The 144179-nt window shown below is 37.7% G+C and overlaps 1 protein-coding gene across 1 annotated transcript; it reads left to right on the forward strand.

Annotated features, from left to right (window-relative positions):
• The first annotated feature begins 19100 nt into the window (after positions 1-19100).
• On the forward strand, positions 19101-116706 carry Tango6 (transport and golgi organization 6). Its single transcript, XM_090373866.1, has 12 exons — positions 19101-19163; positions 24426-24494; positions 29697-29809; positions 31597-31773; positions 35254-35365; positions 56969-57157; positions 75175-75297; positions 78936-79442; positions 101589-101772; positions 106699-106850; positions 111761-111874; positions 116512-116706. The coding sequence occupies exons 1-12, from the start codon at positions 19101-19103 to the stop codon at positions 116704-116706; spliced, it is 1998 nt and encodes a 665-aa protein (XP_090229992.1).
• The last annotated feature ends 27473 nt before the right edge of the window (positions 116707-144179 follow it).

Raw genomic sequence — 144179 nt, forward strand, 5'->3', positions numbered from 1 at the left:
GCATGCTGTCCCAATTAAGCGAAGTAAACCCTGGCTATTTTCTCGATTGGGTTCTGTTTTTTAAGATTTGCCCTAAATAAATGGCTGCCCCGATTAACTGGTGGCCCAAATAACCGGAATCCACTGTTTTTATATATATATATATATATATATACTTAACTTATTTATACATTATTACTTTTAAATTATGGTACCACGTGGGAGCATCAGGTTTGTAGTGACCCCAACCAACCCACTAGTAGTACCATAATTTAATAAGTAATAATGTATAAATAAGTTATGTACATATATAACCCATGCACATATAATGTCTAATTGTCACAGGACAATAGCATTAATGTAGGAGCCAATACCCTCATTTACGCTATTTAATATTTAAATCTAATTGTCATTAGACATAATTCCAATATATATATATATATGCATATTAAACATGATTATATTTTCATGGCATTCACAGCATTAATTCAACTACCCTTAACCTTCAGAGTACACACGTACACACACACACACACACACACACACACCCACACACACACACACACACACACACACACACACACACACACACACACACACACACACACACACACACACACACACACATTTTTCAAGATAATTTTAAATAATGTGTACATTTATATAAAATTGATTTGAAATCTTTAAGTATATGCTGCCCATCTCTTATCTGTGTTTCAAGTAATTGTAAACACAGTATATATAGACAGCAGCAAAAAATTAGATTTCAAAATCAGAAGAGGAGGATATCGTACCTTAGCCAATATTATCTGATTTTGGCTTACAAAAAAAAAAAAAAAAATGTCTGGAATTCAGATCCAAAAGCTGAGGAAATAGAATCAAGTAATACATAAATTAATGTAGAAGATTGCATTAAATCAAATACAGAAGTAACAATGTTTGTGTAGCGAATTTTTTACAATTTTTATTTTTTTACGTTTTACGTTTTACGTTTACGTTTTACGAAAATCATAACAATATTTGATTTTTACGAATATTGTTAAAATATTTAACAATTTTTTTATTTTTTAATTACTTATTGTTCAGACCTCATCACTCAGGAAAGTGTTAATATGGTGGTGAATCTGGAAAAATTGAAACAAGATATTCCATTGATAGAATATCTATCTTTAGGTAGATATTCTCTTAGATATCTACAAATGGGGGAGAAAAGCTCTTTGCAGAGCTTTGTTTCCCCCACCCACACAAATTCCATGTGCAGCACTGCATGGATATCGTAAGGAAACACACCGACTTTGCTTTGTGTGCCCTTCCAGCTAAACAGCATTGTACTAGAATAACTGTCAGGTATAGGGAATATCAGCTCTGCATATTGTCAGTGAAGTTCATCTTTAATGCTTATGTTATTTTTTTAATGTGGATCCACTTGCAAACTTCACACTACTATTCATCTTCAAGGAGATTTGAGCATATGGTATCACAATATGTAAAAATCTGTTAAATATGATTTTAACAGATTTTTACATATGATTGTGTTCTCCAATTTATTGCTCTTTCAAGGTGGGGGGGGGGAGAGAAAATGTTTGGGCACAACTGTTTTTATGCATGATGGCACTCCACCACATTTGCTTGGCTGGTAAAAGTTACTTTAGGCAACATCTGATAATGAACATGTCATTTCCTGGCATTTTTCAATGTTTGGCCACCTTGCTCTCCAGACTTTAGTTTCTGTGACTTCTGTTTATGGAAATATATCAGTCAAAATGCATATCAAGGCAATATTCAGTCTTTGGTTGGCCTGAATGAAAGCATCACGCAAAGCATGTTTCCAACGTTCTCTGTGACACTGTAATTCGAGGAGGTACGAGCCTTTCCAATGGAGAAATACACACACACACACACACACACACACACACACACACACACACACTGTGCTGCCACTTTATTAGGTACACCTACCTACCTACCTAGTAGCGTAACAGCTTGAATTTGTCTAGGCATGGATTGAACTGCTGAAAACAATGTGTAGGAATGGAATACGATGCAGACATGAGTGTGTCATGCAGTTCCTTGAAATTTGATGAAGGTGTAGGCTTGCAGCGAACAGCCCTTTCCAGCTCATCCCAATAGGATTGAGATTTCTCAATCCATAGACTGAGCTGGCCACTGCAGTAAAGAAAAGTCATGGTCATGATCCTGGAACCATTCCATAGTGATTCAGGCTTTGTGCACCGGTGCATTATCCTGCTGGAAGTAACCATCTGACTGAGGATAATCTGTCAACATGAATGGATGCACTTGGACAGCAACGATGTTTAGGTACAATGTGGCATTCAGACATTAATCTATGGGTATCAATGGACCCAACATGTGCCAAGAAAACATTCCCCACACCATAACATTGCCCCCACCGCCTTGCACAGTAGAGTCGGCAGACATGACGGGTCCATGGATTCATGTTGTTTTCGCCAAATTCTGAGCCTTCCATCAACATGATGCACCAGGAACTTCGACTCATCAGACCAAGCAACTGTTTTCCAATCCTCAATAGTCCAGTGCTGGTGTTGCTCTGCCCACAGGAGGCATGCTCTCTTGTTCTTCATTGATAACAAAGGTACGCGATGTGGCCGTCGGCTATTGTAGCCCATTCGCTACAAAGTGCAACTAGTGGTCCATTGCGATATTTTGTTCTGCGCATCAAGGTTGTATTCTAATGTGTAAAGTGTGACATTGTGGCCTGTCTGTTTGCTTGCGAACAACAAGCGATTTTTTTCCACAGGAGTGCCGTTGAGTGGATATTTTCTGTTCGTTGCACCATTCTCGATACACCCTTGAAACTGTGGTGCGAGAAAAGTTCGGGAGAACTGCTGTTTCAGAGACGCTTTGTCCAGCACGTCTTGCACATACCATCATGCCACATTCGAAGTCAGTTAGAGTACTCCTTTTCCGCATTCTTGCTATGGTTTGTACGCTTAACTGATACTAGAAAGGTTGATCTGCTGCATTTATATCCACGACTTAGTCATCTGACTTGCAACGTTGTGGGACAAACCATTTGTGTACACAGCAGGGGTGTATCTAATAAAGTGGCAGCACAGTGTATCTTATTCCATATATATATTCTTATATCTTATTCTGTATATATTCTTATATGTATCTTATTAAATATATATACACTGAGTGATTACTGAATTATGACCACCTACCTAATACTTCGTAGGTCCTCCTTTTGCCCTCAGTACAACAGCTATCCGACGTGCATTGAATCAACAAAATGTCGGAACCATTCGGGAGGTATGGCCAACTAAGCTGTGTAATGTGGCCAGCAATGTAGGTATGGCGGTGATTGGTATATCGAGATGCTTTATATGCCTCGATAGTGTCCATAGTGTCCCACAAGTGCTCTATGCGATTGATATCGGGGGAGTTCGGAGGCCAATTGATATGCTGGAAGTTAGAACTGTGTTCCTCAAACCATTCCTGCAAATCAAGTGCACGATGGCTCGGCACATTGTCATCTTGGAAGACACCATCACCATTCGGGAAAAGTGTAACATAGCAAGGTGTACACAGTTGACAATAGCAGAGACCACTGATACATTGTTTCACATGCACCAGGGGTCCAAGTTCCTGCCAGTGAAACATGCCCCACACGATATAACCACCTATACCGACCTGCACTTTTGATACCATGCATGATGGTGAAGAGCATCATGCTGTTGATGCCAAGTCCGTACACGACCATTCACGGTGTGGAGTAAATAATGTGACTCATCCGACCAGCACACCTTCTTCCAGTCTTCTAACATCCAACTTGCCTTTACTTTGCACCAGGCAAGTCTTTTACACCAATGAACCTTGATTAGGAGAGGATTTCGTAGGGGTCATCTGCTGGTATAGCCCATAGCCCATATGTGCGAGCGCGGGATGCATGGGCATGGCAGATATTCTTCCGGGTTGGCTCATGTTTTTATTAGGTAGTCAACTCTTGAACAGTGCTGTGCCTGTTCACCCGTACAAGTCGTTGGACCCGGCGCTCACCTTTAACTTCAACCTCTTGCCAACCTTTGAAGTTTTGACGTCAGGTCGTTGTTTGACCATTTTGATGCCAGTCCTCGTACACTTTATGCATAATTGGTGCCGCCAACTCTGACCAATTATAACTTTATAAGTGGTGGCTTTAACCATAGTTAAAGCCACCACTTTAATTATGGTGACTTTCAAACACCGTACCAGTTTAGCCGTTTGGGAAATCAAGGCACAAGCTCGTCGAGCTCCCACAATCTGTCCTTTATCAAAGTCTGATAAATCCTTCCTTTTACCCATCACGCTCAGAATTTTACTTCGTGCTGAACCACTGACACCTTATCTATGCTACTTTGGTCGACTAACTGTGCACTCTCATACGTCACATGGTCAATGGGTCGAATTCAGTTTTCATAAGGGGTCATAATTCAGTGATCACTCAGTATATATTTTTACACACACACACACACACACACACACACACACACACACACACACACACACACACACACACACACACACACACACACACACACACACAGTTGAACCTGGTTATATCCTGATCCACTTGATATTGATGGTTTAACTGTCGATGATCCTGCTCAAGTAGCTAACAAACTAAATAATTACTTCTACATTCACACATGAGGAGTTATTCAGGGAGGGGAATTAAAATCTGGCAGTGAGCTAGATGATTTTGTAATAACTGAGAACAAAGTGGAGGAGAAATTGCTGAAGATAACCATAAGAAAGGCACCTGGGGTGGATGAGATCTATCTAGTTATATTAAAGGAGGCAGCAAAGAAAGTAAGCAAACCCTTAGCCATAATTATGAGAGCATCCTTCGACTCAGGGGAGGTACCCACGGACTGGATATGTACAAATGTGACCCCAATTTACAAAGGAGGATCGAAGGGCAACGCAAGTAATTACAGACCTGTTAGTTTAACATCTGTACTAGGGAAATTAATGGAGGCACTTGTTAAAGAAGCACTGCAGGATTATCTAAACAAGACTTCAGTTATACCTCGGACACAGCATGGTTTTGTTAAGGGAAGGTCTTGCCTGACCAATTTGATTGGATACTATGATGTAGTCACAAAAGAATTGGATGCAGGGAATAACTTTGATATTATATATTTGGATCTTAGAAAGGCTTTTGATACTGTTGCCATGGAAGACTGCTGCACAAATTGGAGCAATGTGACATTGAAGGCAAATTGCTGCAATGGATAAAGGGATTGTTGAGTGGGAGAAGACAGAGAGTGGTAATCAATGGATACTGCTCTTCGTTTACTAATGTTGTTAGTGGAGTCCCCCAGGGTTCAGTGTTGTGACCATTGTTGTTCTCTGTATTTATTAATGATATTGTTGATGTTATATCAGGCTTAATGTCCAAGTTTGCAGATGATACGATGGTTGGCAGGGTTGTTAATGACACTAATGACAGTACCCTGCTGCAACAGGATCTAGAAAAGTTGAGCAGATGGGCTGAGAGGTGGCAACTAAAGTTTAACTTTGATGTCTTGTCAATGATATACAGGAATTTTTCTAGCAGGGATAAGCATGTGATTATCCCCTTGTATAAGGCAATGGTCAGGCCACACTTTGAGTACTGTATACAGGTCTGGAGTCCTCATTTTAAGAAGGATGTAGAGCTGTTGGAATGAGTACAGAGAAGAGCAACAAGATTTAGTGAATGGAACAAAGGGTTGCTCTTAAGAAGAAAGGTTTAAGTTTTGCAAATTACAGTGTCTGGAGACTAGGCACCTGCGAGGTGATCTGATTGAGGTGTATAAGGCCTTGAATGGTTCGGGCATGCTCAGTGCCAATGAGATTCTTCCTCTTGCTCAGAATAATTGCCTGAGAGGGCATAAATTCAAATTAAAATTGAAGCAAGATAGTTGTAGGATAGATGTGCAGAAGTTTGCATTTAGCCAGAGGGTAGTTAATTGCTGGAACAAATTTCCATCTGTCGTTGTGGAAGTTGATAGCTTAAATAAATTCAAGGAGGAACTGGACAAACTTTTAGAGGGAATGGTTGTGTGAAATTTTTTTTTTTTTTTTTGTTTCATGCTACATAAACTCATATGCTTGCTTTCTTGCATCACATTCCTCCATTACTACTACTATAACGAGCACGAAATAATGAGATCATGGCTGTAATGAGCAGAAAACCATAACGATTTTAATTTATGCGTATTCCCATAAAATTGGTGACTGTTATAACATGCGTACTATACGGATATACCATACACATTTTGATAGCTGTGCAAACATTCTTAACTGCTCAGGTAGTCGAAAAAACCCAATTCTTGGAATAGACAAAAATGAAAAGGTTGACCTAGTTTTTATGACCACCTGCATCACATTGGATTAGCTGTCGGTTTATGACCTTGTCCTTTTGGGGACGGTGGCTATACAATAGTGCATTGGTGTTCCGCTTATCACATTACCCTATTTACAGATTGTCTTGTATTCACTGAACTATAAATTTATTTTGGGAGTTCTAAGAACTTTGTATGCATTTCGGGACTTCTAAGAACTTTCTGTTCAGATTACTTTACTGTCATTTTAATTAAAATTAGTTAGAAATGAACCCTCCCTTCAGAAAAATGCCTACAAACAAAAGAAAGTCTCTCTCTCTCGATTCACAAAAAAGTCAAAATTATTTGTGAGTTAGAATGTGCTGCAAAAAATGTTGGTGTGTAAAAAGTTTTTGTCCTCTTCAACAGTAATGGTATTGTGGTTGGGTTGTTTAAGGATTTTATGGTGTATTAGCAAATGGCATTGTGGAACCATAAACATGTTTACATATCGGCACTGGAAAAAAACAACCGAAAAAATTCTTTAGAAAGGGCGAGGTTATAAACGCCGATGAAGCATTGCTTCAGTGATTCACTACAGAAAGAAGTGCTGGATTTTCATTAGACTGTTCAGACCTTGAAGGCTCAAGCAGAAAAATTTGCTAAACAATTTGGATACAATGATTTTGTACGTAACAACGATTGGCTGGATTGATTTACAAACTGAATACAAACATTAATATAAAATAATATGTAGGTATATACTAAAGTTATTTTTTTTTCTCTCTAATATTTCTTTTGTTTTTTTGAATCTATCTTTTAATCAAGTTATTGAGAATTGAAAAAAAAAAATAGGAGGTAGATTTAACTCATCACTGATATAGTGAGTAACAAGGAAATTTTGGCGGTCCCTTGATGCTCGTTATAACCAAGTTCGACTGTATATGTATATATATGTTACTTGCAGTTCTTAAATTTGTATGTTGTACCTTTTTGAAGTTTCCCATGGATGGGGTTGGGAATAGATTTTGTTTAATCATGTATGTGTGGGTACTTTTGAACTTTATAATAAAGTCTATTTATATTACAATTAATCAAATAGATTTAACTGCTTTTGAGCACACGTATTGTGCATTAAAACAAAGGCACGCCATTGAAAACAGTTGTTGTCAACAGTGGGTATGTTTTTTTCTTTTCCACAAAAATCACATCTATTCATGCCTTTCTACCAATACTATATGAACCTAAAATCCTATTTCAGTAGAAGACATTTAAACACCTCACACTTATCACACATAGGTTCCTGAAATGCTTTGACCCATCTCATAGTGTTGGCCACTCATATAATCTTTCAAGAGGCCTGATAACAGCTAAGTCTGGACTGTCAAGTCAGGGAGCATTTTCTTTCTGTACTTTGTGATTGTTTCCATTGTCAGACATTTAGTATAGTTTGTTCATTGCAGTTTTGAGCATCTAAACTTATCAAACCTCATTGATAGTTCCTCCTTTGGGCAGGAAACCAATTGATATACATTTCTCAGAAACCCAGGAAAATGTTTCCATAACTTGTCCAGCTGATGATACTGTTTGGGCCTCTCTAGCACAACCTTTGGGCCCATGAAAAGTCATATGAGAGGTCATCATTACAAGAACAATGATGCAGTCCAGAAAATAATATGTAACTGGTTTGTGAGGGGGGCTAGAATGGACTTCTGCCAGTGGGATTTTTGAACTTTTGCACAACTGGCAGACATGCTTAACCACATTCTGGCAAATGTTTAGAAAAATGATTGAATATGCTGTTACTGAAGCCAATTTGTTTTTTCTGCATTTAGCTTTGTTTTACTGTACAGTAAATGTGTTCAATTGTTGCCACCCTTGTTTTTTAATTTTAATTATGATTAAAGTGTCTTATTTTATCTTTTTCTTTTTTGTTATTTAAGAAATGGTACCCTCCAATTCTGAAGATAAAATCAGTTCAAGTGATTGGGTAAAATGTGAAACTTTGGCTAAAATTATATCTCATGTTCCTGCTAAGTGTGCATCAGAATCTTATTACAAACAGATATGCCCACAGGTGAGAAAAGACCAACCTGCATCTACAATGATATTTAAAATTATCAGGCAGTTTATTCCTTTGTCTCCGAACTCGTTGGTACATTCCAGAAATTCTGAATTTTGATATAATTTTAGATTGTGTTTTACTTTTAAATATTCAAGATGGAAAAAAAAAGTTCATAATTATTTTCTTGCTCTTCAACTTAATTTTTTTTTATTTGTTAATTTGTTTAATTTATTTTACGTTAAGTTTTTTCCTTACTTTTCAAAAAAAAAAAAATTGATCTTCTGATCAGATCAGCTAACACTGATAGGATAAAGTTAACTGAGATGTGGTGCCATCTCAAGATAGGAGGCACTGCATCCAAGAGACCAAACATTTTGTTATGGTGAATGTAGTGTGTTCAGAAGTACTAGGGTGGAATGAAGAGATGGTGGATTATACTTCTTATCAAAAGCTGCCTGAAAGTAACCAGATTTTTCTCAGTCTGTGTGGTTCAGAATGACTAGTGGTAAAGGAAAGATGATTATGAGAAAAGTCTGTTATAGGCCAAACAACTATGAGGAGTATATAAAAAACATCTTTAGGTAACTTGAATGGGCAAACAAGTATGAGTGCCTTGTTATGGGTTAGTTTAGCTTACATTGGAAATTGTAGACTGGCAATACATGAAGCAGGATGAATTGTTTTTTTTTCCCTAAATGACTGCTCTTTAAAACAACATATTAGAGCTAGTACAGTGGGAGATTACTGATATCCTTGACAGTTCTTACTAAATAAAAAAATATGAAAGTGCAGTTTCCAGTATGGGTAGTGCCTTCTGTAAAATTTCAGCAGTAAAAAGGAAAGGCACAGGCTTCATTTTTTGGGGTGGGGGATAGCAGATGAAAGTATCTCTTGGATTCTGTTAACTGGAGTTAACAGAATTCAAGAAGTGCATGCCGCATGAAAATTAGCCTGGACACCACAAACACATTCATTCCATTGGAGAAATTCCACCAAAGAAGGATGCCAAGATGGATGATAACAGACCTAACAGAATTAAATAAAGGTGCCTCCGTAGCCAGGTGGGAAGGAGCAGCAGTGCGTAGCACACGCTTCTTGATTAGACCGGGGTTCGAGCCCGTCACCACCAAATACGGAGGATGCGGAAAGGTCAGGGAATGACCACCGCATATCCCGGAGCAATATGGCCTTAGTTGCTAATGCTCCTAAAAACCAAATAACAATAACAAGAATTAAATAAACAAAAGAAAAAAATATATGGGATAGTTATAGACTATCACAAAACCATTGATCGAGTGAGTGAGTATGAGGCATCACTGGTAAGACAAGTGGAGAATGGGGACAAGGAGTTCTATTCATACGTATGTAGAAAAATGAAGAGTAAATCAGAGATTGTCTCCCTTACAAGACCGATGCAGTGGAATCATAGATAATACAGATGAAGTGGTAGATGAACAAGTACTTTGTAACAGTCTTTACAATTGAAAACATATTCAAATCCAGTGTAATCAGTGATGAACCTGATTAATATAAAATAAGTGTTATAATGAAGTCAAAGAAGTATCTATGAAAAAACTACTGGAGGTGAGGGAGAAGAAAGTTCTGGGAGTGGACAGTGGGATTAGATGGGCAAGTGTGGACATTATTCCATTGTGAATCTTTAGATTCTGAGATGATCTCCTGTCCTTTAGAAGCACTCTCCCAAATCCATGAGGGAGGAGTTAATGAGGTGATGGGCAACTGTGGACCAGTGAGTTTGACTTCTATGGATAAGAACACAATACGGGACTTCTCAATAAGAATGGAATTGTAAAGAGATCACAGTGTGAATTGATGAAGGGAAAGTCTTGCTCGACCAATCTGGTTAATTATTATGACAAGGTTCTAAAAACAGTTGGATGCTAGAAACAGCTAGATTTCAGTTTCACTTTTGATTGAGTTCTACATGTGAAGTTGTGTAAACTGGGGTGAGTTGGGATTAGATGTGCAATCCCTAGGGTGAGAATCAGGAGCAGGATGAGAGACAGACAGTATAATCACATGGGCATACTTCAGAGTGGACTAGCAACTCTTGCTATAATAGTGGACTAGTATAGCAAGTGTGATCCTTGCAGATCAGTGATAAAGGTTTGTCTTGTTTTATTTTCCTTGCTGACGTTGACAAGTGTGTACAGTGTTTGGAGAGGTCTGAATTCAAATCTTATTGGAGACTGGAATAATTCTTAGCTTCTTCGTTAGGAGCTGTAGTTAGTTGATCTCAGGCACAAGCGATACTTCAGAAACCTGGGATAGCTCAATACCCTGCATAATGCAAGAGTCAGACTGATTATATACACTTGTATTGGCATAATGCATGGCAATACTATATAAACTTGGAAGTACACCAGAATTGGCCCACTTTGGTCTGAATAGTTGATGAGCCTAAAATTCCCACTGTATTGTTATACTTTCTTGAAAATAACTACCCAATGCTAAGCATAGAAAAGAAGTTTTAAATTTATGTATGACTTTAAAAAGACTAACCATTTAAAGTTTTCACACATGACATCAGTGTTTTGAGTAATAAGGCATGTTTCAAAACAGACACACAGGTTCAGCTGTGTGTCTCAGTTTTGAGATTTGAAAATTTGATAACACTAGCAGTACAGTGTGTGGCAGTTGTCAATTCTAGATCTTGTCATTTTATTTCTAGGTTTTGAAATTACTGCAGTCAAATGATGACAGGATGGAAAAATTATTCCTTTGCATATGTGTATGTACTTTCTCAAACATGCTTAATCAGTATCCTGCTCTGGGAAAGGAATATATTTTTAAACCTCTGTTAAATCCCTTGTTAGCGTGTACTGCAATGAACCAAAAGTAAGTGTTTAATATGCAGATTATTTTAAGCAAATAAATACTTTTATTTTCAGGCATATGTCCATCTTATAACTTTTTTCTGTACTGTATGTTTTGCTTTTACTTTATCTTATTATAGTAAAGTTTTAGCCTTTTTAATTTTTCTGTATTTATGAGACTGGTGAAGACTGAATTCAGGATTGATGAAAGCAAAATATGGTTCCAAAAAAAAATAAAAATAAAATAATAATAAGGTTAATAATAATGTAAGTACTGACTTAATGAAATGGAGAGAAACATTTTATAAAGTATTTTGTTTTTTATTGACCTGGTAACTATGACCGGATGATTGAATAGGCTCCACATAGAACAGGTGAGAGCAGGATATGCTGTGTGACATTAGGACCCATGTAGTACCAAAACATAGGTAAGTTTGCTTTTCCAATGATTATTGTACATCATACAAATTCACATCATACAAATTAGTTGAGTAAATGTTATGCATTGTATAATAATTTCATAATCAATATATATTTTGTTCATTAATTCCAAAATAAATGTGACTAGTGACGGTCGTGTTCCAAGCCGCTAAGTGGATTTTTCTTATTTATTGATTTGAAATTATTATTTTTCTAAAACTTTTGATTTAAATTTAGTAGTATAACATTATTTTGTGATTTTTTGATTAATTTGGTGTATTTATTCTTTACTCGGCCTTGTAAAAGTATCGGTAAGGGTTTCCACGTGTTCGTAACTACCGCTACCGTTATTAACTTTCCCACCATTGTGATACCGTACTAGATAGCGTTAGTTGAACTTCGTTAGCAGTTAAATTGTACGTTTAAATAAATACATATAACGACTTAGATTACAAACGTAATATAATTAATAACATAACATAATTAATTAATAAATTAATAGAATCATGACTCAGACCAGAGCAGCAAAGCAAAAGGCTCAAGCTAATGGAAGTGCTGTGGCTCAGAGCAGAACTGAGGGGGGCAGTTGTCCTCTGACTCACAGCCTTATAAAATGCACTGTTTGCTTGATGTTTGCTGAGCAATCGGGTACGGGACATGATACTGCCAAGGGGGATGTCTTTGTGTGTGCGCGATGCAAGGAGTGTATCGATATCAGGCAACAACTCGGCGTTCTTTTGGGCTTATATGAGAGCTTGAAGGACAGGGTGGATGCCCTCGAAGAAACTAAATTGAGGGGCCCATCAAGCTCTCAGCTGCCCACATCAACGCCAGAGCTTGCACTTGGGCATCGCGTGACACAGAGACAACCCCCAAGGCAGAATGCGCTGGTCCCGAAGGAACTAGTAGTTGTTGGTGACTCTATTGTCAGGGAAACGGGGAACATGCTTTGTAAAAAAGATAGGTGGAACAGGACCAGGGTATGTCTGCCAGGGGCAAAGGTTGATGACGTTGTAGAGCGAATATCATCTTTTAAGGGCACAAAAGGTGATATAGTTGTACACGTTGGCACTAATAATATTAAGAGTAGGAGACCGGCAGAATTACTTAACAAGTACAGGTCACTGTTGAACAAAAGCCGAGAATTAGGGTTGAATTTGAAAGTGTCTGCAATTCTGCCCAGACACGATAGGAGGGAGTATATGATGAGAGCCTTGTCGATCAATTCGGCCCTGGAAAGATTGTGCAAGGCTCAAGGGGTAGAATTTTTTTCAGCCTGGACTGTACTTGTTAACAGGAGAGATTGCTTCTACAGGGATGGGATACACTTAAATAGAAAGGGTGCAAGAATATTTGCTGATGCTATCGAGGCAGTGTTAGGTGGGTCGGAAAACTGCTAGCTTGGGGGGAGACAAAGACCAATAGATTGACAGTAGCCACTGGCAGAGGTGAAAGAGATTCTTGCACTGCTTCTATTAGAATGAGCAGAAGCCTGAAAAACAAGATGCATGGTATTTCAGGGACTGCTGGGAGCCATTGTGGTACAAGTAAACACATGGGTTGTGTTAGGGTAGCTGGGAATAGAAGCAGGTGCAGGTATACTTGCGTGTACACCAATGCTAGGAGTTTGGTAAATAAATTTGATGAATTTGAGGTATTGCTCAAAACATCGAAGGCAGATATTGTTGGGATATCGGAGACGTGGTGTCACACAGATATAAGGGATGCGGAACTGCAATTTGGTGAGTACAACGTCTACAGAAAGGATAGACAGGATAGGAAGGGGGGAGGTGTTATGCTATTAGTTAAGAAACACATAAAAACCAAGGAAGTGAAGCCAGTCGACATCGCTGGACAGTGCAGTGTGGAGTCAGTTTGGTGTGACATAAACATTGGGAGATCAAAATTGAGAGTAGGAGTGTGCTATAGGCCTAATGACTCTGATGAGTATAATAAGGAACTGTACAGGGAAATAGAATGGGCCAGTAAATCAGAGTGTCTTATAATGGGAGATTTTAATTTCCCAGATATTGACTGGAATTTGGGGGCTGGATACTCACACACTAGCAGGGCTTTTGTGGATTTATTGGATGATTGTTTTCTACATCAGCATGTTCGGGAGGCAACTAGAGGGAGCAATACTCTTGATTTGATTATCAGCAGTGATTCTTCATGCATTAAGAATCTGCAGATAAATGAACCACTAGGTGGCAGTGATCACAGTGTGCTGAAGTGGGATTTACTCAAAGAGGTAACTACCATTAGGGGTAAAGGGAAGGGTTATTGCTTCCGTAAAGGCGACTACGATGGACTGAGACAGTATTTAAATTCTATACAGTGGGACCAACTGATGATGTTACCAACAGCAAATTCAAAATGGGAAGCATTCAAAGAACTTATCTTGGAAGCTACTAGGCTTTACATACCAACTAAGAAATATTGTTCAAGGTTTAGGCCAAAATGGATGTCAGATGAACTAATGAGGCATATGGCAGAGAAGAAAAATGCATGGGATACTTACAAATTAACACATGACACAGAAGCCTATGATAGATACAAGTTGATATGCAACCAAGTTACAAAGGAAGTTAGGCAGGCGAAGGCAGATTACGAGAAATCCTTGGCAAGGGATGCAAAGAAAAACAGCAAAGAGTTCTTTACTTATGTAAACTCTAGAAGGAGAGGGATGAATCAGATTGGTCCTCTTGATATTGATGGGTCAAGTGTTGATGATCCTGCTCAGGTAGCTAACAAACTAAATGAATATTTTGCATCGACATTCACACATGAGGAGTTATTCAGCGAGGGGAATGCCAGAGGTGTATTCAACTCTAGCAGTAAGTTACAGAATCTTGAAATAACTGGGAGTAAAGTGGAGGAGAAACTGTTGAAGATAAACACAAGAAAGGCACCCGGGGTGGATGGGATCTATCCAGTTATATTAAAGGAGGCAGCAAAGGAAGTAAGCAAACCCTTAGCCATAATTATGAGAGCTTCCTTGGACTCAGGGGAGGTACCCATAGACTGGAAATGTGCAAATGTGACCCCAATTCACAAAGGAGGATCAAAGGCTGACACAAGTAATTATAGACCTGTGAGCTTAACTTCTGTTCCAGGAAAATTAATGGAGGCACTGGTTAAAGAAGCACTGCAGGATCATTTAGACAAGACTTCAGTTATAGCTCAGACACAGCATGGTTTTGTTAAGGGGAAGTCTTGCCTGACCAACTTGATTGGATACTATGATGCAGTCACAAAAGAACTGGATGCAGGGAATAACTTTGATATTATATACTTGGATCTTAGAAAGGCTTTTGATACTGTTGCACATGGAAGACTGCTACAGAAATTGGAGCAGTGTGACATTGGAGGCAAATTACTGCTATGGATAAAGGGGTGGTTGAGGGGGAGAAGACAGAGAGTGGTAATCAATGGACACTGCTCATCGTGGACTGATGTTATTAGTGGAGTCCCTCAGGGCTCAGTGTTGGGTCCATTATTGTTTTCTGTATTTATAAATGATATTGATGATGGTATATCGGGATTAATGTCCAAGTTTGCAGACGATACAAAGGTTGGCAGGGTTGTCAAGGACACTACTGACACTATGCTGCTGCAACAGGATCTGGAAAGGTTGAGCAGATGGGCTGAGAGGTGGCAAATGAAGTTTAACATTGACAAATGTAAAGTACTACACATGGGAAACAGCAACCCCAGAGCAACGTATCAACTCTGTGGTACAACACTGACAGTGGTAGAGAATGAATGGGACTTGGGGGTGGTTGTGCAGGCAGATATGAAGTTCTCTGAGCAGTGCAGACGGGCTGCAAGAGTAGCTCATGGAGTATTGTCAATGATATACAGGAATTTTTCCAGCAGGGATAAGGAGGTGATTATTCCATTGTATAAGGCGATGGTCAGGCCACACCTAGAGTACTGTATACAGGTCTGGAGGCCTCATTTCAAGAAGGATGTAGAGCTGCTGGAACGAGTACAGAGAAGGGCAACAAGATTAGTGAATGGAACAAAGGGGTGCTCTTACGAAGAACGGCTTAAGTTTTGCAAATTACAGTGTCTGGAGACTAGGCACCAGCGAGGTGATCTGATAGAGGTGTATAAAGCCTTGAATGGTTTAAGCATGCTCAATGCTGATGGGATTCTTCCTCTAGCTCAGAATAATCACCTGAGAGGGCATAAATTCAAATTGAGGAAAGACAGATGTAGGATAGACGTGCGGAAATTTGCCTTTAGCCAGCGGGTGGTTGGTTGGTGGAACAGACTTCCATCCCTTGTGGTGGAGGTTGATAGCCTAAATAAGTTTAAGGCTCAGCTGGACAGGTATTTTGAACGAACGGAGGGGTGAAGTGGAAGTGGTTTTTTTTTTTTTTTTTTTTTTGGGCTGATGCTGCATAAGCTTGCTTTCTTGCATCAAATGCCTCTACTAATGCTAATGCTAATGCTAAATATATACAGTCCATTCCCGTTATTTGGGACACGTCGGGACTAGTGCATTTTGGCACGATTAAGCGGCTGCCCCAATTATCCGAAGTTTCACGTAAATAGTTAAAAATACAATGTATCCCCCCTTTACAATTAGTTCACTGTACAATCAAATCACGTTACGACAAACTCACCATAGTAAAGGACCTTTCACTATACAATGTGTAGTAAGCGCTGGTCATTATGATCACATTTGTGAATTGAATTTTAATTCTATTAAACAGCAGTTCTAATTAGAGAAAATAGGAGGAATATTATCCACAGGCTATAAATGTAAAGATATATTAAGCACATATTTACCCTTTATTACCTTACCAATTAAAAAATTAAATGATACGTGAAAATTGGAAGAATATACGTGATATTGAATCAGAATAATTAATATGTACTGTAATATGTACATATGAACTAGTTGACATTTCTGTTCACTGACATTTGTGGGTGGGGATTAAAATTTAAAACAGTAAAAAGATAAGCAATCAGTAACAAAGAACACGGCATGCACAAATTGTAAGTAACACAATACGCGCAAGTGAGAACGGAGTAATGAGTTACAAAGCTTTAAAAATAGGAATGAAGAGAATATCTGAAAATTAATTTTTTTATGTGATTGAAGATTTCATGGAAGTGTAAACACATTTCACCATAATAACCCACAGAATTCCAGCTGTCGGTATTATGGCAAATTCAGTAAGATCGAATTTACTGTCCATTTATGATAGATTTCCCTAACAGAAAAGCCCAATAAACAGGTGACTGCTAATTGTTTTATGGTTGTGACCTCCAGAATTTCGACCGAACCACGTGGTACCGTCAGAGACAATCATATTGTAATCTCCAGTGCTGCGGTCTCCTGCCCCAATTAAACGGCATGCTGTCCCAATTAAGCGAAGTAAACCCTGGCTATTTTCTCAATTGGGTTCTGTTTTTTAAGATTTGTCCCAAATAAACGGCTGCCCCGATTAACCGGTGGCCCCAAATAACCGGAATCCACTGTATTTGTTATGTTTATATTAATTTTAATTGCCTTTAGTGAAGGCAGTCACAATATGAGATATAACCAAAATTATGCAAATGTAATTAATTAATTTAACTACTTTGGTAGATAGCTATGTTAAAATGATGCATTTGCACTAACCTACATAATTGCCTTTATTAAACAACCCTGTTAACTTATAATTTTTTTAAAATGAAATTGCTATTTTCTGATACTTATTATTATTCATATTCTGTAATCATTCACTAAACCTGCATGGCTTCAATCATAGCTGCCAAGCAGTCAGAAAACTTCTTAGGTACGTGTCTGTTATTCTCCCACCAGTGTAAATTAAAAGTAAGCAATGCTTATATATCTATATTTATATTTATAAGCCTAACCAGTGTTTATTTATTTATGTTTATATTTATATATATATATATATATATATATGTTATGTTTAATTATTACTGGCAATGCCATAACTACTGGCACTGGATAATAGAGAAGTACCCTTCTTTATATACATTATATTTCTGACTTAATACAAATTCATTAAAAAATGGTTGTTTATGAATAGCTGTTAGTGTAAATGCAGCTTTAACACAGTTCACCTCTTTTTGAAAAGTCTAAGGTTATGCTGAAGGACTTCCTGGTTATAATATGTTCACAGCTTATCTGGTGTTTTGAATATCATCCAACAAGAAACTTGCTTGCTTCCAATATTAGCAAATACAAAAAAAAAAAAACAGTAACAAAAGTTATTTTCTAAATTACAGACAGTAATACTTTTTCAATATTAAAAGAAGTATGAAACGGGTATTTTTAAAATTTTCATAATACCATAACCATAATCGGTATTTATAAGTGTATTTCATTGAATGGGTATTTTTAAAATTTTCATAATACCATAATCATGATACCAATTCATAATACCATAATCATAATACCAATTCATAATACCATAACCATAATCAGTATTTATAAGTGTATTTCATTGAATAATTCAGCTATAAGTGACATACTTATGTGTTTTTTTTTTTTTTTTTTACAGATATTCACTCAATAGCTTTTTTGATTTCAGCTCTTAAGACAAATATCAGTGTGACTATTACAGAATAATAGTTACTCTATTGATATTTTTTTTGTAAGGCTAAATAACAATATAAATATAAATTTGCTTGTTTAATGACAGATTGCATACAGATTTTAGGTTTTTCAATAAAAGTTGATGTTAAAAATAGGTAATAATGAGATAAACTTGTTGTTGCAAGCTGTTTCATACTAGCTTGCAACAAGTTTCATGATTTTAATTTTAGCTGTTCCTCAACTCAGAATCAAGTTGTTTTGCAAATTAATCTCACAGAATGTTGACACACTTCTAGTGGCTTTGGGAGGGGGGGGGTCAAGGAGAATGAAATGATGTAACAGGTGTTTTCATTCCCCCCATTCATGTATTCTTTCTTAGCAAAAAAGAAAAAAATATTTTGTCGTATTATTTTAAGACAAAAATAATTATTTTAGTCTTAAAGTAGTTCTTTAGTCTTACTTTAGTTCTGTCTTATTATTTTAGTATTTTGATGTCTGTTAAGAAGAATTATCAATGTTTACAAAGTAGAAGCTAAATAGTAAAAAGGTGTTAATAATTGTGGTGATGATAATTTTATGGTTTTAACCTTATTCCTTTTTTTTTTACTTTCTTCAAAGATATTGTTTTTCCTGATATAAACTTTATTTTTTTATAAAGGTCTGAGCCATCGGAAGTTCCAGTATTATTAGCAGATGAAGTGCAGTTAACAAAATGTTTAGAAAATATTCATAAGGTAGTATATATTTAATATTATTAATATTATATGCTTTGTTTCAGATGCTAGTGCTGTTAATCATTTATAATTAATTATAAGAATTTAGAGAGAGAATCTTTATTGCAATTAGATGAATGTAATGTAGAGTACAGATAATGTTGCAACGTTATTCATATATATGTGAATATGACTGGTGTTTGTACTGTCTATGCAGATACGCATCGATGTCCTCTGGTTTACATGGGTATGGTAAGACTTCATTTCAACATGTAGCAAACAAAATTTTTTACTAGGACAAATAATAACAATGTTTTTTTTTGTTTTTTTTTTAGCATAGGTAATGTTTGGCACCCCTAAGAAGGCAAAGTGCTGTCCAGTACTTAATGTCTAGTGCACCACAGTACGTCACATTGTGGAACATTCTTATCCATATACAACAGTATGGCAATGGGCAAGTCTGGTATCACTGAGTTTTGTTCTTGGCAAAAATAGCATGCACACATACATGAGCTTAGCGAGTGATATGCAGGGGGAGGAGCATAACATTGTTCACGTTGACTTGTATGATGTGAGCAAGCTGCTAAAACTTTATTCTCCGTTGGGAATAACACACTCTATCCTGTGACATTACTGACATTACTGCTGGAGTACTGCAGTGGGCAGAGCCCTATCTGGTGCCCTGTTCACAGCTATCATCATGCCCATTATTGCCTCCTTGAACGGTCCCTTATGCTATGCTGATGACCTCAAACTGCTAATGCAAGTTAACCCTGGCAACAACCCCCATTCAGCTCAGCAACAGGATCAATTTCACCTTAAGGATCTTGAATTGTACCTGATAAGCTTCAACCTTCAAATCAACCCACAGAAGTCTGCTCAGATTATATTTTCCCTTAAATCTGTGCCAATACTACTCAGCGTTTCACTCGGAGGGGTACTAATACCAAACGTACCCTCGCACACAGACCTTGGCATTCTGTTTGATCAAAAGATGTCCTTTGTCAACCAGATCGACAAAATCAGTACCAGATTTTCTATTCTATGGTGGATCTCAAAGCAACAGCTACTACAAGTCTGACATCCCCTCACTGTTAAAAAATTCATCACCTCCATGATCTATCCTGCCATTCTCTATGGTGCAGAAATATGTGCCTCAGCTGCATCTACAAACCCTAATACTGGTTATTGAAATTGGCCATTACCAAGCTTCGTCTGCCTCCTGCTACCACAATTACCATGATTGGCGTAAGCACTTGAAATTCTGAGGGTGAAGTTCCTGATCAGTGAAAAGAGGCTGGTCTTCACAGCCAAACTGCTCACAGGCCAGATATCTTCTCCCAATATTTGTAATGCTTGCTCTTGGAGGATCCCACAGCCAAGCCTAAGATCGTCACCTGCACTTGCGGCTCACCACAACAGGCTTACACTCACCAACAGATTCCTCCTCAGGCAGATGCTTGTCACCTTGAACTGTGTGGATGCTGACTTTGACAGCCTAATTAGTAACAACAAGGACACACGCTACTAAAATAGGATCGTGATGCTCCCATCCCCAGGTTCAAGTCTATCAAATCTGGAGCCCTGCTGAATCATTGCTATGCTGTATTCTGTTTTTCTGTATTTGTATTCAGTTTTGTATTTGTATGCTATTTTGTATCCTGTTTGTATACGTATGCTGTATTTTATTCTGTTTTTCTCAAGCTGCTACATGTGAACCACTGGTGCTCATTGCTATGATGGGATATTGTGTTGTAACTCTGTACTTCATAATAAAGATTTATTTATTTATTTCCTATAGATATTTAGTGAAAAACATATTCAAGCCGGCATCGAGATGCTGTATTTCAGTTAGCATCTAATTTGGGAGAATGTGATCTAAGGGATGAAGTCTTTGATGCTTTGTGCAGAGCATCAGGGTTGACCGAAGTTCTGGGTTGTGTATTTGCCAGTAACATGAACCCCAAATGGATAATATTGAGATTTGGTCTGCGATCATTTTAACTATGACTACCAATCATATTGTCTGTATACGTAATGATTTTCACATTGGCATGGACAAGAGGTGTGATAATGGCTGTAAAAAACAAATGAAAGTGATATCTTCTGGAATACCAGAAGATATCACTTTCTTGTGTGATTGCCCATGTGCATCAACCTGTAGTACACTGTCATGGAGGAGTGATGTGATGCTATGAACCAGAGGATATTACCTTTGATTAGATAGTGGGATTCAAGTAAGCAGGTCAAAGACAGCTTCAATATCTAGGCAATAGTGAGTTCCTCATGTGTTCAAAAGCAGACAGTATAGTACATGTGGTTGAAGGAAGTTCATCACTGTGGACCAGTTTCAGATAGCGAAACTGTGGCAGCTTATTTCCAAAAACATGATTCCTTAAGATGGTCAGCATAATTTTTCCAGGATTTTTAGAAGTGTTGAGGGATTGGCTAAAAGTACACAGACAAAGTGGGGTTTCAAGCATTTGGATGTGGTCTGACAAGGTAGCTGAGCCAGGCTTGAGGAAAGGTTCTTGTGGTCAGAATTCTATTGAAGATGGACCTGAGTGGTTAGAGGATGAACAGGCTAAGGCATTTTATTATAAATTGTGGCACTTTGTCTGCCCCAGCAGTGGAAGTTGTTGGAAGCAAATTTATCACTGCTGTCAGTTGGTGGTGAGTAGAGATGCTGATGGAAGGAATATTGTGATGTGTGGTTAGGACATAGATGATTGTTTGGCTATTCTGCAGGCATATTGAATCTAGTTATTGGGCTGGGTCCAGCTGACTAGGAAAGCTATGGGCTCTGAAGTTGTTTCGGATTTTTCCTTTTGAAGTTAGGTGCCAAGGTGTGCTATCGGTATTGCTCTTGATTTCTCCCTGTGGTCAGAAACCTGTTGAATACTTTTCCAAATCTGGTGCAACTGCTGTACTAGATTTAAGAAAAAAAAAAAAAAGAAAGAAAAACCATAGGGAAAAACCAAATATTTTAATAGGAAAAAACCATGTGTGTTTCTGGAATCTACCAGTATTTGGAATGAGATGAGATCCTGACCTTCTTTGAGGAGGCATATTGTGCAAGGGAAGTTGGAAGTGATCACAGAATGGTAAGATGTACACTTGATATAAATGTAGGAAAGGAATGGAAAAAACTGACTCGAGTAAATAATACAAAGGTCTTTAAGATAACAGAAGAGGAGAAAAAGCAGTATGTACTGGAACTTAAGAACAAGTATGAGCTTCTGCAGACTGCTGAGGACCAAGATATCGATGAGGAATATTACAACTTTTTGAAAGTGATAAAGCCCAAGAAACCTATAGGGAAAAAGAAATCCAAGGAAGAAAAAATTAGTCAAGAAACACTTGTCATGATGAACCGAAGACGACAAATGAAAAGCAAGAAAAACACTGACAGGGAGAAAATTGAGTATACTGAGTTATGCAAAGCCATTAGAAAGAGACTCAGAGAGGACATAAGAAGATTTAACACAAGAAAACTAGAACAAGCATTAAGGGAAAACAAAGGATTTAAATCAGCAGCCATGAGCAGTAATACAGAAAGACAAATGATACTGAAACTGAAGAATAGCGATGGTGTACTTATAAACAGCAGAGAAGGCATAATTCAAATAGCAGAAGACTACTATAGAGAATTATACAAGGAGCAGGGGAATGATGCCAGCAGTGGGGAAGATGGATTGCAAAGTAGCAACATATACGACATACCCAATATTCTTCCTGATGAGGTAGAACATGCATTGAAGAAAATGAAGAATCAGAAAGCCCCGGGGGAAGATGAAGTTACTGTAGAGTTGTTAAAATTGGGAGGAAGAGACATAACACAAAAACTGGCACGGCTCTTCACAAAGTGCATTAGAAAAGGTGTGATGCATAAGCAGTGGAATAATGCAATCATAGTTTTGCTGCATAAGAAAGGAGATAAATCAGAAATTGGAAATTATAGACCAATTAACTTGTTATCCCACATCTACAAGTTGTTCACAAGGGTCATTACTAACAGATTAGAAAGAATACTTGATGAGAATCAACCAAAAGAGCAAGCTGGCTTTAGGACAGGATTCTCAACTATGGATCACCTTCATGTAATATCACAGCTAATGGAGAAAGCAAATGAATATAAAACACCATTATGCCTGGCATTTGTGGTTATGAAAAGGCATTTGACTCCATACAGCATAAGACAATGTTTTGGCACTGGAAAGACAAGGCATTGATACCCCATATATTATGATTTTGAAGAAAATATACGAGAGTGCTACCTCCTTTATTAGACTAGACAAAGACAGTAGGAAATTTAAAATTGAGAAAGGAGTTCGACAAGGAGACACAATATCTCCGAAGCTGTTTACTGCTGCCCTTGAGGAAGCTTTCAGAAGATTAGACTGGTCGCAGAAAGGAGTCAATGTGAACGGAGAGTACCTAAACCATTTACGATTTGCAGATGACATTGTGGTCATAAGCCACGATCCCAAAGAATTAGAGGAAAATCTTAATCAGTTATGCACAGCTAGTAAGGATTTAGGACTAAAGATGAATATGGCTAAAACAAAAGTAATGATGAACAAGTATGCCACAGAAAGGGAAATAATGATTGAAGGAGCAGTAAATGAAAAGGTGGAGTCATATACTTATCTGGGACAAGTTATTAGCTGTAATAATGATAAATGGCTGGAAGTCAAGAGAAGAATAAATTTTGGATGGATAGCATTCAGGAAATATAGTCACATACTGAAGAGCAATATCCCAGTCTGTCTGAAACGTAAAATAATGAACCAATGTATACTCCCCACCATGACTTATGGAAGTGAAACTTGGGCACTTACCAAAAGAATGGAAGAGAAGCTGAGAACTACACAGGGAAGAATGGAATGAATCATATTGGGAATCAGACTGTTAGATTAGAAGAGAAACACATGGATTAGGCAACAAACTCAAGTAAAGGACATTGTTATCAAAACTAAAGAACTAAAATGGTCTTGGGCAGGACACATAGCTCGAAGACATGATGACAGATGGACTAAGAAAATAACAGAATGGTATCCAAGAGGAGCTAGAAGAAAACCTGGAAGACAAAGGTGGAGATGGATAGATGAAATTCATGAGTTTGTGGGTAGTAAATGGGTGTCCAGTGCTCAAAACAGAAGGAACTGGAAAGTTGCTGGAGAGGCCTTCATCCTGCAGTGGATTGAAAATGGCTGATGATGATGATGATGATGATCGTGCAAGGGTGTTGACCCAGCTTGTTAGTAGCGTTGTAGCAAGATGTCACATGTTTCAAGGACATACCAACGTATAAGGGCGGCAGCTTGCAGGCATTTTTAACTGTTAAGGGACTTGGGGCTGATGATGGAGGTTTGGATGTTTTTTAGTGATCCAATTCATAATGCATCTCAGGTGGTTCTCCAGTCATATACCCTAGGTGGAAAATAGCAAATCAAGGTGATTTTCTCATCTAGTATGATGATGATTGATTAGCTATATATTTGCTTATTTAAGGTGGTCAATAAGAACCTTCTTGTGGACTGTGAGCTGAGGAGTGACATCAGAATTCCCAATAATGATATGGTAAGCTGAGGGGTGCAATTGGTTTATAGACAAATTGGCCACCTGAGCAATGATATCAGTGGGTACAGTGGGATGCTCCCCTGTACCCACTGATGATACCATGTCCCTTTCTGCCACTACTGACTTTAGTTCAACTCCACTAAGTGTATAAGTTATTTTGGGGTTGCTGTTTCCCAGGTATAAGACCTTGCATTTTGCTGAATTAAAGCACAGCTGCCACTCTTCTGACCATCCCTGAAGTCTATCTAGGTTACTCTGAAAAAATTCTGCTTGGTTCATCATCATCATCATCATCATCAGCCATTTTCAATCCACTGCAGGATGAAGGCCTCTCCAGCAACTTTCCAGTTCCCTCTGTTTTGAGCGCTGGCCATCCATTTACTACTCAAAACCTCGTGAATTTCATCTATCCATCTCCACCTTTGTCTTCCAGGTTTTCTTCTAGCTCCTCTCGGGTACCATTCTGTTATTTTCTTAGTCCATCTGTCATCATGTCTTCGAGCTATGTGTCCTGCCCAAGACCATTTTAGTTCTTTAGTTTTGATAAGAATGTCCTTTACTTGAGTTTGCTGCCTAATCCATGTGTTTTTCTTATCTAACAGTCTGATTCCCAATATAATTCGTTCCATTCTTCGCTGTGTAGTTCTTAGCTTCTCTTCCATTCTTTTGGTGAGTGCCCAAGTTTCACTTCCATAAGTCATGGTGGGGAGTATACATTGATTCATTATTTTACGTTTCAGACAAACTGGGATATTGCTCTTCAGTATGTGACTATATTTCCTGAATGCTATCCATCCAAAATTTATTCTTCTCTTGACTTCCAGCCATTTATCATTATTACAGCTAATAACTTGTCCCAGATAAGTATATGACTCCACCTTTTCAATTACTGCTCCTTCAATCATTATTTCCCTTTCCGTGGCATACTTGTTCATCATTACTTTTGTTTTAGCCATATTCATCTTTAGTCCAAAATTCTTACTAACTGTGCATAACTGATTAAGATTTTCCTCTAATTCTTTGGGATCGTGGCTTATGACCACAATGTCATCTGCAAATCGTAAATGGTTTAGGTACTCTCCGTTCACATTGACTCCTTTCTGCGACCAGTCTAATCTTCTGAAAGCTTCCTCAAGGGCAGCAGTAAACAGCTTCGGAGATATTGTGTCTCCTTGTCGAACTCCTTTCTCGATTTTAAATTTGCTACTGTCTTTGTCTAGTCTAATAAAGGATGTAGCACTCTCATATATTTTCTTCAAAATCATAATATATGGAGTATCTATGCGTTGTCTTTCCAGTGCCCGAAACATTGCCTTATGCTGGATGGAGTCAAATGCCTTTTCATAATCCACAAATGCCAGGCATAATGGTGTTTTGTATTCATTTGCTTTCTCCATTAGCTGTGATATTACATGAAGGTGATCCATAGTTGAGAATCCTGTCCTAAAGCCAGCTTGGTCTTTCGGTTGATTCTCATCAAGTATTCTTTCTAATCTGTTAGTAATGACCCTTGTGAACAACTTGTAGATGTGGGATAACAAGCTAATTGGTCTATAATTTCCAATTTCTGATTTATCTCCTTTCTTATGCAGCAAAACTATGATTGCATTATTCCACTGCTTATTCACCACACCTTTTCTAATGCACTTTGTGAAGAGCCTTGCCAGTTTTTGTGTTATGTCTCTTCCTCCCAATTTTAACAACTCTACAGTAACTTCATCTTCCCCTGGGGCTTTCCGATTCTTCATTTTCTTCAATGCATGTTCTACCTCATCAGGAAGAATATCGGGTATGTCGTATGTGTTGCTACTTTGCAATCCATCTTCCCCACTGCTGGTATTATTCCCTCGCTCCTTGTATAATTCTCTATAGTAGTCTTCTGCTTTTTGAATTATGCCTTCTCTGCTATTTATAAGTACACCATCACTATTCTTCAGTTTCAGTATCATTTGTCTTTCTGTATTACTGCTCATGGCTGCTGATTTAAATCCTTTGTTTTCCCTTAATGCTTGTTCTACTTTTCTTGTGTTAAATCTTCTTATGTCCTCTCTGAGTCTCTTTCTAATGGCTTTGCATAACTCAGTATACTCAATTTTCTCCCTGTCAGTGTTTTTCTTGCTCTTCATTTTTCGCCTTTGGTTCATCATGACAAGTGTTTCTTGACTAATTTTTTCTTCTTTGGATTTCTGTTTCCCTATAGGTTTCTTGGGTTTTATCACTTTCAGAAAGTTGTAATATTCCTTGTCGATATCTTGGTCCTGAGCAGTCTGCAGAAGCTCAAACTTGTTCTTAAGTTCCAGTACATACTGCTTTTTCTCCTCCTCTGTTATTTCAAAGACCTTTGTGTTATTTACTCGAGTCAGTTTTTTCCTTTCCTTTCCTACATCTATATCAAGTGTACATCTTACCATTCTGTGATCACTTCCAACATTTACCTTATTCAGGACCGTAACATCATTCACAATATATCTTCTGTTAGTGAGGATGAAGTCGATTTCATTAGTTGTTAATCCATTTGGACTCTTCCATGTCCACTTTCTGTTCACTCTTTTCTTGAAAAAAGTGTTCATTACTGACAGTCCTTGAGATTCTGCAAATTCCACAAGTCTTTCACCTCTTTTATTTCTTTCACCAATTCCAAAATTTCCTATAGTTCCTCTTTCTGCGCTGTTTTGCCTTTTTCCAACCTTAGCATTGAAGTCCCCCATAATAATAGTGTAGTGGGTTTTCTGCTCATCTAGAAGACTCTCAATTTCAGTGTACATTTCTTCAACCTCTTCATCATCATGGCTCGATGTTGGTGCATAAATCATTATAATCTTTAGCTTGTACCTCTTAGAAATCTTGAATATTAGTCTTGACACCCTTGGTGATGTACTTTTGAATTCCAAAATGTTGTTTTTAAAATCTTTATGGACCAGAAACCCAACTCCACCTTCACTCCTTTCACTGTTTCCATTGGTGTACAGCAGATTTCCACTTGATAAACTTATAAGTGATTCATTTCTTCTTCTTGTTTCAGCCAAACCGATGATATTCCAATTCACATTTTCTAATTCCTTTTCCAGCTCTAATATCCTGTCTTCACCGATGAGTGATCGTACGTTATAACAGGCCAAGTTCAATTTCCGTGCATGGCAGCCTGGTCGTACCCAGAGATTCTTAGCACCCTCTGCTTCCACTCTGATCCTCTCGCTGCCGTAAGAGGGAGAGTGAAAGCTGCTGGGGACTGAGGGCCATTTGTATTGTTGTGCTCTCATTGCTGGAGGGTTTGGTCTTTTCCTCTTCATGCTGACCAGGCGTCTTGAAGAGAACCACTCTACACGTTCGTTGCCACCTAAGTGACGTAACAGGGCTTACCAACGAGAAGGTGTGCATGAATGGATTTTAGGGAGGCAGGCCAACCGGACTTCTCCTAAATCTTCTGTAATAGAGAGATATTGGATCCATCAGTGTTTTAGGCTGAGTGTCTGATAACACACAGGATACCTGTACCCCTCTAAGCCCCCTGGTTTAGAGGGGAACAGGCTTGGTTAGTGATCACTAACTATTCTACTGATCTTTACATCATCTGCAAATTTAGACATCACGCCCTTCTTTCGTCGATGTCATTTAAGATAATCAAAAACAACAGTGGGCCCAATACTGATCCTTAGGGAACCCCCCACTTCTTACATTAACTCAATCTGAGGAATAACCATTTATCACAACCCTCTGCCTCATGCCCTGAAGCCATTCTGCTATCCATCTAAGGATTTTCCCTGTGATTCCAACTTGTTCAGCTTATAAAGTAACTGCTCATGTGAGACTGAGTTAAATGCTTTGCTGAAATCTAAATAAACAATGTCAAAATTATTCCCTAAATCGAGCTCATGAGTGACCCTGTAAAAATAACTAACTGGATTTGTTTAAACATGATTTTCCCTTTACAAAACCATGCTGTGTATCCTTCAGAATTCCATTTCTATCTAAATAATCCCGAATTCCACCCTTGATCATTGCCTCCATGATTTTTCATACTACTGGAGTTACTCACCATTTGGTAATTTCCCACTAGACTCTTAGAACTGCCTTTATGTATTGGCAATACATTGGCACTTTCCAATCCAATGGAATCTCCCCGAGTCTAGTGATGCTCTCATAATTAGCCTTAATGGTTCAATGCACTTGCCACCTCCCTTAAAATTATAGGGTATATGCCATCAGCCCCAGGAGCCTTACTCACCTGTAGGCTTGAAAGTTTTTTCATTAAATAAACACGTGAAATTTCAACATCATTAATTACATTTTTTTTCAACTTCACTCCCATAATTTCTCATTGACACAAAACGTTTCGCTTCTGTAAATATCGATGCAAAGTAACTGTTGAGTTCATCTGCAACATCAGCTGGGGTATCCAATACTATCCCACGTCTATTACATGAGGGTCCTATTTGATTTGTTCTTCTCATCTTTGCATTTATATATGTGAAGAATTCATTATCCCTGCTCTTTGCCAGCAATTTCTCATAATCTGCCTTTGCCAGCCTAACTTTTTTCTGTGGCATTATTACAGATCAATTTGTAGCTGTTATAGGTTTCAGTACTTTTTATTGCTCTGTAACTTTTTCATCCTATCTTTTTCTGCTCAAGTAATCTGGTGTTCCAGTAAAGTGTTCTAGTTTGGCCCTACATTTGGGCAGTTACCACTTTGCAGTCATATAGTGAATATTGTATTTTCCTTCTAGATTATTTTATTTATCCATTGTATTGTTTCTTATTCTGTTGCATTTATTATATCTTCAAAATGTACGAATATCCTCAGGGGTGAGCCGTCCCGAGGGTGCAAGGGGTGCCTGAAAACCTGAAACTTACATACATATATGAAGAAAGTTTTAAAGGGGGTGCCAAATTGTGATTAGCACCCAGGTGCCACATACCCTAGGAAAGCCCCTGAGTATCCTCGTAAGTATCTATCCTTCTTATATTTCGAAAAGCAAATTACTTCTGATATTCGGTGTTCAAAACAGGACACAGTGCAACATTAATTATATGTTGCATTGGTTCCAGTCTGTTGATATTGCATTTTAGATATTATAAATGCTTTTTATATGCATCTGTGAGTTGCAAGAATAGGAAGCCAGTTGTATGACATCACACAGTGTATTTTATGTTTTTAACATTCATTGTCACAAATTAACATTTTCTTTTATTTTAAATTAGGTATTTGTGCAACAAACAGATTCTAACTTATCTCTTTGGAAAGAACTTTTGCCAGTGTATCTACCTTTACTTCAGTTGCTATCAGACAGTGAAGGCTACAGTTATTATATGAGGTATCATGCTTTTTTTAATCAAATTGCACAAATATGTGGACTGTCCCAGAATGACTGATTTTTTTTTTTTTTTTTTTTTTAACTTCTGGTTCAGAGAGCACAAACTATGTCCAGTGTTTCAAAACAAAAAAAAAAAAAAAAAAAAAAAAAAATGAAATGAAATTAAAAGGATGTACTAATCATTTTCTTTTTCTTTGATGTAAAAATCAGTTGTTTACTATGATGCTCATTCTCATGGAAAAGATGCACAATTCACAACACAACAATGTTGAGGTTACATTATTTTGCCAATACATAAAAAATTTTAGAAATGAGGAGGGTTGAGAGGTTGTAGGTAGTACTTTTAAAAGTACTACTGGATAGTACTTTTAAAAAGAACACCAGGATGATTAAATAAGCATGGGTTTCCTAGGCATACTAATGTTCTCTTTATTTTAGTTAGTGTTATTTTGGGACAGTTCTCAGAAAAATACCGAATAAAATGGACCAAGCGTAGATTATTAAAAAAAAATAAGAATAAGGCCTGTTAAATATAATTAAAGTAATAAAAATAGCAAAATAATTTTTCATCCCCAGTTATTATGTACCCCATCATGATGGTTAATGTAGTTTCACATAATAACTGTACAGAAATGGAGCAAGGCTTCTCCGTTCACCTCAGGTATCAACAGTTGTGTAGAGAGCTATATTATTACTCTGTATCAGGCCTAGCCAACCCACAGCTCACAGGCATCATGTTTGCTAGGCCTGATACAGAGTAATTCAGAACTCTTCTGTCAAACTTTAGGAGCATAATGTCAAAGACAAGTGTAAACAGGAAAAGAGTGCTAGTCAAATGAGAAGTACTTAACATATTTTTTGCTGTCTTGACCTGTTACCTTCATGAATCCAATTCAAAAATTATGGGATTGAGTCAATCTGAACTGGGGAGGGCAGAAACATTTTTATGCTTTTAACATTAGCATTAGTAGTGGCATATGATGCAAGCTTGTACAGCATCAGCCAAAAAAAAAAAAAAAAAAAAAATCTTCCCATTTCACCTATATATTAACTCCAAAAGTTTGTCCAGTTCTTCCTTATTTAAGCTATCAACTTCCATAATGACAGATGGAAGTTTGTTCCAGCAATCAGCCACTTGCTTTCTTCTCACTATGGCTGAATTAGTCAGCTGCCACCAGAAGTGGCATTGAATTGATGCAGGTGAACAAATGATACCTGCAAAAATAAGTGTGCCCCTCTATGGGAAGTAGTGTATCTCCTCAGCATCGTTCTGAAGAAGCTGAAATGACTTGGTTGGAGTCAGACTTATTTACCAGCTATGTTTTTAGTGTTCTCTTCTCCCTACATACCAAGCCCTCTCCCCACATACACAATCAATTTGCCATTAAGGAAAATGATCTTAAATAAATCTACTTCGAGAAGTGGATTTATTTAAGCAAATTTATTTATTTATTAATATAAGTGAAAATAGGTTCTCAAAGAACTTGGCTTACATGTTCAGTGTTTCATTGACCCTACAGGACAAGCAACATTTTAAGATTTGATTTAACAAGTAAGATGTTTCAAATCTCTGTTCATAAGAATTTTTTTTATTATTATTATTGTTTTTCCCCACCACTCTTATCTAAAATTTAACAGAAAATTTCTGACTTGTTCTTTATAGTACACCTATCTCTGTATATGATGCCCTTATTTCAATTCCTTAGTTGTTTTAAGTAAGAACTGATACTGATTAACAATAAATGTTAATGTCACTTTTCTTCCTTTTTTTTTTTTTTTTTTTTTAGAACTAAAATAGAAGATCTTTTAATTTGTCCTTTGAAGTTTAGTGATAATGCGGTGGCTTTACTGGAAATGGCAGTATTTCAAGATGAATTTGTTGAAGGTGCCTACCAGTTAGCAGATCATCTAATTTTCCTGCCAGGGAAGAGGAATGAAATGGCTGCTTGGTCCATTTCAGACAGGTAAAAAAAAAAAAAAAAAAAAAAGCTTTTTTTAAAAATAAATTTAATTTACCTTTGTTATGCTTATGCAATAAAACCTTTGTCTAACTTCAAAATTATAAAATAACTACTGTTATTTTGACTTTTACAAAGTTATGAAAAGTAGGAAGGTTTCTCATCCTTTGTGTGTTTCTGGTCAGCAGGATTTAAATTGCCTAGTAAAATGTAACAGTTTTAATTTTCTGAACTTTGCATTACCACAGATTGCCTTGGTATTGCACTACTTTTAAAGAAATTACGTTATCAAAAAGTTAATTTGCCATTTTTTGAAAAGTTGAGACATTTCTATGACAACCTGTTTGGGGACTGTTTCATGTAGCTTGTAATTTCTAATGATAATTTCTGACAAAGTTAATCTGAAGTTAGAACTTTGAAATTATAAAATAATTAATTCTGTTTTTCCCTTTTTGAAATTATGAAAAGTAAGAGGGCTTTATTGTCTTCTCCTGTTTTTGTGGCTGGCTGAATTTAAACTGTGTAGTAGATGATTATCTTAATTTTCACAGCAGAACAAACTTTACCTCATCACAAGTTACCCATAATACTGCATTACTTTTAAAGACATGGGATAGGCAAATGGTTAATCTTCCTTTTATTTGAGCAATGAGACATTACTCTGGTGTGTGAGACACATTATCAGAAAGTATTCTTAATATATTGACAGGGACATTATGTGGTTGCTATTCAAAAAATAGCAATGAAGTGGCCTTTAATTTTGTCTGTAATATGAATTTTATAGAAATAATAGTAAGCTTTAATTACAAGACAGTTCTCTACTTAATTTGAGTAATGTTACTGATCACTTTTTTTGAATCTTGTTTTCAGCCCTAAATGATAGAATGATAAGAACAAATGTAACAGACTGGGACATTCAGTTAAGCAGGGGAACTGTGTTAGAGTAAAATTTGCATTTGTTCACAGTTGCACTGTTTCTGTAACTTTCATAGAACACAATAATTATACTTAATGAAATTATCACTTGGTTTAATTAGTGATCTCTGTCCCTTTAGCATTTCTTAAAATCTGCACTATTTCTTAAAATCTTCCCACTTTTCATATTTTTGAAAAAAACTAAAATAGTATTAGCTATTTTGTAATTCTAAGGCTCTAATTTCATGTACTCCATAGAAGCCCACATTGAGCAACTTCATTACCACTGTTTTATCAGGGATCTGATAGAAGATCAGTAAGTCCCAAAACAGAATGGCCTAGCAATGTTTCACCATTTTAATTAAATGGCAAATTAAACTTTTGTTGATTGCCATTTGTTTAAAAGTAGTGCAGTACTATATATTAATGTGAAGTTTATTCTGTTGTGAAAATGAAGATTAATGCATTTATTATATAATTTAAATCTTGTTGGTAACAAAAAAAAGAGAAGACAAGAAAGCCCTACTTCCTGTAATTTTTTTTATAAATCTCTACTGATGGTAACATTTGTTTAATACTTTTAGCATACATGTTTTTTCAAGTCTGGAGCTCAGACAAGTACATGCATATATGTATTGTATATATAGTGTGTTTCATAACCGTGGAAAGTCTCCACAGACTGGAGATGTGCAAATACAAATCCCCAGTTCACAAATGGGGATCAAAGGGTGACACAAGTAATTACAGACCAGTTAGTTTAACTTCTGTTCCTGGGTAAAATAATGGAGTCACTGGTTAAAGATGCATTGCAGGATCATCTAGACAAGACTGCAGCAATAACTCAGACACAGCATGGGTTTGTTAAGGGAAAGTCTTGTCTGACAAATTTGATAGGATATTATGATGTGGTTACAAAGGAACTGGATGCAAAAAATAATTTTGATATCATATATTTGGATTTCAGGAGAGCTTTTGACACTGTTGCGCATGGAAGACTATTGTACAAATTGGAGCAGAATGGTATTAAGGGTAAGTTGCTACAATGGATAAAAGGATGGTTGAGTGGGAGAAGACATAGGGTGGTAATTAATGGGTGCTGCTCTTTTTGGACTAATGTTATTAGTGGAGTCCCACAGGGTTCGGTGTTGGGTCCTCTGTTGTTTTGTATATTTATCAATGATATTGATGAAGGTATATATCAGGCTTAGTGTCGAAGTTTACAGATGATACAAAGGTTGGCAGGGTTGTTAATGACAGTAATGGCAGTGTGCTACTGCAACAGGATTTAGATAATTTGGGCAGATTGGCTAAGAAGTGGCAACTGAAGTTTAACCTCGACAAATGCAAAGTACTACATATGGGTAGAAGTAACCCGAGAGAAAAGTACCAACTGTGTGGTACTACACTTAAGGTGGTAGAAAATGAAAAAGACCTGGGAGTAATTGTGCAGTCAGATATGAAGTATTCTGAGCAATGCAGACAGGCTGCCAGGGCAGGTCATGGGGTTTTGTCAATGATATATAGGAATTTTGCTAGCAGGGAGAAGGAGGTGATTGTCCCTCTGTATAAGGCAATGGTCAGGCCACGCCTTGAGTACTGCATACAGGTCTGGAGGCCTCATTTTAGGAAGAATGTCGATTTGCTAGAGAAAGGCAACAAGATTGGTGAGGGGAATGAAGGGATCTTCTTATCAAGAGAGGCTTAAGTTCTGCAAATTGCAGTGTCTGGAGACTAGGCACCTGTGTGGTGATCTGATTGAGGTGTATGGGTTGAGCACGCTGAATTCTGATGGGATCCTTCCACTTTTTCAGATTATGAACCTAAGGGGGCATAAATTCAAATTAAGAAAAGACATGTAGAATAGATGTGCGGAAATTTGCCTTTAGCCAGCGGGTGGTTAATTGGTGGAACAAACTTCCATCTGTCGTTGTGGAAGTTGATAGGTTAAATAAATTTAAGGAGGAACTGGACAGGGATTTGGAGGGAATGGTGTGATTTATTTATTATTATTATTTTTTTTTTTTGGCTGATGCTGCATAAGCTGATACACTTGCTTTCTTGCATCACATGCCACTACTACTACTACAGGTTCTAATACTTCTTATGTTTGGGGTTTTCATTAAAAAAAAAAAAAATGAAGACAATGTTAGTTACCTGACATCCTTATGTGTTGATAGCATTGCTCTCTTAGAATACATATCATAGAGTAAGGAATTTTCTCATTGTTTGCCTGACTCTTACCGTCTATAAAACCTTTGAATTAAAATGTTTTATAGCTGAAGTGAATCCTTTCTTTTCTTGTAACATAACTGTAATTACTGAGATTATTATCTCCATAATTACAGTTATATTAAGTAGTGGTAGGCACTCTGTTTCATTATTGCAGCTATTATCCATGTTAACTGCTGCAATAATGAAACAAAATGCCTACTACATTATGGCAAAATTTGATACCCGCAATGCAGTGTGCTCCCAAAACTAATTTGTAAAAACTTGTAAAGAGCTTTATTTTTACTTTAGTAGTCCTTATAATTTCCATCTTTAAAAGCAGACCTCTGTTAAAATTTTTAGCACTGAAGAATGGTTTGAAAAATCTGAAAAGAGATGTCATTGCATTCAAGTATTATTAGAAAAATTAAATAAGCCTAAAGTTCAAGGAACTTTCTTGTTTTTGCTTCTAAAGGTAAGATTTTAATTGAATAGCATTATTCAGCTAAAATTACATTTTTAATTAAAATATACTATTTTAAATTAAGTTTATTAATGTTTTGTTATAAATAATACAGTGAGTTATTTTATGTGATTCCTATTTATTGGAATAAAGATTCCTCGAGAAACATTATTTTTTGTGGCAAGGAAGTAGCACTATTGTTTGTCACAATTTTTTTCCCTCCTTGTTTATGATTATATGGTGATATCAATGGGCTTTTCGGCCATTTATTATTATTAATATTATTGCTCTTATATTATTTCTCCCTGACTGGGAGTTCCACTCTGAATACAGTGGATAGTCAGAGTGTTCGAGAAACATTCTGACTATCCAACAGGTGTTCAGGATTGGAGTTCCTTGTAGGTGTTCTCTGGGAGACCTAATGTTGCTAGGCTGTTATGTAGGGTCTTTGGCACCATGCCGGTGGTTAACATGATGTTTGGGATGGTCATTACTTGTTGCGTATGCCATATCTCTTTGATCTCCAGTCTTAGGTTTGTGTACTTCCTGATTTTCTCCTCATTGATTTTCTGGAGGTTGCCAGTGTTGGACACTGCTATGTCAATCAGACAGGTAACCTTTACCTTCTTTTCGACAAGGGTTATGTCCAGTCTGTTGTGCGGGATTGTCTTATCTGTTATAAAGACGTAGTCCGAGTACAGCTTGTGGGTTTGGGGTCTCTAGTACTGCCTGGGGTTTTTACTTGTAGTACAGTACACTTTCTTTGATCAGTTGGTATTTCCTTGCTGGCTTCTAATGTGTTATCCTGGTCATGTCTATGAGTGTACTCAGTCTGGGTGATCACCTTGCATCCTGCGGTGATGTGTTGGATCGTTTCTGAGGCCAGGTGGCATCATCAACATGTATCATTCGATGCTCCAGGCTCCTTGATGATGTATTTTCTATAGTTTCTGGTGTTGATTACCTGGACTTGGATGGCGAGCATGAATCCTTCAGTCTCGGAGAAGAGCGTCCCGCTCGTGAGCCATGCAATGGAAGCAATTTTATCTATGTGATATTGATGGAGGTCATTGTAGTATCTGCCGTGGAGTATCTTCTTTGCCCATCTTTCTAGCTTCATTTGTGCCTTCTGGATGGGAGGGGACTTCTTTCTTAGGTTGAGTGGGGTATACCACTTGTCTGTCTTCCTTATGGCCTGGTGGAGTGCTGCTCCTTCTTTCCGAGCAATTGGCAGCTCTTGGTCATCATTGTCCTTGTCTTACTCATGATATCCTCCAGCTCGGTGTTAGTCCAATCTATGACCCTGAAGGAGTATGTTAGCACTGGGACTGCATAGGTATTTATAGCTTTAACTGTGTTCCCTCCATGCAGGTTTCTGTGTCTCTGATGATATTTTTCAGTCAGGCAGGCCTTAATTTCCTTGTGCTGTAACTGCTGAGCCTGCATCATCCCCAAGTATTTGTAGTCCTCTCCCTCTGTTAGACTTTGATCTCTTTACCAGTCTGCAGCTGGTAGTTTTGGTTGACTAATTTTTCTTGGTGCAATCCGTGTATCTTGAATTTATATAGACCAAATTCTCTCCTAACATCATTGCTGAATTCTTCTATGATCCGGAGTAGTTGCTGGAGTTGCTTCTCGGTTGCCATGTAGAGCTTGATGTCATCCATGTACATCAGGTGGGTGAGAGTGCACAGGTTCTTCCTTCCTTCTTTAAGGTTATATCCATACATGCTTCTGTTGAGGATGGTGGATGACCCTGGGTGCCAAGCATTCCGTGGACAAGCGAGTACGTTTTGAAAAGCGTTTTCCACAAAGCGAATTTGAGTGAATATATTCTACTTTTTGTTGCAAAAACCATTTTCTCAATTTGATCTTTATATCAGAGTAGCAGTTTCACTCTACAAGAAGTAGGCAGAGGCCCAGAAAGGGAAACCACCTTTCTGTTTATTTTTTTCTGTAAGTACTAATTTACTAACTCAGCCGCTTGGTCACCTTGTGGTACTGCTCCTGCCTTCCCGTGGTGGGGGCTGGTAACCTAGGCAGTAAAGATAAACCCCCAGGGCCAAAAGGAGCTATCATGGATTCTAAAAATTTTCCACCCTTAGAACCTTCAAGCTCAAGAGAAGAATCCTGTCATGAAAACACTAGTCAACCAAAAAGGCTTCGAACAGAAGCACAGTGTCCAGACATTCCTAATTTTCTGGTGATACGCTCTGTGTCCACCCAGCCTGTGGCAAGTAATCACCATTTATGATTCAAAAACATCTGGAATCTATTGCAAGATCAACAAAAATAGTGAAGTGACTACAATCAGGAGATCTCCTGATTGAAACAGCCACCTCCAAACATCCGAGTCACTATTAAAGACAATGTATCTGGATGGGTTGCCAGTATCTGTTACTCCCCACAATACAAGGCGTCAGCACAGAATGGGACTTAATTGCAGTGTCTGAGGAGGAATTAGTTCAAGAACTTAGCCATCAAAAGTAATCAGTGCTAAAAGAATTATGGCAAAAAAAAAAAAAAAAGATGGAAATCTCATTCCAACTCATTCCATAATTTTAACTTTTAGCATTCCTGGTTTGCCATCTTCAGTAAAAGCTGGATATTTAAACTTCCGAATTTGCCCATTCATCCCGAATCCTCTTTGCTGTTTTAAATGCCAGAAATATGGCCACTCACAGCAGGCATGCAGAGGTTATGCAATCTGTCCTATTTGTGGTTCAACATACACAAGCAGATTGTTCAGCTGCAGTTCCCATTTGCTCCAACTGCAAAAGCAGTCGCCCTGCCTTTTCTAAATCATGTGAAATGCGGAAGACAGGTAGGAAAATCCAAAGTAAAACATAAAGTCACATATCCTGAGGCATGCAGACAAATAAGGTTGACAATGCCTAGTCCATCTTATGCCTCTCACACGAAGTTTTTATACAACTGCAATTGAAACATATGTATCAATACCGCCCAATGTCTCGCTAGCTAATTGGGTTAAAGCAACTTTATCAACCACTGGAAAAGATAACTCTAAAACTAAAACCAGCAATGCCATCACCACCCAATTAGTATCCCAACTGATACTCTGACGATCTCAAATGACACAGAAAAATTGAAATCTACTAAAGACTGTAAAGAAACTGAACCACTCACCAACACTATGGAAGAATGGGACTTAATTCCAGTGTCTTGAACTAATTCCTGAGGAGGAAGAATTAGTTCAAGAACTTAGCCATCAAAAGCCACACCCAAATTATGAAGAACCTATCCTAGAACTCCATGCCATCAATACTATGGATACCGGACGTCCCTTATTCCCAAAAAAGACCAGAAAAAATGTCCTGCATACAAAAAATAGGTCAGATGAATCATCCTCAGCCAAACCAAAATAATGCCTAACATCATACAGTGGAACTGCAGAGGACTAAGCAGCCATTCTGATGACTTAAGGAATTTAATCTCTCAGTTCAATCCCATAGGTATATGCCTACAGGAAACATTCTTGTCACCCCAAGTTTTGCTGAAATTCTCAAATTGTATGATATACAGACGAGTTAGGAGCCTAGAGTCTCCTGCCCGTGGAGGAGTAGCTATTCTTATAAATTCTAGCATACCATCCAGACCGATCCAATTAAGAACCACCCTAGAAGTTGTTACAGCTCGGATTGCAGTTGGTATTTTACTTACCATTGTTTCCATTTATATTCCACCATCTCTACCACTTCTCCATTCAGAACTTGACAACCTCATTACTCCAATTTATCTTTTCAGTGGACACCATCCATTGTGGGGATCAGCTGCAATGTACAGAAGAGGCAAGTTGATTGAGGAATGATCTGAATTTATTAAACTCTGGATCTCCTACCTACTTCCACTTACCTACAGGATCTACTTCTGAAATTGACTTGTCGATTTGCTCACCATCCATCTTTCCAATCATGACATGGTCTGTTTAACCGATCCTTTTAACAGTGATCACTTTCTGATTACTTTCCTTACAAACAGGGGTAACTCCAAATCCTGATCAACAATCCACTTTGAAGTTTGAAAAGGCAAACTGGGATGGCTATTTTGCTCAAATACTTCTAGACAGACTTTATGTTCAAAAAGAACCTATTGATGATATAAATACTTACATCATCAATCAGATTCTGACTGCTGCTAATACCCACATTCCAAAATCCAAGACATATTGTAATCGCTGAAATCATTGGTGGAATACAAATTGCTTCATTGCCAAGCAGGAAAAAAACCGAGCTTGGAATAATTTCCATAAGTTTGTTTGTGTTTTATTGGCGCATCAGCAACTGAGGCTATAATGCAATTTCCATAGAATCCCACTACTAGTAACCTAGTTGCTTATAAAAGGCTTAAAGCAAAAGCAAGGCAAATTAGACGAAAAGCAAAACAAGACTCATGGATTGCTTCTGCCTCAACAATCACAAAAGACAATGACACACGCCTCATCTGGAAAAGAATACAGGCACTAAATGGGAAATTCACTCGTTTGCTGCCCTCTCTAATACTTGTAGATAGGTCTTTCCCCTTCATTGGAAAGGGAAAGACCTATCTACAGCTGAAGAAGTTGCTAATGCACTTGCAGAATCATTTGCTACAATCTCTGCTTCTGCCTTCTATGCATCCACATTTTAGAACATCAAAGCTGGTGCAGAACATATAAAATCAACTTTTTCATGCACTGCTCATTCCCGTAAAACCATCTATTTACATTAATAGAACTTCAAGAATCATTAAACAGATCTTAAAATAGTGCCGCAGGCCCAGATGGAGTTCGTTACGTTATGCTGAAGCATTTACTTGAAGAGGATTTGAGTGCCATGTTAATCTTTTATAATTGGATATTCTCCAAAAATGTTTATCCTTCTTCCTGGCATCATTCTTTCATTATTGCCTTACCAAATCCAGGAAAAGATCGTTCCTGTATTGAAAATTACGGGCTACATGGGTAAAATTTTCAAAAGGATGGTTCATACTAGGCTCACTTACATACTGGAGTCACAGAATCTCCTTCCAGATCATCAGTATGGCTTTTGGAAGAATAGATCAATGCTGGACGTGCTTATCAAAGCCAGATCTCATATTCACAATGCCTTTGTCATGAAACAACATCTAGTCATGGTCAACCTAGATCTTGAAAAGGCATTTGACACTACAGGGCATCATGAGATTATTATGGACCTTTACCATCTGGGGCTTAATGGCCATTTGTAGATAATAATTCAAAATTTTCTGCAATTGCATTCTTCTCAAGTTCAATATAAAAACGTACTCTCTGCATCTCACATTCAGAAAGGAGTCCCGCAAGCATCGATATTTAGTCCAGCACTATTTTCAATCTGAGTTAGCAGCATAACACGAGATATCCAAAAAACTGTTGGAACTTACATGCATGCAGATGACCTTACCATTTCCTGTCAGACTCATAGTATGAATACCATCAAATGGCAGCTCTGACTTGCCATTACCAAAATACAATCCTGGACTTCACAGAATGGCTACTGACTATCAGAAAAGAAATGCACTGTCACTCACTTTTGCAAGAAACGAGCTCTCCATCCCGATCCTGAACTACAAATAAACAATATTCCAATCCCACTTGTTAGTACTGTTAAATTTCTTGGACTGATATTAGACAGCAAGCTGAACTTCCAAGCTTACTTCTCTCATTTAAGAAATACATGTTTAAATCATCTGATTATGCTGTGATCAGTCTCGGCTGTGTTATGGGGTGCTGATCGGTATACTCTATTGTATCTTTATAGAACTTTAAGCCGTTCACGGCTAGATTATTGTTTTTTTTTTTTTATTTAAACCCCAAACACGAGAGGTATTAGAACCTATAGTACTTAGTACCGTGCTTGGGTTGGAGGTTGAGAAGACGACAGAAGATATTTGTTGATATTGGACTTGAACTTCTGTAGACTGTAATTTTCAGAAAATACGTATAAAGGAAGGTTGTTCCAGAAAACGGCAGTTGAATGAATAAACGAGGATGAAAAGTTGGTTCTGTGAGTTTGAAGTTGGACACTAAATGGATGTTGGCTGGTGGCGGCATGTGTTCGGACTGTTTTGAAAGAGAGAGCGGGAATTATAGAAGCCAATTCAGAAGAAAAAAACAGTGCCCGTGGAAGTATTTGTAGAAAAGGCATGCAGCAGAAACAGTACGTCTATAAGACAGCGAGTGGGGAGACTATATTAGAGATGAATCATTAATTAACTTAACTGCCCCCTTCTGATGGAATCAAGAAGCCTGAGAGAGGTTTTGGGGGCACCACCCCAGATGTGGGAACAATATTCCATGGCAGGGCGGATTTGCGATTTATACAGAGTGAGCAGCTGTTTGGAAGAAAAGTAATGCCGAGAGCAAAAAAGAAAACCAAGTTTTTTAGATGCAGAGGAAGCAATATTTGTAACATGCTTGGGCCAAGAGAGAGATTAGAAGTCAGGGTAATCCCCAAAAGAGATATATCATTTTGCCTAGAAATCGGAGTGTCACTAAAGTTAAGCATAGGAGCAGAAGAATCCTTTTTGCAAGATATGAGACGAGACTGAGTTTTAGAAGAGTTGAAATCAACTAAGTTGTGTTTGCCCCAATGGAGAATTACCCGAAGATTGGCATTTAAGGAATTGGTAGCAGATTTTCGAGAAGTTGAAGCTGATTGAGCAGGGCAAGGTTTCTCAAAATGGAAAGTGGAATGCAATGTGCTATCATCAGCAAAACTATGGATAGGATTTCCAGTCAATGGAAGAAGGTTATTAATATAGAAGAGGAAAAGAATGGGGGAAAGAACTGAACCTTGGGGGACACCGGCACTAGTGGAGAAGTTAGAAGACAGAGAGCTGTCTACCATCACCCATAGTGAGCAATCAGAGAGAAAACTGGATAACCAATTACTAAAAACAGTTGGAAAACCATAAGGTGGAAGCTTCTTTAGAAGACCTTTATGCCAAACATGATCGAAAGCCTTTGAGATGTCAAGAGCAACTACTCGTTTCACCAAACCTTTCCATTGAATTAGTTCATAAATGGGTAACATAAGCCAGAATATCACCAGTGGATCGACACTGGCGGAATCCGTACTGTCAATCGTTGAACAGACGGAAGGTTTCTAGGTAGTTTAAGAATTGCCGGTTAATTGATTTCTCCATTACTTTAGAAAGAGTAAAAGTAATTGCAATGGGATGATAATTGGATGGGAGGGATTTGTCAACCGTTTTAGGAACTGGCTGGATATGAGCAAATTTCCAAGCAGAAGGAAAAACACCTTTGAAATAAGAATGTGAAAAAAGGCGGCAAGAATAGGAGTAAGTTCAGAAGCACAGGTTTTGAGAACAAGTGGAGAAATACCATCAGGACCTGGAGCTTTCTTAGCATCAAGATTTGTCAAAATCCTTCTGACATCCTTTTGACGGAAGACCACAGAAGGCATTGAATGGAGTGTGTTGGGAACAGTGGGAGGTGTTTTACCAAGATCATTAATACACGTTGGAAGAAAAATGGGATGCTAACAGGTCAGCTTCATCGTTGGCTGAAGTGACAACAGAACCATCTGGTTTGGACAGAGGTGGGAGCAGAGATGGGCAAAAGTTGCGGCCAATAGCTTTGGCAAGAGACCAGACTGCTCGGCTACCATTAGGGCAAGAAGCAAGTTTTCTACTCTTAGCCTGTTCAAACTCTAGTTTGGACTGATTAATAACTGCTTTACAATTGTTACGAGCTTTGGTGTAGGCAGAAAATCAAACTGAAGAATTAGAAACAAGCCAATTATGATATGCAACATTCTTCTCTTGAACAGCCTTACCACATTTATTGGAAAACCAAAGTTTAGATAAAGGGCTTGATTTTAAAGTGGAGTGTGGGATAAATGATTCCATTCCTACAAGAATAATTTCAGTTACATGATCTGAGCAAATGTTGACATCAGAAGTTTTGAAACAGTAATCCGACCAAGGAAAAGAAGAAAAGAAATCTCGCAGTTCATCCCATTTTCCATTCTTGTAATACCAAACAACACGAGGTTGGGAATAGCCATGAGATAAAGGCTCCATTGGAGAAGAGACGATCACCAAGTTGTGATCTGAAGTGCCTAAAGGACCTCTCAGTTTGACCATGTACTTAGAAGGGTTGTTTGTGAGAAAAATGATCAAGCGTATTGGCTGTATGATTAGGATTGTCCGGTATTCTTCTAGGTAAATGAATAATCTGTGCAAGGTCATTAGTAATTGCAAAAGCCTCAGCATCTCGACCAGTTGTGTCGGTGTGAATAGAAAACGGAAGCCAGCTGGAGTTGTGAACATTAAAATTACCAAGGAAAATTACCTCACTGTTAGGAAAGTTGGACTGGAGAAAGTCAAGTTGCAAAGAGAGGAAGGCAAAGAGCTCCAAATAATTAGTGGAGTTTGGAGAATGGTAGAGACAACAGATGAATTTGACACAATGAGGTAGAGAGATTTTAAGCCAGAGAAGATCAAAGCGAGGAGATTCGAAATTGCCAACCCTCTGACAGGGAATATCAGAACGTACATATGCACAATTTTATATCAGGCAGTTGCACTTAGCTCACACTGCTTTGAACTCCCATGCCTGTAAAATCTATACTGACGGATCCAAAACAGCCAGTATGGTTGGTGCTTCTTCAGTTTTTCTTTCTCTTACGGTTACAGCTTTACTACCATTAGCCTGCAGCGTCTTCACAGCTGAATTATATGCCATCAAATTAGCACTTCGTAAAATTATTGAACTTTCTATCTCACCTGCCTTAATTTAGACTGACTCCCTCGGTGCTGTTTCTGCCATAAAGAAGAATTTCTCATCTTCTCATCCTACCTTGAAACACATTCATTCTGAGCTATTTTGCTGAAGCGTGTCCAATCAGTCAATCAGTTTTTGCTGTATCCCTGACCATTCTGGCATTCCAGGAATTGAAAGTGCGGACTTCGCAGCTAAACATCCTCAGGTTCGTTACACTGATTATAAGCCTGTTATTTGCAAAGCAAGTTACGACAACCGGTCATAGATCTGGAAAAGTAAAACCAACAATAAACTTTGCCAGATAAAGCAAGAACCAAAGCTGTGGCTCTCAGGCTTCTGACGAAACAGATGAGAGGAAGTGGTACTGGCAAGACTCAGAATTGGACACACTCATTATACCCATCTGTTCCTGTTACTGGGAGAAGATCCACCCCAGTGTCCATCCTGTCAACTTACGGTTAGGTATTTTCTGTTTGATTGTCTCTTATATTCATCCATACAGTCACACACTTTTCAGTCGGTCTCTAGGGTGAACGTCTCACATGATTTAACTCATATCCTGGGAAATGATGCAAACATAGAACATATAATCTATTTAAAATGAATTGGCCTATACAGGAGTATTTAATTTAACATCTGGTATATTTTGACTAAATAAACTATGAGCAGACACAACTTGGCCTCAGTAGCCCTTATGTCATTAAGCTAAATACCAACAGCATGGTGGATAGCCAGTTAAGTGCAAGACAGAACCAAAGTGGGCTCAGGGCATCTCCCTGAAAGATTCCTCTCCTGATGGGAATTGGCCTGGATGTGATATTCTTGACCTTAATGGTGGTACTCCATTTTGTCATTTTTCTCCTTGGAAGTTTGTCACTATCAGATTGACTTTGTAGATGTTCAGTGCCTGTATTAGCCAGCTATGAGGCACGGAGTCGAAGGACTTGTGGTAATCAATGTAGGTGGTGTACAGGTTGCAGCGCTTCCTTTAGGCTTGCTCTATAACCATGCCAACTATGGTTAATTGCTCCTTGCATCCTTTGCTCAGCCGCTTGCATCGTTTCTGCTGTTCGGCCATTATGTTCTGACTCTCCAAGTGGTCTTCTTCATTATGTAGCAGGTCAGGATCTTGTACATCATAAGGAGGCAGGTTATTGGCCTGTATTTTGCCAGGTTACTTGTATCTATGTCTTTGGGCTTCAGATAAGTGATTCCTTGAGTGAGAAACTTTTGCATTGTTTCTGGGTGCCTTATCATTCAGGTGAACTGCTATGTCAGTTGCTTGTGTGTGCAAGTGAGCTTCTCGTACTAGTAGTTGTGTATGTTATCTGTTCCTGGAGTTTGCCAGTTGTGTGACCTTGATCATCTGTTTTACTTCTCCCTCCTGAATCTCCCACTCTCTCATCTCTTGTACATCCTTGGTTTATTATTATATATTATATATATTTTATTAATAATAATAATATTATTATTATTATTAGTAGTAGTAGTAGTGGCGGCAAAAGATGCAAGAAAGCAAGCTTATATAGCATCATCCAGCACCTCCATAGCCAGGTGGGGAGAAGCAGCAATGCATAGCACATGCTTCTTGATTAGACCGGGTTCGAGCCCATGACCACCAAATATGGAGGATGCGGAAAGGTCAGGGAATGACAACCGCATTTCCCTGGAGCAATATGGCCTTAGTTGCTAATGCTCCTAAAAACCAAATAACAAACAATAGCATCATCAAAAAAAAAAAAAAAAAAAAAAAAAACACACAGTTCACCCATCCATACCTGCCAATGATTGATCTAGTTCTTCCTTTAATTTATTAAAACCATCTACTTCCACAACAGATGAAAACTTGTTCCAACAATCAACCACCTGGTGGCTGAAGTTAGCATTAGCATTAGTAGAGGCATATGATGCAAGAAAGCAAGCTTATGCAGCATCAGCCAAAAAAAAAAAAAAAAAAAAATTCCACTCCGTTCGATACCTGTCCAGCTGAGCCTTAAATTTATTTAGGCAATATACTTCCACAACAAGGGATGGAAGTCTGTTCCACCAACCAACTACCCGCTTACTAAAGGAAAATTTCCGCACATCTTCCTACATCTGTCTTTCCTCAATTTGAACTTATGCCCTCTCAGGTGATTATTCTGAGCAAGAGGCAGAATTCCATCAGCATTGAGCATGCTCAAACCATTCAAGGCTTTATACACCTCTATCAGATCACCTCGCCGGTGCCTAGTCTCCAGACACTGTAATTTGCAAAACTTAAGCCTTTCTTCATAAGCGCAACCCTTTGTTCCATTCACTAATCTTGTTGCCCTTCTCTGTACTCGTTTCAGCAGCTCTACATCATTTTTTGAAATGAGGCCTCCAGACCTGTATGCAGTACTCAAGGTGTGGCCTGACCATTGCCTTATACAAGAGAATAATCACCTCCTTATCCCTGCTAGAAAAATTCCTGTATATCATTGATAAGACACCATGAGCTACTCTTGCAGCCCGTCTGCACTGCTCAGAGAACTTCATATCTGCCTGCACAATTACCCCCAGGTCCTTTTCATTCTCTGTCACTGTCAGTGTAGTACCACAGAGTTGATACGTTGCTCTGGGGTTGCGGTTTCGTATATGTAGTACTTTACATTTGTCAATGTTAAACTTCATTTGCCACCTCTCAGCCCATCTGCTCAACCTTTCCAGATCCTGTTGCAGCAACATAGCGTCAGTAGTGTCCTTGACAACCCTGCACCTTTGTATCATCTGCAAACTTGGACATTAAGCTTGATATACCATCATCAATATTATTTATAAATACAGAAAACAATAATGGACCCAACACTGGACTAATGTTACGTGGACTAATGTTATTAGTGGAGTCCCGAGGGACTCCACTAATAACATTAGTCCACGATGAGCAGTGTATATTGATTACCACTCTCTGTCTTTTCCCCCTCAACCACCCCTTTATCCATAGCAGCAATTTGTCTCCAATGCACACTGCTCCAATTTGTGCAGCAGTCTTCCATTGCAGCAGTATCAAAAGCCTTTCTAAGATCCAAGTATATATTATAAAAGTTATTCCCTGCATCCAGTTCTTTTGTTACTGCATCATAGTATCCAATCAAATTGGTCAGGCAAGACTTCCACTTAACAAAGCCATGCTGTGTCTGAGCTATAACTGAAGTCTTGTCTCGATGATCCTGCAGTGCTTCTTTAACCAGGGCCTCCATTCATTTTCCTGGAACAGAAGTTAAACTCACTGGTCTATAATTACTTTTGTCAGCCTTTGATCCTCCTTTGTGAATTGGGGTCACATTTGCACATCTCCAGTCTATGGGTACCTCCCCTGAGTCCAAGGAAGCTCTCATAATTATGGCTGAGGGTTTGCTTCCTTTGCTACCTCCTTTAATATAACTGGATAGATCCCATTCACCCCAGGTGCCTTTCTTGTCTTCAACAATTTCTCCTCCACTTTTCTCTCAGTTATTACAAGATTATCTAGCTTACTGCCAGAGTTGAATACACCTCTGGCATTCCCTTCACTGAATAACTCCTCATGTGTGAATATCGATGCAAATATTCATTTAGTTTGTTAGCTACCTGAGCAGGATCATCAACAGTTGAACCATCGATATCAACTGGACCGATCTGATTCATCCCCTTCCTTCTAGAGTTTACATAAGAAAAGAACTCTTTGCTGTTTTTCTTTGCATCCCTTGTCAAAGATTTCTTGTAATCTTCCTTTGCCTGCCTAACCTCCTTTGTAACTTGGTTACAGATCAACTTATATCTATCATAGGCTTCTGTGTCGCGTGTTTATTTATATATATCCCATGCATTTTTCTTCTCTGCCTTATGTCTCATTAGTTCATCTGACATCAATTTAGGCCTAAACCTTGAACAGTATTTCTTAGTTGGTATGTAAAGCCTAGTAGCTTCGAAGATAAGTTCTTTGAATGCTTCCCATTTTGAATTTGCTGTTGGTAACATCATCAGTTGGTCCCACTGTATAGAATTTAAATACTGTCTCAGACCATCGTAGTCGCCTTTAAGAAAGCAATAACCCTTCCCTTTACCCTTGATGGTAGTTACTTCTTTGAGTAAATCCCACTTCAGCACACTGTGATCACTGCCACCTAGTGGTTCCTCTATCTGCAGATTCTTAATGCATGAAGAATCGCTAGTGATAATCAAATCAAGAGTATTACTCCCTCTAGTTACCTCCTGAACATGCTGATGTAGAAAACAATCATCCAATAAATCCACAAAAGCCTTGCTAGTTTGTGAGTGACCAACCCACAAATTCCAGTCAATATCTGGGTAATTAAAATCCCCTATTATAAGACTCTCTGATTTACTGGCCCACTCTATTTCCCTGTACAGTAACTTATTATACTCATCAGACTCATTAGGCCTATAGCACACTACTACTCTCAATTTTGATCTCCCAATGCTTATGTCACACCAAACTGACTCGACACTGCACTGTCCAGCAATGTCGACTGGCTTCACTTCTTTGGATTTTATGTGTTTCTTAAATAATAGTATAACCCCCTCCTCCCTTCCTATCTTGTCTATCCTTCCTATACACATTGTACTCCCCAAATTCCAGTTCTGCATTCCTTATATCTGTGTGACACCATGTCTCTGATATCCCAACAATATCTGCCTTTGATGTTTTGAGCAATACCTCAAATTCATCAAATTTATTTACCAAACTCCTAGCATTGGTGTACATGCAAGTATACATGCACCTGTGCCTTTTCATAGCTACCCTAACACAACCCATGTGTTTATTTGTACCACAATGACTCCAGCAGTCTCTGAAATATCCTGCATCTTGTTTTCCAGGCTTCTGCTCAATTCAATAGAAGCAGTGCAAGAATCACTTTCACCTCTGCCAGTGGCTACTGTTAATCTATTAGTCCTTGTATCCCCCCCAGTCTAGCAGTTTTCCGACCCACCCAACACTGCCTCGTTAGTATCAGCAAATATTCTTGCACCCTTTCTATTTAAGTGTATTCCATCCCTGTAGAAGCAGTCCCTTCTGTTAACAAGTACAGACCAAGCTGAAAAAAATTCTACCCCTCGAACCTTGCACAGTTTTTCCATGGCCGAATTGATCGACAAGGCTCTCATCATATACTCCCTCTTATCTTGTCTGGGCAGAATTGCAGTCAATTTCAAATTCAACCCTAATTCACGGCTTTTTTTCAACAGTGACCTGTACTTGTTAAGTAATTCTGCCCGTCTCCTACTCTTAATATCATTAGTGCCAACATGTACAACTATATCATCTTTTGTGCCCTTAAAAGATGATATCTGCTCTACAACATCATCAACCTTTGCCCCTGGCAGACATACCCTGGTACTGTTCCACCTATCCTTTTTACAAAGCATGTTCCCCATTTCCCTGACAATAGAGTGACCAACAACTACTAGTTCCTGCGGGACCAGCGCATTCTGCCTTGGGGGTTGTTGCCGCTGTGTTGCATGATGACCAAGTGCAAGCTCTGTCGTTGATACAAGTTTGCACTTCTATCCTGCAACTGTCCTTCCTCAACTTAAATTTATTCCCTTCATGTGTATAATCTCAGCAAAAGGAAGAATGCCATTCACATTCAGCTTACTCAATCCATTAAAGGCCTTAAACACCTCAGTCGGATCGCCCAGCAGGTGCCTAGTCTCCAGATGCTGAAGTTTGCAGAATTGAAACCTTTCTAGGTAAGAGTACCCCTTTGCTCCCTACACCGATCTAGTTTTCCATCTCTGTACCCGTTCCCGTAGATCTTCCTAAAGTGAGGCCTCCAGACCTGTATACAATACTCAAGATGTGGCCTAACCATGGCCTTGTACAAAGGGATAATCTCCTCCTTATCACTGCCAAAGATTCTGTATATCATTGATAAAACCCTATGAGCTTCCTGACCACATGTCTACACTGCCCAGAGAATTTCATATCTGATTGCACAATTACCCTGAGGTCTTCTTCATTTTCCACTACCCTGAGTGTAGTACCACACAGTTGATAATTTACTATGGGATTACTACTACCCATATCCAGTAGCTTCCATTTGTCAATGTTAAACTTCAACTGCCTTTTCTTGGCCCCATCAACCCAATTTTCCTAGATCTTGTTGCTGTAGCTCACCATGTTTACTGTCATTAACCACCCTGCCAACCTTTCTATCTGCAAACTTTGACATTAAGCCTGATATACCTTCATCAATATTATTAATAAATACTGAAAACAACAGGTCCAGCACAGAACATTAGTCCACTGATAACATTAGTCTACAAAGAGCAGTGCCCATTGATTACCACTCTCTGTTTTCTCCCATTTAGCCATAGCAGTAACTTGCCCTTTATCCATAGCAGTAACTTTCCCTTAATGCCACATTGCTCCAGTTTATACGGCAGTGTTTTATGTGTAACATTATCAAAAGCTCTCTTGAAATCCAAGTCTATGATACCAAAATTATTTTTTTTCATCCAGTTCCTTGGTCATTGCATCATAGTAACCTATCAGATTGGTTAACATGACCACCCCTTGACAAATCCAGTGACTGCAGTATAATTGTATTCCCGTCCAGATGGTCCTGCATTAGTTTTTTGTGACTCCATTATTTTCCCTGGAACAGATGTTAAGCTAACAGGTCTGTAATTACTCATGTCACCTTTTGGTCCTTCCCCCTTTATGAATTGGGGAGACTGCACATCTCCAGTCTGTAGGAACCTCCCCTGAATCCAGGGATCCTCTCATAATTATGGCTGTGGGTTTGCTTACCTCCTTTTCTGCCTCCCTTAATATAATTGGATTGATTGCATCTGCCCCAGATGCTTCTTTTGTATCCATCCTCAACAATTTCTCCTCCACTTTCCTTTCAGTTATCACAAAATTATATAGTTGCTCATTAGAGATTTTTTTAAACTTCTGGCATCCCCTTCCCTAAAGAAGTGGCCCAATGTGATTGAACCCTTCCTTCAACTGTTAATATAAGCACAGAAGTCTTTGCTAGAGATATCTCATAATCTGCCTTAGTTTGACTAACCTCTTTTGTGACTTGATTACAGACTAATTTATATCTACCATGGGCTGCTGTATCACTTGATAATTTATTTGCATCCCATGCAATTTTGCATGGACTGAATTTCCATGGATTGAATGGACCATTTTTTCTGTTACTGGCAATTATGTTACTGTTATAACCTTATGTTCAAAATTTTTTTCAGCTACATTTGATAGTGACTGACAACTAGTACTTAAGTCTAACATCCATTGTTGACTAATTTTCCAATATCTGTTCCAGTTGCAGCTGTTAATGTTTGCACCCATTTCTTAGAGTTTGTACTCTTATTATCTTTTTCATTTTCTGCACTGGCCTTTTTAAAATATTAAATATCTGTACAAAAATTTTTCATAGTACTGCATGACATGAACTAAACTGGAACAGTGTATCATTAGTGGTAAGATTTAATGATGGATAAAAGGTTATTTGTGAATGGCTATTTTGCCAAATAGACCTGGGACATGAAAATGAGGGTTGTATGTACATTCCAGATAATTCAAAAAAGCCAGAAGCCAGATGTAAAACAAGTAATGTAACCCTTTCATAATCATAATTTGTAATAAATCAAACCAAAAAAAATCTGAAAGTTATATGCTATCATTTAAATAAAATTGGTGGGAAAGGTTCTTGGGAGGATATAAATTTATTATTATTCCAAAATAAATAAAAAGAAAAGAAAGAGAAAAAGGGTAGTGTCTATTAGATCCTGTGTAATTGATAGTAGTTTAATAAATCTCTCTTTTATCCAGTAAACTATGTTTTGACGATAATTTATAAGCATTAATAAATTGACTAATACACTTTTTTTTTTTGATATGCAGCAGAGGATTATTATTGTTAAAGTATAAATTCCAATATTTGTTTATGAAATATTTTTTGTCATATTTGCTGTTGTTCTTATGGATATTAAATTTAAGAAGTTTACTATTAATTTCTTCTTTCATGATGGATCCCAGGTGCCAAGCACATTTGTGGCCAAGTGATTTCTCTGTGATTTATATAAACTCTCTATATGTGATTTTTATATGCTTTGTATAAATGAGTAAGGTTCACTTAGTTAATTTCACCTAATTTTAGTTCAGTTGTCTTTCTAGTTTTTTAAGATGCATAGATTTTCTTAAGCAGTACTGTGCTAACAAAAATTTCAAGGAAGAATCCAGAAAGGAAATTCACCTTTCTTTTTTTTTTTTTTTAGTGCTTTTATTACTAATGTTATTAATCCAACTAAAAATATCAACCACTTAGCCACCCGACAGCACTGCTTCTGCCATCTTGTGGTGGGACCAGCAACCTTGTTAATAATGACAAATTCCTGGTGCCCAAAGGAGCTATTGTGGATTGCATATCATCTCTGTTGCTTGAGATTAAAAAAAAAAAAAAAAAAAAAAAAAATCAGACGTGCTTAAACAGAAGTATCTGGCCTTCCTTGGCTTCCTTCACTGCTGAACCAGCCAGTGAGCAAACTCTTTCCTTATTCAAAAATATTTTAGAAAATGCTGCTGGTACAACCAGCAACTTCAGTCTGTAGACCTACTTGTTTCAGCAAGTTGGTCTCCAAATTGATATAAAAGACTCAGAAGCATCCAGAATCACTTTCAACCTTTGGTGGAGCTATTATAAAAGTAACTATCCCAATGCAACTCCTAATACCTCCAAAGGTATTATCTCTTGAGTAGGACCTGCTGAATGTTATGGAAGGGGAGATTATCCAGGAACTTTATTATTGAATAGTAATAAAAAGATGAATCTCTTATCTCAGCTTGAAACTTTATTTTCATGTTTAACATACCATCTTTACCAGATACAATTAAAACAGGTTAATGCAAGTTATTTAAATCTCATATATGAGATTTAAATAACTTGCATATCCCAATCTGATCAGATGCTATAAATGTGAAAAATATGCACATTCCCAAACAGTGTGTCAAGGTATTTGTCCTAACTGTATCTCTAAGTCCTACAGAACATGCCAGACACAGCATACTAACTTGATCCAAAGTTTCCTAATTGCTAAGCTAGTCATCCAGGTTATTCTAAAGCTTGTGAAGAATAGAAAAACAGAGAACTTAATATAGAAGTGCAAAATAGAAACTAAGTTGATCTATCAAGTCACAAAGAAAAGTGCTGTTAAATACATCATTTCAAGCATATGCAAAAATTACACATACACAGAAGCAGCAGTCTATAGCTACCCAAATAGATGAATACATTCTCATTTATATATTACTTGAACATAGAGCCTAACCATTACTCTAAGGCCCTAAAAATGGCTCTCAACAGCAAATGGTAAACAGTTCTAATAGCACTTTGATTTCAATCCTGCCATTCACCACCTTCACAATGAATATCAAATTCAAAAGGACTGGATTTAGCTGTACATAATGAAGAAACACATTGAAGATCATGCCAATCAAGATAAATAGTATTGGAGACCTATATAGAGGAAAAATATGGACAATCATCTGATCTTTCTTTTGGGGGTAGTGGGGGGGGGGGGAGAGGAACAATCATAAACAGACTGCCTCTAAGAAACTGTCATGTTCATCTTCTCTACTAAATGTAAATAGTAAATAATATAATTCACAGGAATTCAGTACAGGTGACTCCTGCTTAACGCTGATAATTCGTTCCAGAAAAACAAAATGCTAAATGAATCCGTGCCAAGCGAGCGCCGCATTCCCATAAGGTAACATATGTATTTGTGGGTTGCAGTCGGTGCCATAGGATATTTCCTAATCTATAATAAACAATAGTGAAAAGATGCATAAATATCTGTCAAAATATTTAATATTCAAATATTTGTACATATAAAATATTCTGCATTACATACGTATATAATTATGTGGTAACTACTTACGTATCAAAATTAGACTTAAAATTCCTATTAAGATCATGAATGTAATTGATCTAAATTGATTTAATTTATTTAATTGATGAATTTAATCATGAAAAATGTGTTGATTTTGGCCCTCTTCCTGGTAAACTAAAAAGGGTTTTAAATTAAAATCCCCCACAGCATTGCCACCCAACAGTAAAGTCAACCAATCCTTCACTGCTTTGAAACCTGGCATGTTTTTTTCTTCTTTCAGTATGAAACTTCTTTTAGGCATTCATTTCCAAATACAGTAATTTTAACAAGTTGTTTTTGAAAGTTTTGGCTCCTTGATCTGCACTTGTGGATTTTAAATCTATTCAACCAGCCCTTACTAGTTTTATAAATGGTTCCACATTTTTTTTTTTTTAGGTGAGTTTTCTTCAGATCATCATATAGGCTAATCTCTTTTTTTGTTTTTTGTTTTTTTATAATATTTAACTTAACTGAATTTTGCGTTGGATATTATCTTCAATAAAATTAGTTAAAGTCTCTCCATTTCAATCCTAATAGCCAGCCTAGCCCTAGTTTCTTGCAGTGGAACAACTGTTTTTCCCGCTGTTAAAATAAAATTAATTTTTTTTTTTTTTTATAATTGTTCTTACAGTTAAACCTGCTGCCTGTCCTAAATTATGGCACATATTGCTTGTCGTTGACCGGAATCGATTCGCTTCAAAACATCTAATTTAATTTTCAAATTCAGTCTTTTTCTTACATTTGTAGTCTTCATACTTTGGCTTTTTTATTCTTATCTGCCATTATTAACTCTTCAAATATATAACTGCATTGGTTCCATTAATTATGATACATGTTCAAGTAAACTATCCATTACGCATGATGTCTAATACTGTACTGAGTGATGACTAGACTTCGGATAAATGCATATAACGCAAATATTATAAGCAATATACTTGATCATTTTTTAAAATGTTGATCTCGGAACTATGTAACAAGTCACTGTACTGAAATTAAATTGGTGTGTGAGAAAATTTCACTGAGCATGGGAAAATTTCTCAAATCAGCGGATGAAATGTTTTAATGCTGTTTTGCTATTCATTTTCAAGCTACTGACTCCATCAGATGAAACGTTTTTGTTAAATATGCCAAAAATGCAATCTGATTGCATTTTTGGCATATTTAACGAAAATGCTCTTTTACACTGGTAAAAGAGTGTTATAGTGATTTGTGACAGCATTATAGTCAGATACCAGTTTATAATATGAGAACAGCGTTATAGCGAATCAGCATAAAGCGAACCATGTTATAACAAGGGCCTGCGGTATTGACAACTTACATCTCATTAATCATTACAGGTGTTTGTTTACTGGCGACTAACCTAACTCCATATGTAACTCCCTCAATTAAAAACTGCACACTACTGCCAAGATAGAAATTCTGTAATTGTTGGAATTTAGATTAGTATCTAAATTCCAGCAATTACAGAATTTCTATCTTGGCAGGAGTGTGTAGTTTTTAACTTTATCTAAATGCATCCCTCTTCAAAACTTCTTATAAGCTGCTATGTACATAATAATTAGTATTATAATAACCGTTATGTCCCTGTACCTTCTATCAGTTCTTAACTGTGCTCTTCATAATTTTTAAGATTTGATTACACAAGTACCTGCTACCATTTACCCGCTTGGTGAATTCAGAACGCACAATCCTTTATGGGGATCCTCTGAAATGGATAAACAATGGTAACTAATAGAATAATTACTTGATTTATAACCAAATCTTATTGAGAGTTGAAACAAAGTAATCATTAATTTTTTTGTCCATCGTATAAAATATATGATGTAAAAGAGAGGGATTTCATTTGTGAGAGCCCATCTTATCAGGAAACAAGGCACCAGCATGCAAAACAAACAAGTGCCATAATGTTTCAATAACTGATAAACCTGCCAAAGGGCTAGGTTGAAAGGTTGTGCAAACCACTAAACCATTTGGCTGATGCTGTATAAGCATGCAAAAAGGCATGCTTATACAGCATCAGCCAACACACACACACACACACACACACACACACACACACACACACACACACACACACACACACACACACACACACACACACACACACACACACACAGCCCATATCACCTGTCCATCCCATCAAATAGTTTGTATAGTTTTTTATAAAGTTGTAAAGCTGCTTTGTACAACAGCAGATCTTCCTTGAGAGTTATTATTTTATTTGTATGCAATAAATGTAATGACTTATTTGCTTGGTTTCCTTTCTGTACTTCTAAAGTCTTTAAAATTCACTACTTGAAACATACAGAACACCATAAATTTACACCTTATCCAAACTGCCTATTACAAATGAAACAGTTATAAAACTTATCTAGAGATCCACTGCCAACTTTCTACTTCATTTATTTATTCTTTTTGCCACAACCATTTTCACAATTTCTTGATGCTGGTTGACTATGTGACAAATGTATAGCTCGTGTGTATGTTACTTGAAATTATAAGGATTTATAGTTTGTAGTTTAGTGACTAAATACTAAAAATTAATATAGATAATGGATATATATTAAAACTTCTTTCTGTGTAATGCAAGTTAACTACCTTTTGTGCATTTTAGGTTAATTACAAGTTGAATTAAATATCAGTTAATCTTTTCATTCAAATTGAATTACACTGTGTGGTTAATGCTAATGGCTGCCATTACTGCAGTTATAATACTTTGAATGTAATTCCAAAATATTTGCCTATTTCAGTTCAACTTTTGATTCAAATTTAATACCTCATGTTTTTGGGATCATCATTTAAAATAATAAAAAATAAAAAATAATGCCATTTAGTATTATTGAAAGAAGGTTTTATAACAGATTATAATGATGTAAATTTGGCAGAATTGCACCGCTTCATTACCACTTTTTTTTATTATTATTTTTATTTTAAATCAGAGGATAACAAATTTATATAAAGATTTAAGCAATGATGTTATGGAGTCAAAAGTTTTGGAACCACTAGTTGAAGTTCATCTCTCACATATAAAGCAGCACTTTCTTTTGATAACTCTTCTTCAGAGATTTTCAGATGTTATGCCAGATTTGCTGCTTCAAGACCGATCTCAAGCTTTTGAAGTTTTATTGGTAAGATACAGCACTGTTATTTTAATTAAATTGTTGCTAATTTTTTCCTTTAATTAGCTTATTTTTAATTCCCTTATTTATCTGACATATAATTTTAGGAATGATTTTTATTATTTAAAATATCAATTAAATATTTTATTAAAATATTTAAAATATAAAAATAAAAATTTTTAAAATAAAAATTTAAATATAATAAATGTAAATTATATAAATCAAAAACTTTATAAAAAATTGTATATTGTTAACAACATTAGTCCTTTAAACAACAGTTTTCAATGTAAAATTATTCTCTTAAATAGTTTTTTTTTTTTTTTTTTTTATTCCCACACAAAATATGAGCTCTCAACAGATGGTCAGCATTCCTGGAAATTTGCAATATTGCTTATATCAATTAGGGAAGTACTTGGGATAAAGTTTTCATTATACTTTATGCACCCTGTGCTTAGATTATTTCTTTTTTACTAAGCAACCAGTACAGTACAGATATTTTTATATTCATTACATTGTTTCATCAAAGCAGCTGTTTATCTTCTTGAGATCTGTTGTTTGAAATTTCTATCAAATGTATCATCATTTTAATTTTTTTCAAATTTATTTTTATTATTTGAAGTACTGCCTTGCTTGTTTTCACAATTTAAAGAAAATGAATGAAGGATCAAGGAAAAGGAAGAGAAATTTTAATGGAAGCTTGAAATTTGCACTTAAACTAATTGCATACAGAATATCATACCAAATGTTAAGGGGGGCTGCTATACAGAATGAATGCCATACTTAACTATGGTATTCTATATAAGATCCTTTTAATGGTAATAAAACAAAAAGAAATGAGTTGTGTTTGACCTTTGCCTTGCTACCTCAGAAGACTAATTTCGTTTTTCTAAGAGATGGTACCCCAGTTTTATATATATAACATAAAATGAGATTGAATGGTGGAGAAATTTAATGACTGAAGTCACTGGCTAACTTTCATCATAATTGGTTTAAGGACTGCAGTGAAAATCTGGCAAAGTACAACTCATATATTGTCTTTAACTTAGTGAAAAAACTTGTTGCCAAGATTTGCACTTTAAAGGGAGAAAATGTGGAAGCAAGATCAAAAAGGAACAAACATAGGGTGGTGCACAACATGTTGACATGTTTAACTGTTTCTTAAGGACCTAATTTATTCATTGTTATAGATGTTAAGAAATTTCATACACAGATTCTTGGTAAAGGGTCTTATTTTATCATGTGTTCGATGTCTTACATTTTTATAAACAAGTTCCTGAAGGTATACATCAATGTTTGTATTGATACAGTGATGCATGTGTTTGTCAGTTTCACAGTGCATCTGAACAAATATGGCTCTTGAGTCCATGAATGTAGCAGATTTCTTGCAGAACAATTTTTTTTTAAAACTCTACATGAAAACATTACATTGTTCCAGTCTGGTTTCAGAAGTGGCTAAAAATAACCACAGTGGCGATGATCAGGGTAATTAGTATGGCACTGTGTGAGGACCAAAAACAATGTGCAAAAAATTGAACACGGCATTGGCTGTACATTACGTGATACTGGTTGAGAGGTTTAGGGGAGGCTCTAAGCAAAAGATAGCTGGTGGGAAGGTTCAGGGCAACAGAACTGTATATTCTACATATTTACAGCCCCATCCAAATGAACATGTTTCATCTGAAAACAAGCTTTTATTTAATACAGTATTTACCCCTTCTGCTTATGCAGCAAATTGAAGTCTTCTCTGCATATCATTTTTAGAAATTTTATGTAATGCCGCAATCTTGCATGAGAATATTTTCAAACCCACTGGAAGCATTTTTTTTATAGAACACTGAGATATTACAAGTTCATGAGGAGCTGCTATATTTGTTGAGGCCATGTTATGTCAAGGATCTGGGTATATTCTTACCATGTGTACACCATATCAAAAAATTTCATTACTTCATACAGCATGTCCCAACCACTTCTTCTTACTATTGAATACACCATGAATTGTCAAACTAATAGAGCAAGCTTGTCTGCGAAAAGATCCAAACCTCACAAACACTTCCTAATTCGTTTCACAAATATACGTGGTCTCAATTTTAATCTCAATGATGTCCATTTCCACTTGCAGTCTGCCAAACCCCATGCACTTTTTCTGACAGAATCTCAGACTTGGCAATTTCAAATGTCCTCTCTTCGATCTTCTCTGGCTTAAAATCTCTCTCTACCTCATTGTGTCAAATTCGTCTGTTGTCTGTACCTTTCTCCCAACTCCACTAATCACTTTGAGCTCTTTGACTTCCTCTCTTTGCAACTTGACTTTCTCCAGTCCAACTTTCCTAACAGTGAGGTAATTTTTCTTGGTGATGTTAATGTTCACAACTCCAGCTGGCTTCCGTTTTCTAGTCACACCAACCCAACTGGTCGAGATGCTGAGGTTTTTGCAATTACTAATGAACTTGCACAGATTGTTCATTTACTTACAAGAATATCGGACAATCCTAACCATGCAGCCAACGCTTGATCTTTTTCTCACAAACAACCATTCTAAGTACACAGTCAAAGTGAGTGATCCTTTAGGCACTTCAGATCACAACTTGGTGATTGTCTCTTCTCCAATGAATCCTTTAGCTCATGGCTATTTCCAACATCGTGTTGATTGGCATTACAAGAATGCAAAATGGGATGACCTGCGAGATTTCTTTTCCTTGGTCAGATTACTGTTTCAAAACTTCTGATGTCAACGTTTGCTCAGATCATGTCAGAGAAATTATTCTTGCAGGAATGGAATCCTTTATCCCACATTCCACTTTAAAATCTCATCCTTTATCTAAACCTTGGTTTTCCAATAAATTTGCTAAGGCTGTTCAAGAGAAGAATGTTGCATATCGTAATTGGCTTGTTTCTAATTCTTCAGTTTCATTTTCTGCCTACACCAAAACTCACAACAATTATAAAGCAGTTATTAATCAGTCTAAACTAGAGTTTGAACATGCTAAGAGTAGAAAACTTGCTTCTTGCCGTAATGGTAGCCGAGCATTCTGGTCTCTTGCCAAAGCTATTGGCCGCAACTTTTGTCCATCTCTGCTCCCACTTCTGTCCAAATCAGATGGTTCTGTTGTCACTTCAGCCAAGGATAAAGCTGACCTGCTAGCATCCCATTTTTCTTCCAACTCAGGTATTAATGATCTTGGTAAAGCACCTCTCACTAGCTCATATCCAGCCAGTTCCTAAAAAGGGTGACAAATCCCTCCCATCCAGTTATCGTCCCATTGCAATTACTTCTACTCTTTCTAAAGTAATGAAGAAATCAATTAACCGCCAAATTTTAAACTACCTAGAAATCTTCCATCTGATCAACGATTGCCAGTATGGATTCCATCAGTGTCAATCCACTGGTGATATTCTGGTTTATGTTACCCATTTATGAACTAATTCAATGGAAATGTTCGGCGAAACACAAGTAGTTGCTCTTGAAATCTCAAAAGCTTTCAATCGTGTTTAGCATAAAGGTTTTCTAAACAAGCTTCCATCTTATGGTTTGCCAACTGTTTTTAGTAATTGGTTATCCAGTTTTCTCTCTGATTGCTTACTGAGGGTGATGGCAGATGGCTCTCTGTCTTCTAACTTCTCCACTAATGCCGGTGTACCCCCAAGGTTCAGTTCTTTCCCCCACTCTTTTCCTCTTGTATATTAATGACCTTCTTCCATTGACTGGAAATCCTATCCATAGTTTTGCCGATGATAGCACATTGCATTCCACTTTCCATTTTGAGAAACCTTGCCCTGCTCAATCAGCTTCAATGTCTAGAAAATCTGCTATCAATTCCTTAAATGCCGATCTTCAGGTAATTCTCCATTGGGGCAAACACAACTTAGTTGATTTCAACTCTTCTAAAACTCAGTCTTGTCTTATATCTTGCAAAAAAGGATTCTTCTACTCCTATGCTTATCTTTGGTGACAATCCAATTTCTAGGCAAAATGATATATCTCTTTTGGGGATTACCCTAACTTCTAATCTCTCTTGGCACAAGCACATTACAAATATTGCTTCCTCTGCATCTAAAAAACTTGGTTTTCTCTTTCGCTCTCGGCGTCACTTTTCTTCCAAACGGCTGCTCACTCTGTATAAATTGCAAATCCGCCCTACCACGGAATATTGTTCCCACATCTGGGGTGATGCCCTCAAAACCTCGCTTAGGCTTCTTGATTCCATTCAGAAGAGGGCAGTTAGGTTAATTAATGATTCATCTCTAACAGAGGCTCTCCACTCGCTTTCTCATAGACGTACTGTTTCTGCTGCATGCCTCTTCTACAGATACTTCCAATGGCACTGTTCTTCTCAATTGGCTTTTGTAATTCCCGCCCTCTCTTTCAAAACAATCCGAACACGTGCAGCCATCAGCCAACATCCATTTACTGTCCAACTTCAAACTCACAGAACCAACTTTTCATCTTCCTCGTTTATTCATTCAACTGCTGTTTTCTGGAACAACCTTCCTTCATACGTATTTCCTGGAAATTACAGTCTACAGAAGTTCCAGTCGAATGTCAACAAATATCTTCTTTCGTCCTCTCAATCTATAGTACTAAGTACTATAGGTTCTAATACCTCTCGTGTTTGGGGTTTACATAAAAAAAAAAGTCACAAAGGAACTGAATGCAAAGAATAATTTTGATATCATATATTTGGACACATTCTATATGAATGTATAATATATGACATCCCGAGAACAGAGCTAATAGCTCAGATTGGCCCTCTTCCCAGGGGAGAAGAACATCTGTTCATCATAGAAGTGGAAAATTATAAAGCCTTTACATCTTTCACACAGAAAGTATTTGAAATGCGCAGAACAGTCCAAAGAATGTCAATTCAGCCCCCCCCCGCAATTAAACAATAATCAATAGTTAAAATTGCCCAAGTTTCTCACCACTCCCAGGCGATGACTTAAAAACTGTTAGGATAGCAGTATTCTGTGCCCTGACAGAAACCTGACATGACAAAACTCTCCAGGACTACCCTGCCATGTTTAGGAACCTGGGGCCCACACCAAATAAGTAACTATGTAGGGGAGAGAGGTGTACTGGCAGCCAGGGAAGCAGATTAGATGAAAAATATCAGTAAGCTGGTAGCAAGGGGATGCAATATACAATGAAAAAACATGAAAGATAGAATGAATAGGTTGGGCACTGAGTGAACTAGGAATTATGGTAAAAGGGAATAAATGGCAGTTTTGTTGGCTGCCAGAGAAACTTGTGATACTGGACACACCAGGCTAGCCTCCACGTGGTGAGGTATGGGCAATGTCGGGCACTCACTTGGTGCCCGGCAACCAATAAGCCAGACAAACAATGGGCACAACACATCACACTGCACAGACATGGCCCACACACTTTCAAGTCTCTGGCTTGACAGTGTACTGTCCTCGATACAGCGAACACACGCGGAGATGGGAGAAATCCCAGGTGCTGTCTGACAAGAACAAACTTGTACCTTATCATATATTTGGATTTTTGAAAGGCTTTTGATACTGGTGCACATGGAAAACTGCTGCACAAATTGGAGGCAAATTGCTGCTATGGATAAAGGGATGGTTGAGTGAGAAAAGACAGTGAGTGGTAATCAATGGACACTGCTCTTCATTGTTTTCGTGGAGTCCCCAGGGTTCAGTGTTGGGTCCATTGTTGTTTTCTGTATTTATTAATGATATTGATGATGGTATATCAAGCTTAATGTCCAAGTTTGCAGATAATACGAAGGTTGGCAGGGTTGTGAATGACACTAATGATAGTACGCTGCTTCAACAGGATCTAGAAAAGTTGAGCAGATGGGCTGAGAGTTGACAACTGAAGTTTAACATTGACAAATGTAAAGTACTACATATGGGAAGCAGTAACCACAGAATAACATATCAACTGTGTGGTACAACACTGACATATAGTGGACATAGACTGATAGTGACAGTACAGTATTACACTGACAGTAGCCGACCGGGCTAGCCGAGTGGGTAAAGTACCTGCCCGGCAACCCAAAGGTCGCGGGTTCGATTCCCGCCTCGGGCTTGGATCAAAGTACTGCGAAAACCTTGGGAGGTGCAATATGGCCACAGAAGCCGATGCGCCAACAACTACCAAATCAAAAAAAAAAAAAAAAAAACACTGACAGTGGTAGAGAGTGAAAAGGACCTGGGGTAATTTTGCAGGCAGATATGAAATTTTCTGAGAAATGCACATGGTCTGCAAGAATAGCTCATGGTGTCATGTCAATGATATACAGGAATTTTTCTAGCAGGGATAAAGAGGTGATTATCCCCTTGTATAAGGCAGTGGTCAGGGTACTGTATACAGTACCCTGACTCAACCTTGAGTACTGTATACAGGTCTGGAGGCCTAATTTTAAGAAGAATGTAGAGCTGTTGGAACAGGTACAGAGAAGGGCAACAAGATTAGTGAATGGAACAAAGGGTTGCTCTTACGAAGAAAGGCTTCAGTTTTGCAAATTACAATGTCTGGAGACTAGGCACCTGCACCTGCAAGGTGATCTGATTGAGGTGTATAAAGCCTTAAATGGTTTGAACATGCTGAATGCTGATGGGATTCTTCCTCTTGCTCAGAATAATCACCTGAGAGGGCATAAATTCAAATTGAGGAAGGACAGTTGTAGGAAGGATGTGTGGAAGTTTGCCTTTAGCCAGCGGGTGGTTGATTTCTGGAACAAACTTCCATCTGTTGTTGTATAAGTTGATAGCTTAAATAGATTCAAGGCAGAACTAGACAAACATTTGGAGCTAGCAGATGGGTGAAATAAGGGTTTTTTTTTTTCCGGCTGATGCTGTATAAGCTTGCTTTCTTGCATCATGTGCCTTTGCTAATGCTAAAAATAGCCTGAAATCTTCACTGTAGTTCAGTTACATTCTGTTTTGGCGAAAACATAACTTTAGCCTCCTGTGATTGTGAATCACAACTTTTCTGCAGTTTAGCTTAATGATGGGATTCAAGCGCGCATAAATGCTGCACTTATTGCTGCTTTCTAGCAAATTTTTCTACAAACTGCCTGCAGACATTTAATGAAATTCCATTAATAGTTCAGCTTTAATCAGGTTTGGAATAATGTTTAAAATTATTTACATTATTCTGTAATGTCACAAAATTTTATTTTCATTATTTAACATTATAATAATACGTTTACTGACTTGTGATGTTACATAATGTTATGTAATATTACATAACATTACATTTCATTTCACAGTAAAATATAAAATTTGCTACTTGTAATGAATTGTTCTAAGAAACCTATTGTTATAGAATCTTACTTAGATATACACTGTCTTACCAATATATATCCAGATACTTGCATGTGACCTTTATTTACAAGAAATTAATAAGTTGTGCTGATTTCTTTAGCCTTTATGACAGCTTCTAGTGCCCATGGAACACTCTCCACCAGTTTTTGTAAGTGCCCTCTGATACTTTCCACCATTCAGCCTTCAAAGTGGTAACTAGTTCAGCTTTGTTTTTAGAGTCTCTCCTTATGTGCAGTCAATGATCCAGTTCATTCCAGAGGTTCTTTGTATGATTGAGATTGGGGCTCTGAGCTGGCCAGTCCAACTCTTTGATGCTCATGCTCTCAAACCAGTCAATCACAGTGCAAGCAGTATGGCATGGAGCATTGTGTTGTTATTGATTCAGGTAGGGGCCTTCCCCAACATGTTGCCGCAACATAGGTAATTCATTATTGCCAGGACATCTAGGGACCTCAGCATTTGGTTTTGTCCAAAATAGCTGATAGCCCAGACAAAACACTAAAAAACCAACCCCAGACCATCAGTCTGCTTGCTCCACCCAGACTTCATTGTTGGAAAGATACAGTCTGGTAGGTAGCTTTCTCTGTGCATCCACTACACCCATGTGGCCATCAGATTGATAGATCATATACTGTGACTCACCACTCCAAAACACAGCTTTCCATTTGGGTTGATTAATGGCTTGTTGGTGGCTGTACGTCTGTGGTAACCTATTTCATGCAGCATTTTGTGCCCTGTACTGGTGCTGATGTGTCTCAATCTTCGTACTGAGGGCCTGTGTGTGCTGTGACAACTTCTACCTGCATTTTGAGCAGACAATTCTCTGTAGGGTTCTCTGTCACATTCCATTATCTTTGCAGCTTTTCCAGGTTGCTTAGTGACGGTTTCAGCACCAGTTCACTTCCGTTTGTAGGTCATCATCACTGTCATTACTGTAGACCTAGTCTTCTTGAGAAGGCTAGGTCCAACACATGGAAGCTTAATAACAATAACACCAGATTTAAATAATTTTAATCTTATAACAAAATAGCAGATATACCTGAAAATAATTTACAGCATTCTACATTGTTTACAGGAAAGATTAGTACATCAAGCATTAGTTTAACTAATACAAGCAGTATAGTTTTGAAAGCAAGTATAAAACACTGTATAAAATAAAGAACCAACATCTGATTTAAATGTGGGGATTGTCTATTTCACTATCCCTTGAATTGCCACTTTCTTACTGATCCACTGGAAATGACATATACCTCACAGTAACAGAATTTTATGCAAATATGGACATGAACCAGCCCTTCAATTGGTGCTGGTGCAGAAAAATCCAGAATATGCAGTGCAGTGGAATCATGAAATTTACATATCACAGTGTTAGCTGAGCTACATAAACTGCGTGAAAAGTGCAACAAAATTTATTAGAAGTATTACGTCTTGACCTTTATTTGCATGCACTTTTTTAAAATCATGTGAAAGCATGATTTCCAAAAACAATTTATGCAAGATGGTATTACTGTATAGAGAATGCAGCTGAAATGCTAGAGCAACATCAAGATTGCTCTAGCATTTCAGACCTCTTTTGTTACAGCAAAAGTGTATGAAACACCCATGACAATTCAGACTAGCTCAAAAGGAGATTGTGTGCATGTGCTGAAATTAAGTGTTATTCTACAGAATGTTCATTCTAATTTATTATGTAGGGTACAGCTTGTATTGTGGGAGAGGGAGACCATATTGAGTTTACGAATAACATTTAAAGCACATGTTGGATCTCTTTTGAAACTCTGTTGCCTACAGTCTCTCATATAAACAGTGTAGAATGTTGTAAATCATGCCATGTATATTTTCTATTTTATTCTGCAATTAAAATTATTTGAACCTGCTGTTATTGTTTTAGCTACATTGTTACCTTTCACTTATGAAAATAATGGCAGCAGCCATACAATGTAGAATTTTATTTGATAACTGACCTTTGATAATGGCTAAAATTGCAAATTTAAGCACCAAAATATCCATTCTCATTTTATTTATCCCTTGTTTATTTCCTGATATTGAATTTATTCTTCTTCTTCTTTAATGCTGCCGAATGGCGTTTGCGACTTCGTTTTGATATTGTTCTCTGTCTAGCGCTGCGTGTAGAATTTGTGCTGTTGTCATGTGAAGCCAGGTGTTGATGTTATCTAGCCATGCCATTTTCGGTCTGCCTGGGCTTTTCTTGCCTTCGATCTTTCCCTCCAGGATGAGTGGTAGTAGGTGATATTTTTGTTGGTTCCTAGCGATGTGACCTAGGTATTTGCATTTCCTGCTGATGATGGTTTTGAGCAGGTCCCGTTCCGTGTGCATGTCCTGCAGGACCTGTGCGTTGGTTATCTTGGCTGTCCACGGAATTTTCAGCATTCTTCGGTAGAGCCACATTTCGAAGGCCTGGAGCTTTTTTGTAGTGGCTGATGTTAGAGTCCAGGTTTCTACACCGTAGAGCAGTATTGGCCAGATGTAGCATTTCAATGTGCGTAATTTGAGCATGATGTTCAAGCTTCTGTCGGTGAGGAGGGTTCTCCATTTGGTGAATGCCTGCCTGGCTTGTTCAATTCTGCTTTTGATTTCGGCCTCATGGTTCAGCTGGTCATCAATGAGTACTCCGAGATACTTGAAGCGGTGTATTTGCTCTAATTTTTCGTTGTTTAGTTTAATCGTGATTTTGCTTGCAGTCCTGCTGACCTTCATCACCTTTGTTTTCTTTTTGTTGATTCGTAGCCCCCATGCTTGGCTTTCTATGTCCACTTCGTTCAAGATGGTCTGTAAATCTTGTTCTGAATCCGCTATTAGTGCTGTGTCATCGGCATATCTTAAGTTATTGATGTAGTGTCCGTTAACTTTTATGCCGATGTTCTTGTCAGCCAGTGTTTGGTCGAAGATCATTTCCGAATAGATGTTAAAAAGAATGGGAGATAATGGACAGCCTTGCCGGACACCTTTTTTTATTGGAATTGGGTCTGTCAAATCGTTGTCATAGCGAAGCCGGGCTGTTTGATTCCAGTAGAGAGTTGTAATAAAGTTGATATCATTGTTTTCAAGCCCAAGTTTTCTCAGTCGGTCAATTAGGCGGTCGTGGTCTACTGAATCGAAGGCTTTCTCGTAGTCAATAAAACATATATACACGTCTTTTTGATGTTCATAGCACCTTTGTAGCAATATTTGTAAACAGAAAATTGCTTCTCTGGTGCCTAGTCCCCTGCAGAATCCGAACTGTGTGTTTCCTAGTGCACTTTCGCACTTACATCTTATCCTTTGCTGAATCACCTTGAGGAAGACTTTTAGCACCTGGCTCATTAGACTGATCAGCCTGAAGTCTTCGCATTTCCGGCTGGTAGCCTTTTTTGGTAGGGCCACAAAGATGGACTGGAGCCATTCGGATGGAATGTCGTTGTTGTTGTAGATTTGATTGAACCATTTCGTTAGTTGTTGGATGTTGCTGTAGTCTAGTTGTTTCAGCAGTTCCACATGAATCTGATCAGGTCCACAGGCCTTGCCTGGCTTTGTTATTCGGATGGCATGTTCCACTTCAGATGTTAATATGTGGAGATTGTCTTCCTGTGTTTGTTGTTGCGTTTCTGCCAGTTTTCTGTTGGTGCCGAACAGATTGTATATATAGCTCTTCCAGGTGTCGAGTTTGGCTTGTTTGCTTAGTATAGGTTGATTGTTGTCCGTATATAAACTTGGGATAGGAGCCAGTTTGTAGATGTTTCCAGCTTCTTTAAGCTTCTTGTGCAGGTTATAGTTGTCATTTTTCTTGATTAGGTCTTCGATTTCTGCACACTGATCTTCCATCCATTTTTCCTTCGCCTTCCGGATTTCCCGTTTGATCTTTTGTTGTATTTCTTTGTATTTTTCCCGGTTGTTGTTTCTTTTGAATATTCTCCGTTCATCCATTAGGTCTAGTATGTGTTGGGTCATCCACCGTTGTTTCTTTTTCGACGCCTGATGTCCTAGCAGGGTTTCTGCTGTTTCATTGATGCACTGTTTGAGTGAACGCCCAAATGCTTGCACGTCTGTTGTTACTGCTTCGATCGATCGGATTGTAGTGTTGAGATGAAGCTGTACTTGTCGTCTGTTGGCGGTGTTCTTCAGTTTCTCCTGGTCGATTCTTTTTGTTGTGCTTGTGCGCTTGACTGCTCGTAATTTGAGATGTAGTGTTGCTATTACTGGGTTATGGTCTGATGATATGTCAGCTCCGGGGTAAGTTTTTGCCTTGAGGACACTTGACTTATATCTGATGTTGATTAAGATGTAGTCAATTTGGTTCCTGACGATATTGTTGTCAGAGTCTTGTGGTGAGGTCCAGGTGTATAGTCGTCGAGGTGGTAGTTTGAACCAAGTGGAGTAGCTCTTATTCAGTGATGAAGCTGCCTCGTGATGTCATAATTTTACGCAATTTATGCCTAATTTCTAGTCACCACTGACCAAGCAGGTGGCACTGCTGTAGTTTTATCTCCTGGAAACATCCAAATGGCTGACTCGGTAAAATTACTGTGACCTTGAAAATACCAATAATGTATAACTCAGCAAAACGTGAGTATTTTTAAATACAATTTGGTATCCTGAAAACTTCTACATCAAAGCTATCATGTAGCACAACTATTCTACTAAGAATTCCCAGTGATTGATTATAGTTCCTTAAAAATTTAATGACCTTGAAATTTCCTATGTCCGAACATAACAATGATAACCATTTTAAAAAGTTCAGTCCGAAAAATAAAACCACGTTTAGGTCTCAAATCTTAACCTATCACTCACCCACACTTATTTTATCTAAAATATAACTTCTTTTTGAGCAACACTCCCGAAAACCTTCTTTATTTATTAATTTTTAAGAGCGCACTAATTTAGCTAGCATACAGCTGGTGCCACCAGCGCCACCATTGAATTTATTATTGTGTACTTTTTCTCTCTTAAACTTCTATTTCAGGAAATTGCAGCTTTATTTTATTTTTTAAAGTATTTTTATATTATTAAAGTATTTTTATTTTATTTTTTTAAAGTAATTCTTTTGAACATTATTTCTTTTGTCATTATTTGCAAGAAGAAAGAGAGACACAACACATAACTGCCTTTGTACACCTAGCCATTGTTTTTTTTTTTTCCTTCAAATAAATGGTTAACATTTGTTTTAGAAGCACTGATGATTTTTTTAGACTAAACTGAGGAAAGAACAATTTTCCATTTGAGAAGAAAAAAATTTTTTTTTTGTCTGATGATGATTAGATTTAAATATTAAATTTGTAAAGAGCATAAATGAGGATATTAGGTGCTACATTAATGCTATTGTACAATGACAATTAGACATTATACATGCATGGGTTATATATGTACTTAACTTATTTATATATTATTACTTTTTATAATTAATTTTGGTACTACTTGGGAGCATCAGGTTTGTAGTGACCCCAACCAGCCCACTAGTTATATATAAATCTAGCTCTGGTATGGATAGTCTAATATACCATAGATCGGTGGTGGGATTCAAATAATTTAACAACCGGTTCGCTGCCCTAATGACCGTTCTAAGGGCCTGATTCCAATATACGGTGCCCCCTTGTAATTGGCTGTGAGAACGGGGGAAAGCAGTGATTGACAGGTTGTGACCCCCACCTACTGACTGCATCCACTCTTCGTTTCATGTGCACGTGACACGTCACTGGAGTGCTAAATGTGAAATTAGTTGATATTCTTTCTTTTGAATGCTGGTTTCTACTGTGTACGGTGCTCAGCTGCTACTTGTTGCTTTGCTGCTAATTGCCTCGTGGTCTTGAGTTCGTGTCGTTATCCTGTTCCACTGATGAGGTGATTTTAGTTTAATTTGTATTTCTGTGTTATTTTCACGTATCATTAACTTAGTATTGTGTCCATTGCGTTCTTTTCAAAAAAAAATTTCTATGTTGCCGTTTTGTACTTATACAAAGAGCAGTTTTATTGTGTGTTGCACGTGTTAATTGACTTTCGTTTCTGTTTAGCAAAAAAAGGTTATGTTTTTACGCGACTTCAGGAAGGACTCAAGCAAAAACCAGTCGTTGCTCCTAAAAACTAAAATAACAAACAAACAACATAACAAACTTATTTCACTTTATGATAGGATGGGCTTACAGTTGTGTCCAGTTGGAGACAAATGTAAGCCCACTTCGATCATATTTCCTGAATGAACTGACACTGGCCATACATTTTTCCAGCACACATTTCATGTTGACAGCTTTACTTCTTTGAGCGATAAAGCTATGATTCCGATGCAGTCCACAATTGAAAAATGTTTCCATGCCTCCATCACTTCAATTTTCCATCAATTCAATTCAGAATCAATTTTTCCAATATCCATTGAAACGATTTTCTGATGTAATGAGTTTCAAAGGTGGATATAATACCTTGATGTAATTAAAGAAATTGTACTAGGTGGTAGGAACATTAGTTCTACTAGTTTAGATGGCTTAAATCTTTTGGAAGCTGGCATGTTATCCAATAGTAATAAAACTTTGAAATCTAGATTTTTCTACCAGTTCAACAAGCATAACTTCAATAGCACAGGTAGTGCACTATGGCTATAGATGCTGATGCACCTAAAAAATTCCCAAATAAACAATAGCAAAGACCTACTAACACAGGGATTTCCCAATAATTTTTTTATTTTTGCATAACGATTAGCGAGCCAAAATCAGGGATTTTCAAAAGAATGGAAATGTTGAAAAATTACATCCAACATAATAGCAGAGTTTTCCCTGCACAAAATCTCACAAATACCATATTATGCGAGGTTGCCACAATTCATTAACTTTGTTAGAGCGAAACCGTGTTATAGAAGTACCGTGTTATACGGGGGGGGGGGGGTTGCCTGTACCAGAAATTTCAACTTCCGAGAAACAAATTACCAAAAAAACAATGTGTTATTGGGTTCACATTATGATATTTTCACTATATATGTCTCTGGAACAGATTAATATCATAAAGCAGGGATTTACTGTACTCATTTTGTGTACATGTTGTATGTATGCATTTAGCTAACAGGAGGTAAAATTAGGTAAGGAATTAGGATAGAAATAGACACTCCTGATCTCGTATAAACTAATATAACAGAGTGAGGAAAAAATTAGTTGTAGGAAAGTGAATAGTATATGAATGAAGAACGTAAAGCTAGTGCTCGGGTTATCAGAGAGTGGAATTTCCCATCTGTGCTAGTATGGATCAGTAAATTTTTGAAAGTATACAAATATATTTTGTTGCTGGATTAATAAACCTCAGATTCTTATAATATTCTTATATTTAAAAATTATCTTGTTAATTATCTTACAAATATAGGTAAATCGTTGCATGTGTACCAATTTATCTTTATTGTTACTTATTAATAATATTATTTTATATTAATCTTAGCCTTTAATATTATCTTATTCTCTCTCTCTCTCTCTCTCTTCCAACTATATATATATATATATATAGTTGGAAACTGAATCTTTCATGATAAAAATAAAATGGTACAGCAAACATCAGAGGCAGCAAAAAGCATATTCCTCTACATGATGCTTGAAATATAACCATACAAATAAATTAGAATGAAAATTCAAAATAAAATAATGCCAGCAGTATGGCAAGACAAGAGCGGAAATAGTCGAAATTAAACTTAAGAATCAAACCAAACAGGGAGGGAAGAGAGAGGTTACAAGAGTAAAAATATTGCAGCAGAAAATCTCTAAGATAATTTAGAACATCTAATTATAAGAATAATAAATAATTCATTAAATTTTGAAAGCCAATTAAAATAGAAATTTAACGGTGCCCCCTGTGATGGGCACCAGGTCCAAATTTATGTGAAATATCGCCAACAGAGATCAGACCACTACAGTAAAATAAAATAAACCAAAAATAGACTGACCATTATGCCCCATCTCAACAGAGGACCACAAAGCCAATAATGGTCAGGGAATCACTGCATTTCAGTCACTAGACAAATCGCCCTAAAGGCGAGTCGACCGAAAGATCATTTCGTCACCCGATCCCCAGATCGAACCACCAATGCAGAGGACTTGAATAGCGGTGGTCCTGATGCAGCGAAAATTAAAAATAGAACAGATATGAGCACTCCAGTTTTAATTGGCTTTCAAAATTTAATGAATTATTATTAATTATTCTTATAATTAGATGTTCTAAATTATCTTAGAGATTTTCTGCTGCAATATTTTTACTCTTGTTACCTCTCTCTTCCCTCCCTGTTTGGTTTGATTCTTAAGTTTAATTTCGACTATTTTCGCTCTTGTCTTGCCATATTGCTGGCATTATTTTATTTTTTAATTTTAACTTTAATTCTAATTTATTTGTATGGTTATATATATATATATATACACACCGATGAGCCAAAACAGCTCATACCCGGCAAGTCATGGACTCTACAAGATTTCTAAATGTGACTTGTATCTGTTACCAATACGTAACCAGCAGATCCTTTAACTCCTGTAGGGTCTGTGGTTGAGACACCACAGATTGGAGTTGTTGTTCCAATGCAAACCACAGATGCTCGATACAATTGATGTCTGGGGAATTTGGAGGTGTGGCATGGCGTATTATCCTGCTGAAAGATGGCAACACCAGAGGGGAAGACCATTGCCATGAAAGGGTGTACCTGGTCAGCAATGATGCTTAGGTAGATGGTAGACGTCAGAGTGCCTGGCACATGGATGACTGGACCCAGGGTATCCCAGCAGAACATCGCCCAAAGCATTACACTGCCGCCACCAGCTTTTTTTCATCCCACAGTGCATCCAGGCGGGCAGGAGCAGCAGTGCATAGCACACACTTCTTGATTAGACTGTGGGCCGAGCCCGTGACCACCATATACGGAGGATGCGGAAAGGTTAGAGAATGACCACCACATATCCCCGGAGCAATATGGCCTTAGTTGCTAATGCTTTTAAAAACCAAAAAAATAACAATAAGCACTAGGCGCCATCACTTCCGCAGGTAAACAACGTACTCGGCTGTCCATGTGGTGCAACAGGAAACGTGATTCATTGGACCAGACCACCTTCTTCCAATCACTCAAGTCCAGTTTCGATGCTCGCTTGCCCATTGTAGGTGCTGTCACTGGTGAACCATGGTTAGTATGGACACTTGGAGTGGCTTGCAGCTACGCAACCCCATATTCAGCAGGGTTCGTTGTACTGTTTTGTGACACATTACTCCCGTCGCCAGCGTTCCAATTACCGGCGAGTTGCACCACAGTCACCCTTCTGTTGCCACATACCATCTGGGAGAGCCATCTCTCACTTCGAGCATCGATGAGCCATTGTCGTCCAACACCTCGCCGGCAGTTCATCGGTTTTCCCTCCTCGGACCACTTTCAGTAGGTACTAACCACAGCTGACCGGAGAACCCCACCAGCCGTACCATTTCTGATATGCTCTGACCCAGTCATCTGACCATTACAATTTAGCCTTTGTCAAACTCGCTTAAGTCCGCTGCCTTTCCCATATGAAGACCAAGAGTAACACTGATTAACGAAGCTCAGTATCAGGTGTTTTTTATACTGTGTCCCAACCCGTGCACACACCGTAGTTCACCTGAAGTTGCTTCAATTTGCATAACGACTCACATCACAATGTTTTGGCTCATCGGTGTATATATATATGAGAGAGAGAGAGAGAGAGAGAGATAAGCAGGAAGGAAAGCCATATTTATTATGACAAAACTATATGGATGGATATGAGGTTGAGATAAAAATGGGATATGGAATTTACAAAAACAGCTTGAATAGAATATAAAATAACATATGTGCATATAAAGTATATAGGCAACCAAGCCTATAATAATGGAAAAGTAAGAAGGATGAAAAAAAAGTAGATAAAGAGAACAGAATAGGAAATTATTTTTAATGCAAAATTAGTATTAGTAGTGGCAGATGATGCAAGAAAGCAAGCTTACACAGAATTAGCCAAAAAAAAATCCCATTTGACCTATACTCTCACCAATAGTTTGTCCTCTCCAATAATTCATCTAGTTCTTCCTTGTATTTATTTAAGCTATACACTTCTACAACAACAACAACAACAACAGTGAAAGTTTGCTCTAGAAACAACTGCCTGCTGGCTAAAGCCTAACTTCTGCACATATCTGATCTGCAACCATTCTTCATTAGTTTGAATTTATGTCCCCTCCAGTTTCGATGCTTGCTTGCCCATTGTAGGTTCTGTTGCTGGTGAACCGTGGTTAGCATGGACACTTGGAGTGGCCTGCAGCTACGCAGCCCCATATTCAGCAGGGTTCGTTGTACTGTTTTGTGACACATTACTCCTGCATAGTCTCAGCAAGAGGAGCAATCCTATCACCATTGAACTTGCTGAATCCATTCAAAGCCATAAACACCCAGTCAGATCACCTTGCAGGTGCCTAGTCTTCAGATGTTGAAGATTAGGCACCTGAACAATTTGCAGCCTGATGTGGCCTACCAATATAATACACATACTGCAACTTTTTCATTATAATTTTTTGTTAAATTTGCAATCTTCAGAAGGTTGAAAATTTAACACAACATTGGAAATTTTCTTCAAATACCATCTGAAGTTTTTGTATTTAAAATTCTTATTAAAACACAAATATATTACATTACAAATAAATATAATATTTCATAAATATGAAATATTATATTTATTTGTTTTAACCCCATTAGAATTTTAATATTTTATAAATTATATATAATTGTTTTGCAGATTATAATTGACCATGCAGCACAGTTATGTAAAGAGGGTCATTGTCATTTAGAAGTAATAGGAACACAAACATTATTCTTATGTTTGTCTGCATTAGCACTTATGTTAACTCAGAAAGATGAAGTAAGTAATTTGAATGTTTCTGAAGAAACATTCTAATGTAAAAGCCTACCTTTATTAGTAATTTTTTTTGTCAACACTTTTAAAAATATAAATATTTATTATGTAAAAATATATCAGAGATGTAGTATGCTGTAGAAGAATATAAGAATAGGATGACTTGAAAGTACATGACTTTAGTTATGAATGCCAACAATTATAAATATAAACATAATTTTATTATTTCTGACAACAGCATATATAAAATTCTTAAAAGAAATCGCCCTTTTTTTTAGCATGAATCTATTGAAATCTCTCTCTCTCTCTCTCTCTCTCTCTCTCTCTCTCTCTCTCTCTCTCTCTCTTAAAAGAGAACTCCATCCAGAGACTCCACCTGACTTTCATAATACTAATATTATGAAGGTCAGATCTCTGGACAGATAATTTCAATCAGCCATCTTTTTTTTTTTTTTTTTATTTGGTCCATATTTTTACCTAAATATAGATTAACTTCAGACCAGTGATTAAGGATTCTAAATTGTGAATTTTTTTCATCCTTTGACATAAAATAATTATATACAAATGCTAGTTTTCATGAAACAGTTATATCCTAATCTTATAGGAATTTATGTGCATAAACTCCAATCAAATATTCTTTTCAGACTATAATTTCTTTAAACATAGAAGACATTGTAAAATTAATAGACATTCTTTTGTCCTCAATTTTTTTAAAACATGAAAGTAATATTATCACATGGAGTTCTAATGGTGAAAATATTTTAGCCCATTGACTGAAATCTTCCATGTAGGCATTGAATATGAATCATCTATTCCAAGGAGTCAGATGTTTTTTTTAGTTCAAAGTTAATGATTTTTTCCCCCTAGGGAACCTTCTACAGCTTACTAGCATATTAGCACCTACACTGTGCTGCTACTTTATTAGGTACACCTACCTAGTAGTGTATTGAGTCTCCTTTAGCCATCAAAACAGCCTGAATTCGTCTAGGCATGGATTGAACAAGATGTTGAAAACATTGTGCAGAAATGGAGTACCATGCAGACATGAGTGTGTCATGCAGTTCCTTGCGATTCAACAGAGGTGTAGGCCTGAAGCGAACAGCCCTTTCCAGCTCATCACAAAGATGTTCAATAGGATTGAGATCCATGGACTTAGCAGGTCACTGCAGCTAAGAAAAGTCATTGTCATGTTCCTGGAACCATTTCATAGTGATTCGGGCTTTGTGCACCAGCACATTATCCTGCTGGAAGTAACCATCTGACTGAGGATAAACTGTCAACATGAATGGATGCACTTGGACAGCAATGATGTTTAGGTACGATGTGGCATTCAGACATTAATCTGTGGGTATCAATGGACCCATCATGTTCCAAGAAAACATTCCCCACACCATAACACTGCCCTCACCACCTTGCACAGTAGTCGGCAGACATGACGGGTCCATGGATTCATGTTGTTTTCGCCAAATTCTGAGCCTTCCATCAACATGATGCACCAGGAACGCTGGTGTTGCTGTGCCCACAGGAGGCGAGCTCTCTTGTTCTTCATTGATAACAAAGGTATGCGATGTGGCTGTCGGCTGTTGTAGCCCATTCATGACAAAGTGACTAGTTGTCCGTTGGGATATTTTGTTCTGTGCACCAAGGTTGTATTCTGATGTGATGTACGACATCGTGATCCGTCTGTTTGTTTGCACAATTCTAGCCATTTTCCTCTGACCTCTCTCATCAACAAGCGATTTTCTTCCATGGGAGTGCTGTTGAGAGGATGCTTTCTTTTCGTTGCACCATTCTTGATACACCCTTGAAACTGTGGGGCATGAAAAGTTCAGGAGAACTGCCATTTCAGAGATGCTTTGTCCAGCACGTCTTGCACCTTCTACCATGCCACTTTCGAAGTCCGTTAGATCACTCCTTTTCCCTATTCTTGCTACACTTAACTGATACTAGAAAGGTTGTTCTTCTGCATTTATATCCACAACTGTGGTCATGTGACTTGCAGCGTTGTGGGACAAACCATTTGTGTGCACAGCAGGGGTGTACCTAATAAAGTGGCAGCACAGTGTATGTCATTAACCATAACCGACCATCTGAACAAGGAATTTGGACAAACTGTCAGCAAAAATGAAGACTAGTCTTACTGCCATCATACATATGTTGCAGATGACAATTATGAATATGCAATTTTGAATTGGAATTTTAACTGAAAATATGGGAGCATATGTTGAAGTGCTGAAATGTTACAGGCACAATAAAACTTTCAGAAGTTTTAAACTTCAGAACTTGTGAACACTGAATCAAGTTGCATTTGAACTCTACTCTACTCAGTGTGTCCATGTCCTGCTTTTCCTATATTTTTTATAATTTTCAAATTTTATTCCTAATTGGTATAATACCATACTGATTTTAATTAACATAATAGTATCTACCTGCTTTGGTGACAACTGAATGTCCATTTGTGTGCATTATGCTCTGTATTTCCTGTCTTTGAATATTGCATACTATTTTTATGAAGTTTAGTCTTGTTTTAATCATAAATATACTATAAGCACTATGTATTGTGCACTGCTTGATCTTCAGCACTGATCTGCCATTGTAAAATCAGTAAGTGTTGAAGCTATAAATACTAATGATATGAAATGTATAGTTATCACTCAGAAACTATACAACTTTAACAAATAAAATGGGCAACATCAATCTCAGTATTTGTAGTAAAAAATGTTGCTTACTGAAGTTAAAAGAATAGCAAATGTATTTCCATTATCAACGATTCTAAAAGTTCCACTTTTAGTTTACTTTGTATATTAACTTTTAGAATCAAAGATAATGTAAATCAACGTCTACTCTAGTTGTTCCAAAATACAGGAATTTTTTTGGAAATTAATAGATGTTAGAATCCTAACATCTATAATTTCTGGAAAAAGAAAAGATAAAGAACATTTGCAAATGAAAACATGATCCATATTGCTAAAAAGTGTTGTTATTATTATTACTTTATAACAAATTGCTACATTTCTTGTGGCATATTTTGTTGCACATTTTACTAGAATAATTATGTGCAACAATGCACAGTATACGATGTCTTGCACAACAGGTTATTCACAGCTGTCTACATTGTCTGTTGGCTGAAGGACCACCTGTACAGATAGCTCTTCTTGTCTTTGTGCATTCTGAATTCAGCTGTTAATTTGAAAAACTTCTATTCGATTTCCTTTTTAAAAAAAGAAATAAAAATTTCTGCAATAAATACAGTGGTGTGACTATTGGAGATATACACTTCACTGTATTGTTTTTCAGATATACACTTCATTCTCTTCATTTTGGTTCAACTTATGAAACAGAGATTATAAGTACAGAGGATTATGATAACTGCATTGTCAGAATTTTTAGTTCTAACAAAAATAAAGAACTTGAAACACGAATACTGTAAATGTGAACAGAACACTTCTTGAGTAAATTGAACCAGCGGGTTCAATTTACTCTATTTTGATTCAATCTATTATATAGATTCAAGACATAAAACCCTAAGTTTAAGTTCATAACTAACTTCTTTTTATATTGTCCTATTAAGTAAACAGATTTCTCTTTGCTATTTTGTTAGAACGTCATTTATTTATTTATATATATTTATTTATCAATTTCAGCTGTCCTCCTCTGATTGGAATCAGGTAAAAGTTATTCTACCTGGTCTTCAGTGTTTGGCTTTGTTATATCCCTCTGATGAAATTCGAATCTTATCTGAAAATATAAGAATTGCCATTTCTACTCATGGTGCCTTTGATATAGATATTCAGAAAATAAAACAGAAAAGTGAGATAATTAAACATAATCAAGATGTATCTCCAAATAAAGAACAAAAACAAGAGGATAAAGCACTGTATGAAAGCACATCTCACTCGAGTAACAAAAGTACCATAGGAAGTATTAACGGTGCTTATAAGAAAAGTGCACATTCAGAGCATGTTCAGAATACTGCTGGTTTTAAAGATGATATCAAGAATATAGCATCACATTACCATGAAGCACTAGAGGACCTGAAAGATTCTTCAGTTGCAGTCCAAGGACATGCACTTATCAAACTAAAACAACTTGTAGAATCTTGTGATTTAGAGACTCTTCAGAATAAAGATGCAGTCCTCATAGTCTTCCAGGTATATAAATCTTCTCTAATAACTCCCTTCTTTTAAAATTTTGTTTGATATAAGTTGATATTTATCAGAAATATAATAATTGTTTTCAAAAATTGAAACTGTGTAATAATAATAATAAACTATTATTTTATATTATTTTATAGTTTCATAGTTGATGAAAAAGGGGAGGTTCAGTGAGGGATGTCAATTTTAGCAGTCATGACTTTTTTTTCGAAGGTCCAAGCATAATGTATTTTTTTCAGGATTTATTATATGAATCCTTATATAAACAGTGGAAGATTAATTGACTTCTATATTCAGTTTTATCATGCCAGTTAATCTTCCACAGTTTATATAAATATTTTCTTGTTGGCTTCATTAAAATCATTTACCTGCCAGTTTTAATTTTATTATAGAATGCTTTTGTTAAGTCAAATATGCACTTTTTTATTATACAAAGTTATTTATTTTAGTTCGCAGTCACCTTGGGTCCAAACCGCAGATCTTTCTATAGAAAATGTTTAATTCATCATAGATGCCAAAGCAGCATAGTGTAGGTGATGTGTAGTAGGACAAATGGTTTTGTGTACAGATAGTACATGTTTTGGTGGCACATACCAAGAGACATTAACAGTGTGTGTGGGCAGATTTTGTATACATTCCTTTCCCTCTTGTGGAAATAGACACCACGAAGATAACTTTTTACTTATGATAATCCATTGTATGAAGCTTTGAATTGGCCACATTATGAGCATGTGGTTTTTAGCTGGGCATAATTTGTCTGTTTTGAATTGCTCTCTTTATTTTTGTACACCATGATTATAGATAAATGTTTAGAGAGGATCTCAAGATTAATTTTGCAGATAGGATCTTAAGATCTTATCTGCAAAAAGACCTAAACCTCCCAAACATAGGCTCAGATCCAATCGCAGTGATGTCCATTTCCACTTACAGTCTGGCAAGCCCATACTTTTTTCTGATAGAATTCCAATTATTCATTGATTCAACCACTGTTCATCTCAGTTGTCCTAATTATTCACTGTACGATTCCTTTCACTTCAATTGATGCTTGTGCTTACATTATGCATGAGTACCACCTTTGAAGCTATGATATTCCCTGTGACTTAGTAATTTGGAATCTCTTCTTTTTTTTTGTTCTTCTCTGGCTTAAAATCTTCCTATCCCATTCTGTCAAATTCATCTGTTGCCTCTGTCATTCTCCCAGCTCCTCTAATTACTTGGAATTCTTTGACTTACCACCAAATACGGAGGATGCGGAAAGGTCAGGGAATGACCACCGCATATTCTCGGAGCAATATGGCCTTAGTTGCTAATGCTCCTAAAAACCAAACAGCACGCACGCACGCGCGTGCGCACACACACACACACACACACTCTTTGACTTACTTCACTTTCTCTATTTAAACTTTCCTAACTGTGAGGTAATTTTCCTTGATGATTTTAATGTTCACAACTTCAGCTGGCTTCTGTTTTCTAGTCGCATGGATCCAGGTGGACGAGATGCTGAGGCTTTTTCAATTACTAATGACCTCACAGAAATTGTTCATTTACCTACCGGAATACCAGACAATCCTAACCACAGATGATACGAAGGTCGGCAGGGTTGTTAATGACACTAATGACAGTACGCTGCTGCAACAGGATCTAGAAAAGTTGAGCAGATGGGCTGAGAGGTGGCAACTGAACTTTAATATTGACAAATGTAAAGTACTGCATATGGGAAGCAGTAACCTCAGAGTAACGTATCAACTACTACACTGACAGTGGTAGAGAATGAAAAGGACCTGGAGGTAATTGTGCAGGCAGATATGAAGTTTTTTGAGCAGTGCAGACGGTCTGCAAGAGTAGCTCATGGCACCTTGTCAATGATATTCTGGAATTTTTCTAGCAGGGATAAGGAGGAGATTATCCCCTTGTATAAGGCAATGGTCAGGCCACACCTTGAGTACTGTATATACAGGTCTGGAGGCCTCATTTTAAGATGGATGTAGAGCTGTTGGAAAGAGAACAGAGAAGGGCAACAAGATTAGTGAATGGAACAAAGGGTTGCTCTTATGAAGAAAGGCTTAAGTTTCCCAAATTACAGTGTCTGGAGACTAGACACCTGCGAGGTGATCTGATTTTGGTGTATAAAGCCTTGAATGGTTTGTGCATGCTCAATGTTGATGGGATTCTTCCTCTTGCTCAGAATAATCACCTGAGAGGGCATAAATTCAAATTGAGGAGAGACAGTTGCAGGATAGATGTGTGGAAGTTTGGCTTTAGCCAGCAGGTGGTTGATTGCTGGTACAAACTTCTATCTGTCGTTGTAGAAGTTGATAGCTTAATAGAGTCAAGGTAGAACTAGACAAACATTTGGTGTGAGTGGATAGGTGAAATGAGAAGGGGTGTTTTTTTTTTTTTTTTTTTGGCTGATGCTATATAAGCTTGCTTTCTTGCATCATGTGCCTTTGCTAATGCTAAAAGGTGTCCACCAGAAAATTGGAAATTAGAGGGCAACCCACTCTCCATGGGGGGGCTGTTAAGAACAATGAAAGCATTGATTTCCCCCCCCCCTCCATCAGGGCTCTGCTACCATCAGGCAAAGTTTTGGGATTGATGCTCTGGTGGGGAATGGGCAATGCTGGAGTCTGGCGAGTGTGCCAGACTCCAGCATTGCCCTAATAGCAACTTCCACTGTCACTATGTGACAGTGGAAGTTGCTATTAGTCAATCAGTACAGACAATCCTATAATGGTCAGACCATCTTCTCATAGTATGAGAAAGGCGGGGGGGGACATTCTTGGGTAGATTATCTCCAGTGCTGTCAGATCTACTCCATGTGGGAGGCCCTGTGATGTACACCTACCACACTACATAAGACATTTTATGATTTTTTTTTACACATATTCAGGATGCAGACAAATTAGTCTTGTGTGATATGTTTACTCATATAATTGTGTATTAAAATAAGTGTTTATATTAACTACTGTATAATTTTCATTCTGTTCTTGATAGTGCTGAGAAGAGATGAGGAGTTGGTTGTCAATGAGTTTGTTGAAATCAGAAAGGATGAACTATTGATAGAGTAAAATTCTTCAGAAGCTTGTTTCTTGTTATGAATGCGAAATATAAGTCTGATTATGATCAGTGAATGTTCTTTTCTTTTTTTTCTTTTTTTTGGTAGTTGTTGGCGCATCGGCTTCTGTGGCCATAGTACACCTCCCAAGGTTTTTGCAGTACTTTGATCCAAGCCCGAGGTGGAATTCGAACCCATGACCTTTGGGTTGCCAGGCAGGCACTTTACCCACCCGGCTAGCCCGGTCGGCAGTGAATGTTCTTAATCTTGTCTTTAGCAGAAAATTAAGAATTGTTTTATTATAAGTGGGCTGATAAATTCCTGATGTGAATAACTCACTGTACCTCACTAAATTTGAAATATCCAACAATATAGGACTAAACTACTTTGAATTAATATTTTTTTTTGTATGTATAAAATAGGTGCTTTAAGGGCAAAACAATCATTCAAAATAACTACTATTTTGATTGATCAGTTTCAAATTATCCGGGCTTCATTGTAATAAGTAAATAAAATAAAGATGAGTTTCAGTGTGAAAATTTGATTTTTGGAATATTATGGAAGAAAATTACAAATTCTTCCCACTGAACAGTTCCAGTAGCAAAACTGCCATCACGCTTGAAATTGCCTTTTGAATACTCTCATCAGGCTCGGAATACTCTCATCAGGCTCTCATCAGAATACTTTTGAATACTCTCATCAGGCTCGGATGGGTCACCATTTTTTTGAATGTGTCATAATTAATATATATTTAAAATAAATATGAAAATCAAACAGATACAGAATTGAAATAAAATTAATTGGATATTAAAATCTGAACATAACCCAAAGGCTGTCTTTCAAAATATTTATGTATCACTACACTTTAAAAATTAATATGTAGTAAAACATATAAATTAACATTAAAATAAAAGCTCCTGTTATTCCTTTATTTATATTAGAAGTCTTATTGATATTGTAGATTAATTTTTGAGTGCTGTAAATTAATTTTTGAGTGCAGTATAATAGCTTTTCATGTTATTTTTAGATTTTAATATTCAGTTTTATTTTCATTTCTATTTTCATTTTGTTTTAAATGTATCCATTACTTTTGGGTTGCCCGAAAATAAAATATTTTTATATAAATTTATTTTTCATTTTTACATACTTTATATAAAATGGTAAAACTGGAGAATGTCCTTTCTCCCCTTTGTTTTTTGTCTTCAGATCTACATATTGCAATAATCTGAAAATGCATATTATTTTCCTCCAAAAAACCTTTCCTTCTTAAAGAAACAATGTTAAGCAGCCACTTCTTTCACTTTTTATAATCATTCAATATTTGTCAATCAATTTCCTGATAATTTTCAGTATAATTTTGACAAAAATTATTCATATAATAAGTGAGCATACCAGCGTGCGCGCACGCACACACACACACGCACACACACACACGCACACACACACGCACACACACACACACACACACACACACCCTGCATGTGCTAATATAGGAATGTTTATTGTGAATGGTTTACAGTTTAACAAATTCACTGCCTCAACACATACACCAATGAGCCAAAACATTGACCAGTGAGTCGTTATGCATATCGAAGCAACTGAAAGTGAACTACAGCTCATTCGCAGGTCGGGACATGGTATAAAAAAACACCTGATACTGAGCTCTGTTAATCAGTGTTACTCTTGTTCCTCAGATGGGAAAGGCAGCAGACTTAAGCGAGTTTGACAATGGCCAGACGACTGGGTCAGAATATATCCGAAGCGGCACGGTCAGCCATGGTTAGTACCTACCGAAAGTGGTACGAGGAGGGAACCCACGAACCGCCGGCAAGGTGTTGGACGACCACGGCTCATCGATGCTCGAGGTGAGCGAAAGCTCTCCCGGTTGGTATATGGCAACTGTGATGCAACTCGCTGGTAATTGAAATGCTGGTGACCAGAGAAATGTGTCACAACACACAGTACATCGAACCCTGCTGAAAATGGGGCTGCGTAGCCGCAGGCCGTTCCGAGTGCCCATGCTAACCACAATTCACAGGCGACAGTGCCTACAATGGGCATGTGAGCATCGAAACTGGACCTTGAGAGATTGGAAGAATGTCATCTGGTCTGATGAATCACATTTCCTGTTGCACCATGTGGACGGCCGGGTATGTATGCGTTGTTTACCTGGGGAAGTGATGGCACCTGGATGCACTGTGGGATGAAAACAAGCCAGTGGCAGTGGTGTCATGCTTTGGACAATCTGCTGGGATACCCTGGGTCCAGTCATCCATGTGCCGGGCATTCTAATGTCTACCACCTACCTAAACGTCAACCAGGTACACCATTTCATGGCAATAGTTTTCCCCTCTGGCAGTTCTGCCTTTCAGCAGGATAATGCGCCACACCACACCGCCTGGATTGTTCGAGACTGGTTTGCTGAACATGAGGAAGACTTCCAGGTATTGCCCTGGCCTCCAAATTCCCCAGACATCAATCCCATCGAGCATCTGTGGTTTGTGTTGGAACAGCAACTCTGATCTACGGCGTCACATCCATGGACCTTACAGGAGTTAAGGATCTGCCGGTTACGTATTGGTAACAGATACCACAAGACACATTTAGAAATCTTGTAGTGTCCATGCCTCATCGGATATGAGCTGTTTTAGCTGCACATGGAGGACCAACATCATATTAGGTAGGTGGTCATAATGTTTTGGCTCATCGGTCTTAAGCAGTCAACCAATGAATGCCATAAACATAAAGGCACATGAAAATAACAACTACTCAATATTGGTACACTAATTGAATGCTTTGCAGTAATGCTTGCCATTTGTTTACAGACTTGGCACAGCTTTATTTGTTTTTTGTGTTGATGTTAGTTTATGTATGCGAATAATTTTTTTACAAAATTTCAAGATTTGTTCTGATTTACAGCTTAGCACAAAAGTAAGTGTTCTTTTAGCAACAAATTCCAAAATTTTAAATTTCAACCATTATGTACAAATTTTAACGATAAGCGAGACAATTTAGTTTAAAAAGGTGGGTGAGATGAAGCTGATATTTCAAAGCCACTTTCTTTTTTCTTTAGCCCTTCAGGGCTTCAGTATAAAAATCTAAACATCTAGAAAACTGGGTATAATTTACAAACTTAGGCTGAAGGATAAGCCAGGTAAGTGAGCCATGCTGTTAAACACAGTGTACAAAAGCTTACCTGGGTTGCCTGAAAACACTTGCAAACCACTATCTCACACCACAAAATAATCTGTGCAGTCCTAAAAACAAAGACCATTGTCATTTGTTATTGATTATTATTATTTTTATTGCTCTTATATTATTTCTCCATGATTGGGGGATTCCACTCCATGACGGGTACTGCTACCAAGTACACAGGGTGGCTGTAATGTCTGGTGTTACTGTTGGTTGAGGAAATCTCAGATTATCCTACAGGTGTTCAGGATTGCAACTTTCTGGAGTTCCTTGTTGGTGTTCTCTGGGAGACCTATTGCTGCTGGGCTGCTATGTAGAGTCTTTGGTACCATACCAGTGGTTGACATGATGATAGGGATGGTTGATACTTCTTGCATATGCCACATCTCCTTGATTTCATGTCTCAGGTTCTTGTACTTCCTAATTTTTTCTTCATGGGTTTTCTGGACATTTCTAGTGTTAGGCACCGCTATGTCAATCAAGTAGGTAGCATTTTCCATCTTGTCCACAAGGGTTATGTCCGGTATGTTGTGCGGGATGGTCTTATCCATTATTATGGCACGGTCCCAGTACAGCTTGTGGGTTTGGGTCGCTAGTGCTGCCTGGGGTTCGTACTTGTAGTATGGTACACTTTCTTCGGTTAACTGGCTGGTATTTCCTCACTAGCTTCTGATGTATTATCCTGGCTACCTGGTCGTGTCTATGAGTGTACTCAGTCTGGGTGATCACCTTGCACCCCGCGGTGATGTGTTGGATCGTTTCTGAGGCCAGGTGGCATCATCGACATGTGTCATCTGAAATTCCGGGCTACTTTGCGATGTACTTTCTATAGTTTCTGATGTTGATTACCTGGTCTTGGATGGCCAGCATGAATCCTTCAGTCTCGGGGAAGAGCGTCATGCACTGGAAGCAATGTTATCGATGTGATCTTGATGGAGGTCATTGTAGTGTCTGCCGTGGAGTGTCTTCTTTGCCCATCTTTCTAACTTCGTTTCTTGTATCGTCTGGGCAGGAGGGGATTCCTCGCTTAGGTTGAGTAGGGTATACTACTTATCTATCTTCCTTATGGCCTGGTGGAGTGGTGCTGTGTTGTTCTCGAAGTAATCCTTCAGGTTAACTATCGCTGTTTTCTGTTGCTCTATCAAGCCCCTTCCGCCCTGTTTCCGAGGTATTGTTAGTATCTCCACTGCTGATTTCAGGTGGTGTTGGACTTTTGGTCGTCATTGTCCTTGTCTTTCGTGTGATATCTTCTAGCTCGGTGTTAGTCCAATCTATGACCCCGAATGTGTATGTTAGTACTGGAGCTGCATAGGTGTTTATGGTTTTAACTGTGTTCCCTCTTTTAATTGATTTCATTAGTTTTCTGCGTCTCTTTATTATTATTATTATTAGCCATATAGTGCAAGGAAGCTTGAGGTTTATGCTGCACCAGCCAAAAGAAATTTCCGAGTAACCCTGAGAGAGAGCAAGAGAGAGGAATCACCAAGAACGAGAAGAATGATGATATCCAGCTCAGGACCCTGGGTGTGTCAAGCCCATACTCACTAGATGTGAGTCCCTGGGATTATTAGTCAATGCTATGGGAGCCCTGATTAGCAATGGTGTCACATGTGACCCAGTCCTAGGACCTGACAAATGGGAGTGCTGTGACTCAGGGAAGAACTGAGGGGGTGGTTATCCTCTGAATCACAGAAATGTGATTCAGAGAACAATCACCTTTTAAAATGTACTGCTTGTTTGATGTTTGTGGAGCTACCAGGAACAGGACATGATATTGCTAAGGGGAATGTCTTTGTATGTGTGCTCGATGTAAGGAGTGTGAGGAATTCAGGCACCAGCTCAGCATTGTTATGGACCTTTATGAAAGCTTGAAGAACAGGGTAGATGCCCTTGAAGGATTTAAATTGAGGGCCCATCAAGCTCTCAGATGCCCACATCACCACCAGAGCTTGTACTTGAGCACTTGCTTAAGAACACAGTGGCAATCCCTAAGGCAGAATGCACCGTTCACACAGGAGCTAGTTGTTGTTGACGGCTCCATTGTCAGGGAAATGGGGAATATATTGTGCAAAAAGGATAGGCAGTACATACTAGGGTATGTTTGCCAGTCGCAAAAGTTGATGACATTGTAGAGGTGTTGTCCAAATTTGATGAATTTGATGTGTTTTCCAAAACAGCGGCAGCTATCGTTGGGACATCAGAGACATGGTGTCACACAGATATAAGGAATGCAGAATTGGAATTTGGAGAGTACAATGTGTATAGAAAGGATAGACAGGATAGGAAGGGTTATGCCATTAGTTAAGAAACACATAAAATCTAAAGAAGTGCAGCCAGTTAACATGGATGGACAGTGCAGTATTCAGTTAGTTTGGTGTGACGGAAGCACTGGGAAAGCAAAATTGACAATAGGAGTGTGTTATAAGCCTAATGACTCGTGAGTATAATGAACAATTGTACAGAGAAATAGAGTGGGCCAGTAATTCAGATTGTCTTATAATGGGGGAGACCGGATCTTGTGGGTTGGTCACTCACACACTAGCAGGCCTTTTGTGAATTTATTGGATGATTGTTTTCTTCAGCAGCATGTTCAGGAGACAAATAGAGGTAGTAATACTCTTGATCTTAATATCAGTAGTGATTCTTCATGCATTAAGAATCTGCAGATAAAGGAACTACTAAGTGGCAGTGATCACAGTGCGCTGAAGTGGGATTTACTCAAAGAGGTAATTACCATCAGGGGTAAAGGGAATGGTTTTTGCTTTCTTAAAGGTGACTATGGTGGTCTGACACAGTTTTTAAATTCTATACGGTGAGACCAACTGATGATGTTACTGGGAAAGCAAAATTGACAATAGGAGTGTGTTATAAGCCTAATGACTCGTGAGTATAATGAACAATTGTACAGAGAAATAGAGTGGGCCAGTAATTCAGATTGTCTTATAATGGGGGAGACCGGATCTTGTGGGTTGGTCACTCACACACTAGCAGGCCTTTTGTGAATTTATTGGATGATTGTTTTCTTCAGCAGCATGTTCAGGAGACAAATAGAGGTAGTAATACTCTTGATCTTAATATCAGTAGTGATTCTTCATGCATTAAGAATCTGCAGATAAAGGAACTACTAAGTGGCAGTGATCACAGTGCGCTGAAGTGGGATTTACTCAAAGAGGTAATTACCATCAGGGGTAAAGGGAATGGTTTTTGCTTTCTTAAAGGTGACTATGGTGGTCTGACACAGTTTTTAAATTCTATACGGTGAGACCAACTGATGATGTTACCAGCAACAAATTCAAAATGGGAAGCATTCAAAGAATTAACCTTGGAAGCCACTAGGCTTTTCATACCAACTAAGAAATCTTGTTCAGGGCTTAGGCCTAAATGAATGTCAGATGAACTAATGAGACATGTGACAGAGAAGAAAAAGGCATGGGATACATATAAATTAACAGGTGACACAGAAGCCTATGATAGATATAAGCTGGTCTGTAACCAAGTCACAAAGGAGGTTAGGCCTGCAAAGTCAGATTATGAGAAATCTTTGGCAAAGGATGCAAAGGAAAACAGTATGACTTATGTAAACTCTAGAAGGAAAGGGATGAATCAGTTTGATCCACTTGATATCTGTGGTTCAACTGTTGATGATCCTGCTCAGGTAGCTAACAAACTGAATGAGTATTTTGCATCTACATTTACACATCAGGAGTTATTCAGGGAAGAGAATGCCAGAGGTGTATTAATCTCTGCCAGCGAGATAAACGATTCTGTAATCAGTGAGAGCACAAAGTGAAGCAGAAATTGTTGAAGATAAACATAAGAAAGGCAACTAGTGAGGATGAGATCTATCCAGTTGTATTAAAAGGAGCAAAGGAAGTGAGCAAACTCTTAGCCATAATTATGAGAGCTTCCTTGGACTCGAGGGGCTGGTACCCATGTACTGGAAATGTGCAAATGTGACCTCAATTCACAAAGAAGGATCAGAAGACACAAGTAATTACAGACCTGTTAGTTTAACTTCTGTTTCCTGTTTCGGAGAAATTAATGGAGGCACTGGTTAAAGAAGCACTGCAGGATCATCTAGAGAAGACTTCAGTTATAGTTGGACTCAGCATGGGTTTGTTAAGAGGAAGTCTTGTCTGACCAGTTTGAACGGATACTATGATGTGGTCACAAAGGAACTGGATGTAAAGAATAATTTTGACATGAGATACTTGGATCTTAGGAAAGCTTTTGATATCGTTGCACATGGAAGACTGCTGTACAAATTGGAGCAGTGTGGCATTGGCAGCAAATTGCTGCTATGGATAAAGGGATGGCTGAGTGGGAGAAGACAGAGAGTGGTAATTAATGGACACTGCTCTTAGCATTAGCATTAGTAGAGGCATTTGATGCAAGAAAGCAAGTTTATGTAGCATCAGCCACAAAAAAAAATAATAATAAAAAAATAAAAATAATAAAAATAAATAAATAAATAAAAAATAACCACTTCCACTTCAACCCTCTATTCATTCGAAATACCTGTCCAGCTGAGCCTTAAACTTATTTAGGCTATCAACTTCCACGACAAGGGATGGAAGTTTATTCCAGCAACCAACCACCCGCTGGCTAAAGGCAAATTTCCTCACGTCTATCCTACATCTGTCTTTCCTCTTCATGGACTAATGTTATTAGTGGAGTTCTCCAGGGTTCAATGTTGGGTCCATTGTTGTTTTCTGTATTTATTAATGATATTAATGATGATGATAATGATTCAGATGATACGAAGGCTGGCAGAGTTGTTAATGACAGTATACTGCTGCAACAGGATCTAGAAAAGTTGAGCAGATGGGCTGAGAGTGGCAACTGAAGTTTAACATTGACAAATGTCAAGTACTGCACATGGGTAGCAGTAAACACAGAGTAACGTATCAGCCATGTGGTATTACACTCACGGTGGTAGAGAATGAAAAGGACCTGGGGGAATTGTACATCCAGATACAAAGTTTCCTGGGCAGATGGTCTGCAAGAGTAGCTCATGGTGTCTTTTCAGTGATATACAGGAATTTTTCTAGCAGGGATAAGGAGGTGATTATTCCCTTGTATAAGGCAATGGATATAGAACTGCTGGAATGAGTATAGAAAAGGGCAACAAGATTAGTGAATGGAACAGAGGGTTGCTCTTGTGAAGAAAGGCTTAAGTTTTGCATATTGCAGTGTCCGGAGACTAGGCACCTGCGAGGTGATCTGAATGGTTTGAGCAAGTTCAATGGTGATGGGATTCTTCCTCTTGCCCAGATTAATCACCTGAGGGGACATAAATTCAAATTGAGGAAAGACAGTTGTAGAATAGATGTGTGAAAAATTGCCTTTAGCGAGCTAGTGGTTGATTGCTGGAACAAACTTCCATCTGTCGTTGTAGAAGTTGACAGCTTAAATAAATTCAGTGCAAAACTAGACTAACATTTGGAGGGAATGGATGGGTGAAATGGGAAGGCTTATTTTATTTTATTTTATTTTTTTGGCTGCTTCTGTATTAACTTACTTTCTTGCTTCATATGCCTCTACTAATGCTTGTGATGAATGCATTCATTTCAATGCTCACTTCATGCGTTGGCATCTTCTTCCTTCCTGGGGTAGTCATTAGCCCAGTTGCGCAGGAAGCACTTCAAGATGCTTGGGCCGGATGTTCTTGCCCTTCAGTTGTGGTAGCTATATGGAGATAGCGCCACTCGTTCCCGGTGTCGACAGGAGACTTTCTTCGACTTTTCTACCTGATCATGAATCCAGGTAAATTTAGCTTCGCGCCACACTCAGTGCAGTGCAGTATGCTCAATATTTCTACTTTTCATCTTCATCCAACTATGGAGGTGGAACTATTTTTGCTTTTCCTTTTGCATCCTGTGGTGGGTGGAAGTTATGTGAGAGACACCAGATGGCACAACTCTCTGCCTCAGCCATCTCTTCGTCATTGGGAAAGGCAGGTCCAATGAAGTGACTTTTGCTATCTTTTATTATTATTATTTATTCATCATTATTTTTTGGATGGTCGTACAAAAGACTGTGGCTGGCTTTGAAGATATGAAGTTCTGAGAAGTGTAAATAGACAGCCAAGAAAGCCTGTCTCACTGTATAAGGCAGTTGTAAGACTGCACTTGGAATACTCTCTTGAAGTTTGGAGACTTCATCTAAAAAATGACATTGAGCTTCTTGAAAATGTCCGAAAATTGGAAACCTATTTGGTAAGATCTACACAAGAGCAACCATTTGAGGAATGAATGACTGATTCTGTGGGCTCTACTTGGAAACCAAAAACTTTAGAAGGAATCTGATTGAGCTCTATAAGGCTCTCAGAGGTTACAGTAAAATGAATGAAGGTGAATTTTTCATCGTTATAAATTATTTTAGAGCTAGCGCTATTAGTTGAAATTATGGGGTTGAAATTATGTAAGTTTTCTTTCACCTAGTGATTTGATTACTGTAGCAAGTTAGCTCTGCGAGTAGTTGAGGCAAACAGTTTGAAGATGATGAAAGGTCAGCTGGAGAGTAATTACATGAAGAGGGAAGCACATAATTAGTTTACTTTTTTTATATATTTATTCTTTCATTATTTTTGAATTATTTATTATTACTGTTGATTATTATTATTATAAAAACCTTTTCCTGTTCTCCTTTTTATGGGATTTTTCCATTCTGTGGTGGGTACATATTAAGTGCATGGGGTAGTTGGTTGTGTCAGGTTACTGTTATTATTATTGTTACTGTTGGTAAAGGAACTTTCTTGCTATCATTCAGGTGTTCAGGATTGTGGCTTTTTGGAGTTCCATGTAAGTGTTCTCTGGAAGGTCTGTTGTTGCTAGATTCTTATGGAAGGTAATTACTTGTTCCATATGCCACATATCTTTGACTTCATGTCCTAGGTCTGAGTACTTCCTGATCTTTTCCTCGTATGTTTTCTGGAGGTTGCTGGTTTTGGGCACTACTATGTTGATCAGATAGGTAGCCATTCCTTTCTTGTCAGTAATGCTTATGTTTGGTCTGTTGTGCAGGATCGTCTTGTCTGTTGTGATGGCATGGTCCCAGTATAGTCCATGAGGAGGTCTCTAGTACAGCCCGAGGCTCATATTTGTAATATGGTAAACTTTCTTTGATCAGCTGGTATTTTGCTCTAGCTTCTGATGTATTATCCTGGCTACTTGTTTGTGTCTCTAAGTGTACTCTATCTGGGTGATCACACTGCATCCTGTGGTGATGTGCTGGATTGTTTCTGGCGATGGTGACATGTTATCTGTTACTCTAGGGTCTTTGGCAATGTATTTCTTGTAGTTCCTGATGTTGATCAGCTGATCTTGAATGGTGAGCGTGGATCCTCCAGTTGTGACGAAAAGCTATCCATTCATGAGCCAAGCATTGAAACCCATCTTTTCAATGTAGTCTTGATGGAGGTCATTGTAGTCTCTGCCGATCGGGCTAGCTGGGTGGGTAAAGTGCCTGCCTGGCAACCCAAAGGTCATGGGTTCAAATCCTGCCTCAGGCTTGGATCAGATAAGAAAATGCAAAAACCTTGGGAGGTGCAATATGGCAACAGAAGCTGATGCGGCAACAACTAACAAAAAAAAAAAAAAAAAAATGTAGTGTCTGCCCTGTAGTGACTTCTTCACCCATCTTTCTATCTTTGTTTCTTCTGTCTGAGGGGTCTCCTTTTGTTGAGGGTGAGTATTATGTGCCATTTGTCTTTCTTATGCCTTGGTATAGTGGTGCTGTGTTTTCCTTGAAGTAATTGTCCAATGAGGTTTGTCAATCAACTTTCTCCTTCTTTAGGGCTATGGTAAGTCTTGCAATGGCTGATTTCAGGTGATGTTGGCACCTCTTGGTGGTCATTATCCTGGTTGATCTCATAATATCCTCTAGCTCAGTCGGTCCCATCTATGATCCTGAAGGATCATAGATTGGGCCGACTGAGCTGGAGTACTAGGACTGCATAAGTGTTTATGGCTATGACCATGTTCTTGCTATTCAGCCTTGTTTCTACCAGGCTTCTCAGTCTCTGATGGTGTTTCTCAGTGAGGTGGGCTTTGCTCTCCTTGTATTCTAACTGGTTGGCCTGCATCATCCCCAGATATGTGTATATCTCCCCCTCTGTCATGGCTTCAATCTCTTCCCTGGTCTTCTGCTCAGAGTTTTGTTCGACTGGATGTTCTTAATGCAATTCATGGATCTTGCATTTGTCTAGGCCACATTCCATCTGGAGTAGCTGTTGGAGTTGATTCTCAGTTGCAGCATAGGGTTTGCTGTCATCCAATATATGTCAGGTGAGAGAGGTTATTCCTTCCTTTTTTTTTTTTAGGCGCCTCCGTAGCCAGGTGGGCAGGAGCAGCAGTGCGTAGCACACGCTTCTTGATTAGACCGGGGTTCGAGCCCGTGACCACTAAATATGGAGGATGCGGAAAGGTCAGGGAATGACCACCGCATATCCCCCTGAGCAATATGCCCTTAGTTGATAATGCTCCTAAAAACCAAATAACAAACAAATAACATAACCTTCTTTTTTTAGGGCATATCCATACTTGGTGTTATTGAGCATAGTGGACAGTGGGTTGAGTGCTAGACAGAACCATAGTAAGCTCAGGGCATCTCCCTGGAAGATTCCTCTTCTGATAGTATTGGTCTGGTTATGATGTTCTCAACCTTAATGATTGTTCTCCATTTTGCCATGGTTGCTTCTAGGAAATGTGTCACTGTTGGGTTAACTGTAGATCTTCAGTCTCCCTGTCAACCAGCTATGGGGCACAGTCAGTGGTGAGCGGTGAATATTTTAACAATGAGCTCGCAGTTTTTCCGATTTTCTACCGAGTAAATTTGATTGGTCACAGAAGTGACGTCATCCTCGGCCTCTACTAGAGGCGCTTCCCACTCTCGCACTACTAGTACTGTGATTATAGTGCGTGATGCATTTTTCGTGACTGGTATGATATCTCAAGTCGGACGAATTTAGGGGAGGGGATAGATGCAGCTTATTACCCCCTTAACCATGCGTATAAGTGAATGTGTAAAATGCTCCTAGGTCTATCTAAAAAAAAAACCTTAAAAACCTGGTCATCATGCCTCGCCTTATGATGATAATTGGATACGACAGTGTCTGGAGTTCTAACTTTTTAGAATTTTTTAATAGTATGATGTCACAATCATGCTTCCTGAAGTTACTACTGCAGTAAGTATGATTTCAACAATTTCTTTTTTCCTCTCGCATTTTCGTTACATTTTTTGTTAGGTGCCTCTAACAGTTGCGTATGTCACTTCAACTACTCCAAGATCGGTACATCAATCAGTGCCATTTTCCAGAGATATTTAGATACGTTGCACTTGCAAGTATACATTTTTTACTTTAGTTATCATAAATCCATTTTATCTTGTCTTCTAGAAATTATGAAAATCTGTGAATGATCAATAAAATATTTACAATAAAAAAGCTCTTTTTATTTCGTAATCAATATATACAAATCAAAATGCCTAAAAGAAACGCGAATGACGTTTCGCATAAACCATCTACCGCACATGCTCTGCATATGCGCAACTTTTTTATTCAACTTTTTTTTAACAACTAGGGAAATATAATGGATATGTTTTTTTCATGATAAAATTTTAATATTGAGAATAAAAAATAACATGAAATATTTCCCATATCACAAATAACATAAAAACTATCACAAAGCATTCCACAATATAAAAACAAATATTACATAAAAAACAAACTTTCTAGAAAAAGTACACAAAAAAATCACAGATCACATGAAAAAAAATTATTTCACAAATATTCAAGAAAAATGTATTCTAAAAATTGCCATATACAATTTACTTCTTTATTAATATTTGTTGTCGATCTTCTGCTTTGCTCAATAGCTGAGTGATGATTTCAGATGAATGATTTGACATAATGATCTGGATCAAATTGAAGCAATGGTTTTCCATTTAGATATATGGTCATCATAATCTGCAACGTGTTTAATTGTCAACATTATTCATTCATTCACTCAATAGTATTCATTACGCCGAAAGCTCGCTCAGCTTCAGCACTGCTAATGGCAATGGTTTCAAAGATATTTCTGGCTTTCTTAATTGAAAAGGTAATTTCACTCAATTTTAAAGATAAACTTGTCTTCAACAAAATCTCTAAAATCATTAATATTTATTTCATATTTTTTCAGAAAACTTAAATTTCTTATTCAGTTTTCACTGTCTTGCCACTGAGACGAAAGTTCTTTCAAATTCACAATTTTGGGTAGCATATGTTTAAAATTTTTTTTCAATGGTATTGTTATTTTCTTTATTTAATTTAAAATCACCTTGTTCCATTAATAAGTTATCCTTTAAGGATAAAACAATGCATTTAATAACTTGTCATGATGTAATTTTTTTACTTTCAATTTTGATTCCTTCAAATTCTTTCCACTTCAACATGCTCTCAATTTTAGCTTCATAATTTCCTTCAGATAGTATGAATCAGAGCTGTAATACTCAATACATTCTACATTGATATTAATATTTGTAAAATAATAAGAGGAGTTTACCTCAATATAGTATGTAGAACACTGGAAGTGTTCTACGTACTATATTGAGGGAAACTCCTCTTATTATTTTACAAATAATTTCCTTCAGAATTTTTCAAATTAGCAATAGCATTTATAGTTCGAATAATTAATTTGTATGCTTTTACCATTGTGATTCTGTAAAGCTTCTGAAAGGTAAGAGAGCTCTTGCAGGATGTCGACCATTAGTGCTAAATGGTTAAGAAATTCCAAATTTAAAAGTCAATTTAATAATCCGGAATATATAACTTCTGATTCAAAATGTTTGCGCAAAGCAGGATAATTCCTCCAACCCACAATTGCCGTCCACAAGTTAAAAGCTGCCCATCATGGCCCGAATACATGATCGATCTTTATAGTTTCCACATCAAGTTCTTTAGCAATCATCCTTAATTCGCACTAGTTTTTTGGAATTGGTAATACAGTTTTTTTTTTAATTATTGCCTGTATGTGCCATTATATTTTAGAACATTTTCTACACAGTGAAAGGCTTGACAAAGTTTCAAAATCTGCCAACATTTTATCTTCGTAAAGTTTATATAATATCTCAGTTGCCTCAATTCCTCCCCTCCATCCTCTACGTTACTCTCTCACTAGTTCTTTGAATACTGTGCAAAATGTCTAAATCACACGGATATTCTGCTACTGTGACCATGTAAACACAGACAGGATAAATTTACTATAAGGAGTGGATCACTCACTTCTCTGAAAAACATATGCCCGTTGTCAGAGTAAAGGGGAACCACAACACAGGTTGACCAGAGACTATAATCCGTGTCAAGAATCTTCTTAATCCTCTGACTGGCTATGGAAAGCATATTGACTAGCGCGACTTCTTGGTATGTGACTGCATAGGTTTTATGGACACCACTAACATTGTGAAACGGTAATCCCTTTCACCCTTAATTCGCACTTTCTAATTACCTAAATTGCTTAAAGGCCAGAGGTGAGAACATGCATACACAGTTGTCTCTCCTAATCCATTCGTTACATGGAAATTTTCTTTGTTCAACGGAAACTATTTTAAATGTAATTACCAAGGGGAATCAGAAAAAATTCGCTATAAAGAAGTTCATTAAACATAGAGGTCTGACTGTAATTAAATCAAAAATGAAGCAATTTTAAAATACATAGCTGATCGATTGCGCCATTAAAATGCTCGGAATGGGTCCCCGCTCGCCCCACCGTAGTTTCGGTTCTGGATACTCAATAATTGCATTCAGGATTTCATTTGTAAAATAAATTTCAACAATGGGCTCGCAAATTTTCAAAAAAAAATAACAATGGGCTCTCGCAAGCCCATGCGAGCCCACTATAGCTCACCACTGGGCACGTTGTCGAAGGCCTTGCAGTAGTCGATGTAGGCTGAGTACAGGTTGTGGTGCTACTTGTAGATTTTCTCCATAACTGCAGTGTCAGTGGTCAATTGCCTCTTGCATCCTCTACTCGCATACCTTCTGCTGCTCGGCCATGATGTTCTTGCTCTCCAAGTGGTCTGATTTCTTAGCTATGCAGCTGGTCAAGATCATGTACATTGTTGAGAGACAGGTGATTGATCTGTACTTCACAGGATTTGAGGTATTTTTGTCCTTAGCCTTCAGGTAGGTGATTTCTTGAATCAAAGACTCAAGGAATTATTATTAAAAAAAAAACCCCTTCTCCTTTGTGGGATATTTTTCGCTCCGTGACAGGTACTGGTACCAAGTGCATGGAGTGGTTGTTTGTGTCTGGTAACTGTTATTATTATTGTTATTACTGTTGGTTGAGGAACTCTCTTAATATCCTACAGGTATTCAGGATTGTGGCTTTTTGGAGTTCCATTAAGTGTTCTCTGGAGGTCTATTACAGCTAGTTCTTATGGTGGCTCTTTGGCACCATGCCCATGGTTGATTGGAATGGTTATTACTTGTTCCATACGACACATTTCTTTGATTTCCTGTCTTAGGTATAAGTTATTACCAATCTTTTCCTGTTTTATGGAGGTTGCTAGGTTAGGCACCTCTTTGTTGATCAATGTAGGTAGGCATTTCTTTCTTGTCATTCAGGATTATGTTTGGTTTATTGTGCAGGATAGTCTTGTCCATTATTATGGCATGGTCCTAGTGTAGTTTGTGAGCTGGGATCTCTAGTACAATCAGATTCATACTTGTACAAGCTTCTGATGTACTATCCTTAGCACATTGTTGCAGGATGACCACCCAGACCTGAACAAGACACTAAGCATTAGTAGAGGCAAGAAATGCCTCTACTAATGCTTAGAGGCACGATGCAAGAAAGCAAGTTTATGCAGCATCAGCCAAAAAAAAAAAACCCATTTCACCCCTCCATTTGTTCCAAATGCCTGTCCAGCTCAGCCTTAAATTTATTTAGGCTATTAGCTTCCACAACAAAAGATGGAAGCCTGTTCCACCAATCAACTACTCGCTGGCTAAAGGGAAATTTTTCCACACATCTATTCTACAACTAATCTTTCCTCAGTTTGAAACTGTGCCCCTTCAGGTTCTTAGTCTGAGCAAGAGGAAGAATCCCATCAGCATTCAGCTTGCTCAACCCATTCAAGGCCTTATACACCTCAATCAGATGAACTCGCTGGAGAGTACACACCTGCGAGGTGATCTGATTGAGGTGTATAAGGTCTTGAATGATTTGAGCAAGCTGAATGCTGATGGGATTCTTCCTCTTGCTCAGACTAAGAACCTGAAGGGGTACAGTTTCAAATTGAGGAAAGATTAGTTGTAGAAAAGATGTGTGGAAATTTGCCTTTAGCCAGCAAGTAGTTGATTGATGGAACAGGATTCCATCTTTTGTTGTGGAAGCTAATAGCCTAAATAAATTTAAGGCTGAGCTGGACAGGCATTTGGAACGAATGGAGGGGTGAAATGGGAGGATTTTTTTTTTTTTTTTTTTTTTGGCTGATGCTGCATAAGCTTGCTTTCTTGCATCGTATGCCTCTACTAATGCTAATGCTTAGCGTGTTCATGTCTGGTGATCATCCTGTGACGATGTGTTAGATAATTCTTGGTGTTTTGTGTTTCCTATAGTTCCTGGTGTTTTGTGTTTCCTATAGTTCCTGGTGTTGATTACCTTGTCTTGGATGGTGATGTATTATTATTATTATTTGGATTGTTCTGCAAAAAGCTATGGCTTCCTTGCACTATATGGCTAATACTGTGATCTCTTTCACCATCCTTAGGTCATTTACAAAACATTACTCCCAAATATTTTTATAATTAATGTATCAACAGTGATAGTACAGGCACATCATAGCATTTGTTGCTAAAGCAGCACTAAAACCTGAACCAGCCAACTGACCAAGATAGTATAAATCAGTCCTTTTGATGTGTCTGTATTTCAATTCATGGGATGGGTGACGTTGTAAATTCTCTAAGGAATACCATAAAATTTCCTTTATTATTGTTATTAATGGTTTCTCTCATTTATTTTTGTTTCGTAATAGAATGTTAATTGTGGCTAGTGGCCACCGTTCATATTGATATAAGGTAGTGTGACTGTGGCCACGGTGGTGTGGTTATGACAAGGATGACTTCTCAGTGATAGTATGTGGGTGAAATGGTGTATATGTTCTACCGACACCACTGAATTGTAGATTGTTAATCCCTTTAGCTCATAATTTCAATAACAAATGCTAAAAATAAATTTTTATATTGTAAAAAAAAATAGTGTCTGGCGTATGCCATATGAGTATATTTGGACGTGAATGATGGTGGGTTAAAGAGTATTGCAGATTTGTTACATGAAATTGAAAATAAGTGTTACTTTACTTTATTATCTTCATTCTTGTATAGTTTCTAACATTATGACTATGTTTGTTAGAATTAATCATGTGATTCTCTTCCACCACTAAATAACAGAGTAAAAGACTTGCTTAATGATAAACAGACCTGAATAACTTCATAAACAGAACTGGTCAATTTCATTAAAAAAAGAAAATAAAGTTTTTTACCATATATGTGGCAGTTGTGTCATGTGAGAGTGGTGCAATTGAAAATGGCAACTCCCAAACAGAAGACTCAATGTGTGGTATGGTTCATTGAATCACTGCATGGTTCATTGAGATGAAATCTGATGTTCACACTCAAAGAAATTTTCAAACAAAATATGGATAGCAATCACCATCTCGTATCAACATTCATGAGCAGTATCGAATGTTTGTGGAAATGGGAAATGTCAATCACAAAAAAGGGTATGGATATCCATATTCTAGCACAAGTGCCGAAAATGTGGAACAAGTGTGAGGAGTATTTGCTAGGCACTCTTCCAAATCAATCAGAACTGCCTCCAGGAGGGAGCCTCAGGTACAAAGATCAACTGCTTAAAGCTCTGTGCAGGTGGTAGATGACTTTCATCAACCGGTGAAATACCACCACTTTGCTTATTGGAGGCTTGAAGTGGCGAAACCCATGTTTAGTCTCTAGAGCAAAGTTTCCAGCATTCCCCCCCCCCCCATACTTCTCCTTCAACCCATGCACGGTACTAAGTACTATAGGTTTTGATACCTTTCGTGTTTGGGGTTTTCATAAAAAAAAAAAAAAAATACAAGGTGCAACTCATGCAAACCTTGAAGATAAACTGAAGCTTTTTGAATTTGCATTGAATATACTCCACCATATGGGTAGTGCTGAAAATTTTAAGTAGGTTGTGTTTTCTGATGAGACCACATTATTTTAGGAATGGTGAATAAGCAAACCTTTTGAATTTGTGCTCAGAAAATTGTACAGGATTTGGAACAGAGCAGTGAAACTGCAATCATGCTCACGTGTAATTATTTCTTTTTTTGCGGAAGAACTTTAAGCTAATGTCTTTTTCCAGCAAGATGATGTACCTCCACATTGGACTTTGACAGTGTGCAGTTTGTCTGATAGGCATTTTCCAGGCCATCAGATTGTCCATGATGGTCCCATACTATGGCAAGTACGTTCACTGGACATTACCCCACTAGATGTTTTTCTGTGGAGCTATGTGAAAGATATGGTGTACAGAATGAAAGTATACAATATCGTGGAACTGTGAATGAGAATTACAGCCACTGTAGCAACTATTTATCCCGGCATGCTGATATGTACTTGGATGGAGATTAAGTATAAACTAGACATTGTTCATGCTTCAGTTGGGTCTCATGTGGAAATTTATTAATATGATAAGAAAAAAACTTTTTGAGTAGTTATATCAATGGCTGTAAATTGTTTTTTAGTAAACTCTTTTTTTTTTTATTGTAATGAATTTATGAAGTGATCCAGGTCTTTTGTGACACGCTGCTACTAAAGAAACATTTTAAAGTAATCCATGATTATATCTATTTCATTTTTAAAACAGGAACATTTGGATGATAGTGATAGCTATATCTACCTTGCAGCTATTCAAGGACTTGCAGCTCTAGTTAACATCTTTACAGATGAATTACTTCCTCTTTTAGCAAAAGATTTCATTAAGCCCAGTTATTCTGCAGGAAAAAAAATTAAAATTGGAGAAGTATTAGTGAAAGTTGCCAAAACTTTAGGTAAAATGTTAAAAGACTTCATTATATTAATTTGATTTTAGGTAAAATATTGAAAGACTTCATTATATTTAACATTCTAGCATTTAAAAATAATAATTATAGTTATAATAATAATGACAGTTTTTCAATTTTGTTAAAAGTTAATTTGTCTGAGTATGTACATGGTTTTGTCAAAGGCAGGCCCATGATATCCTTCACTGAGGATATATGAGGTGCGGCTATAAAGATCCTGAACTGGTTCTATTGTACTCATGTTCGGTGAGTTTGAAAATAAATAGTAGTGTTTTAGTTCAAACTTTCTCTAACCAGCGATGGTGCAGAGGTTGTCCAGTAAACTGACATGCTGCAAGTAACAACCGTTAGTAGTGTTAACATTCCATGTCATGATTTTGCTTTAAACTGCGAAAATCTGCAACAGAAATGTATGAAATTTTAAAAAATGCTTATAGTGATGAAATGTTAAGTCATACCAGTGGATCTGAATGCATAATTAGTTCAAAGACAAATGCAAAGACGTTTGTGATGACCCAAGAAGTAGACATCTGTCAGCCACTTGAAATGAGGACAGAGTTGTAAAAGTTCAGGAAATGATCAAATGATGATGACAGGGGAAAGGAAGGTCTGTGTAAAATTTGTGCTGCACAGCCTCATGGATGGGCAGAAGCAATGAAGAGTGTCGTCATGTGAAGACTTATCAAGACAATCCTAATTTCCTTGACTGTATATTATCATTGGAGATAAGTGTTTCAGTACAATCCAGAAATGAAACATCAGAGCATGCGGTGGGCTCCAAAATCATCACCAAGGCTTAAAAAACTTCATTTACAGAAGTGCAGGATCAAGACAACACTGATCACAAATTTCAACAGTCAAGGTGTGATTCACAAGGAATTTCTACGTGAAGGGGAGCGAGTCAATTCTGAATTCTGTGTACAGGTGCTTCAAAGATTATTCAACTGCATCTCCCAGGCGAGCAGTATTCCCTCTAATTTTTAATGGCCTGTGTGTGCAAAATTTAAAGCTGTGCTCAATAAATTGAGTGTATGTAAAATTCTAAACCTGAAATTATTTTTTGTTAATATAACCATTCACATAGCTACTATTGTGCACATTTTAACATAAAATATGAGTGTTGCCAACAGATATTACTCAAAAGTCTCCAAGTAGTAATAGAAGAAATGCCAAATGATGCAAGAAAGCAATCTTATATAGCATCAGCCAAAAAAAAAAAAAAAAAAAGAACCCTACACAGTTCACCCATCTGTACCCTCCAAGAATCTATCTGCTTCTTCCTTGAATTTATTCAACCCATATACTTCCACAACAACAGATGCATGGCTTTTCCACCCTTCCTGAGTTTATCCCCTCCCATTTATGCCTGGTGGGGCAAGTGCGCCACTGTTGATTTAGGGGATGCCTTCACCTACATCCCCTTATTCTTACTTTCACCCCCCTCTTCTTCTGTACACCCTATGCTACTGCACTCTATCTTTTTTTTTCACTTGGTCTCAGCTTAGGAAGCTGAGGAGACCCTGACAGAGACCAGCCAAAGAATAATGGGCATACCTCCTAGTGGTATGTGTGGGCAAAATGGGGTTCCACCAAGGCCCAACGATCAAATGCCAGGACACACAATAGAACCTAACATAATACTACATATTGAACACATAGCACTTTTCTGGAATTTACAGTAGTACTGTATTTCTGCACAGCATACACATGCCTCGTTGGTCTAGGGGTATGATTTGGGGGTATGATTTTGTCTAGGGGTATGATTCTCGCTTAGGGTGCGAGAGGTCCCGGGTTCAAATCCCGGACGAGTCCGTTGTGTTTTTTTTTTTTTGCGGGTGGTTGGTTGGTGGAACAGACTTCCATCCCTTGTTGTGGAAGTTGATAGCCTAAATAAGTTTAAGGCTATCAACTAAATAAGTTTATAAATATGACCTTTTAGAGAGATAAATAGCTTAGTAATATAGCGAAATTTTCAACGTCCATGGGCTTGAAACAAATTACAAAAAAAAAAAAAAAAAATTAAAACAATGTTATTGGGTTCACATTAAAATATTTTCACAATATCTCCATTTATCCCTTCTTCAGTGTATCAGTCAATCAACTGGTTTGCCCCTTTGATGAGTTGTCTCCATTTCTCCCTGTCTTGTGCTAGGTGTTTCACTTCTTCATATCTGGCACCTCCGTAGCCAGGTGGGAAGGAGCAGCAGTGCGTAGCACACGCTTCTTGATTAGACCGGGGTTCGAGCCTGTCACCACCAAATACGGAGGATGTGGAAAGGTCAGAGAATGACCACCGCATATTCACGGAGCAGTATGGCCTTAGTTGCTCATGCTCCTAAAAACCAAATAACAAACAAACAAACATCTGCATAGCTTCAAAGCCCAGTTTCCTTCAGAATACGATGGTGTTTTGGTCTTACTTGTTTTCTTTTTCCCGGTATTTTGCCTTCCAACACATCCAGTAACATCCCTCTGTGTTTCATGGTGTGTCCCATCCATTGTAGCCTCTGTCTTCTGATTCTTTGTAGCAATTCTCTTTCTTCTCCTACACGTTGTAAAACCATGTTATTACTCATTTTTTCTGTCTAGCTAATCTTTTCCCTTCTCCGCCAGCACCACATCTCAAAAACCTTTAGTTTTTTCAAGTTGGCTTTGTTTGATGCCCATGTATCTGCTGAATACAAAGCAATTGACCAAATGTATGTTTTCATAATTCTTTTTCTTAGGTTGAGTGACATATTCCTTTGGATTAGTAAAGGGATTTTACCTCTAAATGCCTGTTTTTCCATCGCAATTCTTGAACTGATGGCAAGATGAATCGTGTGTTATAATCTGTCCTAGATATTTGAATTTTGTTATGTGTTCTATATTTTCTCCATCAGTTTCAATGTGAAAATGTTTTGGCTTTTTACTTATTATCATAATCTTTGTTTTATTAGTGTTAATCTTCATTCCATATTTCTTCACTTTCTTAGTTAACTGTTTTAGCATTATTGGATAACATTCTTGGGCTACCTGCAAGGATTACCTGATCATCTGCAAACTTGATTGTGCTAAGTGTTCTTCTGCCTATCTTTATACCTTTTTACCATCAAATGCTTCTTTCACTATTAATTCTACAAATATATTAAATAAAAACCAGGCATCCTTGCCTCACTCCTCTCCCTATTTTTGCTGTTTCTGTCATTTCTCCGTTTATCCTGATGATGGCCTTTTGTCTTTTATACAAGTCAAATATTAGCCTAATTAATCTTTGTGGACATCCCATGTTTTCTAGTAGAGGAAAAAGCTCATTCCAAATTACCATGTCATATGCTTTTGCAAAGTCAATAAAGCACACATACCGATTCCTGCCATTGTTGTGCCGCATTATGGCTGGCCTTAGTTACCAATGTGCCATTAAACACTAAACCAAGCAACCTGCCATTGTTCATCATTCTTTTGCCTAAGAATCTTCAAGTTCCTATTGCTTCTTTTATAGATAAGTTTAGAAAGACCTTATCTACAAAAGAAACAATTTATCCCTACGGGTGCAAAATACGTTTCCATATTTTTTTCAGTTTGCACCTGCCGGCAAAAACTTACGTAAAGTCGAATTTGTGTAAGTCGAGTATTACGTAAGTCGGGGAGTTCCTGTACCCAGCTCCTTGTCATAACATAGCCTTGACAATGCTCCCTCCCCCCCACCCCCCGCAGATACACTACTCAGACTTCATCCACGACAGCAGTAAGATTATACACTTGATGATTCAGATGCCTCCCAGAGTTACCGATAGGTTTGGTCCAGTGGTCTATCTAGCAGAGTTACCGATAGGTTTGGTCCAGTGGTCTATCTAGCAGCCAGCCTGCAAACATCGTTTTAGAGCTGTACTCTCAAAATGTAAGGAAGGTTGGATGTTGCACAATGTTCATCATAAACTCAAAAGACATCAGTCATACTGCATATTGGAAGAGATGGGCAGTTGCCAGAACTTTACTCTGAAGACTAAATATGGGTTCCATCACTTCAAGCCTCCAATGAGTAAAGTGGTTTTATTGTACTGGTTGATGAGAATCATCTACCACCTAGTATTACCTAGTAACACAGAGGTGGCATTGCTCCATGTGGTGTGGGTGCCACACCTCAACTCCTTACATTGGTTTGCACCTGGGTGGTCATCTTCAGTATACTAGGTGACGTATTTCAGGACTTGCACATTGAGGTTATACTTAGTTACTAACAGTTCCACACCCTGAAGGTGTAAGCAGAGGATTTGGCTGTCACAAAATGACTGGACTTCTAAATTCGGGCCACCTTATTTGAGTGTCACCTGAATATCAGTTCTGTTAGCTTTTTAAACCTCCCAGTTAGCATGCCCAACTTGAGATATCTGAGAGAATGTCTGTGACAGCCATAAAAGACTTCCAATCATTCTAGTTTTTAATTTTGGAATTCCTAAACCTGCAAAGAGACATACAGTGTCACTGGTTTTTGTCGTTTTCATTCTATTCCTGTTATTCATTTTCAATGTAATCAGATATTTTACTACTTAATCTTAAGTCACATTTTGTGACTGGTCACTGTCAACAAAAATATTTCTCATATTGTTGCAGTTATTATTTGTAGTAAGTTATCCATTCATTTTCAAATTCTAAAATTACTCATTATTGTTAACTGTAAGATCTAGATCAGTGTAGTGTTTTTAACAAATATTTCTCATGCTGTAAAGTATACCCCTCAGTGCATAAATTTGAATTATTTTATATATGGCACCTAATCACATTTTCAAGGTTTATGCTTGTTGATCTAAATACATATAAGGTCATATGTCTGTTATGAGGAATTACTATGATATATATATTTTTTAATATTGTAAAACTGTAATAACAGTTATTTTAGATATAAGAAAATGCTTAATTTTTTTCCCCTTATAGGAGATCTGACTCCCAAATATCGAGATATTCTCCTAAATAGTTTGCTTCAAGGTGCACAGAACAACGCTCCTGAGGTGCGAGCTTCTAGTTTGTCTAATTTGGCTGAAATTTGTAAACACCTCAAATATTCGATTGGCCCCTTCCTTCAAGAGGTAATGCTAATGGTCATATTTTTTTAATTAACCCATTATAATGCAGTTTTGTCTAATTTTGTGATATCAGTAGTCATTGGGTGCACCCTTCCCAGATCAGAAGCTTACTGTATGACATTTGTAAAAATTTCATGTTATCGTAGTGTAACTTAATCCCCTCCTCCATGTTACCATATTTCCGCTATTATCAGCTTCAATGTTCTGATATGGTGGGTCCCTTGATTCATGCTACTATTACCATACTCTGGTTCAGCATACAGGGCTAAATCCAGTAGTGATGATTCCAAGTCATGTTTCCTCCTCCTCTTCCCATCCACACGAAAATCCCTTTTATTTATTTTTTTTGGTGATTTTGAAGCTTACAAAATTCCAAAAAATGTTTGTGATTTCCTAATTTTGAAATATAACAAATTAGCATTAGCATTAGTAGAGGCATTTGATGCAAGAAAGCAAGCTTATGCAGCATCAGCCAAAAAAAAAAAAAAAAAACCCACTTCCACTTCACCCCTCTGTTCGTTCAAAATACCTCTCCAGCTGAGCCTTAAACTTATTTAGGTTATCAACCTCTACGACAAGGGATGGAAGTCTGTTCCACCAACCAACAACCCGCTGGCTAAAGGCAAATTTCTGCACGTCTATCCTACATCTGTCTTTCCTCAATTTGAATTTATGCCCTCTCAGGTGATTATTCTGAGCTAGAGGAAGAATCCCATCAGCATTGAGCATGCTCAAACCATTCAAGGCTTTATACACCTCTATCAGATCACCTCGCTGGTGCCTAGTCTCCAGACACTGTAATTTGCAAAACTTAAGCCTTTCTTCGTAAGAGCACCCCTTTGTTCCATTCACTAATCTTGTTGCCCTTCTCTGTACTCGTTCCAGCAGCTCTACATCCTTCTTGAAATGAGGCCTCCAGACCTGTATACAGTACTCTAGGTGTGGCCTGACCATCGCCTTATACAAGGGAATAATCACCTCCTTATCCCTGCTGGAAAAATTCCTGTATATCATTGACAATACTCCATGAGATACTCTTGCAGCCCGTCTGCACTGCTCAGAGAACTTCTTATCTGCCTGCACAACCACCCCCAAGTCCCTTTCATTCTCTACCACTGTCAGTGTAGTACCACAGAGTTGATACGTTGCTCTGGGGTTGCTGTTTCCCATGTGTAGTACTTTACATTTGTCAATGTTAAACTTCATTTGCCACCTCTCAGCCCATCTGCTCAACCTTTCCATATCCTGTTGCAGCAGCATAGTGTCAGTAGTGTCCTTGACAACCCTGCCAACCTTTGTATCGTCTACAAACTTGGACATTAAGCTTGATATACCATCATCAATATCATTTATAAATACAGAAAACAATAATGGACCCAACACTGAGCCCTGAGGGACTCCACTAATAACATTAGTCCACGATGAGCAGTGTCCATTGATTACCACTCTCTGTCTTCTCCCCCTCAACCACCCCTTTATCCATAGCAGCAATTTGCCTCCAATGTCACACTGCTCCAATTTGTGTAGCAGTCTTCCATGTGCAACAGTATCAAAAGCCTTTCTAAGATCCAAGTATATAATATCAAAGCTATTCCCTGCATCCAGTTCTTTTGTTACTGCATCATAGTATCCAATCAAATTGGTCAGGCAAGACTTCCCCTTAACAAAACCATGCTGTGTCCGAGCTATAACTGAAGTCTTGTCTAAATGATCCTGCAGTGCCTCTTTAACCAGTGCCTCCATTAATTTTCCTGGAACAGAAGTTAAACTCACAGGTCTATAATTACTTGTGTCAGCCTTTGATCCTCCTTTGTGAATTGGGGTCACATTTGCACATTTCCAGTCTATGGGTACCTCCCCTGAGTCCAAGGAAGCTCTCATAATTATGGCTAAGTGTTTGCTTCCTTTGCTGCCTCCTTTAATATAACTGGATAGATCCTATCCACCCCGGGTGCCTTTCTTGTGTTTATCTTCAACAATTTCTCCTCCACTTTACTCCCAGTTATTTCAAGATTCTGTAGCTTACCGCTAGAGTTGAATACACCTTTGGCATTCCCCTCGCTGAATAACTCCTCATGTGTGAATGTCGATGCAAAATATTCATTTAGTTTGTTAGCTACCTGAGCAGGATCATCAACAGTTGACCCATCAATATCAAGTGGACCAACCTGATTCATCCCCTTCCTTCTAGAGTTTACATAAGTAAAGAACTCTTTGCTGTTTTTCTTTGCATCCCTTGCCAAGGATTTCTCGTAATCTGCCTTTGCCTGCCTAACCTCCTTTGTAACTTGGTTGCATATCAACTTGTATCTATCATAGGCTTCTGTGTCATGTGTTAATTTGTAAGTATCCCATGCATTTTTCTTCTCTGCCATATGTCTCATTAGTTCATCTGACATCCACTTAGGCCTAAACCTTGAACAATATTTCTTAGTTGGTATGTAAAGCCTAGTAGCTTCCAAGATAAGTTCTTTGAATGCTTCCCATTTTGAATTTGCTGTTGGTAACATCATCAGTTGGTCCCACTGTATAGAATTTAAATACTGTCTCAGTCCATCGTAGTCGCCTTTACGGAAGCAATAACCCTTCCCTTTACGCCTAATGGTAGTTACCTCTTTGAGTAAATCCCACTTCAGCACACTGTGATCACTGCCACCTAGTGGTTCAGTTATCTGCAGATTCTTAATGCATGAAGAATCACTGCTGATAATCAAATCAAGAGTATTACTCCCTCTAGTTGCCTCCCGAACATGCTGATGTAGAAAGCAATCATCCAATAAATCCACAAAAGCCCTGCTAGAGTGTGAGTGACCAGCCCCTAAATTCCAGTCAATATCTGGGAAATTAAAATCTCCCATTATAAGACTCTCTAATTTACCGGCCCACTCTATTTCCCTGTACAGTTCCTTATTATACTCATCAGAGTCATTAGGCCTATAGCACACTCCTACTCTCAATTTTGATCTCCCAGTGCTTATGTCACACCAAACTGACTCCACACTGCACTGTCCAGCGATGTCGACTGGCTTCACTTCCTTGGTTTTTATGTGTTTCTTAACTAATAGCATAACCCCTCCCCCTTCCTATCCTGTCTATCCTTTCTGTAGACGTTGTACTCCCCAAATTGCAGTTCTGCATCCCTTATATCTGTGTGACACCACGTCTCTGATATCCCAACAATATCTGCCTTTGATGTTTTGAGCAATACCTCAAATTCATCAAATTTGTTTACTAAACTCCTAGCATTGGTGTACACGCAAGTATACCTGCACCTGTTTCTATTCTTAGCTACCCTAACACAACCCATGTGTTTACTTGTACCGCAATGGCTCCCAGCAGTCTCTGAAATATCATGCATCTTGTTTTTCAGGCTTCTGCTCATTCTAATAGAAGCAGTGCAAGAATCTCTTTCACCTCTGCCAGTGGCTACTGTCAGTCTATTGGTCTTTGTCTCCCCCCAAGCTAGCAGTTTTCCGACCCACCTAACACTGCCTCGATAGCATCAGCAAATATTCTTGCACCCTTTCTATTTAAGTGTATTGCATCGCTGTAGAAGCAATCTCTCCTGTTAACAAGTACAGTCCAGGCTGAAAAAAATTCTACCCCTTGAGCCTTGCACAATCTTTCCAGGGCCGAATTGATCGACAAGGCTCTCATCATATACTCCCTCCTATCGTGTCTGGGCAGAATTGCAGACACTTTCAAATTCAAGCCTAATTCTCGGCTTTTGTTCAACAGTGACCTGTACTTGTTAAGTAGTTTTGAAATATAACAAATGCTAAAGCATTTGTTATATTTCAAAACTAGAAGAAAACTTCGTTATAAAATGGTAACATGAAGTATAGTGCTTTTAATATTTTTGCTTTAATTAAACTAGATTTTTTTTTAAATAAAACACTATGTGACTATTTGCATTTAAATGGATGCACATCTGAAAAACAGTAATGATGTCTCAGCATTTAGCCACTAATATTTCTAGTTTATTTTAGTTTTATAAATGTAATGTATTGTCATTTTTATCTGGACATTATTGCTGTTACATCATAATGTTGGATTCTGTAGTGCAGGGTGTGAATAATTTAGTTTGCACCTGTAAAAAAAAAAACGGGAAACTGCAGCCATTATCAACCCACTGCAGAATGGAAGCCTCCTCAACAATTCATGCTGAGAAAAATAGACCATAATCCTCCATGCTGGTCCAGTGCGGGTTGGCAGATCGACCATATTTAGCAGTCAGGGGCTTGAACTCTGGTCTACTCAAAGAGCATGTGCTACTGCACTCTCACTCCTGACCACTCGGCTTTGGAGGCTGTTCAGTGATTGTTTAAAGAACTGAACTGGACCTGTCAAAATCACCAGCCAGCTGATAGTATTTCAGATGTCCCTAGACCACATCTATATGCAACAGACTCACATCTATGAAAAATTTGTTGAAATTTGCCATTCTTCTTTGAGGTTAATTTAAAGTGTTTTTTATTAATAGTAGTAGGAGTTAACTGGCAGCTTCAAAAAAATAGTTATGAAAAAATGGAAAAATCATCATGCCAAATTTAAAAAAATGTTTTTTTTTAATGGGCATAATTTGCTTAGCAATATTATGTGAATATGTAAATCCTAAACTATTATCATAATACATATAATTCAGTTTAAGAAGAGATACTCCTCAAAAAAAAAAATTGAAATATCATTACATGCCACATACTGCGACATGTAATGAAATTTCAAGTGGAATTGTTATTTCAGTTGGAATTTTTGAATTTTTATTAAAGAGATAACAATTAGAATTGTTATTTCTTTAACAATTATATGATTGGTAGTTGCAAACATGAAAGATGAAACAATTGTATTTTGATGACACTGAGGTAAGAAAAATCTTTTTTTATTATTTTTTTTTCTGTGATGCGTTTTTTCAGCTTCTGCTTTGCATACATTGTCTTCTGAAATCAGATCCATCAATAGAAGTTAGGAGAGCTGCAATTTTGTTAGTTACTGGGATGTTGCAAGGTGTTGGCAAAGATGCATTCAAGGTAAGCTTATTTGATTGGTTTAATTCCTATTTCTCTTCTTCCTTCTAATAGTTTCTTTCATTAAAGAAGCATAGGTTTATTATACAAAAATTTAATTTCAAAATTGAGAATCAGTTATAGTAGGAACTGTTAACTGGTAGGTACAAAAAATAGTTAATATAAAAATCCCTATAGATAAAACATTGTGGTTTTTAAAAATTATGCATAATTCTTAGCAGTAAGTATTATGCAAATAAATAAATCATAAACTGTTATTATAATACATATAATTCAGTTTAAAAGAGTTATATGGGGTTGTATTAGAATATTACACATTATCCTGAATGTAAGTTCAGCTAACTGATGTATCTGTGCACTACATTAAATTATATAGGTGCATTCAATTTTTTTGTAAAATGAATATAAATTTTACATTTTCTATCATTGATAGAAGTGAATGGTAAATACGAGGACTGGTATGAAAGTAATGCCTAATTTTTTGCTCTCAAATGTGGTGCTGTAGATCATTTTGTGTGTCATTGAGTGATCACTAGAGGTCTCTAGTTTCACCACACTGAGTGCACTACAGCACAATGATATTTCAAAATGGTGGATGTTACAGATATACGTATCAAACAAAGAGTGGTGATTGAATTTAACAAATTTGTGAGTGATGACAAAACCTGGGTCCACAATTATGACCCCGAAACAAAGAGACAATCGATGGAGTGGCACCATCAAAAATTACTGCACAAGAAGTAGTTCAAAAGACAGCCTTCTGTCAATAAAGCCATGTTGACAGTGTTTTGGGATAAAGATGGGGTCTTGCTTGTGGACTTCTTGGAGTGTGGCACCACAATCAACTCAGATTGATATGTGGAAATGTTGAAAAAGTTGATAGCCAGAATCCATAGAGTTCGACCAGACAAAAACCTTAATGAGGTTCTTCTTCTCCATGGCAATACCTGACCCCGCACCAGTCTGTGTATGATGGAGGCCATTGCAAAACTGGGGTGCACTGTTCTGGCTATCACCTCTTCGACCCACTGAAGGATGCACCCCACGCAACCCATTCTGTGGATGATTACAAGCTCAAGTATAGTGTTCTTGAAGCCCTCTGGAGCAAGACTAAGGACACTTTTACAAGATTGGAATACGGCATCTAATTAGAGATGGCGGAAATGCATAGAAAATGATGGTGACTTTGTGGAAAAATAAGAGTGTGTTTATTAATGATTGAGCATTAATTTATGTAAGAGGCATAGTTGTAGGAATTAAATTTTCTGAGGAAAAAAGGAGGGGGTATTACTTTTATATTGCTCCTCATAATTAATTAACAATAATAAAATATTAATACCAGTCAGTAAAAATTACTTGCAACAACTGACTAAACTTTATTAAATAATAGTTAAAAGTAGTTAAAGGCTATTAAGAACAGAAAACTAAAAATAACAAAAATATACAGAATAAAATGAGTTAAAATCACAAAACAACACAGATAAATAAATTTTAAGACAGGGCACCTCTTTATCAACTTATGTATGAATGGTGCAAGCTAGAATAAATAGCAAGGCTGATGATAGAGGGAACCAGGGCATGATAATGCTCATAAATATTAAAATAAATAAATAATTCAGATTAGTCTTTTTTTTTTTTTTTTTTTTTAATGAGGATTCATAAAAAAGAGAATGCCTCTTTACCAAATTTGGTAAAGAGGCATTATCTGCTTTGTAAGCTGCTGTGTTTTATGATTTTAACTCATTTTATTCTGTGTTTTTTTATCTGCTCTTAATTGCTTTTAACTACTTTTAACTTATTTTCAGCTTATATTTCATTTATTTCTGTAATTTTAATAAAGTTTAGTTGTTTGTTGCAGATAATTTTTACTGATATGATCTCTCCACCACACAAGGCATTTTTTCTATTGTAAAAGGGATTCTTTTCACTTGGCTGCATATACCTAACAATGGCTTGCTCATATACTGTTTAATTTTAATTACAGCACCCAGAAATCAATCTACCTTACTTCCCGGCGCCTCCGTAGCCAGGTGGGAAGGAGCAGCAGTACGTAGTACATGCTTCTTGATTAGACCGGGGTTCGAGCCCATCACCACCAAATACGGAGGATGCGGAAAGGTCAAGAGATGACCACTCCATATCCCGGAGCAATATGGCCTTAGTTGCTAATGCTCCTAAAAACCAAATAACAAATAACCTTACTTCCCAAATTAAACCTTTGTAATTTATTTGTCATACAGACATGTTTAGTTATACAAGGTTCAAAAATATCAATAAAGATTTTGCATTTCTGCTTTCTGTTATTAGCTTTCTCTTATGAGCATATAGCCAACCTTACAGAGCTTCTTGATGAATTTAAATTATAAATCATAGCTTTTCATTCTCTCCAGATCTGATGGCTACTAGAGTCCAACAAAAAAAGTCAATTCTTCCTCGTCACACTGATATAAAGCCTTAGAAAGAGAAGATACTGACATCCCAAAAAAGGTCAGTCACATGCTGGCTAATTATCAAATTTCCTCTTCATTTCCCAGCTATGTATTTCTCTAGTAACTTATGAGAGAGTTTAAGATTTGTGTGAACTCTGTGTGAGACGTGCTTTATTTCCATGGTCAAAATGTGCATAAAATGTTAACTCTGTTTTCTTATGACAATGTTGATAGGAATGCAACATGATCATTGTGAATTATTGTTGCATGCAGATTATAATACATTGCAGAGTATTGTGCAAATTTTGACATGAACTTAACGTCTGTTGTGGATTACATTCAATTTGGTTGTGCACGATTTTATAAAAATATTATAAATTTAATAAATAGTTGCATCTGCTATGAAAAGTCAAAGCAAAATTGCCCTTTGTACTTATGAGGTCATCAGAAATCTACTACACAATGTGCAGTCAAGCACAGGATCAACCATAAATGATCCTCACAATAAAATTTAATTTAATGCATTTAAGAAAAATAAATAATATTATACATGTACAGCAGACTCTCGATTTATTGGGATTGGATTAACCGGGACACTTCAAGATCCCAAATATTAAAAAAAAAAAAAAAAATCAGCTAGAAATAATAAAATTCAAGTAATAAATAGAATAGGTATAAACAGATGTTTTGCAAGTCAAAAATAAGCGACAAATTGGCTTTATAAGTCGTTGCCAGGAGATTAGTGTGCCTATTATCTTGCAACTCTGTCTTCAGACCCCTAAAAAAAAAAAAGGACCAAATGTTTAGTTTGTTTTGGTGCGTCGCATCGATTGTTGTGTTCCATCGCACCACAAAAGGACAAATTTTGTTACATTATGCATGCCAGGGTGTCGTAACATTTTTTTTTTTTTTTTTATAGTAACTTTTTTTTTTTTGTTTAGAAATCGCAAAAATGATGGGCAAACGCAAGAGTGCTTTCATTTAAACAAAAACTTGAAATTATTCAAAAGTTTGAAAACGGTGCATCGGTTAAATCTCTAAAGAACTGTTATAATGTTGGTGACCAAACCATACGCAACATTGTAAAAAGTAAAGGGAAGCATCGTATTGGACATGCGATCTATCGCCATACTTTTTACGTAGGTTGCTGAACATTTTTCGATACATCAAGTCCCCAACTTATGTAGCTTCGGACTTACATTCAGTTATTTATAATTTTTTTATATGACTGAAGATTTCAAGTGAAGGGGACACACATTTCACCATAATGTAACAACTCACAGAATTCCTGCTATTGGTATTATCGCAAATGCAATAAGATCGAGCTTACTACCCATTTACAATTAATTGCACTAACAGAAAAGCCCAGTAACCTGAAATTGCAAATTGTTTTTATTGTTTTATGGCAGTGACCTCCAGAAATGTGCTTTAGTAAAATGTAAGCTCACGTGGAGTGATAGTGAGTTTTCGCCTTAACTCTGTGAAGTTCTTTTCAGAAATTTTCGTTTTGACTGTTATCATGGTGCTGACTAAGTGAATAGTAAGTCTATCAAGAAATCAAGAAAAGGAAAGCGATCGAGTTGGGTCAGAAAATTAAAATAATAAGGATGTACGAAAATATCCAAAATTAACAAGTATTGCGCAGAATTCAAATTTGTCAGTGGCAACGGTAAATACAATAAAGGAGAAAGACAGAATACAAGAAGCGGTCGGCACCAATGAAGGTCAGCTATAATAATAACCAAGGCTACGAAATACATACCAGTTTTTACAGTACAAAAACATGCATTTTTTCTTCCTTTTATGTTTTCTTTTCTTATGTGCCACTCTGGCTACTTCACTGCTGTCCCCAGATAAAGTTTTTAATTGAACTAATTAAAAATATATAACTATTTCTCTTCATTCTTCTGAGTATATTATGTGGTTTTTGTAATTTTGGCATATCAGGGATATAGCAGCAATATTTTATTAGTCATTCCTGAGTTACTCAAATCTCGACTTGCGTAAGAAGTCCTGGATCATATCTCTTACGTATGTCGGGGACTTACTGTATTTTTGGATTAACCAGGAAATTGATTATCCGGGAAAAATTTTTTACCATCTATCCCGGAAAATCAAGAGTCTACTGTATTTTGGCCATCATCGTATATTTTAATATTAGATTAGTCTACTTTTATATAAATATAACTAATGAAAATTTTATATTTGCAGATATTAGAAAGTGAATTGAAAGAACTGTACTGCATGTTGAAATCAGTTTATTCTAGAGAAACTGATGATTCACTGAAATTACACCTTCAGCTCGCACTAGAAGAAATAAATGGGATAACTCGAGAATTTTTGTTCCCACAAAGGACATCAGTTAAATATATACATATTCTAGATCCTCCAGATCGAGCATATTAATAATGTGCAAATTATATTTATATAAGTCTATTTTTTTGTTAATAAGAAGAACTTGATCAAATTTGTGATTCAGAGAAAGCATTTATAGTGTCAGTGAAAAATGCTAAATAATTTTACTGACTTCATACACTTTAGCATGCTCACTGACACTATAAATTCTTTCTCTGAGGTCAGTATCATTTTGTTGTACTGTGACCAAAAATATGTCCACTACTTAACATATTCACATATTTGGTTCTTTTACATTTGGCCTAAGTTTTGTGAGAGCAGATATCAGATTTCTGCTCTCACTGTAGATCAATGTGTCCATCATCATTTGTGCCCATGTAAGTGTGTGTGAGCTAAGGCAATACCGTTATTTTTATTGCTTCACAATCAATATTAGTATGAAAAAGGTTGTTTATTCATGGATAATGCACTTTCATCATTTCTACTACCCAGGTAGTATGCATGCATGCATCATTTGATTATATCTCATATTGTGAATACCCTCACAACGTATTGCCAGGGTATTGCACTGCTTTGAATAAGTAACCCTTCAGCAGTGGAGAAGACTAATGTTACTTATTCTCAGCAGATACCCAGAATAAGTAATATTAGTCTTCTCCACTGGTGAAGCATTACTTATTTAAAGCAGTGCAATACCTTGGCTCATTGTGAAGGTATTCACAATATGAGCTATAATCAAACGATGCATGCATACTACCTGGATAGTAGAAAGATGGAAGTGTATTACCCACGCATAAATACCCTTAGACATTTAGTCAAGAAATATTTTTAGAATATTTTAGTAGTTAAGTGGTGGTTCTGTCATTGTTAACATGTTGCTTGACTTGTACAGTTTTCACAAATCATCATGATGAATATTGCACATTAACCTGCCATATCAGTCTTGGGGCGAGTGCATTTAAGATGGTAAGTTTCTCCACCAAAAATAAACAGAAACAGAAATTTTGAATAATTCTTTGAACATAGCTCTGTGGAAAACTTACATTTTTCCTTTAGTCCGTGTTCTCAATGGTTTCTGTTTCTTGTGATTAGTGATCCTTATCTGTAGCTGTGCTTGTTTTCTTCATACAGTATTCATCAAAACATTGTTGTCACCTGGTTTCAATCTGACCTTTACTGGACACAACCACCAGAGCTGTTTCTTCTGTTCCAGTGGTTGAAAGAATGACTGAATCTTACTTATAACCTGGTTTGGATTATTTCAAATATCAACTGGAATACTCTTAACTTCATTTTCTTCACCCCATAGGCTGTAGATCTACATAAATGTTGTTTTCAGTTTTCAAAAGCTATATTTTCTATATCTACAAAAGCACTGCCATAGTTGAACAGATGAAAAAATGTGAGTTGCTATAATAAAAATGACTTCTCATTTATTATGGCAACTTTATTGTTGTAGTGTTGAACAGTGTTATTGCTAAATTCTGGCTCTAAACTGTGCTATGTGTAGTGAATACTACACATTGTGACATGTGTATTATGTTTGCATATGGTGAGGATGTTTATGAGTTTATGCATGTTGTATGGACTATCAAACCTGGAATAACTCACATGGAAAACTACTACTACTCTCTCTCTCTCTCTCTCTGCCTAAGATCAGCTAACTGATGCTTGAAGTGCCTGCCATCAGGCACTTCAGCCTTTCTTGGACACATTCTTCAGTGCCAAGTGAAGAGCCTTTAGAAATTCCTCTGTTCTCCTATGGGATTCAAATCCAGACTTCTCCAAGTGCCGAAACTGCTGTCATGGTGGAAAATTCATGTAGAATTATGTAAATATTAATCATGTAAATAATATTTGCTTCATAAGTAATTGCTTTACACTGTCTCTATTTGTGTTCTTTTATAATGTAAATATCAACAGAGATATGATTCTCAATGAATTCTACAATTGTATGCTTATATATACAAAAAAAATTAGAGACTTTACCTCAATGCTCTTTTGTAGAATGCGTCAGCATGCCAAACTCTTGAATTCAGTCAAACATAAAATTATTTAATAACTTCTCTCCTCCAAAGACGCATGAATGGCTTGACACATCCACAATCAACTGCCAACACATCAAACCTACAAAACATAATCCTGGATGACAGAAGGCATTATGTCTAATAAAATCAATAAAAAGGGTTGCATAGAGTAATAGTTAAAAATAAATTAGTTAAAATAATTTAGAAACAAATTTGAATAACTTCCTTCCTAAAACGTACTGGGGCTTTTCAATGGTATATCTTGGTCACAGGATAGGAGTAATGTGAGTTAAATGAGTGAGACTTTAATATAGAGATTATTTGGTATCTTGGTGCATGCACAAAATTGACCACAAATCAGAGTTGAGATATGGGCAACGTACATTAATTTATGTGCATTTTGATTTACAGGGTTTCGGCGATTAATAATTTAGTGTAGTTACGCTGTATACTAAGTATTTTATTGTTAAATAAAAAAGCGTGGTTTTCGCTGATGGCATGAATAGCTAATTTCAAAGCACCAGTCCTACAAGCACGAACTGAGTCCAGGTGTTGTTTCACTCTCACATCCATTGTACATTGTTTGATCCTTGATGGATTGAGTCATGTTTGCTACATGAGATATTGTATACAAGATCATATATCTGCTTTGAAAATGATGGCATGATTGAATGATTATTTAGTTCAGCATGTAATTTACATATGGGTCTGGAGACAATTTTAAATTCTGTATCCCTGAAAAGCCTGTTTAGTTGTTTATGCCAATGTTCGATGTAGCGGATGGAAATAGTTTTTTTTTTATGTTATTGCTATTGACTAGTGTCCCTATAATTTATTTTTATCCTGTGTTTTAACTTGGCTAATGGTGGAAATTAGCAATAGCATTAGTAGAGGCATTTGATGCAAGTAAGCAAGCTTATGCAGCATCAGCCAAAAAAAAAAATAATAAATAAATAAATAAAAAATAACCACTTCCACTTCACCCCTCTGTTCGTTCGAAATACCTGTCCAGCTGAGCCTTAAACTTATTTAGGCTATCAACTTCCACGACAAGGGATGGAAGTCTGTTCCACTAACCAACCACCCGCTGGCTAAAGGCAAATTTCCTCACGTCTATCCTACATCTGTCTTTCCTCAATTTGAATTTATGCCCTCTCAGGTGATTATTCTGAGCAAGAGGAAGAATCCCATCAGCATTGAGCATGCTCAAACCATTCAAGGCTTTATATACCTCTATCAGATCACCTCGCTGGTGCCTAGTCTCCAGACACTGTAATTTGCAAAACTTAAGCCTTTCTTCGTAAGAGCACCCCTTTGTTCCATTCACTAATCTTGTTGTCGTTCTCTGTACTCGTTCCAGCAGCTCTACATCCTTCTTGAAATGAGCCTCCAGGCCTGTATACAGTACTCTAGGTGTGGCCTGACCATTACCTTATACAAGGGAATAATCACCTCCTTATCCCTGCTAGAAAAATTCCTATATATCATTGACAATACACCATGAGCTACTCTTGCAGCCCATCTGCACTGCTCAGAGAACTTCATATCTGCCTGCACAACCACCCCCAGGTCCCTTTCATTCTCTACTACTGTCAGTGTAGTACCACAGAGTTGATACGTTGCTCTGGGGTTGCTGTTTCCCATATGTAGTACTTTACATTTGTCAATGTTAAACTTCATTTGCCACTCTCAGCCCATCTGCTCAACCTTTCCAGATCCTGTTGCAGTAGCATACTGTCAGTAGTATCCTTGACAACCCTGCCAACCTTCGTATCGTCTGCAAACATCAATATCATTTATAAATGCAGAAAACAATAATGGACCCAATACTGAACCCTGAGGGACTCCACTAATAACATTAGTCCATGATGAGCAGTGTCCATCGATTACCACTCTCTGTCTACTCAGAATTAAAAATCTCAGAATTAAAATCAGAAATTTAAAAATCTGTCAGTAAGTGCTGGACTTCGATGATTAACGATGATTCCGGCATGGAGTAATTATATGCATTCAGAAATTGGTTAAAAATAATAGATTGTTTGTATGTAAATGGATGATAGCTGTTGTAGTGAAGAAACATGCCTGCATTTATCGGTTTCTGATGAATCTTGAATTGAACATTGTGAAACGGGTAAATGTAAAGTTTAAGAAATTAAGTGATTTTGTTTCAAAGTTCTCTGATTGTAATGTGAAACTCAGTCTAAGGTAGATATTATCGGATGAATGTAAAATATGAAATAGTACTATTGTCAGTGATAACTGACAATAGTACTATTTGATAGATCTTTGTCTAGGTATCTCCCATATTGTCTAATTTGGGGTAATAAAGGTGTCAGATATATGTGCTCAGTGGTGGAAAGGTAAATTTCTGATATGAGGCCGCTGAGATTTAAGCCTATGAGCAGACCAAAAATTTGTTTATATACTTTATTGTGAAACGTAATAAAATTTGCTTCAAAATCTCTTTAATGGGCAGTTTGGTATGGTTAATAGATATAGTGTTATTGCTTAACATATCCCGTACTAAGTCTAAAGTATACTCAATGTTTACATTTGTGTATAAGGATGTGACATCTAGGGAGAACAGGTTATCATTGTTATGTAGATTACAATCCTTAAAACTATTAAATAATGTATCATAATTTTTAATACCAAATTTAATTGACTGTCTTAAAGGTTTGATGATATTGTATAGGCAGGTGGCTAGTGATGCAAAAGGAGAATTTCTGTAGGAAACAATAAGGCAAATAAGAAATCCTGTTTTGTGAAGCTTTACTTGACCAAAAAGAGTGGGAGTATTAAAAGTTCTGGCTTTCAAATCTTTTAGCCGTGGTATTGTGATAAAATCTTTTTTTGATAAGTAGTTATCAAAGAATAAATAGACCCTACCACATCTCTTCCATCATGCAGTATGACTGGAGACTTTTGAGGTTATGATGGACATCATGGTGAGATCCATTCTTCCTTACATTCGAGGGTACAGCTCTAAAACGGTGTTCACAGGCCGGCTGCTAGTTAGTACACTGGACTGAACCTATTGGTAACTCTTTAGGAGGCTTCCGAATCAGCTAGTGTATAATCTTGCTACCTCTACTCTGCCAGATAGTGACTGGAGGGAGTCCAAGTAGTGTGTATGTGGTGGGCATTGTTGATGCCACATTATGTCAAGGATCTGGGTATATTCTTACCATGTGTATGCCATATCCAAAAATTTCATTACTTCTTACAGCAGGTGCCCCCGTAGCCAGGTGGGAAGGAGCAGCAGTGCGTAGCACATGCTTCTTGATTAGACCGGGATTCGAGCCCATCACCACCAAATACGGAGGATGCGGAAAGGTCAGGGAATGACCACTGCATATCCCGGAGCAATATGGCCTTAGTTGCTAATGCTCCTAAAAAAAAAAACCAAATAACTTCATACAGCATGTCCCCCTCCCCAACTTTTTCTTACTATTGAATACACAATGAATTGTCAAACTAATAGAGTAAGCTTATCTGTGAAAAGATCTAAACCTCCCAAACACTTCCTAGTTCATTTCACAAACATACGTGGTCTCAATTCTAATCTCAGCGATGTCCATTTCCACTTGCAGTCTGCCAAACCCCATGTACTTTTTCTGACAGAATCTCAGTTATCAGTTGATTCAACTACTGTTCATCTCAGTTGCCCAAATTATTCGCTGTATGATTCCTTTTGCCTAAAAGGTGGTACTTGTGCATATATCTGTTTCGATATCCCCTATCAGAGACTTGGTAATTTGCAATCTCCTCTTTTCGATCTTCTCTGGCTTAAAATCTCTCTACCTCATTCTGTCAAATTCATCTGTTGTCTCTACCGTTCTCCCAACTCTACTAATGACTTGGAGCTCTTTGACTTCCTCTCTTTGCAACTTGACTTTCTCCAATCCAACTTTCCTAACAGTGAGGTAATTTTTCTTGATGATTTTAATGTTCACAACTCCAGTTGTTCGAGATGCTGAGGCTTTTGCAATTACTAATAGCCTTGCACAGATCATTCATTTATCTACAAGAATACTGGACAATCCTACCCATACAGCCAACATGCTTGATCTTTTTCTCACAAACAACCCTTCTAAGTACATGGTCTAAGTGAATGGTCCTTTAGGCACCTTAGATCACAACTTGATGATTGTCTCTTCTCCAATGGAACCTTTATCTCATGGCTCTCGTGTTGTTTGGCATTACAACAATGCAAAATGGGATGACGTGCGAGATTTCTTTTCTTCTTTTCCTTGGTCGGACTATTGTTTCAAAACTTCTGATGTCAATGTTTGCTCAGATCGTGTCGGTGAAATTATTCTTGTAGGAATAGAATCCTTTATCCCACACTCCACTTTAACATCTTGTCCTTTATCTAAACCCTGGTTTTCCAATAAATGTGCTAAAGCCATTCAGGAGAAGAGTGTTACGTATTGTTATTGGCTTGTTTCCAATTCTTCAGTTTCATTTTCAGCCTACACCAAAGCTCGCAACAATTGAAAAGCAGTTATTAATCAGTCAAAACTAGATTTTGAATAGGCTAAGAATAGAAAACTTGCTTCATGCCCTAATGGTAGCCGAGCATTCTGGTCTCTTGCCAAAGCTGGCAGCAACTTTTGCCCATCTCTGCTCCCACCTGTCAAAACCAGATGGTTCTGTTGTTACTTCAGCCAAGGATAAAGCTGACCTGCTAGCATCCCATTTTTCTTCCAGCTCATGTATTAATGATCTTGGTAAAACACCTCCCACCTATCCCAACACGCTCCATTCAATGCCTCCTGTGGTCTTCCGTCAAAAGGATATCAGAAGGATTTTGATGAATCTTGATGCTAAGAAAGCTCCAGGTCCTGATGGTATTTCTACACTTGTTCTCTAAATCTGTGCTCCTGAACTTACTCCTGTTCTTTGCCACCTTTTTTCACTTTCTTATTCCAAAGGTGTTTTTCCTTCTGCTTGGAAATTTGCTCATATCCAGCCAGTTTCTAAAAAGTGTGACATCCCTCCCATCCAATTATCGTCCCATTGAAATTACTTCTACTCTTTCTAAAGTAATGGAGAAATCAAGTAACTGCCAACTCTTAAACTACCTGGAAACCTTCCGTCTGATCAACGATCGCCGGTATGGATTCTGTCAGTATCAATCCACTGGTGATATTCTTGCTTATGTTACCCATTTATGGACATATTCAATGGAAAAGTTCGGTGAAAGACAAGCAGTTGCTCTAGACATCTCAAAGGCTTTCAATCGTGTGGCATAATGGTCTTCTAAACAAGCTTCAATCCCCCACTTGGGGAATTTTAATACTTTTCTTCTAAACAGCTGTTCACTCTGTATAAATCGCAAATCTGCCCTACCATGGAATATTGTTCCCACATCTGGGGCGGTGCCCCCAAAACCTTTCTCAGGCTTTTAGATTCCATTCAGAAGAAGGCAGTTAGGTTAATTAATGACTCATCTCTAACAGAGTCTCTCCACTCGTCTCATAGACGTACTGTTTCTGCTGCATGCCTTTTCTACAGATACTTCCATGGGCACTGTTCTTCTGAATTGGCTTCTATAATTCCTGCTCTCTCTCTCTCATTCAAAACAGTCCGAACACCTGCTGCCATCAGCCAAGATCCATTTACTGTTCAACTTAAAACTCACAGAACCAACTTTTCATCTTCCTTGTTTATTCATTCAACTGCCGTTTTCTGGCACAACCTTCCTTCATACGTATTTCCTGAAAATTACGTTCTACAGAAGTTCAAGTCTAATGTCAACAAATATCTTCTTTCGTCTTCTCAACCTCCAACCCAAGCACAGTACTAAGTACTACAGGTTCTAATACCTGTCGTGTTTGGGGTTTTCTTAAAAAAAAAAAAGTTAAAAGCTTTATTGTATTGATTAACCAAGTTTGTAACCAAAGAAGCATTTAACTTATCGAGTTTAACTTGTTGAAATAATCTGATTTACTGAGAATTACTACCATATTCCTCTTGTCAGCTTTTTGAACCACAATATCCTTGTTCTTCTGTAGGTCCTATAAGGCTTTACTTCCGTGCCTGCTTAATTCAATGAGTCCAAAATACTTAGTATACAGTGCAACTACACTAAATTATTAATCGCCGACACCCTGGAAATTAAAATGCAGTAAATTCTATTAATGTATGTTGCCCATATCTCATCTCCGATTCATGGTTATTTTTGTGCATGCACCAAGATACCGAATAATCTCTATATTAAAGTCTCGCTCATTTAACTCTACTCCTATTCTGTGACCAAGACATACTGTCGAAAAGCCCCAGTCCGCTTTAGGAAGGAAGTTATTTAAATTTATTTCTAAATTATTTTAACTAATTTAGTTTTTAACTATTACTCTCCGCAACCCTTTTTATTGATTTCATCCAGGGTTATGTGGTGGTAGTTTTATGTGTTGGTAGTTGGGTTTGGGGATCATTAGCTATCAATTGCAGACGTGTTGAGCCATTCATGGGTCTTTGGAGGAGAAAAGTCATTAAATAATTTTTTCTTCTATTGAATTCAAGAGTTTGCTATGCTGAAGCATTCTACAAAAGAGCATTCAGGTAAAGTCTCTTTTTATATATATATATATATTCTTTTATAATGTAAATATCACTCTTTACTGATAGTGTTCAGAGCCATTAAAATCATTTTTAGTTAGCATTACTTATCCTTTAAAAATAGATAAACCTTACTTCAAAACATTGAACAGTGTAAATTGCCATAATAAAAAAAAACATTTATCTCTTTTATTATGGAAGTTTCGTTATTGCAGTGTTTAGCAACATTATTGCTGAATATTGTGAGTGAATTCCTGTTATCTACTGTAAATACTTTGGAAATGCTTTTCCAAACAGTTTATCCACTTATTTATTGTACACCTTTTTTATGACTGTGAAATTTATGAGCAACTTATTTCAAATGTTTTCTTTTCTGCATTTTTTTCTGAAATGTAGACTGATTTTACTCAGCCTATTAGAGGTTTCAGCACCTCTGTAAGGTTTGCTTTGCTATTTTCTGAGAACCAACCTATCTGAATTTAAATTAAGAGAAAGAATATTTAAATATATTAATTGCTTTCAGAATTCAAAGCAATCTTTGTTAAATAATAAATCAACTTAGGAACCTAAGTTGATTTAGGTTCCCACGGACTGGACATGTGCAAATGTATCCCCAATTCACAACTGGGGATCGAAGGGTGACACGAGTAATTACAGACCAGTAAGTTTAACTTCTGTTCCGGGTAAAATAATGGAGTCACTGGTTAAAGATGCATTGCAGGATCATCTAGACAAGACTGCAGCAATAATTCAGACACAGCATGGGTTTGTTAAGGGAAAGTCTTGTCTGACAAATTTGATAGGATATTATGATGTGGTTACAGAGGAACTGGATTCAAAAAATAATTTTGATATCATATTTTTGGATTTCAGGAAAGCTTTTGACACTGTTGCGCATGGAAGACTATTGTACAAATTGGAGCAGAATGGTATTAAGGGTAAGTTGCTACAATGGATAAAAGGATGGTTGAGTGGGAGAAGACGGAGGGTGGTAATCAATGGGTGCTGCTCTTCGTGGACTAATGTTATTAGTGGAGTCCCACAGGGTTTGGTGTTGGGTCCACTGCTGTTTGTATAATTATCAATGATATTGATGAAGGTATATCAGGCTTAATGTCGAAGTTTGCAGACGATACAAAGTTGGCAGGGTTGTTAATGACAGTAATGGCAGTGTGCTACTGCAACAGGATCTAGATAATTTGGGCAGATGGGCTAAGAAGTGGCAACTGAAATTTAACCTTGACAAATGCAAAGTACTACATATGGGTAGAAGTAACCCGAGAGAAACGTACCAACTGTGTGGTACTACACTTAAGGTGGTAGAAAATGAAAAAGACCTGGGAGTAATTGTGCAGTCAGATATGAAGTTTTCTGAGCAATGCAGACAGGCTGCAAGGGCAGGTCATGGGGTTTTGTCAATGATATATAGGAATTTTGCTAGCAGGGAAAAGGAGGTGATTGTCCCTCTGTATAAGGCAATGGTCAGGCCACGCCTTGAGTGCTGCGTACAGGTCTGGAGGCCTCATATTAGGAAGGATGTAGATTTACTTGAGTGTGTACAGAGAGGGGCAACAAGATTGGTGAGAGGAATGAAAGGATCTAATTTCCAAGAGAGGCTTAAGTTCTGCAAATAGCAGTGGCTGGAGACCAGGCATCTGCGCGGTGATCTGATTGAGGTGTATAAGGCCTTGAATGGGTTGAGCACGCTGAATTCTGATGGGATCTTTCAACTTGTTCAGATTACGAACCTAAGGGGGCATAAATTCAAATTAAGAAAGGACAGATGTAGAATAGATGTGCGGAAATTTGTATTTAGCCAGCGGGTGGTTAATTGCTGGAACAAACTTCCATCTGTCGTTGTGAAAGTTGATAGGTTGAATAAATTTAAGGGGAACTGGACAGGCATTTGGAGGGAATGGTGTGATTTTTTTTTTTTTTTGGCTGATGCTGCATAAGCTCATACACTTGCTTTCTTGCATCACATGCCACCACTACTACTACTACTACTACCTATAAAAAAATTATTCAATAAAAAGTACGGAATAAACTTTTTGTAATAAAAATAACAAGTGACTCAAATAATCCAGTAATGTTGTTCATAAATTATAGTATTTGAACTTACCTGCTATAAATTCAGTGCACACCAATAATCACAAGAATTTTGCTCAAAAAAAAAAAAAAAAAAATGTTGTGGCATTTTTCGATTTAAAACATTTTTAATGTTTTAAATCGAAAACATTTTAAATCGATTTTTTTTTTTTTTTTTTTTTATGTTAACCCCTAACACAAGAGGTGTTAGAACCTATTGTACTTAGTACCATGCTTGGGTTGGAGTTTGAGAAGATGAAAGAAGATATTTGTTGACATTGGACTTGAGCTTCTGTAGACTGTAATTTTCAGGAAATACATATGAAGGATGTTGTTCCAGAAAACGGCAGTTGAATGAATAAACTAGGAAGATGAAAAATTGGTTCGGTAAGTTTGAAGTTGGACAGTAAATGGATGTTGGCTGGTGGTGGCACATGTTCAGACTGTTTTGAAAGAGATAGCAGGAATTATAGAAGCTAATTCAGGAGGACAGTGCCCATGGAAGTATCTGTAGAAAAGGCATGCAGCAGAAACAGTGCTGTCTATGAGACAGCGAGTGCAGAGACTCTGTTAGAGATGAGTCATTAATTAACCTGACGCTCTCTTCTGAATGGAATCAAGAAGCCTGAGAGAGGTTTTGGGGGCACCACCCCAGATGTGGGAACAATATTCCATGGCAGGGCGGATTTGCGATTTATACAGTGTGAGCAGCTGTTTGGAAGTAAAGTAACTCCAAGAGCGAAAGAGAAAACCAAGTTTTTTTGATGCAAAAGAAGCAATATTTGTAATGTGCTTGTGCCAAGAGAGATTAGAAGTCAGAGTAATCCCCAAAAGAGATATATCATTTTGCCTAGAAATCGGAGTGTCACTAAAGATAAGCATAGGAGCAGAAGAATCCTTTTTGTGAGATATAAGACAAGACTGAGTTTTAGAAGGTTTGAAATCAACTAAGTTGATTTCAAACCTTCAGGTAATTGAGAATTACCTGAAGATCGGCATTTAAGGAATTGGTTGCAGATATTCAAGAATTTGGAGCTGATTGAGCAGGGCAAGGTTTCTCAAAATGGAAAATGGAATGCAATGTGCTATCATCGGCAAAACTATGGATAGGATTTCCAGTCAATGGAAGTGGGGGAAAGAACTGAACCTTGGGGGACACCGGCATTAGTGGAGAAGTTAGAAGACAGAGAGCCATCTACCACCACCTTCAGTGAGCAATCAGAGAGAAAACTGGATAACCAATTACTAAAAACAGTTGGCAAACCATAAGATGGAACCTTGTTTAGAAGACTTTATGCCAAACTCGATCGAAAGCCTTTGAGATGTCAAGAGCAACTACTTGTGTTTCACCGAACCTTTCCATTCAATTAGTCCATAAATGGGTAACATAAGCCAGAATATCACCAGTGGATCGAACTGACAGAATCCATACTGGCGATCATTGATCAGACGGAAGGTTTCTAGGTAGTTTAAAATTTGGCGGTTAATTGATTTCTTCATTACTTTAGAAAGAGTAGAAGTAATTGCAATGGGACGATAATTGGATGGGAGGGATTTGTCACCCTTTTTTAGGAACTGGCTGGATTTGAGCAAATTTCCAAGCAGAAGTTAAAACATCTTTGGAATAAGAAAGTGAAAAAAGGCGGCAAAGAATAGGAGTAAGTTCAGGAGCACAGGTTTCGAAAACAAGTGGAGAAATACCATCGGGATCTGGAGCTTTCTTAGCATCAAGATTTGTCAAAATCCTTCTGACATACTTTTGACGGAAGACCACAGGAGGCATTGAATGGAGCATGTTGGGAATAGTGAGAGGTGTTTTTCCAAGATCGTTAATGCATGAGTTGAAAGAAAAATGGGATTCTAACAGTCAGCTTTATCCTTGGCTGAAGTGACAACAGAACCATCTGGTTTGGGTAGAGGTGGGAGCAGAGATGGGCAAAAGTTGCAGCCAATAGCTTTGGCAAGAGACCAGAATGCTCGGCTACCATTAGGACAAGAAGCAAGTTTTCTGCTCTTAGCCTGTTCAAACTCTAGTTTGGACTGATAACTGCTTTACAATTGTTGCGAGCTTTGGTGTAGGCAGAAAATGAAACTGAAGAATTAGAAACAAGCCAATTACGATATGCAACATTCTTCTCTTGGACAGCCTTAGCACATTTATTGGAAAACCAAGGTTTAGATAAAGGAAGAGATTTTAAAGTGGAGTGTGGGATAAAGGATTCCATTCCTGCAAGAATAATTTCACTGACACGATCTGAGCAAACGTTGACATCAGAACTTTTGAAACAGTAATCCAACCAAGGAAAAGAAGAAAAGAAGTCTCGCAGGTCATCATTCTTGCATTCTTGTAATGCCAAACAACACGAGGTTGGGAATAGCCATGAGATAAAGGTTCCATTAGAGAAGAGACAATCACCAAGTTGTGATCTGAAGTGCCTAAAGGACCTCTCACTTCGACCGTGTACTTAGAAGGGTTGTTTGTGAGAAAAAGATCAAGCATATTGGCTTTATGATTAGGATTGTCTGGTATTCTTTTAGGTAAATGAACAATCTGTGCAAGATCATTAGTAATTGCAAAAGCATCAGCATCTCGACCAGCTGGGTCGGTGTGACTAGAAAACGGAAGCCAGCTGGAGTTGTGAACATTAAAATCACCAGGGAAGGTTACCTCACTTTTAGGAAAGTTGGACTGGAGAAAGTCAAGTTGCAAAGAGCTCCAAGTGATTAGTGGAGTTGGGAGAACGGTAGAGACAACAGATGAATTTGACACAATGAGGCAGAGAGATTTTAAGCCAGAGAAGATCAAAGAGAGGAAATTCCAAATTGCCAAGTCTCAGACAGGGAATATATTAGAACGGACATATGCACAAGTACCACCTTTGAGGCGAAAAGAATCATACAGCGAATAATTTGGGCATCTGAGATGAGCAGTAGTTGAATCAACCGATAACTGAGATTCTGTCAGAAAAAGTACAAGGGGTTTGGCAGACTGCAAGTGGAAATGTACATCGTTGAGATTAGAATTGAGACCATGTATATTTGTGAAATGAATTTGGAAGTGCTTGGAAGGTTTAGATCTTTTCGCAGATAAGCTTGCTCTATTAGTTTGACAATTCATGGTGTATTCAATAGTAAGAAAAAGTGGGTGGGACATGCTGTATGAAGTAATGAAATTTTTGGATATGGCGTACACATGGTAAGAATATACCGAGGTCCTCAACAATGTTCCCCGCATGAGTTAATGTGACCTTAAATTTTTGTGATATTTTCATATACAAAGGCCACTAAATATAACTAAACAATAAGCATATCATTTATTGCTTTAATAAGTTAAAACCTATAAACATTTTATTTAATAAAATTCTTAATAAAAATATAATTTTCTATTAAAGTAGATTTTGAAAACCATTGAGCCCCAAATCTTCAAAGCAGTTTACCAGGTTGATTGCTAATGTGGCAATCAGCCTAGTAAATTTCCTGGTTCAGCAATCTTCTCATAAACTGGTATGCTGTATCAGTTGTTGTTGTTGTTATTTGGTTTTTAGGAGCATTAGCAACTAAGGCCATATTGCTCCGAGGATATGCGGTGGTCATTCCCTGACTTTTCCGCATCCTCCGTATTTGGTGGTCACGGACTCGAACCCTGGTCTAATCAAGAAGCGTGTGCTACGCACCGCTGCTCCTGGCTACGGAGGCGCCTCTTGATCAGTTAACAGTTAGTACACGAGACTGGAAAATTTTGAGATAGGTGCGAGGACAACATTACTTTTCATTGCCTCAACAAGAAACACTTATTCAACCTAAAACAAGCCAAAATTCCACCTGTTAAACAGCATTGTAGAAAGAGACTTCCCAAAATTCTGTCTATACAATTCAACCAAATTTTATAGAAATAGGAGGCATCTCATTATTTCCCCCCCCCCCTTCCGGCTCTCTATTTGGAAACATTAGTCTCATTCCACTGTAAGGTGGGGGGGTGGAACTGTGACATTCTTGTCACTGTTCCACCCCCGCTATTTCAAATAGAACTAACATTTCCCTTGCTGCCTGCTAGAGGGCCTCAGAAGACCCTCTGCATACACTTTTGTCGCAAATGGAATCTTCACCCTGAACCAGAACTCAAGCTCAGACGAAATATCATTCCAAGTAGCACCTGAGACAAAATTCTTGGAGCTTGTATTTGACAATAAGTTGACATTCCTACCACATATCTGTCAACTCCAGAAAAAGTCCACAAAGGTAGTGAACATCCTATGTGCCATCTCATCCAATAAATGGGGAGTAGACCGCTGCACTTTTCTCTGCCTCTGTTTTGCACAAATCTGATCTGAATTAGATCATGGGTCCTAAGTGTATGCATTTACTAAAAACACATACAGAGTTGTTAAAATTAAAGTATCCCTATGTAGAGATCTCTGGAGCGAGTTCTAAGGCTCGTATTGAGGAGAAATTTGGACAACAGGCACAATAAAGAATGCCCTCACCATTTATTGGGGAAAAAAATTAGCTACAAAATTTGTCATTATGGCACGTAACTATCTTAGTTACGATTATGCAAATAATGTAAGTTATTTGCATAATCATAAGTTATTGCCAGAGTGCCACTACTCAGCTCTACTCTACTCTATTGTACTGTATAAAAGCAAAGCAGTCTCTTCAAAATCATACAGTAGATGTTTGCCTGCACTGCAGCAGCAGCAATGCCAACAACATTGCAGGAAAAGGTGCTATTAGTGAAGCTGTACTGTCAGAACAGCAACAATGCACCTGTGGCTATCAGAGAATTCCAGCATCAGAAGCACATATGGCGCAGGTGGGCTTATGACTGTTTGTGCTGTCCACAAAATGATTGCGGAATTTGAAGCAAAAGGACATCTTGGTGTTCAACCAGGTAGAGGTAAAAAACGAGTGTACTCCTCTCATGTTGAAGATGTGGCTATTGCTGTCGTGAAGTTATCAAGTCAATCTCCATGTGGTAGCGCAAAGTGTGCTGGCTGTTTCTCATGAAGTGGACATGCTTTATTCCACTGTAAGGCTAGTAATGCATCAGGTGTTGCAGTACTATCCTTACAAGAAGCACATGCTACAGCAGCTAAAGCATGGTGATGCAGACATTTGTTTCACATACGCACTTCAATTTCTGGTGCGAATGACAGTGGATATCACTTGGCCATGGAACATCCTTTGGGGTGATGAAGCCAACTTCTGCTTAAATGGACAAGTGAATGCACACAACTGTCGCATTTGGACAACAGAAACCCTTGAGTTATCCAAGAGGTCCCGTTACATTCTCCAAAATTGATGGTGTGGTATGGATTTACAGCCACATCCATGATTGAGCCATATTTTTTTGAACAGGTGGCTAGTAATGCATCAGGTGTTGCAGTACTATCCTTACAAGAAGCACATGCTACAGCAGCTAAAGCATGGTGATGCAGACATTTGTTTCACATACGCACTTCAATTTCTGGTCCGAATGACAGTGGATATCACTTGGCCATGGAACATCCTTTGGGGTGATGAAGCCAACTTCTGCTTAAATGGACAAGTGAATGCACACAACTGTCGCATTTGGACAACAGAAACCCTTGAGTTATCCAAGAGGTCCCGTTACATTCTCCAAAATTGATGGTGTGGTATGGATTTACAGCCACATCCATGATTGAGCCATATTTTTTTGAACAGGTAACGCTGACTGGACCCTGCACCTGTTCCGTCACTGGACAGTGATATTATGAAATGTTGGCAAATTTCGCAATACCAGAGCTGCAACAACTTGGGTTCCTTCAGGATACCATATTCATGTAAGATGGTGTGCCAACCCACATCCACCGTTGTGTCCAAAGATTGCTAAGGCAACACTTTACAGACAAATGGGTCATCAGCCATTGTTTCCAGATATCTTTGCCACCCCAGTCACCGGACCTCACTCCATGCAACTTCTGGTTGTGGGGTTTTTTGAAGAACCAAATGTCTATCGCGAAGGATGTCAAACTCTGGCAGATCTGAAGGACAGCATTAGATGTCATGTGCTGGCTATTCCATTTGATATGTTACGTTCTGCTGTAGAAAATGCTGTTCTTCTAATGGAAACTGTTGTTGACCAAAATGGAGGACACATTGAACAACTGTAGCGCTGTTCAAGTGATTTGTATCTATATCACCATATAGTGACAAATTTTGTAACTAATTTTTTTTTTCCAATAAATGGCGAGCACATTCTTTATTTTACCTGTTGTCCAAATTTCTCTTCAGTATGAGCCTTAGAACTTGCTTCAGAGCCCTCTACATAGGGATATTTTAATTTTAACAACCCTTTACTTCAATAGCTAGATACAGTTCTCCATCAAGCCCTCTGCATTGCTCCTGGAGCATTTAGAACATCCCCTGTCCAGAGTTTATATGTTGTAGAAACTGAACCACCACTGTTGCTCCGATGAAAGCATTTGTCGCTAAAATATACCTTTAAGCTGAAATCCCTGCCAGACAATCCTATGTGGACATCTGTTTTTGAGTCATGATGGGGAACATATCTATAACATCTATCAGACTGCCAACCGTCCCTATGGTATTTGTGTCCAAGAACTGCTCTGAGAGCTTAACATCATGGACAATGTTGCACCATCACCACGGCAACTACTTCCAATCTAGCCTGCTTGAATACCATCATGCAACCTCTGTATTAAAAATCGAAGTAAGGCCACTACTCTATCCTCTGTTGATCAACAACTCTATGCTGCCTGCCAAGCCGAATACTTGGACTTCTTGCCTGTCCTCACTTGAGGCCAGGGTCATTTGTCAGATCTGCTGCCTTACATGATGTTATCTAATAGATTAGATAATTGAGAGCTATTAAGTGCTCGATAATTCCTATATTCTATTATATTATAAATCAAGGATATAGTGTTATCTGGGGAAGATTCCCCAGATAACACTATATCCTGAAGATCCCCCATGAATGCAGTATATATATCAGCTGAGTTGTATGCTATAGAATTAGCTTTGGACCACATTAAAAAACCTACAATTACCAAAGGTGTATGGTGTATATAGACTCTCTTTAATTATACTACAGGCTTTATTGGGAATGAGGTATAATCCTCATCCATTCCTAACATCTGTTTCTGGTGGATGCTGTGGCCAGATCACCACAACCCCATAACAGTCATAGCCCATTAGTGTCCTGTACAGATTACAGGCAGGTATACATTCTAATTTACTTTCCCAGTGGAAACAGTTTTGGCGTGGGCAGGTCATGAACAAACTGTATTATAGTGGTTGTGGACTATGTTGAAAACTAAAAAGGAATCATAATGGCACGGCTTTCCTGTGTCTTAGAATACAAATTTAAAAGCCTGTAATCAACCACTGGTAGTCTAGTCTATGCAGGAACTGCAGAGAGGAAGTTGTTCTATCTAGCTTCCACATAGGACATGGTCATCTTACGCATTTATTTTTGCTGAGGGTAGATGACTGCCCTTTGTACGAAGAGTGTGACACCCTTTTAACCATACAACATATTTTATCTGAGTGCCCACATTAGGCGCAACCATGTTTTATATTTTATTGCTTTTAGTCATCTGACTTAGCCTTATACACTCAGTCAGATATTATCCGACAATGACCACATGTTAGTCATTTGCAGTTATTTAAAATCTTTAAACCTTTATTTTCTTATTTAAATTCTATGTTTAATACAGTTTTTACTTATTGTTGTTGTTATACATTTGACGTAGTGACTTAGGTCACTAAAATCTTAATGGTAATCGTTTATATGACTTGGTTTTGGTGCATTATAGTACTAAAGTAATGTACATATAAAATCCAAACATTCCTGCCACAATGTCACATCATATCATCCCATCGGGCTTCGAAGAGAACAAGATGGATTCAGAACACAGTGATTGCATTGAGAAAGAAAACTGATCAGTAAGCTCTAGGAATTTTAATTTTTATTAATAGTTTTATAGTTTTTCACGGGAAGATCTGGAAAACATAAGATCTTCTTCAAGACTTGTATATATTAAATGCAATGATAATTTGAATCCACAAAAATAATAATTGTACTTTGAACAAGACTGATGAATGAGAACATTCCACTGCATTGAAAAAGTGGATACTTTAATATACTCAAATTGTGCTAAATAATAATTTGAATACATTAAAATATCTATTTAATCACTGCAGTGGAATGTTCTCATTCATCATTCTACAATCTCATTTTATTACAACCTTGTCTTTAAACACTCAGATAATTATCTGAACAAGAGGTCTGGAGGCCTCATTTCAAGAAGGATGTAGAGCTGCTGGAACGAGTACAGAGAAGGGCAACAAGATTAGTGAATGGAACAAAGGGGTGCTCTTACGAAGAAAGGCTTAAGTTTTGCAAATTACAGTGTCTGGAGACTAGGCACCAGCGAGGTGATCTGATAGAGGTGTATAAAGCCTTGAATGGTTTGAGCATGCTCAATGCTGATGGGATTCTTCCTCTAGCTAAGAAAAATCACCTGAGAGGGCATAAATTCAAATTGAGGAAAGACAGATGTAGAATAGACGTGCGGAAATTTGCCTTTAGCCAGCGGGTGGTTGGTTGGTGGAACAGACTTCCATCCCTTGTAGTGGAGGTTGATAGCCTAAATAAGTTTAAGGCTCAGCTGGACAGGTATTTTGAACGAACAGAGGGGTGAAGTGGAAGTGGGTTTTTTTTTTTTTTTTTGGCTGATGCTGCATAAGCTTGCTTTCTTGCATCAAACGCCTCTACTAATGCTAAAGAGAGTTTAAAATTTGTGATTAATAAAAAAGTGGTAACAGAAATTAATATGTAAATATAAACAGGATAAAATAGCTGTGTGTATGTGTCTATTGAATATGTGCTGCACAGTTATGTGAGCATGACTATATTCAGTTTATTTTGTTATCTACTTTATTTCTTTCTCTTTGGTGGCAGGCTGACATTTATTTGTGTGAATATCTGTCATTGTCCATTGTGGTAATTTGCATTATGTTCAAAGTGCAGTAATGTTCGTGACTGTTGTGTCCAGGGTCCTCTGACGAGTTTCGATACAACAGTTCTCTGTTATTTGTTCTTGTTCTTTACTTTGGCCTATATGAACAAAGTAAATATGATAAACCATATTTGTGATATTTCACACTTTTTTTCTTTTTTTTTTTTTGGCTTCAGTGTGGTCAGGTGGCGCCAGTCTAAATTTATTATTTATTGGTTTATAACTTTGGCTGTATTTAATATTTAAAATTTTTTTTTAGATACATTTTCCTTCCACCCTTCTCCCTTCTCTACTTCTGTCCTTGTTTATTTATTTGTTTCTCTGCTCTTTTTTCTGCACTTTTCCATATTGTCTCTATATTACTTATTGCATTGTGTGTATGTATAAAGTGAAAAAAAAAAAAGAGGGAGATAAAGACTGATAGAAGGGGAATAGAAAGTAACAAAAAAATGTATAATAAGAGATAAATAATTACAAAATTGAAAAAATAAGGATGTTGTCAGATAACTTACAAAACCAGTTTCTCATCGGGTGATGGCCAGGATTGCAAGTAAAATAGCAATTTATGTCATTTCTGATGTAAACCACAATCCAAAGGGTAAAAAACATAAATAAAAATGAGAATAAAATTTTGTAACAGAAATAATTGAAAATAAAATTTTTAAAAATTTTTTACAAGGATTAAAAGGGTTTTTTTTTTTTGAAAATAGCTTGTGACCTTTATAGTTGACACTATGAAGATAAGAAATTAAAAACTGGAATCGACAACAGAAATTTCTAAAAACTTATTAGTGTAATCCAAGTAAAGGTAAAGAGCAAGAGACATGAGATAGGCAAAGTTGCAAGCAACAGCTTGCAGTGGCACCTAGAAATAAATTTTAAACCAGAATCTAGAAATTTGAGAGTAAAAAAACATGTAAAAGAATGAAGAAAATTACTTACATTGTAGAGTCACATGAGGAAAAGGTGCCAACACAATTGAACACGGAACAAAACTAAAACTAAATAATGTGTGCCAATGAGATACAAATATAACGTTAATTAACTTTATATTTGTATCTCATTGGCATGTATTATTTAGTTAATTAATAATAAAGTTAATTAACTTTATTTGTATCTCATTGGTGCCCATTATTTAGTTCATCACTTAATGTCTGAGTTACTCCATGTCTCTGCTGTTCCTAGAAGTTGTATTTGATGACTTAATCAGTACTTCAAATTCCTGCCTTAAGATTTACCTAAATAAAAGCTCCATCTCTATCACCACAGCCTTCAACCAGACTACTTGTCCTATCACCTGAGGTTGTCCGCATGGTTCAGTCCTTGGACAGTTCCTTTGGTCAGTTGTTCTGGATGAATTCCTTGCCATGGCTCTTGAGCAGATAGGATGCTTAGCTTGTGCTGATGATCTTGTCCTCACCATTTGGACAGGCACTAGACCCCTCCTTGAAGACCGGGCTTACACTGCTATTGGCCTCCTCTCCAACTGGATTAAAGAATGCGAACTCTCCATAGCAGCAGACATAACCAAGGCCATTTTGTTAAAGGAAAAACTTGACATTATGCTTCCCCCTGTTATTAAGATTGGTGGCACTACCATTCATTAATCCAGTTGTTCTGGATGAATTCCTTGCCATGGCTCTTGAGCAGATAGGATGCTTAGCTTGTGCTGATGATCTTGTCCTCACCATTTGGACAGGCACTAGACCCCTCCTTGAAGACCGGGCTTACACTGCTATTGGCCTCCTCTCCAACTGGATTAAAGAATGCGAACTCTCCATAGCAGCAGACATAACCAAGGCCATTTTGTTAAAGGAAAAACTTGACATTACGCTTCCCCCTGTTATTAAGATTGGTGGCACTACCATTCATTAAGTTAAAATATCTTGGAATTATTATTGACAGCAACCTCACTTTTACTCCACACCTCCAACATCTTGGAACAAAGATTAGAAAATGTGCTGCCTTGGTGAAAAGGATCCCATGCAAGGTCTGGGGGCATCCCTCACCCTGCTCTACAAGGGCGGTTTTCTTGCCTATCATTTGTTATGGGACAGGTGCCTGGGCTTACAGGGCAACACTTTTCAGGAACACTTCACAGTTCGCCCAGGAAGTGTTCCAAAACATAGGAACAACCTGAGAATCCAGGCCAACTTGATTCCAGCTCAATCCAAAGATTAATACCAAAACTCAACAACCTACGCAGACTTGACTATGTAATCATCTAACACACACAGGGTAGAATCGTGGGAATGTTGTGGGACAAGTGGAACTGTCATCTAGGGATGACCCACACCATTATGGTGCTTATCTTTGTGCAGCACCCTAGCCATGTAATCTTTTATCCTTTTTCTGTGCCTGGGTGGGCTCCCCAGTCCAGGACATCCAAAATCTTTGTCCCACCCTATCTCACTCATCTGGAGGATGCCTTCTTTCTTCTTCCTCCTTCTCACTTGCCTTTACTCCCTGCTCTCAGACTATCTCCTGCACTCACTTTAATTTCATTTATGTCTGGGGATGCTTAAAAAAAATTTTTTTTTTTAGGCACCCCTAGAAAGCTCAGGCAACTTTGGGGATTACCTAGCCAGAGTTCTTTCCCTCTATTGCCCTGCCTGGCCCTCCTCCACAGGGTTAGTGATGGGCAATGTGAGATCCTACAAGGGGCTACACTGCACAACCCTACACTTACACATGCATAATCTGGCCATTACAGGAAACTGAATGCATCACAGAAACTATATTAAGTTGGGGGAGACCCCAGGTGCCGCTAGACGATAAACACCAAGTCACTAGGTACTTCAAATTCATCAAATTTATTTACAATGCTCCAAGCATTAGTGTACATGTAAGTACATGCACCTGTTCTTATTCTTAGTTACCCCTATGTATTCATTTGATCCATGATGACACCACAGTAGGGCCTAAAATCCCAGAAACCTTGCTTTCCAGGCTGCTGTATGTACCAGTAATACCAATGCAAGAATCACTTTCACCTCTGCCTGCGGCTCTAGTCTATGTACTCCCTCCCCCAAACTAGCACTTTTCCAACCCACCTATCACTGCCTCGATAACATCAGAAAATATTCTTGCACCCATTCTATTGAAGTGTATCCCATCACTGTAAAAAGTCTCTCCTGTTAACAAGCACAGATCACACTGAGAAAAATTCTACCCCATGAGCCTTGCAGATTCTCTCCAGGGCCAAATTGATTGACAGATGTCTCTACACATACTTCCTCCTATCATGCCAGGGCAGAATTGCCGACACTTTCAAATTCAATCCTAACTAGTGACTTTTTGCCGACATTGCCCTCTACACTTCTTCCTCTTGCTCCAAATACATATAAAATACTCATATATTCAAGTTATGGAAGGATGGTTTGCAGGATATATGTATGGAAGTTTGCCCTCAGCCATTCAATGGTTGATTGTTGGAACAAATGCCCATTACTAGGTCATAGATGACTCTCATTGAATGCAATACCACCAATTTGCTTATTGGAGGCTTGAAGTGGTGAAACCCATGTTTAGTCTCCAGAGCAAAGTTTCTGGCATCTTCCTTCCTTCCTTTCCCCCATCTCCTTCATCCCATGCACAGTACTAAGTATTATAGGTTTTGATACCGTTTGTGTTTGGGATTTTCATTAAAAAAAAAAATTAAAATCTGTTCTTGTGGAAGTGAGTAGTTTGAATATATTCAAGGAAGAACTAGACAAGTTATTGGAGGAGATGGGCAGGTGATGTGGGAAGGTTTTTCCTTTTTTTTTTTTTTTTTTGGCTGATGCTTTATACAATTGCTTTCTTGCATCATTTGCCACTACTAATACTATAAAGTGAAACTATCTATTCTTTACTCTCTTAGCGAGCAGTTTTTAATACTCAGCCTTGCCAATTCTCTGATTCTAGTACAGATCAACTTGTAGCTGTTATAGACTTAGTACTTTTCATCACTCTGTAATTTTCCCATGTCATCTTTTTTGCCCTGTTAAACTGGCTGCCTCAGTGCCCACCCACTTGGCATTTCTTTTGTGCTACATTTTTTTTTTTTTTATTGGTACTTATGCATTCATGGCTTTGGTGATAATTTGTTTGAAAGTATTGCATAATTCTAATGTATTTGTACTACATTTATCTCCCTAGTTTACAGATAATACCATGTTAGTAGTGTCAAATGGTGCAAGAAAGCAAGCTTTATACAGCATCAGAAAAAATAAATCTCTTCAATTATCAACTGTCCATCTTCTTAAAACTTTATTTCTTCCGTACGTTTATTAAAACTACCAACTTCTACAGCACAAGATGGCAGTTTGTTCCAACAATCAAACTACCTGCTGGCTGAATGCAAATTTCACATATCCTGTAAACACCCTCAGTTTGAATGTATTCCTTTTCAGGTTTGTAGTCTGAGCAAGAGGACGGATGCCACAAGCATTAAGCTTAGTGAGTTCAATGCTTTAAACATCTCAATCAGATCACACAGGTGCCTACTCTTCAGCTGCTTCAATTTGCAAAAAAAAAAAAATTGTATACCATTGACAAAAACTCCATGACAGCCTGTCTGTACTGCACAGTGAACTTCATGTCTGACTACACAGTTACTCCCAGGTCTTTTTCATCTTCCACTATGGGTAAAGTGCCTGTCTGGCAACACAAAGGTCATGCGTTCAAATCCCGCTTCGGGCTTGGATCAGAGTAAAATGCAAAAACTTTGGGAGGTGCATTATGGCCACAGAAGCCGATGTGCCAACAACTAACAAAAATAAAAAAATAAAAATCTGTCATTACCTTGAGCGTGGTACCATACCATTGGTATGTTAATTAGGAATTACTGCCACCTATATGCAGTACCCTGCATTTGTCAGTGTTAAACTTCTGTTGTTATCTCTCAGCCCATCTGCTCAACTTTTCTAGATCGTGTTCCAGTAGCATAACCTGATTACTATCATTAAACACTCTCTCACCCATTGTATCATCTGCAAACTTTTACATTAAACCTGATATGCATTCATCAGTATCATTAATAAATACAGAAAACAGTAATGAGTTCAGCACTCTAACCCTGGAAGACTCCACATAATGTTTTTGTAAGACATGACCATCGATTGCCACTGTCAGTCTTCTCCCACTCAGCCATCCTTTTATCCATAGTGGTATCATGCCTTAATATTACATTACTCTAGTTTGTAGAGCAGTATTTTGTATGCAACAGTATCAAAAGCTTTTCTGGAATCCACAATTCCAGTCAAGTACATGATGTCAAAATTATTTTTTGCATCCTTCGTTACTATGTTAATTATCCAATCTGGATTAGTCACCCCTTCACAAATCACTGCCATGAGAGCAGTGACTCCATTACTTTCCCTGAAACAAGTCAAGCTAATGGGTCTAATTACTCGTGTCAACCTTTGATCCCCTTTGTGAATATGGACACACTTGCACTATCCAGTCCATAGTGACTTCCCCTAAATCCAAGGATGCTCTCATAATTATGGCTAAAGTTTTGCTTACCTCTTTTTCTCCTTCCCGTAATATAATTGGATAAATCCCATCCATCCCTGGTACCTTTTTTACATTTAGCTTTAACCAAGTTTTCTCTTCCACTTTCCTCTCAGTTATCACAAAATTATACATAGTTGCTGAATATCTATTCAATTTTTTAGAAATTTGAGCAGGATCATCAACGGTTAAATCATATCTGGTGGAGCAACGTGATTATTCCTTTCTAATGTTTACACAAAACGGTCTTTGCTTGCTCTACCACGAGTCTCATTAGTTCATCTGACATTCGTTTAAGTCTAAGTCTTGAATAGTATTTCTTAGTTGGTATAAAAAGCCAAGCAGTTTCTGTGATTATTTCCTTGAATGCTTTCCATTTAGAATTTACTGTTGGAAACAGTTGATATCACTGAATAGAATTTAAACAATACTTGTGATCACTGCATAATCACCTTTATGAAATTAAAGCTGTTCCCTTTGTCCTTGACAACAGTTGCATCTTTAAACAGCCCCAGTGCTAAACATTCTGTGGCCAAGCAAATTCTGTGCGTTCCTCAAAGCGGAAGTCTTGCCTGACCAACTTGATTGGATACTATGATGCAGTCACAAAAGAACTGGATGCAGGGAATAACTTTGATATTATATACTTGGATCTTAGAAAGGCTTTTGATACTGTTGCACATGGAAGACTGCTACACAAATTGGAGCAGTGTGACATTGGAGGCAAATTGCTGCTATGGATAAAGGGGTGGTTGAGGGGGAGAAGACAGAGAGTGGTAATCAATGGACACTGCTCATCGTGGACTAATGTTATTAGTGGAGTCCCTCAGGGCTCAGTGTTGGGTCCATTATTATTTTCTGTATTTATAAATGATATTGATGATGGTATATCGGGCTTAATGTCCAAGTTTGCAGACGATACAAAGGTTGGCAGGGTTGTCAAGGACACTACTGACACTATGCTGCTGCAACAGGATCTGGAAAGGTTGAGCAGATGGGCTGAGAGGTGGCAAATGAAGTTTAACATTGACAAATGTAAAGTACTACACATGGGAAACAGCAACCCCAGAGCAACGTATCAACTCTGTGGTACTACACTGACAGTGGTAGAGAATGAAAGGGACTTGGGGGTGGTTGTGCAGGCAGATATGAAGTTCTCTGAGCAGTGCAGACGGGCTGCAAGAGTAGCTCATGGAGTATGGTCAATGATATATAGGAATTTTTCCAGCAGGGATAAGGAGGTGATTATTCCATTGTATAAGGCGATGGTCAGGCCACACCTAGAGTACTGTATACAGGTCTGGAAGCCTCATTTCAAGAAGGATGTAGAGCTGCTGGAACGAGTACAGAGAAGGGCAACAAGATTAGTGAATGGAACAAAGGGTTGCGCTTATGAAGAAAGGCTTAAGTTTTGCAAATTACAGTGTCTGGAGACTAGGCACCGGCGAGGTGATCTGATAGAGGTGTATAAAGCCTTGAATGGTTTGAGCATGCTCAATGCTGATGGAATTCTGCCTCTTGCTCAGAATAATCACCTGAGAGGGCATAAATTCAAATTGAGGAAAGACAGATGTAGGATAGACGTGCGGAAATTTGCCTTTGGCCAGCGGGTGGTTGGTTGGTGGAACAGACTTCCATCCCTTGTGGTGGAGGTTGACAGCTTAAATAAGTTTAAGGCTCAGCTGGACAGGTATTTTGAACGAACAGAGGGGTGAAGTGGAAGTGGGGTTTTTTTTTTTTTTTTTTTGGCTGATGCTGCATAAGCTTGCTTTCTTGCATCAAATGCCTCTACTAATGCTAATGCTAATGCGGTATCTCCGAAGAACCCTTAAGTGAATAGATTATATTTTGTTTCAACTACGGTTTTCTTTATTTATGAATTAGAGTAGCTCCTTCACACTACAAGAAATAGGGAAAGGCCCAGAAAGGAAAGCCAACTTTCTGTTTCTATTTCTAACAGTACTAACTAACTCGGCTGCTTGGTCACCTTATGGCACTGCTCCTGCCTCCCCGTGGCGAGGCCAGAAATTTGCATGGTAAAGTGAACTCCCAAGACCAAATTTTCCATCAATTAAGACTGCAAATCTTCAAATAGGCCATTGGGGTTGGGAATATTCATATTCATAATAATTGCACAATCATACACCAACCATTATTAAAAATATAAATAGTGTTGTTATATTAAAATAATGATGTAGATAAATGAAATAAATAGAATGATAAAATTCCACCGGATAAAACTGATAAAAAGGTAACTGTCTGTACAATAAAATATGAAATTTTAAACTGCAAAGAATTATTTACAATAAAACAATGTAGATAAAACACAGGATGATAAAAGCGC

The sequence above is a fragment of the Mastigoproctus giganteus genome, chromosome 5 (genome assembly GCF_048544385.1).
Source record: "Mastigoproctus giganteus isolate SK-2022 chromosome 5, ASM4854438v1, whole genome shotgun sequence".
In the NCBI taxonomy this organism is placed as follows: domain Eukaryota; kingdom Metazoa; phylum Arthropoda; class Arachnida; order Uropygi; family Thelyphonidae; genus Mastigoproctus; species Mastigoproctus giganteus.

Excerpts from the sequence above, each read along its gene's own strand:
- Tango6 (XM_090373866.1), top strand. The coding sequence starts at position 19,101 with ATGACTGGTGTTTGTACTGTCTATGCAGATACGCATCGATGTCCTCTG. Across the intron at positions 19,164-24,425 it reads CTCTGGTTTACATGGGTATG|GTGGTCAATAAGAACCTTCT; the intron begins GTAAGACTTCAT and ends TGCTTATTTAAG. Across the intron at positions 29,810-31,596 it reads GGCTACAGTTATTATATGAG|AACTAAAATAGAAGATCTTT; the intron begins GTATCATGCTTT and ends TTTTTTTTTTAG.